This window comes from Mesoplodon bidens (assembly GCF_964165515.1).
Source record: "Mesoplodon bidens genome assembly, chromosome: 10".
NCBI classification, from domain to species: domain Eukaryota; kingdom Metazoa; phylum Chordata; class Mammalia; order Artiodactyla; family Ziphiidae; genus Mesoplodon; species Mesoplodon bidens.
Window position 1 is genome coordinate 64113969 of NC_138172.1, and position 144179 is coordinate 64258147.

Consider the following 144179-nt stretch of genomic DNA (forward strand, 5'->3'; position numbering starts at 1 on the left):
TGATCCTAATGTTAAGACTGAGGTTTTGATAGATGTTATAGTGAATATTTAGGGGAGCACATCTTGAAAATAAAACAAAAGCCAACTTTTCCTCAGCAGTAACTATCTTTAATACAGCGAGTTCTTTCAATGAGTCTATACACACTCATGCTTTAAACAAAGAACCTCTCAGCTTTAACATGTATAAAACACTTAAGGCCCTTTTCCCTATGTATTTCAGTACTAACCAAAAAAAGTCTACAAAATACTTTTTTTTTTTTTTTTTTTTCCGGTACGCAGGCCCCTCACTGCTGTGGCCTCTCCTGTTGCAGAGCACATGTTCCGGATGCGCAGGCTCAATGGCCATGGCTCACGGGTCCAGCCGCTCCGCGGCATGTGGGATCTTCCTGGACCGGGGCATGAACCCGTGTCCCCTGCATTGGCAGGTGGACTCTCAACCACTGCGCCACCAGGGAAGCCCGGCCTATACATTTTTAATGTTAAATCCCTACAATCTCTCCTGAACAAATCAATATCAGTAATGCTCCACCTTGACCCATCAGGACCAATATTCTCCACCAGTGGAATAAGTTGTACTGCTGTAAACTTGGCAGGCAGGGCACCTTGTTGAGCACTGGAAACTCAAACTCAAATATGTATCTCCATGGCCAACATCAATCTCTGTCCTCTTTGTCTAATACTTCATTTTTGAGCTTAAGCATGTAGATTCCCACTGGATTTGCATCCTTGCTGTAAATCTCTGCTCACTAGACTAATTCTGAATGTATTCATAATGAGGAAACTTTGTATTGATGACTTACTGACTTGGACACTTCTTGATGTGTGTGACCCCTGCTACCTTGTTCAACCCACTAAACTGGATTTCCTCAGCATTGTTGCTGGCCTGTCTGAAACCTGGAATTAGCCAAGCACTATAGCACCAAGGGGCTGGCTATCAAGCTAAGCCACTTGATTTCATCTGATGCATTTGTGCTCTCCTTCCTGCTGGCTACTGCTGCCAAGTTCTCAGCAAGTAGGAGAGTCTAATGCAGGCTCTTAAGCCACTTCTCAAAGAGGTACACAAAACCATTCTGAGTAACAACAGGGTTGAAAAATATACATTAACTCTCAGGAAGACTAGTTTCTACAAACCATACTTACTTGAATAAAAATTGTAAAGGTCAAAATAGTGCAAAGAACTTTACCTTCATTATCTCTCTTATTCTTCATCAGAACTCCATAAGGGAGCTAGTAAAATTATTCCCATTTTATAGATCAGGATTTGGCAAACTATGGCCCATGGGTCTGGCCTGCCATCTGTTTTTGTGTGGCCCATGAACTGAGGACGGCTTTTAAATTTTTAAGTGGTTGAAACATAATAAAAGTAAGAATAATATTTTGTGACATGTGAAAGTTACATGAAATTCAAATTGCATACCCATAAGTGAAATTTCATTGGAACAGAGCAACATCCATTTGTTTGCATTCTGTCTATGAGTAATTTTTCTCTACAAGGCAAAGTTGAGTAGTTGCAACAGAGACCCTATGGCCAGCAAAGCCAGAAATATTTACTATCTGACCCCTTATAATGAAACTTTACTGACCCATTTACAGGTAATGAAGCTAAAGACCAGAGCATTCAGTAACTTACCCAAACTTACTCTAAAAGAAAGTAGTGATGATAAGATAAAATCTGGGTCTGATTGATCCAAGAGATCATATCTTAACAACTCTACAATGTTGTTATAGTTTTCATTGTTATGGAATTTAGTGAATCTTACACACAGAAAGGAAATTACATTTTAATGACTCTATAGTCATACTTTCTATCTTGACCACTGCAGATAGGTTTGGCAGAAGATGACTGCTACCACTTCTGTAAAATGGTATGTGGCCACATTTATAAGGAGAGCATTTCACTTTGCTGACATCTGCATGGCACAGTGAAGTTCTGGTCCTATTACAAGTGGAATAATTGCCAATCCCCATATTATAAACACTTCTACTTCTAACCTAACTTGAAAAGCACAGCACATAAGCTAGGCTTTTGGAATTGGATGAAAGTTATGGGACCATGTCCAAGAAATAATTACAAATGATTATTCAAAATTATACATTCAGTTAATTGCCAGTAAAGAGAAAAAAATACTCCCTTCTTGGTTTCAGAAGCCAGAAATAGTGGCAAAAGATTCAATCCATTAAATAAATGAAAAAAAATTACATCATCATAATCATTATCTCAGAGCAACATTTTAATATCCAATATTCATTTTAAGGTCAACTTTGAAATATATTTATAATTTTATTTTATTTGTACCTTGACAACTACTAAATTTTAGATATATAATGCTAATTTTCAAGGCTGCTATTTTGTACATGTTAGAGTGCAAAAGGAAAGGCACAAAGGATTAAGGGATACTGATTTTAGGTCTTTGCAGAGATGCATAGACTGCATCTCTCTATATACTGGGGCACAGTGGCACACTGATAATTAGTATTGTGATGATACAGTGACATGAATTAACGCATTCATAATCAGTATTACATGCTATTATCATTGTCAATGGTATTAGGATCTTTGGACTGAAACACTTAATCTGCATTTGTGCCACAGCTGTCCATTCCGGAAGGCTTCCTCTTCCAATTATTATGTTGGATCTTAAGATATCTATTTTTGTGACTTGGCTGTAAAGATAAATGTCACATCTTGGAAGATCACTGCTTTTAATAGGCTAGTGTCTACCTTAAGTGGGGAAATAAAAAAGACAAGGCCTCTTTTTTTCTAGGTAAGAAGAAAAGGCATGTATTAAAAAATTATAATGGGTAAAGTAATATTCTAAAAATTAAAGCTGTGCATCCTACTTCAATTTCATTTGCAAGGAGCTTAGAAATTGCCACTCCATCCTAAAAACAGATAAAAATCTTCATCGACTGATGGGGGTGAGATGGGGAGGGATTAAATTGGGAGATTAAGACTGACATATACACACTACTATATATAAAATAGATAACCAACATGGACCTACTGTATAGCACAGGGAACTCTACTCAATACTCTGTAATGACCTATATGGGAAAATAATCTAAAAAAGAGTGGATATATGTATATGTATAACTGATTCATTTTGTTGTATAGCAGAAACTAACACAACATTGTAAATCAACTCTACTCCAATAAAAAAATTTTAAAAATAAATAACTTTTTAGAAAAGGATAAAGTCACAAACTCTCTTGAACAATAAGGGGAAGATGCTGGAAAAAACACTGCCCCTAAGGTTAGAGACACACACAGGTGCACAACATGTGAAGAAGCCATGTCTCAGGGGAGCAGAGATCACCATGGGAACTAGGGTCTGAGTAGGAAAACCTGAACTGGAAATGAAGACTTGCTGAAGCCTCAGTGTGGACACCTGTGAGAGTTAAAAATTCCAGGGGCACCCAGTCACAGGGGAGACCTGACAATATTGGAAGATTTTCCTAGAGGAACTCAGCCAGGTTCCCACAGGGAGAGTGGAAAATGAACCATTTAGAAATACTCCAGAGCACTCTGTTCTTCTTAAGAAGGTTGCCCTCAGGGCAAATGAGGTCAGGAGCCCAACCTCCTGGGGTATTATCAGAGCTTCAAAAACTTGTGTAAGGGATTTACCCAAATCCAGCCCATTCTAACCATCCTGTCTCACCTTCGGGGGAGAAAAAAAACTGAGAAACACTTATGAAGTTTACAGTCCCAAGGTACAGTCTAACTAAAACACTCAGACCTGATCACAGGACTATAGAATATTTCCCTACCCTACAACTTAACACCATGTTACTAAAGGTCTATTTACAGCACTTCCTTTTACCCAGTACATTATGTCCCTTATCAAGAAAAAAAAACCTGCAAGGCATACAAAAGACAAAAAACACAGTTTGAAGAAATTGAACAAGCACCATAAACAGACATGACAAGGATGCTGGAATTATTAGACTGAGCATTTAAAATAACCATGATTAATATGCTCAGGGCTATAATGGATAAAGTGCACAACATACAAGAACAGATGGTCAATGTAAACAGGGAGATGGGAATCCTAAAAAAGAATCAAAAAGAAATGCTAGAAATAAAAGAAAAAACACAAAAGAAGAGAAGAATGCCTCTGATGGGCTTATTAGCAGAGAGGACACAGCTGCGGAAGGTATCTCTGAGCTAGAAGATCTATCAATAGAATCCTAGAAAGCTGAAAGGCAAAGAAAATAAAGATTATAAAAAAGAAAGCAAAATATCCAAGGACTGTGGAACAACTACAAAAAGTATAACATATGCATAATGAGATTACCAGAAGGAGAATAATGAGAGGAAGAAAATGAAGAAATATTTGAAAAAATAATTACTGGGAATTTGCCAAAATTAATGTCAGAAACACAACCATAGATCCAGGAATCTCAGAAAAAAACACCAAGCAAGAGAAATGTCAATAAAACTACACCTCAGCATATCATTTTCAAACTAGAGAAAATCAAAGTTAAAGAAAAAATTCTGATAAAAAGCCAGAAAAAAAAAACCCTATCTACAGAGGAATAAAGATAAGAATTACATCCAATTTTACCTCAGAAACTATGCAAACAAGAAGAGAGTGGACTGAAATGATTAAAGTTTTGAGAGGGAAAACTTCAGGAGACTAGAATTCTGTTCCCTGTGAAATTATCCTTTAAAAGTGAAAGAATAAAGATTTCCTCAAACAAACAAAAAATCCTTGAGGGAATCTGTTGCCAGTAGGCCTGCCTTGCCTTGCAAACCTTAAAAGAAATTCTTCAGAGAGAAGAAAAAATAATGTCAGAAACTTCGGTCTACATAAAAAAGGAAGAGTATCAAAGAAGGAATAAGTAAAAGTACAATAAAAATATTTTTCTTATTCTTAATTCATCTAACAGATAGCAGTTTGTTCAAAATAATAGCAATAATGTATTAAATTACAGATGCACATATATGTCTATATATATGTGAAATGAATGATAGCAATGGTACAAAGGACAAGAGGAAGGAATTAGAATTATTTTGTTATTATAAGGTATTCACACTACATGTGATGTGATATAGTGTTGTTTGAAAGTGGATTTGAACTAGTTAGTTATAAAGGCATTTTGTAAACTCTAGGGCAACCATGGGAAAAAAAAGGAAAAAAAGAAGTATAATTGATATGCTAAGAAAAGAGAGGAAATGCAATAATATAAAATGCTACATTAAAACCACAAAAGGGAGGGGAATTCCCTGGAAGTACAGTGGTTAGGACTCAGTGCTTTTACTGCCAGGCCCAGGTTCAATCCCTGGTCAGGGAACTAAGGTCCTACAAGCCGTGTGGCACAGCCAAAAAAAAAAAAAAAAGTAAAAAGAGTGAAAGACAAAAATAGGAACAAAGAATAAGAGCAGCAAAGAGAAAATAGTGGTAAATATGGGAGATATTAGTCCACCTGTATCAATAACCACTTTGAATATAAATGCTCTAAGTGAATCAATTAAAAGACAGAAATTGTCAGAGTGAATAAAAAAAAAATGACCCAACTGTATGTTTTCTACTAGAAACTCCCTTTAAATACAAAGAAACATATAGATTAGAAATAAATGTATGGAGAGAAATACACCATGTTAACACTAATCAAAAGAAAGTAGAAGTAGCTATATTAATTTTAAGACAGAACAGACTTCAAAGTAAGGAACGTTATCAAGGATAAAGAAAGGCATTACATGATGATAAAGACGTCAGTTATCCAAGAAAACAGATTCTTAATGTGTATGCACCTAACAACGGAGAATCAAACTACACCAGGCAAACGCGGATAGGGGACTTCCCTGGTGGTACCGGGGTTGAGAATCCACCTTCCAATGCAGGGGACATGGGTTTGATCCCTGGTAGGAGAACTAAGATCCCACACGCCACAGGACTACTAAGTCCACATCCTGTAACTACTGAGAATGTGGGCCACAGCTAGAGAGCCCACGTGCCACAACTAGACAGAAACCTGCACACTTCAGTGGAGGATCCCACATATGGCAACAAAGATCCCAATGAAGATCCCACGTGCCAGAGCTGGGACCCTACACACCAAAAATAAAATAAATAAATAAGTGAATATTTTAAAAAACAGGTAGAATTGCAAGGATAAATAGATGAGTCCACAATCATAACTTGAGACATCAACACCGATCAGAAACAGGCAGATCCAGCAGGCAGAAAATCAGTAAGGACATAGGTAAACAACGACATCATAGATTAACTGATTATAATTGACATTTATAGATTACTTTATCCAACAACAGCAGAATACACATTTTTATCAAGCTCACATGAAACATTCACCAAGATAGACCACATTCTGGGCTGTAAACCATACCTTAACAAACTTAAAAGAGAAATTGTACAATGTCTGCTCTCAGGCCACAATGAACTAAACTAGAAATCAATAACAGAAAGATAATTGGAAACTCCCCAAACATTTCAAGATTAAACAGTACAGATCTAAATAACACATGCATCAGAGAAGAAATCCTAAGAGAATTTTTAAAATATTTAAACTAAACTAAAATGAAAACAGAACTTATCAAAATTTGTGGGATACAGCAAAAACAGTACTTAGAGGAAAATTTATAACATTAAATGCATATATTATTAAAGAAGAAAAAAGATCAAAAATCAATCATCTAGTTTCCATCATTGGAAACCAGAGAAAGAAGAACAAATTATATGCAAAGTAAACTGAAGACAAGAAATCATAAGAATGAGAGCAGAAATCAATGAAATTGAAAACAGGAAATCAATAGAGAAAAATCAACAAAACCAAAGCTGGTTGTTTGAAAAGATCAATTAAACTGATAAGCAAATTAAAACAAAATGTTGTACCACTACACTCCTATTAGAAAGGGCAAAATCCAGAACACTGGAAAAACCAAATGCTGATGAGTATGCAAAATGGTATAGTCACTTTGGAAGACAGTTCGGAATTTTCTTACAAAATTAAACTTACTTTTTCCATATAATCCAGGCTTTGCACCCCTTGGTGTTTACCCAGAGGAGTTGAAAACTTATGTCCGTACACAAATTTGCACATGAATGTTTGTAGAAGCTTTATTCATCATTGCCAAAACTTGGAGGCTACCAAGATATCCTTCAGTTTGTGAATAGTTAAGTTAAATAAACTACAGTACATCCAAGAAATTGAATTTTATTTAGCACTAAAATGCAATGAACTGTCAATGTCATGAAAAGACACAGAGGAAGCTTAAATGATTATTATCAAGTGCAAGAAGGCAAGTTAAAGATGCTACATACTGTATAATTCCAACTAAATGGCATTCTGGGAAAGTCAAAAGTATGGAGACAGTATAAAAGATTAGTGTTTGCAGTGATGGTGGTGAGACAGTAGAGATGAATAGGTAAAGGACAAAGGATACTTAGGACAGTAACATACTCTGATGATATTATAATGTTTGATATATATCATTATTCTTTTATCCAATCCCATAGAGTGTGCAACACCAAGTGTGAGCCCTAATGGGATGGAATTTGGGTGGATGTCAATGTAGGTTCATCCTTGGTAAAAAAAAAAAAAAAAAAAAAAAAAAAAACTGATGAGTGACGTTGATAATGGGGGAGGATATGCATGTGTGAGGGCAGGGAGTATGTGAGAAACCTCTGTAACTTTTGTATATACTACTATATTTAAAATAGATAACCAACTAGACATACCCACTGTATAGCGCAGGAACTCTGCTCAATACTCTGTAATAACCTAAATGGGAAAAGAATTTGAAAAAGAATAGATACATATATATGTATAACTGAATCACTTTGCTGTACACCTGAAACTAACACCACATTGTTAATCAACTATACTGCAATATAAAATAAAAATTAAAAAAGAAATCTCTGTAAGATTTAATGTTATAAACCTAAAACTACTCTAAAAAGCTAAAGTTCTCAAATAAGAACAAATAAAATAAATACATATGCCTAAACTGTGCTTACTTTTAGTATCTTTATCTCATTTTCTGGACAAAACTTTTCAAAATTAAGCTATCTATCTTTATATAATAAGTAAAGCATGTGAGTCTTTGCCTCATTATACTTCCCCTCTCTTCTGAGTCTTCTTAATACTTTTCTGCATGCCTGTTTTGTGCTTTTATTATCATTCTGTTTACTTGAGTCATTCTGCTGGTTCCATATATTGTAAACTTTTTGAAGTCAGGTACTGAATCTTAAAAAGGTATTTGCATTTACTACTATAGGGGATTAATGAAAAATCATTGACTTAAACTGAATAAAATATGTACTTGTGGAAAAGTACATTGTGAGGAAAGATGTGTGTTTTTGTTTGACAGCCACAGAGAGATTTTTATGTGCTACACCGTTTCTTGCATTAAGCTAATGAAAACAGGTCCACTTTTAATGTCTGATTTGCTTTCATCATTTGAAAAGACAAGTATTTGATAAATATGAAGTGGAGAGGAGAATTTATTTTTATGAGAGGTTAAATAAGAAGGGTGAACTCCAGAGAGAAGGAAGATTAGACCCGAAAAGGACTTGCAATTCCTATGCAAGGAAGATACAAGATAGGATATTAGGAGCGTTGGAGAGAGTGCCCAATCTGAGTAAAGTTTGTAGTATTATCTTCCTTCTAGGTCCAGTCACAGCACCCAAGCCTGTTCATCTCTTTCTTCCTTGTCTCTAATACTTACTAAACATTTAGTATAGGTAGAGCACTATTCTAGAAACCATAATATTTTGTATTCTAAGTACCCTGAATTAATTTTCCTGAAGCTAATAGATAAGCATGATTCTGTAATCTAATTTATGATACTATATCTGGACTGAACAGACTTTGTGGTTCAGACACTAATGGACATGCAATGAGTTTTGAACCATAATCAATTCATCTAGTGACGGATGAGTCAGTTCTAAAATATAGTATTTTTTTTCTTTCATAGGCTTTGAAAGCTAATTGTTTCAGTTCAAATTCTGATTCTACCGTTTACTAGCTTCTTGTCCTTTGAGATCATTAAGAAAGTACTGTAAGCTTCAGTTTCCACATTGGGTAAAGAGGGATGATAGAATTTAGCACAAAAATTTCTGTGAGGAACAGTTGAAATAATGCATTTAAAATCCCCACACATTATAAGCACTCAATAAATACTAGCTATTAATACTATTAGAATTAGTGTTGATCTATTGTGCAGCTGTCCCTATTATGGATCTTGACCTCTGGGGCAAACATTTTTGAAAGGATAATTAATGTTGATAAGATTTGAATTACCTGGACTTCAGTAAGCTAGTATTTGTCCATTCAGGATGCATTAAATAAAGAGACCTCTGCCAAGCTCATGAGTCTCCAGTACTCTCTCTCCATACTTAACAAAGCACAGAATAACCAATTTTATGGTTTTTCTACTTTTATTTTAATTTTTTATCTAGCTCTAAATAGCTAGGTGTATTCAAGTGTATTTTATATCAATAATTCATTCCTTATTTAAATTTAACCTGAATAGAATATATAAACCAATGGTATATTTTAAAAATCTAGTTCTTATCTAGTGCTAAGTCTTATAATGTCTTATGATGGTGTCAACACTCCATTATATATAATATTTATTTATTTATTTATATAGACAACCAGGCTATTTAATGATGTCTTTCTTTCTATAAGGTAGTCAGATCAAAATGATCACAGTCACAGAACTCCAGAACAATAGCAAATGAGCTCCCTTGTTATTGAATATAGTGAAACAGAAAAAGTTTTCTTTCTGAAATGGCAAAATAAATTAGATTTTGATGATCTATAAATGATATGGATTACATAATTCCAAATTTTTTATTAAAAATAATATACAAATAACATTTGTCCCAATAAGGCAAAGCAAAGTAGATCCAATTCCTCTCCCCTGCTAATATATACAGATAAAAATATCTCTTAACAGCTGAGTAAGCAAACCTACAAATTTGGCTTAGGTGGATACTAACTAACTTTCAACAGGTTGAAGAAAGAACCATTTTAGTGGAAAACTATTTAAGTTTAAAGTTGGAGCAAGCATGATTTCTCTCTAACATAATGTCAATCATCAAACATAGGTCCTAGGAAGCGTGTGAGCATGTGTGTGCACCGAGGTGAAGGAGGCAAATCAATCCTAAAGAAACAAGTTTTAATATTTTATTTTGGTAGAATATACTATAGTTAAATGTTGTGATTTCAACATTAAATTCTGGCAGTGTAAACGTCCCTGAAATTATTGAAGTTTAAGAATCTTCTTAGAAGCACAGAAATTTAGCTTCAGTGGCTCTCATATTTCTATCCCCAGACTAGCAGCACGAACATCATCTGGGGACTCAGAAATTCATATTTTAGGCCCCCCTCCAGACCTACTAATGTAGAAACTCTAGGGGTAAAATCCAGACATCTATGTTTTCATGAGCTCTCTAAGAGATTTAGATGCACACGAACATTTGAACATCTCTTGTGTAAATCAATTCCTCATAAATGGGAGCAATTTGACATATGTGCCAAGAAGTCTGGAGCAAACAAAAATCATTAGTTTAAGTAGAATGTTTGCTATTGATGCCTTTTCTAGATCCTTTCAAGTCCTGTCTAGTTATGTTACTCCTTTGACTCAATTAGAGAACATTTTGTACACCACCATACCTCCTCCGCATTCTCTCTTTAACAAGCTCAAGCTCAACTTCATTTTGGTCTTTAAGATGGATCTTGATTCTGGTCAGTGATATTCAGCTAACTCCAGACCCTCCCTTTGAGGGTCAGTGTCATGACACTCATTGTCAATCTGACTCACCCTATTGACTAGTTCTACTTTATCTGGTTATCAAATCATTTCTCTATTTCTGGAAAACAGTTTAACATTTATGCACCTCTTCTCATATTTCTACCTCTTATCCCAGAGGAAAGAATGCCCACCCTAGCATGTTCTTCTGACCCCCCTTCTTATTAGCTGCTCTTCAAGGCTGCATTGATTAGTAAGAAGATTAATCAGAGATGAAGCCAATAAACAGGCCACTTTTCACCAGCATGCAAAAAACTGTGTGCTTGTATGAGGATAAAGCATGGTGGGGCAAGAAAGGGGGGCAAAGAGAGGCAGGAGGACTGTGGGAAGCAAACAACATTCCCCTGGATGTAAGCCTTAGCCCTGCTTCTCAGCCAAGCCGTGAGTGTGGTACAGAACCAAGGCCAGCATGTCAGGTACTTCCTTATCAAAGAACCCTAGAATGGGGAGGGTGGGAGGGAGGGAGATGCATGAGGGAAGGGATGTGGGAACAGATGTATATGTATGACTGATTCACTTTGTTATAAAGCAGAAACTAATTAAAAAAAAAAAAAGAGAAATCTAGAAACAATAAATGCTGGAGAGGGTGTGGAGAAAAGGGAACACTCTTGCACTGCTGGTGGGAATGTGAATTGGTACAGCCACTATGGAGAACGGTATGGAGGTTCCTTAAAAAACTACAAATAGAACTACCATATGACCCAGCAATCCCACTACTGGGCATATACCCTGAGACAACCATAATTCAAAAAGAGACATGTACCAAAATGTTCATTGCAGCTCTATTCACAATAGCCCAGAGCTGGAAACAACCTAAGTGTCCATCATCGGATGAATGGATAAAGAAGATGTGGCACATATATACAATGGAATATTACTCAGCCATAAAAAGAAACGAAACTGAGCTATTTGTAATGAGGTGGATAGACCTAGAGTCTGTCATACAGAGTGAAGTTAGTCAGAAAGAGAAAGACAAATACCGTATGCTAACACATATATACGGAATTTAAAAAAAAAATGTCATGAAGAACCTAGGGGCAAAACGGGAATGAAGACGCAGACCTACTTGAGAATGGACTTGAGGATATGGGGAGGGGGAAGGGTGGGCTGTGACAAGGCGAAAGAGAGGCATGGACGTGTATACACTACCAAACGTAAGGTAGATAGATAGTGGGAAGCAGCCGCAGAGCACAGGGAGATCAGCTCGGTGCTTTGTGACCGCCTGGAGGGGTGGGATGGGGAGGGTGGGAGGGAGGGAGATGCATGAGGGAAGGGATGTGGGAACAGATGTATATGTATGACTGATTCACTTTGTTATAAAGCAGAAACTAATTAAAAAAATAAATAAATAAACTTAAAAAAAAATGGAAAAAAAAAAAAAAAGAACCCTAGAAGGCACGAGGAATAAAATACAGAATTCAAACACTAAAATTTCCCTCCCCTAAATCCTAATTTCTCAGACCCAGCCACTGTTTTCCTATTTTGTTCTCTGAATCCAGAGTTTTGCTTGGATACCCACCAAAGATCTCCAGTTTTAGAGGAACTTAGTTGTTTTAATAAGTCCCAGAGTTGCTGGAAATATCTATGGAGGAGCCCCCTTAGCTAGCCATAACTGTCTATGCCAACTACTCCCAGTTAAATCAGCAGTTTATATGCTTTATATGGTTCACATATCAATCTTTGGGGGCCTCATCATATTCCTTGTTAATACCACAAAATATTGGGTTCTGTGTTGGACTATCTGTTGTGGTCCCTTGTTACACCTCCAATATTCTAAGTTCTGCCTTCCTCTCCTCTTTCCAGCTGGAGTAGCTATACTCTCCCCATGCCTCATTAGAAGTGATGCTAGTTTATAGCTCTAGGCAGATCTTTCTTTGATAATTCTGCTATAGTTACTCAGTCCATGTCTGATTATATTTTGAAATATAATAACTTTACTTGGCAAATAATATCAGGACAGAAGAGATCCTTTGTGAAAATGCTTCACCACTGAGTTTGTGTTTCTATCATGAAAAACCATCTGGATAAAGAGAAATTCAAGAGATGACATACTTAGGAAGTCATCAAAGTCTTCCTTTGTTGTTACATTTAGCCTAAGGCAGTTTTCTGGTTGCTATCATCTTGAGAAATGTTGGTGTGTATTATACACATTTATATCCTCATCATAAATGTGGAGGAAGTATTTAAGATACACAGCCAGAATATTGCATTTAAATAAGGGGTTTCCAGGAAAGTGCTCAGGAAAACTCTCATCGACTATTTAAAACATGCAATAAACAGCAAAATAAACATATTTTCAGCAGGGGAGATTCATTGGTTTTGTGGTCACTGGTGAAAAACAATAAGACTAAAATCACTGCCATTTGCTCTTCTTTCCTCTCTCTCTTCTCTTGATTTCTTTTCTCCTCTCTTTTCTAGCTGTCCTTAGACAATCTTACTCAGTGTAATTATCCACTTCAATGCAGATTACTTCCACAACTATCTCACTCTCTCCCCTGAGCCCCATATATACACCATTAATGACTGCCTACAACCTAGTGTCTGAAATATAACAACTACAAATGACTCAGCATCCTTTCCTCCACACACCACCACACACCACGTCTGCTCCTTCTATATACCTTACCTCAGGTAAGGAAACTCTGCAGCCTTCCAAGCTAAAAAACTCATATGATCAAAACTCATCTCTTTCCTTTAAGAAATATCATATTTTTGGTTATCAACTATTCTATTCTAATTCCAAAACCTTTTCAATTTTGTTCCCTCTTCTTCATCCCCCAAGGTCACTGCATTTGTTCATTACCCATTAAAAATTTCTTAGATTTCTGCAGTAGCTTTAGTTGGACTCTGGATCTCCACGTTTCCTCCTCATCCATTTTTAGTAGCACTTCCTAAGATTAATTTTTACAAAAAAAATTTTAAAGGTCATTCCAAGCTCAAGAGCCTTCAAAAATTTCTCACTGCTTCCAAGATACAGTCTAGACTTTAGCTTGGCACATAGGATGCCTTATAATTTGGCTCTAAAGCTTCTTTTCTGACATTTACTGTTCCTTCTTTGCACCCCCATAAACACTAAGATCAAACCACACAAACCTCTCCATTGTTTTAGAAAAACACCACACCTTTTACACATTTCTATCTTTGTATATGCTTTTCCTCTGCCTAGAGTAGATCCTCCACTTTATCTTACTAGCATACAGAGACTCCACTGTGGCTTTTCACATGGGATATTAATTGTTTATTTGTGACTCGATCACTAAATTATGCTTCTGGAAGGAGGAGATTGTGCATACACCATAGATATCCAGCAAATAATAGACATATAATTTCAGTGAATGAATACTTAAATAAATCCAAGGCAGCAACCATAGTAATTACATCCATAAATAATGATCTTAGTGATGTTAGGATAAGGTCAACAAATCAGTGAGTAGTAAATTGTTCGGGAGATATACATTTTAGGGAGGATGAAAAATCTGGAAATATACCATTTTCTCTTCTCTTTTTACTTGCAGAATGATGGAAAATTTGACTCCACATTTAAAATCAGCCCAGTGAATTCTACTTTACATCCCTATCAAAAACTGATTCAGAAATGATGTCATAAATTTCTCACACCTAATACTGAGTCAATTCCCCATGTGTAGTGTTAGGGACATTGCTTCTTCTAAGGGAAACGCAGATGGTGATCATGAATGACACAAAGAAACACATTTCGGGTCTTTGATGATATTAAGGAATAATTGATAAAGGTATTATAGAAAATATCCTTAAATATTAACGATATTTAGAAAATATCCTTAACTTTTAGTGATACATAATGAAAACACAGAAGTGACATCTGATATTGCTTCAAAATAATATGAAATGGTGAAACAGTTAAGAGTGTGGATGATACATTTATCCATGAGTTGATGGGTGATGGGTATTTATTAAAATATTTGTCCAGGTGTGTATATGTTTGAAATTTTCTCAATAAGTTAAAAAAAAATACATTTTCCATCATGACCAATGCCTCCACAATTGTGAACAATTAAAGTGACATCAAATATTTGTTCTTGCTATTTGTGAGGCACTCTGATATTTTCTATTCTAGTCTCTCCTATTCTATTTTTAAAAATATAATTATGGACCACTAAATTTATTTGTTTTGATAGTGGGTAATGGCAAACACTCTGTTACACAGTGGAATAATTTTTCATATGTTAGTCTCCCACTGTCCAATGCTCCAAGAGTTTTCTATATTCCACATTAATTAGTAACCACCTCATAAATCGCCCAGCCTCTTAAACATCGTATCTTCTTGACGTTGCTCTAATTCTGACACATGGTTCTTGTCACGAAGTCTGCTGTAGAAAATTTTTCTAGAATTGGTCTAAACAGATGAAGATTAAGGCAGGCCATGGATAAAGCTAAGGCAACCTAAGAAAGACAATTCATGACATCATAAAATCGTTTTCCTGACTCAGAACAGGTATAACTCTTTTTTTTTTTTTTTTTTTTTGGTGATATATGGCCTTTATTATGTTGAGGTAAGTTCCTTCTACGCCTACTTTCTGGCGAGGTTTTTTTTTTTTTATCATAAATGGGTGTTGAATTTTGTCAAAACTTTTTCTGCATCTATTGAGATGATCATATGACTTTTATTCTTTAATTTGTTAATGTGGTGTATCACATTGATTGATTTGTGTATATTGAAGAATCCTTGCATCCCCAGGATAAATCCCACTTGATCATTGTGTATGATCCTTTTAATGTGCTGTTGGACTCTGTTTGCTAGTATTTTGTTGAGGATTTTTGCATCTATGTTCATCAGTGATATTGGCCTGTAGTTTTGTGGGGGTTTTTACGTATTTATTTATTTATTTATTTATGGCTGTGTTGGGTCTTCGTTTCTGTGCGAGGGCTTTCTCTAGTTGTGGCAAGTGGGGGCCACTCTTCATCACGGTGCACGGGCCTCTCACTACCACAGCCTCTCGTTGTGGAGCACAGGCTCCAGACGCACATGCTCAGTAATCGTGGCTCAGAGGCCCAGCTGCTCCGAGGCACGTGGGATCTTCCCAGACCAGGGCTCGAACCCATGTCCCCTGCACTGGCAGGGAGATTCCCAACCACTGCACCACCGGGGAAGCCCGGCCTGTAGTTTTCATTTTTTCTGACATCTTTGTCTGGTTTTGGTATCAGGGTGATGGTGGCCTCATAGAATGAGTTTGGGAGTGTTCCTTCCTCTGCTGTATTTTGGAAGAGTTTGAGAAGGTTAGGTGTTAGCTCTTCTCTGTTTGATAGAATTCTCCTGTGAAGCCATCTTGTCCTGGGCTTTTGTTTGTTGGAAGATTTTTAATCGGTTTCAATTTCAGTGCTTGTGATTGTAGACAGGCATAACTCATTTTATTGGACTTTGTCAAGTTTGGGGTTCACTGGAGAGAACTACTAAGAAATTAAAAGTTATTACTGACTTTATCCAAGTAAAAAGTATTCAAAGCAATGCTAGTGGAATGATAATCATATTATGCTAATATTTACCTGTGCTCTTCTTTCGAGGGGACCAAATTACAAAGTAGGTGTGTTTGATATTTACATACTCCTATAAAGTACAAAACATTACCATTTTCATTTAATATGAAAGAAATCAAGCACAGTGTTTCTTAAAACACTCAAGAAAACTTGCTGCACCTCCTGATGATCCAGACATTCTTTCTTCTTACATCAAAAGTCTACTGCAGGGTTTCCCTGGTGGTACAGTGGTTAAGCGTATGCCTGCAGATGCAGGGGATATGGGTTCATGCCCTGGTCCGGGAGGATCCCACATGCCGCGGAGCAGCTGGGCCCGTGAGCCATGGCTGCTGAACCTGTGTGTCTGGAGCCTGTGCTCCACAATGGGAAAGGCCACAACAGTGAGAGGCCCGCGTACTGAAAAAAAAAAAAAAAGTCTACTGTAACCTGCACCCCTTGAACAAAGTAGGTTCCCAGTATGAGTGATGAATAAATAAATGAGCTAGATTATTGAAACAGTTATGGGAGAAATATCCAATCAGACGTATTATACTTTTCTTTGTTAACTCAAGAGTATTCCTCTGTATATTTCTCTTTTCTGTTTTTAATGCTTTCAGCTCAGGTAATCCTACCTCTGGTAATTCTTTTCCTCAGGCAGGATACAAACTTACTTCTTTTAAGGCTGTTCTATTTTTTCTAGTTCAATTACCTCAGGATGGTCTATGGGTCCTCAAATCAACTGAGCCTATTCATAAGTTTCCTTTAGGATGGCCACAAAAATAAAACCTCATCTATGTCCCATACTAACCCGTTGAACCCGAATTTTCTTAAACATTGACATTTATGGTGAATGTAAAAAAAGTCAAAGTTTGTTTTTACTTAACTATTTAAAATTTTTGTTACTTACTTAAAAATCACATTTTCCTTTAAAAGGCCACTATTTAATTCAATGGCATCTTAATCTGTGATATAAGGGACATTTTTTTCCCCTAAGGAAAATGCATTTTGACTTATAAGTAACTTTCAGATTTCAGGTTGTATAATGTCACTAACTGATGTAATACAAATGCACCTTCAGAATATTTTACTCAAACTAAATGCTACAAAATTCTACAAAAATCAGCTATCGATATTTTAACAAAATAGTCTCTATTTTTTCAAAGTCACAAGTTATTTAAAATAACTACTATATTCCAGTAGAAATAGAAAGAGAATGAGTGTATGTGATATTGTTAAGGGAAGAATACTGTCACTGGATACCAAATGTGTATAAATTATTAAATGAAATGTAATTGTTAATCCAAAAAAGTTAAGCATTTAAGAGATTATTTCAAAATTTATGGAGAAATATTTTTAAATGTGTAAAAATCTAAATTCATTATATAACAACTAAGTGAAAAACATCAGTGTCAGTGGCGAAATCCAGGGTATGAAGATAAAAAATAAACAACTTGATGCATAGATTTTGTACAAAATTATTTAATATTCACTTATTAAATCTAATAACAAAAAATTTGGAAGAATATTTGCTAACATTGCACGTATATAAAAAGTTGATTCTCTGGTTTATAATTTCATCTTTTTCTTTTTAAATACTCTAGAACCAAATGAATCTTATGATAAACTTTTTTAAAAAAAAAACAGCATCACACATAGGTCACACATTATGTAAAACAATGATTCTAATTTATACCTGTTAGCCATAGGCACATTAAGAATCAACAGATATCCACAAAAGACAAATATCAGTGGGATAGTAGTTGAATAATTGGAAAATCTTGAGTAAAGTTATAGTTGAGTGCAGCCATAGTTCAACCTTATCTGGGTCACATTAGATGCCACCTAGATTAAATAAGATATTTGTTTCCACAAATGTAGATGGCCACCATATACCCAGACCTCAACACATTGCATCAGAATTGTGGCCAACCCCAATCCCTGAAACAGAGGGATAGCAGTGTGTTCAGGATACAGGCACTTAAACTATTCTGAAACTGTCAAGAGCTACTTTGAAATCGTACCTAATTTTCTGAGTTTCTGCTTACAAACTAATGTCCTATGTAGAGAGTAAAAAACGCCTCGCCAAACTTTAATATAAAATTGCATCTAAGTGACATTATCTTTCCACCAAAATTAACATGGGGAGAAAAAGAAAATATATTGCTTGAAATGATTACATCCACGAAGCTTGGGTGTGTCTGTTGAAAATTCAAAACCCTGAGTAAATTATCTGACGCATTGTATGCTTGCTCAGTCTTACCCCTGTGGAGTTTCTCAGCCTCAGAAAATTTGGAAAGTTACTGTGTATAGATGCTGACATATAGATATTTCTGGAGGAAAAAAAATAGAAGGAAAATAAGAAAAGAGGCAGAGGGGAATAAATCTGTCATGAAAAAGCCCAAGCTAACCGTCACAGGTGGATGGAATGAAACCCCGGGCTTCCAACTCTCCCAGGGAGAGGAGGAACTCAGGAACTACTTAAAAGCTATCTGTGTTTCCAGAAATGATGGCAGCTGCTGTACAAAAAGGCAACAGGCTTTTGCATATAATTAAACTGATTAAAACTCTATAGTCTTTATGTAATTTCAGCTTTATGCAGTTTCAGTTGCATTGCTGTAAACTTCAGGACTTCCAATTTCAGAGCTGCCTAACAACAGCCCATTAGCCCCTTCACTCTGAAAGGTACCCTATCTCACTATAACAAAGAATGGATAATATTAAAATCAATCTGGTTTGGTTAACTCCAGATTCTCATTTGATAAATCAGTAAACGACTATGGTCCAGAATCACAGAAATGAATTTTTCTAAGAATAAAATGAAAAATCTCTCTCACTCATTAAACCTCAATTCTAATGCTTTTTAATAATCTGATACTAATCTGTGAAGATCATACAATTGCCAGATGACTCTAAAATTTAAAACGCTAACAGTTAGAAACACTTTTCTTATTGTGACTGAACTCCGTATTTGACTCTAAGGAACTACACATTCCAAAGGCCATTTTCTTAAAAAAATTCAAATTTTTTTGTAAATATACTTGGCTACTTTTCCTGTGAAAAATGGCTGTTTACTCTTAATGTTTATTTTTATGCTGTTAAATTATTAGGACGTGTGCAAATTTTCCAACCTTTTACACTCAGCTTTCCAAAACAAGCAAACCCCACGTCGTAGTACTTGGAAATTCCCTATGTTATAACAGGAGCTTTAAAATCGACTTTTATGAATGATGTGAAATTGAGTACTATATTCTGGATTTGTGTATATAAAATGTTATTGCTGTACAGTTAGTTGTATATTTCTGCAACTCTTAAAGAGAGAGCAAAAAAGAAAGACAATGAAACCTTTCCTAGTTGATCATTGTTGAGTCAGGAAATATAAACGTTCTCTCATTTAATTCTCAACAGTTTGGGTGAGGCAGGTGTTGAACACATTGGGGAGGTAATAGGATGTGACAGAGTGTTATAGACACTTTAGTACCATGACTCACTGGTGATGTGGTTTGGGACATTACCTCTCTGAGTCTCAGTGTCGTAATTATCACCTGTAAATAATGAGGACAATGGTAGCTGCAAAATAGTGCCGTGGGAACTTTAGATTCTAGCTCAGGACCTGGTCTATGGATGTTATGTTTTCTTCTTCTGCTGTCGTGTATTTTCCTGACATGTTTCTTATCATGGTTTTAAAAGACTGTGGAAAATTATTTTAATGTCATAGATATTTCAGTATCATTATTTTAATTACTTAGTAATGACGTACATATTAATATTTGACTGAATCTTGAATTTTGAAAACAACATGTTGCCTCATATAGCAACTTAGAAGGTGTTAAATGATATATTTAAAGTGCCATAGGGGATTTCCTTGGTGGTCCAGTGGTTAAGACTCCGCTGCAGGTGTCATGGGTTCAATCCCTGGTCGGGGAACTAAAAAAAAAGTTTCATAGAAACACTTTCCACTTTTCAAATGATGCATTGTTTCTTGAATTCTGTTCTTTGTGGATAAAGTAAAGCCAAGTTAAAGTCTCTGTCATGGATATGGAGCTTTTATGTCATTACTCTAAGAAAGGCAAAGTGTATCTTATGAACTGCATATCATCATCAAATTAAGATATAGAAAGATTTAAAACTTTCAATGAGGCCCCAAGGTCATGGAAGAAGCAAGCCAGGTAACATTTCTCCTCATTTTCATCAGGGTTCTCTCAAGAAAACACTATGCAGTCAGAGTGCATTTGGCACAGTATAAAAAAGAGCAAAGACTTTGCAAGCAAAACACATAAGCACTGTCATACTAATCCAAGATAAAAATTTATGTAGAAGTTTACATTTCTAAAAGCTTCTTTGTATTAGAAAAAAAGAGAGGAATAATTCAGGTTTTCCAAATTCCTGCTGGCTTGCTATAAGTTTGAAGGAAAGAATGACAATAAAAGTCCAGCAACTGATGGGTGGAGTGCAGTATAGGCTCCCTTGGTCCAGAGTGGAAATAAGCACAACCTGAAAATAAATTTCTATGGTGTACTTGAACTACCTGAGGCTGATACTTTGCAAATACCTCAGATAAAATAAAATATGTGCTGTGCTATATGGTTTAAATTGTACTATTGCTGCCCAACCAGTTCCACAGAAAAATTAATAAAACATTAATAAAATACAAGTTATCTCGTAGAATTTAAAGGTAATTAAAAACCACAAAGGCTTTGTCCTATTTTCTCATAATTTGAAGATATGAAAACCCCACAAAGCTGTACTATAAAGGACCATTGACAGCATTATGATGCATTTTAATAAGGAAAGTATTTACAATGAATGGTTAAAAATCCATATACCATCTCTCCACCAAAGTTTCCATTTAAGACTTAAGAAGATCTTCAGTCTGAAGAAAACAATTTCATTACATTTGTCTTACCATTACCATTTAAAAATCATGTATTTATAGACATTCCATCTACAGTGTAATTAAGCACAACTAAATTTATCAAAAAGAACAATAACTTTACTATACATTAGTAAGTTGGTAAACATATACTTCACACCCAAAATTCCACCCCCATAGAAATCTATTAGGATATTACAAACAAAATCTACAATGTTCTTTGGACAAATATTTATAGCCACATTCATTTTGTATTTTAAAGTCTATTTGTAGTTACAGTATTTCATTTATTTTTGTGTATGAAGTTTCCAAACTTCTGTATAAATCCTCGAAACTTGTTTTCATTTGGCTGATATGAGTGGTAAACACCAGTGTTGTAATTAAGCATTGGGCTGGACCTGCCATAACTATTGCCCATAGCTGATGATTTCTTTTCCGGGTTTTGTGTACTGGTATTTGGCATGTTGCTTGTTGGCTGAATAGAGCTTTCAATACTACAAAATGGCTCAAAACGACTGTAAACACGCCGGTCAATTGAATGAGTTCTTATAAGCTCATCATTGGGCTTTGGTCTTGGAGGAGAAGCTGGTTTTCTTTCAGGAACAACAACTGCTTTAACCTCCTTCGAATCTTGGTACTGGATCTGCTCAGTGTTGAATCTCGGGGCAGAGGCATCTCCTGCCCTTTCCAAGGACTTGCTCTCAACTGCACCTGAAGAAGGTATAGTTTTTTTACTTTCATCAGATGAAGAATGTATCACCTGAGATGAACAAGCTGCTACATCTTCCTTACCATTGTGGTTGCTGCCTGGAGAGCTGGATGAAGAGGAATGTTTTCTTCTAGGAGATGAATCAATTTTGGGTTCTGATTTTTTTTGTTTTTGATTCTCTTCAGCCTCAGAAACTAAAGTGTCAGAACTACTACACATTCTATAAAAGACAGGTGCTTTATTTTTGGATAGATTTTCTTTCTTTTCTGGGGTAAGGCTAAGTAATGATCTTAACTTCAGAGATCCCTTTTTCAAAAAACTTGGGGAACCCTTCACTTCTTTCTTGGAAGTGAGTTCTTTGTTGGGTTCTTCTTTATTCACATCAAGCAAAGCAGCAATGGAAATTGACTTGATAGCAGTGCCACTCGGAAGGTCTCTCTTGGTAACCTCTTCCTCATCCTCTTCCATGGCATGGGTCACATTATGAATGCTTCTAGAACTTTTTAACAAATCTTCTTTAGGTTTTTCTGGTTGTCTAATTGGATTCCTGGTAAGTGTACTATACACATAATGCTTACTATTTCCATGACTTAAATTGGCTTTTGAGTGGTCAGTGAATGGGAAACTTCGCCTTTTAAGCAGATTCTCATTCTGTTGATTCTTTAGGTTTTCTGTCTGTTTATTTACAGGCAAGGTTGTATATAAATAGTTGTTTGAGTCCGTAGGGCCATTTGTAGTTGGGATTAAAACTGCCAGGTGGCTTTCGGGAACCTGTAGGGTGTGCGTTTTTGGTGCCTCCGACTGCAACGGGAGCTTGGGGGTTGATTCCTGTGAGGGTTTGTTTGTCAGATGCTGTGCGCCTGTTGGGGTGTCTGGGATCTTCTTAGGCGTGTCACTTCCCTGGGACCCAATGACTGTTGAATTTGAGGAATCAGTTGTACAACTGTTAACTTCCTGTTGCTCAGGTAAAGTGGGTTTAAACACAAAAGAAGAACGAAGCCGAGAGTGAGTATAAACGGTATTGGCTTTCAAATTCTCAGGACCGTCGTAGCCCTCAAACCGGTCACCTAGAACTGATCCATTGGAATCACGGGAAGCTTCTGAATGATCATTTAAGTAGGATTCAATTCTCCAGTTACGCAAGAATGACTTGGTGGTATGTTCAAGGGTTGGCATGTGTTGTTGCAAAAAGCGAATATGATTATCTGTCCCGTTAAAAGACCTCCGCACATTGGAATTCCTTTCTGGAAGGTTTGTTGTCTTCCTCTGGGCAAGTCGGTCAGCAAAACTCTGGGCAGGTGTGTTCTGGTGGCCTGCATAGCCTCCCTGTGACGAGGATGCCACACTGAGACTATCTGAAGGCTTTTTCCAATTACAGGGAGCATTAACATTTCGATTCAGAGCCCTGTTAAGCATCAGGTATGGTGTTGTTTCTGGCTGTTCCCCAGCATAACTATGCCTCTTCCAATTTTCACTTATCTGACTGTGTTGATGCTGACGGATTGGACAATTAAAGTTGGGAACAAAATGAGGTTTGTATGCATGATTTCTTATGTTATATCTGTCACGTTCATTGAGAGCATATATCCCTCTGTTTTTGAAGTAGCTAGAATCTAGTTTATGAATTTTGTCTTGTCTACCAAAAAGGTTTCTTTGGCTGGAAATGGAAGCTAAGGAAGACACTGAACGCTGGTAAGTGCCATTCTCCCAGAGTGCTTTGCTGTGCTTCACGCTTGCTGACTCTTCCCATGCAAATGAGCTGGGGACACAGGACCTGGCATAGAGAGTCCTGAATTCTTCATCAAAGGACTCAACAAGTTGTCCTGTGATTATCTGAACCATGCTGAGGTGTGCTTTTTCAAATGACCACATGTAGCTGGGAAAAAAAAAATCAAAATAGGCAAATTTTAATTGCGCTTACAATATTTAGCTCTATTAAGAAAAGTGTCATTTAATGTTGACAAAAGAGTATTTTTGTTTATTTTCCTTAACTACCATAATCTAGAACATCTTCAGTCATTACATGCTTGCAGTACATGTCTCCCCACTCCTATATTCATATGTTAAATAATAAAGCAACACAAGTTCTGGCTTTCAATCCATCCATAATTTCAAGAAGTACAAAGAAAAGCCTGGTGTGCATTTTTCATCTATGCCTATTAAGATTTTATGGAGTAAAATATGACACATATTCCATATACAGCATCCTGGCAGGGTGCAGGCAAGCTGGTATTGGAGGAAAAGTTGAGAGACCTGGCCTCTGCCAAGCTGTCTATTCCACAGGAACTTGGACCTCAGTGTCCTCCCGGCCAGAATGAGGATAAGGACAGCATAATCACTACAATTCCTTATGGTCCTAGCATGTAATGATGAAAGATCATCTGTGCCAATGCATGTACTTCATCTCTGTGGCTTAAGAGTAAGTGTAATTTAGGTGCCAGTGTTTGGAAACAGACAGGATTTGTGGCAGCAGCTTCAGCCACTAAGGGCATCCTTCACTTCACTCAGTATATACAGTAAATTCAGTCCTTACAAACCATGCCAATCAGAATGCCAATTAAGACCTTTCCATGTAGAATACAATTGCTAGGGGATTGAAGTTTGTAATTAATTTATAGTACTTTGTGCAACTTCAAATCTCTCTCCTGGAGTTTAGAGGCAACAGTTATCTTGAAGTTTCATATATAATTTTAAAACTTATTTTAGAAAATCTTGATAATGTAACATACAGAGTAACTGAGCTGAAAAGGCCATTGCTAATATGCTATGTCTCAAAAAATGTACATGATACAATGGGGGTTTATACAAAAGAAAAAGGAGATGGAGCCATTGTCCACAATAAAGGAGCTTACTGTTTATACAGGGAAGATAATAACAGAGGCAGATGGAAATATTAAAAGAATGTGCAGAACAATAATCTAAAATACATAAAATATCATAAACAGTGGTGTATAACTTAAAAATCTTCTTATTCTGATATGCTTAACTTTATCAGTATGCTTACTGAATGCATAGTATGAGAAGAATATTTTTATGTACAGATGTATGGACCACCAGGATGACTTACAAGAAATAGTAGAAAAGTGAATCATTCGAGGAATTTTCAATCCAACTGAAGGTATGAATATAAAATTTGTTAAAAACAGCAAGTAAAGGAATAAATATTCAGCTATCAAATAGAAGAAAATCCCCAGAGACAGTAAGAGTTTAGCAGTACTTTGACAGAGACTAGAAGCCTAGAAGGTCAAACTTGAAAAGTGTGGGAAAAAAATTTGTGTCAAAGAAGAAATGCATGGAAAAAGGAAGGAAGCAATAGTGGCTATGTTGAACACAGAAAACAAATTATATTTAGCTGAAATAAGAAGCTATATAAGAGACCGATGAACTAGTGGGGGAAATCTTGAAAGCAAAGCAGGGAGATCACAAGATTTAAAAAGAAAGTACAAAATTCTCTCTAAGTCAAATCTGTGGACAATATTAAGTATCTTCCAGGTTTTCCTATGACAATTTCAAATGAGGGTATCCAATTCAAAATCTGATTTACACACATTGATAAAAAAGTATATGTGTTTTATCTCCTCATTGTTAGTATCATGATGCAGCAAAACACCTGCTGTGTTTTCCTGATAAAACTGTCCTTGTGACTGTGAGCTGTCACACAGTGTGTGACATGGTGAGTACAGATGCCAGACCTCTCTAGAAATCCTGGGCATTTAGCATTTCAAGAAGTTTTATGGCTAAGAAATTTGAATTAAAGAAGAAGGCATTCTGAATTTGCCTACAAGGAAAACAACAGCAATACAAGAACAGCAGAGATGAAGGCTGCTTTTACCCAAAAGGGAGAGTACATTTTTAACCAGTTTCTACAAAGACTGGTTCATAACAGTTCCACCAGATCCTCTTATATTTGGTAACAATAAGAAAACTCCATAATTATTAGTCAGAAAAAACCAAAATGACAAGGGGTGAAAATCATTAATTTTTTAAAAAGAAGAATATTTAAAATTAACATGAAATAAAAAAGAGAGTAGGGCTGTTAGATAATTGTTTTTATGAATTTTAATAATCTGTGGTCCTATGTATTCCATATTCACTTACACAAACAACATCTTAAATTTTGCCTCTGGCTTATGATATAGATAAGAAGATAAAGAGTTTCTGTTGTTGTTTGCTTGTTTGTTTTTTCCAACACCAATTTTAAAGTAGCTCAGTTACAGTCATCTCAACAGATATCACCTGTTAATACCTAGTAAGACAAAATTGATGTGAATTTATTGTTGAAGATAATCTTCAAAGTCAAGTTAAATAATAAAAATAGAAAGTGCTCATTATGATGAGATTAATAAACACCATTCTATAAGTCAAGTGAACTCCATTTTAATTAAAATTTCAATTAAAACCCCTCTAAAAACAAGTGGGTCTGACTAAATAGAAACACAAATAATGAGTCTTTAAAAGAATTCATTAATTTCAAGCACTAGTTGTAATTTCTGCTCTTAACACATTTTAAAATTCTAAAGAGGATTTTCAATATAGGGTCCCTGAGCTCAAAGAGAAATTTAACAAATATTAACAGTTAAAACAGGCCTAAAATAGCAGTTGACATTAGGGGCTTTGGATGAATTAACTCATTTAATTCTCACGACACACGGTAGGTTCTATTATTATCCTCCTTTTAGGGAGGAGGAAACTAAAGGGCAATGAAGTTAAGTAACTTGTCCAGGGCCACCCCATACAATGTGTTGCCTCCTTCTTGTGGACTATTTAAGTCCTTAAGAGAAGAGGCAAAATTTGCCCTCACATTGTCCTGTTGACATCCACAGCTCTCCTGGCTTCATCCTGTAGTCTTTAGTATTCAGTGACCTAGGAGACCACGTGTTTGATTTTTTTTTTGTGGTCTGTTATCAAGATAAATTATATTGATTGATTTCTTTTTTACATCTTTACTGGAGTATAATAGCTTTACAATGGTGTGTTAGTTTCTGCTTTATAACAAAGTGAATCAGTTATATATATATATATACATACATACATATGTTCCCATATCTCTTCCCTCTTGTGTTTCCCTCCCTCCCACCCTCCCTATCCCACCCCTCTAGGTGGTCACAGAGCACCAAGTTGATCTCCCTGTGCTATGTGGCTGCTTCCCACTAGCTATCTATTTTACGTTTGGTAGTGTATATATGTCCATGCCATTCTCTCACTTTGTCACAGCTTACCCTTTCCCCTCCCCATATTCTCAAGTCCATTCTCTAGTAGGTCTGTGATTTTATTCCTGTCTTAACCCTAGGTTCTTCATCACATATTTTTTTTTCTTAGATTCCATATATATATGTGTGTTAGCATACGGTATTTGTCTTTCTCTTTCTGACTTACTTCACTCTGTATGACACACTCTAGATCCATGGACCTCACTACAAATAACTCAATTTCGTATCACTTTATGGCTGAGTAATAATTCCATTGTATATATGTACCACATCTTCTTTATCCATTCATCCAATGGGGTGTTTCCACCTCCTGGCTATTGTAAATAGAGCTGCAATGAATATTTTGGTACATGACTCTTTTTGAATTATGGTTTTCTCAGGGTATATGCCCCGTAGTGGGATTGCTGGGTCATATGGTAGTTCTATTTGTAGTTTTTAAAGGAACCTCCATACTGTTCTCCGTAGTGGCTGTACCAATTCACATTCCCACCAGCAGTGTAAGAGTGTTCCCTTTTCTCCACACCCTCTCCAGCATTTATTGTTTCTAGATTTTTTGATAATGGCCATTCTGACTGGTGTGAGATGATATCTCATTGTAGTTTTGATTTGCATTTCTCTAATGATTACTGATGTTGAGCATTCTTTCATGTGTTTGTTGGCAGTCTGTATATCTTCTTTGAAGAAATGTCTATTTAGGTCTTCTGCCCATTTTTGGATTGGGTTGTTTGTTTTTTTGTTATTGAGCTGTATGAGCTGCTTGTAAATTTAGGAGATTCATCCTTTGTCAGTTGTTTCATTTGCAAATATTTTCTCCCATTCTGAGGGTTGTCTTTTGGTCTTGTTTATGGTTTCCTTTGCTGTGCAAAAGCTTTGAAGTTTCATTAGGTCCCATTTGTTTACTTTTGTTTTTATTTCCATTTCTCTAGGAGGAGGTGGGTCAAAAAGGATATTGCTGTGATTTATGTCATAGAGTGTTTTGCCTATGTTTTCCTCTAAGAGTTTGATACTTTCTGGCCTTACATTTAGGTATTTAATCCATTTCGAGCTTATTTTTGTGTATGGTGTTAGGGAGTGTTCTAAGCTCATATTTTTATGTGTACCTGTCCAGTTTTCCCAGCACCACTTATTAAAGAGGCTGTATTTTGTCCACTGCACATTCCTGCCTCCTTTATCAAAGATAAGGTGACCATATGTGTGTGGGTTTATATCTAGGTTTTCTAAACTGTTCCATTGATCTATCTTTCTGTTTTTGTGTCATTACCATACTGTCTTGATTACTGTAGCTTTGTAGTGTAGTCTGAAGTCCAGTAGCCTGATTCCTCCAGCTCCGTTTTTCATTTTCAAGACTGCTTTGGCTATTCGGGGTCTTTTGTGTTTCCATACAAATTGTGAAATTTTTTGTTCTAGTTCTGTGAAAAATGTCAGTGGTAGTTTGTTAGGGATTGCATTGAATCTGTAGATTGCTTTGGGTAGTAGACTCATTTTCACAATATTGATTCTTCCAATTCTAGAACATAGTATATCTCTCCATCTATTTGTATCATCTTTAATTTCTTTCACCAGTGACTTATAATTCTCTGCATACAGTTCTTTTGTCTCCTTAGGTAGGTTTATTCCTAGATGTTTTATTCTTTTTGTTGCAATGGTAAATGGGAGTGTTTTCTTGGTTTCACTTTCAGATTTTTCAACATTAGTGCATAGGAATGTCAGAGATTTCTGTGTATTGATTTTGTATCCTGCTACTTTACCAAATTCATTAATTAGCTCTAGTAGTTTTCTGGTAGCACTTGTAGGATTCTCTATGTATAGTATCTTGTCATCTGCAAACAGTGACAGCTTTACTTCTTCTTTTCCCAATTGGATTCCATTTATTTCCTTTTCTTCTCTGATTGCTGTGGCTAAAACTTCCAAAATTATGTTTAATAAGAGTGGTGAGAGTGGGCAACCTTTTGTTGTTCCTGATCTTAGTGGAAATGCTTTCAATTTTTCACCACTGAGGACGATGTTGGCTGTGGGTTTGTCATATATGGCCTTTATTATGTTGAGGAAAGTTCCTTTCTGCAGGGTTTTTATCATAAATTGGTATTGAATTTTGTCAAAAGCTTTCTCTGCATCTACTGGGATGACCATGTGGTTTTTCTCCTTCAATTTTTTAATATGGTGTATCACAATGATGGATTTTCATATACTGAAGAATCCTTGCATTCCTGGAATAAACCCCACTTGATCATGGTGTACGATCCTCTTAATGTGCTGTTGGATTCTGTTTGCTAGTGTTTTGTTGAGGATATTTGCATCTATATTCATCTGTGATATTGGCCTGTAGTTTTCTTTCATTGTGACAACCTTGTCTGGTTTTAGTATCGGGGTGATGGTGGCCGCCTAGAATGAGTTTGGGAGTGTTCCTCCCTCTGCTATATTTTGGAAGAGTTTGAGAAGGATAGGCTCTTCCCTAAATGTTTGATAGAATTCACCTGTGAAGCCATCTGGTCCTGGGCTTTTGTTTGTTGGAAGACTTTTAATCACAGTTTCAGTTTCAGTGCTTGTGATTGGTGTGTTCATATTTTCTATTCCTTCCTGAATCAGTCTTGGCACGTTGTGCATTTCTAAGAATTTGTCCATTTCTTCCAGGTTGTCCATTTTATTGACAAAGAGTTGCTTGTAGTAACCTCTCATGATCTTTTGTATTTTTGCAGTGTCAGTTGTTACTTCATTTTCATTTCTAATTCTTTTGATTTGAGTTTTCTCCCTTTTTTTCTTGATGAGTCTAGCTAATGGGTTATCCATTATTTTTTATCTTCTCAAAGAACTAGTTTTTATTTTTATTGATCTTTGCTATTTTTTCCTTCATTTCTTTTTCATTTATTCCTGATCTGATCTTTATGATTTCTTTCCTTCTGCTAACTTTGGGGATTTTTTCTCTTCTTCTTTCTCTAATTGCTTTAGCTGCAAGGTTAGGTTGTTTATTCGAGATGTTTTCTGTTTCTTAAGGTAGGATTGTATTGCTATAAACTTCCCTCTTAGAAGTGCTTTTGCTGCATCCCATATGTTTGGGTCATTGTGTTTCCATTGTCATTTGTTTCTAGGTATTTTTTCATTTCCTATTTGATTTCTCAGTGATCACTTCGTTATTAAGTAGTGTATTGTTTAGCCTTCATGTGTTTGTATTTTTTACAGATCTTTTCGTGTAATTGATATGTAGTCTCATAGCATTGTGGTCAGAAAAGATACTTGATACAATTTCAGCTTTCTTAAATTCACCAAGGCTTGATTTGTGACCCAAGATATGATCTATCCTGGAGAATGTTCCATGAGCACTTGAGAAGAATGTGTATTCTGTTGTTTTTGGAAGGAATGTCCTATAAGTACCACTTAAGTCCATCTTGTTTAATGTATCATTTAAAGCTTGTGTTTTCTTATTTATTTTCATTTTGGATGATCTGTCCATTGGTGAAAGTGGGGTGTTAAAATCCCCTACTATTAATGTGTTACTGTTGATTTCCCCTTTTATGGCTGTTAGTATTTGCCTTATGTATTGAGGTGCTCCTATGTTGGGTGCACAAATATGTACATTTGTTATATCTTCTTCTTGGATCAATCCCTTGATCATTATGTAGTGCCTTCTTTGTCTCTTCTAATAGTCTTTATTTTAAAGTCTATTTTGTCTGATATGAGAATTGCTACTCCAGCTTTCTTTTGATTTCCATGTGCATGGAATATCTTTTTCCATTCCCTTACTTTCAGTTTTTATGTGTCTTTAGGTCTGAAGTGGGTCTCTTGTAGACAGCATATATATGGGTCTTGTTTTTGTATCCATTCAGCCAGTCTGTGTCTTTTGGAGGGAGCATTTAATCCATTTACATTTAAGGTAATTATTGATATATATGTTCCTATCCCATTTTCTTAATTGTTTTGGGTTTGTTATTGTAGGTCTTTTCCTTCTGTTGTGTTTCCTGCCTAGAGAAGATCCTTTAGCATTTGGTGTAAAGCTGGTTTTGTGGTGCTGAACTCTCTCAGCTGTTGCTTGTCTGTAATGATTTTAATTTCTCCACGAAATCTGAATGAGATCCTTGCTGGGTAGCATAATCTTGGTTGTAGATTTTTCTCCTTCATCACTGTATATATGTCCTGCCAGTCCCTTCTGGCTTGCAGAGTTTCTGCTGCATGGTCAGCTGTTAACCTTATGGGGATTCCTTTGTGTGTTTTTTGTTGTTTTTTCCTTGCGCTTTTAATATGTTTTCTTTGTATTTAATTTTTGATAGTTTGATTAATATGTGTCTTGACGTGTTTCTCCTTGGATTTATCATGTATGGGACTCTCTGTGTTTCCTGGACTTGATTAACTATTTCCTTTCCCATATTAAGGATGTTTTCAACTATAATCTCTTCAAATATTTTCACAGTCCATTTCTTTTCTTTCTTTTTTTTTTTTTGGCAGTACGCGGGCCTCTCACTGTATTGGCCCCTCCAATTGTGAAGCATGGGCTCCAGAATCACAGACCCAATGACCATGGCTCACAGGCCCATCTGCTCAGCAGCATGTGTGATCCTCCCAGACTGGGCCACAAACCCGCATCCCATGCATCGGCAGGCGGACTCTCAACCACTGCGCCACCAGGGAAGCCCAAAGAGATTTATTTATTTACTTTTTTGCGGTACATGGGCCTCTCACTGCCGTGGCCTCTCCCGTTGCAGAGTACAGGCTCTGGACATGGAGGCTCGGCGACCATGGCTCACGGACCCAGCCTCTCCATGGCATATGGGATCTTCCCGGACCGGGGCATGAACCCGTGTCCCCTGCATCAGCAGGCAGACTCTCAACCACTGTGCCACCAGGGAAGCCCTAGGGTATTTTTAACTTCATTTATTGTGTTGTTCATCATTGCTTGTTTCATCTTTAGTTCTTCTAGATCCTTTTTAAATGTTTTTTGCATTTTCTCTATTCTATTTCCAAGATTTTTGATCATCTTTACTATCATTATTCTGAATTCTTTTTCAGGTAGACTGTCTATTTCCTCTTCATTTGTTAGGTCTGGTAGGTTTTTATCTTGCTCCTTCATCTGCTGTGTGTTTTTCTGTCTTCTCATTTGGCTTATCTTACTGTGTTTGGGGTCTCCTTCTTGCAGGCTGCATGTTCGTAGATCCTGTTGTTTTTGTTGTCTGTCCCCAGTGGCTAAAGTTGGTTCAGTGGGTTGTGTAGGCTTCCTGGTGGAGGGTGCCTGTGTTCTGGTGGATGAGGCTGGATCTTGTCTTTCTGGTGGGCAGGTCCACGTCTGGTGGTGTGTTTTGGGGTGTCTGTGGACTTATTATGATTTTAGGCAGCCTCTCTGCTAATGGGTAGGGTTGTGTTCCTGTCTTGCTAGTTGTTTGGCATAGGGTGTCCAGCACTGTAGCTTGCTGGTTGTTGAGTGATGCTGGGTGTTGGTGTTGAGATGGAGATCTCTGGGACATTTTTACCATTTGGTATTACATGGATCTGGGAGGTCTCTTGTGTACCAGTGTCCTGAAGTTGGTTCTACCAGCTAAGAGGCACAGCACTGACTCCTGGCTGCAGCACCAAGAGCCGTTCATCCACACGGCTCAGAAAGAAAGGGAGAAAAAGTAGAAAGAAAGAAAGAAATAGGATAAAATAAAAATAAAATAAAGTAAGATGAAATAAAATAATAAAAATAAAAAGTAATTATTAAGAAAATTTTTTTAAGTTAAAAAAAAAAATGGATGGATAGAACCCTAGGACAAATGGTGAAAGCAAAGCTATACAGACAAAATCTCACACAGAAGCATACACATACACACTCACAAAAATAGGAAAAGGGGAAAAAATCATAAATCTTGCTCTCAAAGTCCACCTCCTCAATTTGGGATGATTCCTTGTCTATTCAGGTATTCCACTGATGCAGGGTATAGCAAGTTGATTGTGGAGATTTAATCCACTGCTCCTGAGGCAGCTGGGAGATATTTCATTTTCTCTCCTTTGTTCGCACAGCTCCCGGGGTTCAGCTTTGCATTTGGACCCGCCTCTGCATGTAGGTCACTGGAGGGTGTCTGTTCTCTCAGACAGGACGAGGTTAAAGGAGCCACTGATTCGGGGGCTAAAGCTTACTGAGGCTTGTGGGAGGGAGGGGTATGGTATGTGGGGCGAGTCTGTGGTGGCAGAGGCCGGCTTGACGTTGCATCAGCCTGACGGGTACTGTGTATTCTCCCGGGGAAGTTGTCCCTGGATCCCGAGACCCTGGCAGTGGCGGGTTGCAAGGCTCCCTGGGAGGGAGGTGTGGATAGTGACTTGTGCTCGCACAGAGGCTTTTTGGTGGTGGCAGCAGCAGCCTTAGTGTCTCGCGCCCATCTCTGCCTCTGGATCTCCTTTAAGCAGCACTCTTAATCCCCTCTCCTCACACACCAGGACACAAAGAGGGAAGAAAAAGTCCCTGTCCTCTTCGGCAGGTCCAGACATTTCCCTGGACTCCCTACCGGCTAGCCTTGGTGCACTAACCCCTGCAGGCTGTGTTCATGCCGCCAACCCCAGTCTTCTCCCTGTGATCTGACTGAAGCCTGAGCCTCAGCTCCCAGCCCCACCCAACACGGCGGGTGAACAGACAAGCCTCTTGGGCTGGTGAGTGCCAGTTGGCACCGATCCTCTGTGCGGGAATGTCTCCACTTTGCCCTCCGCACCCCTGTTGCTGTGCTCTCCTCCATGGCTCCGAAGCTTCCCCCTTCCGCCACCCACAGTCTCCGCCCATGAAGGGGCTTCCTAGTGTGTGGAAACCCTTCCTCCTTCACAGCTCCCTCCCACTGGTGCAGGTCCCATCCCTATTCTTTTGTCTCTGTTTATTATTTTTTCTTTTGCCCTACCCAGGTACGTGGGGAGTTTCTTGCCTTTTGGGAGGTCTGAGGTCTTCTGCCAGCGTTCAGTAGGTGTTCTATAGGAGTTGTTCCACGTGTAGATGTATTTCTGATGTATCTGTGGGGAGGAAGGTGATCTCCGTGTCTTATTCTTCCACCATCTTCCCCCTCTCTAGTTCACGTGTTTTTGGTGTTTTTATCTGCCTATTGATATAGCCTTACTGTGTATCCCATTCAGGACCAATGTCTGGAATTTATAAGGGAGTTTGAAGGCAGCACTTTTACTCTGGACCAGCTGGACCTAGACTGGGTTACCAGACCTGAACTGTCTTTTGGCCCTTAACTGTGATGTTTTGGTGTTTTGATGTTTCTAGAACTTCCATTTCATTATTTATAAATTGTAGATAAAAATAACTGCTTTGCAGAAAAGTTGTAAGTACTGGGAATGAAACATAAGAGCCAAGCTAGAACAGAAGTAGATATATTCCATCAGTGGTACCCTAGACAAATTCCAGAGAGTAGATCTGGGGCTGAAAAACCTTGCCTAGTGTCTACCTTTCATTTTAATGCCAGACTGTTCAATGATTTTTCAGTAGTCCTATGATGACAACATGATAATCATCAGAGTCTCAATAATACTAAAATAAGAGCAATCCATTAGGCAGGTTCTTCAAGGTGATACACAGCTTCTATTTTTATGAACAATTATTATGCTTCATACTGTTTTCATAAGGAACAAAAACACTTTTAGCATTATAGAGCTTTATGAAACCTGAGATATAAGTCAACTCTCTCATTTTGGGGAGGAAGAACTTGAAGCCCAAGGAAGTTACGTGACTTGCACAATGACCTCACAGCCAGAACTGAAATTCAAGTTTCCAAGCTTTTCATGCAAGGGTTCTTCTTTTATTTTTAATAAATAACCAAACAGATTACATTAAAACTTGAAACTCATAAATTCTATAAATGATTGATAATACTGGAGGTAAACACAATGATCTTACCTGTAGGAACCATACATAACTTTCTGGCAGTCAATTAACAAAAATTTCTGTTCCATTTTTCCATGAAATTTTGCTCCTGTTTTGGAAAGATAATCTTGGCCTTTTACTGTCCGCACTCGGATATTCTAGAATTGCATGTAAATATAAAGTAAAAATTATGGCTAGAAAGGGGATATTTTGAAAAGTAAAATATGTCATCGTAAAACCTTAGTAACCATAAAAGTACATATGAAATAATTTTTTAAAACATATAACAACAACAACAAAAATAGTGAAAAGCACATTTTAAAACACCATCCAAAAAAGAAGTACTCAAGGAAAATGGTCACTTAAAATAATGTATTTTATCATAATTTACATCAGTTACACAGGATGGTTCTATAAGTCACTTAGGGTCTTACTGCAAGAGCCCCTTTCAGGTTATAGTAGCATGATAACAAAATAACTAAGATTAAAATCCGCCTGTCTTTTAATAAGTCAAACATCACTGAAAACACTATGCTAAACGATTGTGACAAGCAATATCCACTGAATGAAAGATTATCACTCAAGCCAGTCGTTTCAAGGTTGTAAATTAATTATGACTGGCAGCAAAGTTAACACAGAAGCTTAAGTGCCCCACCATCAAGAAAAGCATCCTATAAAACCATCACGAAGATGGTGAAGTCACAGTCTGAAGAGTACAAGGGACCCTTTTTGTGGTCACCACCTTAAATATATGGTGTACATTTAGAGTAATATAATTTAACCTGCCTTACATTCAATGAATGAGATAAAGATAAAATAGTTGAAGAAAACAAAACAAAGCATGAAATATTTACTCTGAGACGTTGAACTTGACAGCCCTGTTTCTCAGTCATACTTAGGAAATGATTAAAGTTTGACTCATCAAGCAGAATGTACACAGATATCCCTCGAGTTGATGCCTCCACTATTTCTTTGAAAATGTCCACGTCTGTAAATATATCCATCACTAAAGCAATGACCTGTTAAAGATAAGAATATGAAACAATTTTAGATACCCAATAGAGAAAGAACTAGAAATTGCTTGCTTTCAGGAAAAATTGGACAAAATAGAAAATAGTTCAATGCATAATATATATATATATATATATATATATATATATATATATATATATATTTATTTATATATATATATATAAACGTATACACAAATATTTGTGCAGTTTTCTAAAATAGAAGATAGAAAAGTATATTGAAAATAAACAAACTATATACATATTTGTAACACTAAGTAATTTCATACTAGCTTTAAGTCAAAGGGAATCTTCATTTCAGTAGAATGTTGAGTGAAGGGCAGATCCAAATCACGGCAATCAAGGTTGCCTGTTGGGTGAATGGAGGGGACAGGTAGATAGAGGGTAGAAATTGGTGCTACAGTTTTCATGGGAAATATTTCCAGGGAAAAGCAAGATTTCTGTAACTAGTTAAGAATAAAAGTCTTGGAGAACTAGGACAGAGAAAAAAAATCTAGAAATAGAAATATAGCTAAGAAAGAACCAAAGATAAGAAACAGGATAAGAAGACTTGAAGACCAGAAAATTAAATGCATATGCTTAAAATTAGCTTAGCAGACAGAACAAGTAAAAGAAAACAAAATGGGCCTCCCTGGTGGCGCAGTGGTTGAGAGTCCGCCTGCCGATGCAGGGGATACGAGTTCGTGCCCCGGTCTGGGAGGATCCCATATGCCGCGGAGCGGCTGGGCCCGTGAGCCATGGCCTCTGGGCCTGCGCGTCCGGAGCCTGTGCTCCGCAACGGGAGAGGCCACAACAGTGAGAGGCCCGCATACCGCAAAAAGAAAAAAAAAAAAAAACAAAAAAAAAAAAAAAAAAAAAAAGAAAACAAAATGGATAAAAAGATATGATTAAAAAGGTAAATGCAGAGAGAAATATCCTAAGGAACAGGCCCCTAAAATGGAGACAGTCCAAGTTAACTGTTGGAAACAGAACCATTATTGCCTTTGAGAAGCAGCGGGAGTGAAATGATGCTGAAAGAAAGGGAAATCATTCGACTGACTGTATGCCAGATGAGAAGGACAGAAGCCCTGCCCTTTGTGAAGCTTACAAAGTGGGGGAAGAAACCACAAGCAATACAGAGAAGAGATAAATTATGTGATAAGCTATAAGATGATGTTTACTGGGAAAAAATTAGAGCAGGATAAGGGGGATTCACAGTTCTCTGGAAATTAAGAAGTAGGGGTTTGGGGCTTTCAGGGTAAGCCTCTCTGAGAAAATGTCCTTTGAGGCAGTCCTCAAGATGGATATCCCGAGGAAGCATGTCCCAGGCATGGGGACCCAGCAATGCAAAGTCCTATATCAGGTTCAAGTAACTGAAAGGGCAGAAATAAAACAAGAAAGGGAGAAACTAATCACAATGCCTTGAAGGCATTATAAATCCTTCAGTGGTTTTTCCTGAATAAGAGTGTAAGCTGTTGAGGGTTATTACTGAAGTAATAATATGGTCTCATTTATGTTAGAAAAAGATTGTTCAGGCTACTGTGATAAGAACAGACTTTAAGGCTGGAAGGCAGGGTGGAAACAGGGAGGCCAGTTAGAACTATTGAAGCAATTCCAGTGGGAGGTGATGGTGGCCAGGACCAGACGGTACTGGTATCAGCCACTATCAGTGATGAGGAGAAATCGTCAGCACTGGCTATTTTGAGCCAAAAGGACTTCTAGATGGACGGAATATGGGATGTGGGAGAAAGAGGGGGAAAAAGAGGATGACTCTAAGATTTTTCAGCTCACCAACCTGAAGGACAGAGTTGTCATCAGCTGAGATAGGGGAGGGTACAGCTACACTAAATTTTGGTAAAAGACTGAAAAGGCAAGTTAAGTTTGAGGGACTTCAATATTCAAGTGTTATAGGGAGGTCTAGGCCAGAGCTGTCAACTGGGTGTTGTAGTGTAGAGATGACAATTAAATCCAAGTCATCCAGGGAGATTGGATGAATAGTTAGGATATCTAGTACAAGAGGGGCTAGCAAAGGAAGACTAAAAGAAGGGGTATCCTGAGAGGCAAGTTAAGACAGAGTATCAAGAAGAAGGGTGTCCTCAAGAGTGTCATACCCTACTGCAAGGCCAAGTGACATGAGGATTAAGCATTCATCAGATTTAGTAATATACAGGTAATTGATGGCATCACAGTGTAGTTTTAGTGGAGTGGTGAGAGCAAAAGCTTTCTTGGGAGGTGTTTAATAGGGTTTGAGAGGACAAAGTATATTAAAAGAACCTAGGAGTGCTATATAGAATGCTAACTTTAAATGACAGTTATAAACACACTTATTTACCCTCTTTGTGTAAACATTCCCTGCAACATTTATGTGTATTGTTTTTATCAATCTTTGTGGTTTTCCAAACGGGTGTACAGTCAGTATAATTATTAGAAAGCAGACTTCTTTTTAATTAAACATATTTCATTACAATAATTAGTCTGTGTACTCATTAAGTAGAATTATCTATCATTTTCTTCTAAACACTGGATTTGTTTCACAGCCCTAAACTCTCTCAGGGATCCTCCCACACCAAGTACCTATTAACCTCAGATACTGAAAGTTATCTGCAGGTATAGGTAACTCTTTTTGAGTAATCTGGCTACGGTGAGAAGCAGAAAAATAGAGCAGTAGCTGTGGGTAAAGCTGGGTCAAGAGAAGTTGTATTTTTTGTTTTGTTTTAAGGTGAGAGAAATAACAGCAGGTCTGTGTGCTAATGAAATGCTCTAGTAAAGAGTGAAAATCAGTGATGCAAGAGATGGTGGGAGGTGGGATGGGGAAACAAGGGATTTCTGGAGGAAGGCTTTTGAGCAGGCAATAAAAGACAGGATCTAGTGCAAAAAATTAATTAGAGCACAGGGAATAAAGATCTGCAAAAGATCATTGTACTATCAAGCCAGAAGGCCAGGTACAAGGTGCAGGTGCTGGTGGAAGTACAGATGTGGTGGAGGGGCTATGGATGTTCTCCTCTGAATAACGCCACTTTCTCAGTGAAATGGGAGGCAAGGTCTTCAACTGAGAAGACCTTGGATTATGGAAGATACATTAGCAGTATGAGGAAAGGGGGTTAAGTAGTCAGCTAGGAGGGTAGAAGAGGGAACGGACTACAGAATAGAGTGTGACTGCAGGGTGGCATTAAGGACCCACCAAGTCATAAATTTAAAATCAGACCAGTCAATGTGGTTGAGAGCTATTCTCTCTCACCAAGGAACAAAAATTGTCAAGAAATGAGAAGGAAAGAAATGCCCTGGGAATAGACACATGGCAACGACAGCTAGGATAATATACTGGATACATTGCAAGTATGTTATAACATGAAGAAGGTCATGGATAATATATGATTTAATCCAATAAGATGTTAGAACAAAATACTGGGCCATGTTCAAATTATACAAGATGATGACATTGTTTAAACTACCAGTGAAATACACTTCAGTCAGATTTTCTTCAGGAAGAACAATTTCAATCACTCTAATGGCCTCATGTGATCCTTTCCTTATTTATAAATGGTATGAGGTGGCAGGAGCAGGGAGAAGCTAGTTAGAACAGCCTCACCTGTGTCTTGTGCACATTCTCTATAAAATAGAACATGTGAAAAACCTTCAATCACATCCACAATTATTAATGAATGCATTTATATACAATAATGAGTGATGTCATGGTGTATGGACATTGAGATAAAGAAATGAAAATGTCCATTTTATAAACTTATTTTACAAAATAACTAAAAAAAACACCATATGTCTGGAGCAGTCTAGCACTAATTTTTTTTTAACTAGAAAGGAATTTTTTAAAATAAAGAAACATTATTATACTACATGGTATTCTTTGTAAAAAATTAATCAGTACATCTAAAGAATTTATTTTTAATTTGTCTGATAGTCTCCTGTAACAAATTACTTGAGACTTTGGAAATGAACAAAAACTCATGACCAGATAAATAAAGGGTTTTGTTCCTAAAAAGTAATTGAAGTCACTCAGCCAATGGAAGATTCTAGCACATAAAAGGTAGAACAAATGACAGTCCCTCTTGCATGACAGATAACACAATGCATCAGGATCTGGGAGACCAGATTACACATCTTTGACAAGTTTATGTGATATCAATGGAGTCAGGTACCTTATCAGGATTTCTGGTTCCCAGCACCCAGTAGATATCTTGAAAACTTATATAAAGTCTACAGAAAATTTCAGCTGTGCCAAGAAAGGCAAAATAAAATGTAGCCTTTTTTTTTAAATTTAATGGTGGGTTACATTCATGGAAAGGAATGATAATTAGAAATGAGGTATGTCAAACCTGATCTGAAGGCGTTACACTCCCAGCTAGTTAACTAAATCACACTGTGCTATAGAAATAACCACAATGACTATATATAATGAAATAAAAATGATATACCTGATTAGTACAAGGCTTTTCAAAATGTACATTAATTGATTTCATAAGTCAATACAGAAATCAGTTACATTAAATGGTATTCATTAAACTACCATGTTATATAATTTTAAACTTCTTCTCTTGTTTCTTCATTAATTACTGTTTTATTCTTGTTTGATAAATTGAAAAAGTAAACAAACAAATGCATTCATCAGCAACATGAGACTTAGAAAACTTTCAGGAAGATATTCTGAGTGACTTTTAAGATTTGAGTGAAACTTTTCATCTTTTAGTAGTTTCAAAGAAACTGATTCAAGGATATGAGTTTCCACTTATTTTTCTCACAGTAGTAAATTTTCCTGAAGTGACCTGGTCACACTGAACTAAAATAATATTAAAATTGAATATTAAAATAATATAAACAGTGAAAATAAAGTTATGATAACTTCATATTCATGATACAATTTAAGCTCATTTAGGAAAGTAAATAATGAGTTGTTATGTAATTCAGAGAAAGGGGAGAAAAAGCTCTAAATGTACATGGTTGTTAGGGTGGCTTCCCAGTAGAATGAAATATACTACCAGGGCTTCATGAATAAGCCTTAAATAATGAATAAAGATTATTTTTAGCCATCCAAGCTGGAAGACTAGCATTATAGAAATAGAAGCAAAAATTAGAATGATGGTAACAGTAATATTTTAATAAACGTTTATTGAATTAACCTAAAGTTAAACACAAAGATTATCACACTTATGAATACGGAACAAATTTACTTAGGATTTATCTGCATAACTGCTATGAAGGATCTTGAAAATCTGACACATGTTTAGATTTGATCTTGCAAGCAATATAAATCCTGAAGAGGAAAATATGTGCACAAAATAGTATTGGTAAAATGTATCTGATAGCAAAATTCATATTGAAAATATCTAAATTCTAATGACTCATATTGACTAAAGAGGATCATGAAGCCCTCTTTTTATGGTAATGTTATAAGTGCAGTGAAATATTTTTTAAAATGTGAGGTAGAAACCAATGACAAGAAAAATGAAAAGTATGATAGATTTGATAGAAAATGTTCATCACAATATTGACACTGAATTACTTGCATTTCCTTAGAAATATGGCTCACCATCTTCAGAATTTTAATTTTGAAACCCATACTGTTTTTTCCACTATAATCCATTAAGATAGAACACTATTAGCAATATGCTTTTATATGACCTAGATACTGAAAGAAATGTAAGTACACCTTGGGTTAATGATCTATAGTCACAGAACTGTCAGTATTACCCTCAAAATTGAAAAAGTGAATATTATACCTTTTATGCTTCAAAATACTATGCACCATTTGAAAGAATTTGGACTTCCTTGGTAATTGCCTACATATATACAGGAAGATTTACCTTTTTCCAACAGAAGGAACGCTAATAAGGAGTTCAAATTAAAAAAAATCAACAAAGCTTTTTAATAACCACATCTATAATAAAATTCAACACAACTAGAAAACCTTAAGAACTGAGTAATAGAAATCAAGGGAAATGATCACTTAAGAAATATATATCTCTGAGTCTGTAATGCCTGTTAAAAACAATGTGCTAAATAGATTTCAGAAAAAAGAGAGCCCGATATTAAGAATAAGTGCTTTTGTTCCTTATCCTTCTGCAGCTTAAATAAAAGTGTCCATTTTCATATATAGTATACTGTATGCACTATAATATTGTTTAGTAAGTTTAAGCTTTACATAATGAATGCCATCACTTTTGTACATATATAAGCATCTATACTAGTAGCTAAATTGATATTAATTGGTTTGGTCTGCCATAAATTGTGTAACTTTTGGAAAGTCAGTGAAATGATTCTGAGTCTCACTGACCTCTATTATATATTAAATAAATCACAGACGATCGTGTGTACCAAATTCTAAAATTCTTTGTTTCAGTAACTATTCATTCACTCCCAATTACCCAACAATTGGAATAAAACATGCATTGTACTTAGCTTGTAAAAATCTCACCAACCACTACCTGGTGAAAGTGAAAAACAAACAAGCAAAAATCCAACAAATACAAAATTTAGTATTGTACTAAAATTCAATAGAGGATGTAAGGGGGAATGTTTGGGCTGTGTTATGGCTACACCATAAATCTGTAGAAGTAGTACATACGTTTGACAACTCAGAAGCGTTGCATAATTATTAATATTTCCCTCACTTTCTGCATTGTGCTACATGATTGAAAGTACTTATACACCAGTATTATGGACTGAATGTTTGCATCTTCCAAAAATGCATATTTTGAAATCCTGAACAGGCTTAAAAAAAAAAAACAGCAAGAAGAGCCATAGTCTTTTTAGTGATTTCACAGTTCAGCCCTCTTACAAGTTCTCATTTCCCCAGCACTTCCAAAAAGTGACTTCTCCTGAAACTTGGCCTTACAAGGGTTCTGAGCATGGGCCCCCAAGCCAAGGTGTCAGAATCTAGATCTTGGCAAACTGACCAAAGTAACTTGGTTTCCTGAGACTCTTAGGAGATCTCCCATAACATGTAGCATAACTATCCATTGGCTTGGAATAACTATTATCTTATCTAAATTTTTCCAATATAAAGGGATGTCTGTCAGGAAGAAAGGAGTGAAGGGCACTGCAGGTGGAAAGACAAAGAGGGAAGAAAGGAATAAGAATCTATTACTAGTTGTGTTGGGAAAATTGTAGAGTAGCACTTAAAGGGGAGGAAATGTTTGGGTAACAGGAGCTGAAGTATTAGGAATACTCACCAGGAATAGGATTAGAACCCATTTTGCTGGGGCATAGAAATATGCTGAGGAGGAGTTAGCCATAAGGCTAGAAAGATTAGAAAGGTCAATTTGGCCAAGATTGTAGAGGGCAGCCCTTGCACGCCAGGCTAGCTACAGATTCCATAAGGCACAATGGGGAAGCATGTAAAGCTTTTCGCCAAAGAATTATGTGATTGGAAAAATACTTAAGAAGATTAACATGTTAGTATATATGGGATGAGTGAGAAACTGGAACATCTACCAGTAAGTAGAGGAGTTAGGAGGTTTCAATCCTTATGCAGCATAAATGTGTAAGATCCCAATGTGAATGAAGGCAGCAGGAATAGAAAGAAGGGATGGAGGTAAAGCTGCAAAGGATGACTTGACAAGACTCAGTGGCTGAGTGCTTGAGAAAGACAACAGAGAGAGGCTAGTCAGGGCTCATCAGGTATTAGAGACCTAAATTACATGGAGAATTATTGTACCATTATAAGAAAATTTAAAATTTGAAAGGAGTATTTGTATATAAGGAAATTCAAAACAACGTGATAAACACCATGCTAAAATGTTGTAGTCTTTGTTTTTTCCTATCTACCTATTTATCTATTCATCCATCCTTTCATCTATGCTTTTTTTTTAATTAGCCATTGAAACTTAAGTGTTTTTAGGCATACAGTAAAAGTTGGGTGGACATCAAAGGAATAAAATAGGAAAGAGGTAATACAGTTGATGGCATACAATCTCGGTGGAGTCAGAATGGGATGGCATGAGCAGAGGAGGAAGAGTTTGCCTTAGAATTAGGTTCTACGGATGTGCTAAGACTACAGGGAAGAAGAGAATGAGTACTAACTGCAAGAAACGTTTTGATGGTGTATAGGGTATTGTGAGAGGAGGAAAGGGAAACAGATTAGGTGACTGTCACTGGGTGCCCTCAGCATACACTTCATGATTGGGGGTAAAGACTTCCTCTGGGGCTGTGGTCAGTGAAGGCTTAGACTGTGGGCTTGCATGGGAATGAATAAGGTCCAGAACAGTTGCTCTGAGGAATACAGTACAGAGTTAACAGGAAATTCAAAGTTATGCAGTATAACAGTGAGAGGCCAAATGAACTTTTTTTTTAATGTAAACTTGAAATTGACTTTTTAGCAAGTTTTTGAGAAATTTTCCATCAACATTCAACAAATGTCAAAAGACATTTAGGTAACAGAGAAATTTCAATACTGACTAGGTATTTAATAATAATGCGTGTTTAAGGTTTGATAATTTATTCTCTTTAAAAAGCCCTTATTTTTTAGAGAATTATATTGAAGTAATTACAGATGAAATGCAATAATCAGTTACATGTTATTTTCTTCAACTTAATTCAGCAACAGTGGGGGACACGGAGGAAACAAAATTGAACACAAGTTGATAATTAATGAAACAGGGTGGTGGGTACATGAGGAATCATTATATTCTCTCTTCTTTTATATACGTTTGAAAGTTTCCAAAGCTAGATGATAGGTAATCAAGAAACTATCTAAACGTTCACTCCATCCATCGTATGCCTTTTTCTCACTCTTTTCTATTTTTATCTTTTTAGCTAAGATATCATCCTTGCTAAATTTCCCCTTTATTTTTGTACTCCTTCTTCCTAAGTCACTCTTCAGTGTTTCCTTTACTTTCACAAATATCTGTCCCTACATATCTCTCTGATTCTGTCATTTTTCTAGCGAGGTGAACTAAGAGAAGAACATAAACTTTTTGAGCCTCAAATTTCTCATCTATAAAATCAAGTGAATAACTCCTATTCTGTAGGATTGTTGGGAAAATTGAGATGTTGTATATCAAGTCTGTAATAAGTGGCCCATGGTATAGGATGTTACATAGTATAAGAACATGACAAAGGATCACTGAATAGTTGTTACTATTAATAAAAATGTGGGTGATAACAGAGTTTGAATAATAGACATTTTGTTATATTTGAAGAAAATTTTATAGTCCCTAATTTAAAGAGATTAGTAAAGTATTTCACATGTTTCAAGCCATTATTTTCTTAATTTATAGCATTGGCCTTAACCAAATATTCCCCAATAATTAAAACAACAATTACAACAAAACAGAACAAAACTTTCTATTCATGTTTTAAGAGGCTGCATTATTTACTTGAGCAATAACTGTGTTACTTTAATGTCAACAATTAATTAACCTGACAAAAAAATCAAACGTACCACATGGCAAAAATACCACAGGTCCTACTTATTCAATAGTAATTTCCATCTGGATAAGAAACTTGAATATCAAGGTATCAAGGAGTTACACAAAAGTTATGAAATATTGCAGTAGCATTTTTGCATTTAGTATGTCTTTCCTATGTCTTTATAGTCAAGTTATATGCACCTAATCCTCTGTTTATTTAACTCTACTACTCTCTTTTCTCTCTTGGATATTTTTTTTTCACCACTAGCTTCTGAGAATTGTGTATTATTTTTCACTTTTGATGCCTGAAAGTTGAAAGGACACATACCTTTGGTGGTAGGGAAGAGTCATTCTAAAAGCTAAGAGACAGGGGAAATAATTTAATATTCAGGGGCTCATCAAGCTAAATTGAAAAACGTTAACCGCATTACCTAGAATATTCCCTGAATAATCCCTCTCCCAGGTTTCTTAAGTATTTTGAACACCTAATGATACTCATTCTCCTCAGATAAACAATATACAGGCACAAAACAGCAAATGTTTTTCAACTGGGCTACAGAAACAAGATGCAGGTTTCCTATTTTACTAGCAACTATGTTATTTTCAAGTCTTCATTAATATGATTAAAATCTCTTTGTGAGAATCTTCCCTTTCTCTGCTGAGAAAATTCTAAAGTATAATTTATTTATTTTCCTTACATAAGTTCAGAAGAAGGAACTTGTCAGAATTCTAGGTTGAAAGTCTGTTTCACTTTATTACATATTTTATATCTGAAATTTGAGGTTTTATCAAAAGGAAACTGTCTTTATCAAAAGCTGAAATAGTCACATTTATTCCAAACATTTTTATTAACTTAAACCAAATTGTTTTATCTGTAAAATTAAGGAAGGTACATGTCCTTACATATCACCCTTGATTAATATTCTACATAAATATGTTATTGAAAAATAAAATATGTTTCATATAACTATATCCTCAAGCAGCTGGTAAAGCTATAGATTTTGGCAAAATGGAAATTAATGATTAAAGAAGAGGAATAGAATGAGATGAGGACAAAAGAGGAGAAAAACTATACAAAAATTCTCTTGGAGTAATACATTAAATTTGGTTCTTATACCAAATTTGGAAAATGACATTTGAAAAGTCATTTAAACTCTAAGTATTTCCAAAGGCCAAATAATTTCATCTTTTACATATAAGGACACAAATAATATTAAAAATGTACTTCCATTCTAACAAAATTCAAGTTGGAGTTTCAATCTGGGCCAGTGAAATATTTTTGAAACAACTTAAATATGTCTGTAATTTGGGTTTCTTGAGACTTAATTTTTGAAAATAGATCAAATGGCAAAAGAAAAGTACACTGGATAAGCATTAAAACATTCAGATAAAGAAAAAATATATCCAAATCTTTAAAATATGAAGCAGTTCAGTAAGAAATCTAAACTTAAGCTTTTATTATTGAGCTGATCAAAGGCAACAGAAAGCCTGCGGATTGATAAGGAGACCAAAGGAATCTGTCCTCTGAGAAGAGTGTAGAAAAGGGGTATGCAGAACGCTCTCGTGAATTTAATGATCTGATAGGAGGGAACACTGTCAATGACCTATTTAGTTTCAAATTAAATTAAATTAAATTAAAGAAATTAAAGTTTCATGAACATCTAGAAAAGATTTCCAACCACACTTTCTCAGATAGGCTAATTATTCAGTTAAAAGATCATCTCACAGTTTTTTTAGACATAATGCTAGATTACTCTTTTATCCTTTGAAATCAAACTTCCTAAGTAAAATTTAGGAGCATTTCTTTCAATTCTAGTATCTGGATCAGAAAGTAAACTAACAAGTGGTTAGCAACATTCTTATGACATGAAAAAAATGTGTAAAATATTTCTCATAATTAGACACACACACATGGGGAGGGGAGAGGGAGACAGAGAGAGAGAGTGATTGATTATCTGTCTCGTTCTCTCTACCTCCAGGGGAAAAATTACAAAAAAAAACAGACTAAGAAAGGGAAAATTGCAACAATTTCACAATTATGCCAGGGACAATGGCATTTTCTTTTCTTCTTGGTATATACATAATTTTTACAAAACTGACATTATTTATGTAATGTGTATGCCATATATTTGTCATTCTAGAATATTCTCCTATTAACAAACAGTCATAACATCACATGTTCAGAAAAGACAGTTCTCCAAAGCAGTGTGAAGAATGTAGTCTGAACACAGAAGGACCGACTAGGAATCTGCTGCAAAGGTCCAGAACCTGATTGGCAAAGTAGGTTATATCATCCAGAGGTCTGCCAAGAAAATATATTTCCCTAAGAGTTTTCAGTGTTGAGAAATTAATGAAAATATTTACAGAAGTGTGGGTACGGTTAACGGAACTGACTATAGAGACAAACAGGGAGAGAGCAAGAGAAAAACAAACAGCAAATAAACTTCTCTCCTGCTGGTGTTCACTCTCCTGCTGGCACCTCCCACTGAGCATTCTTTCCTGATCAGGGAGGAGGTGGCAAGGACACCCAGGTGATGCAGTCTATGGCATCAGCATTTGAAAAGCAAAGAGGGGCAGAGAAAGGTGGAAAACAGATCTGAGGTGGGTGGGGATAGAGGATAATGTACTCAGGGATGTAGAATGGAGGCCAGGTTTCAGAGATATTTAAGAAGTAGGCGGCAAAAATACAATGTGACCGGCAGCTGGATGGTGGGGTCATGAGTAGAATATACTTCCGGATAACTTCCAGATTTCTGGATTGAATGACTGACTGGTTGGTGTCGTCAATGATAGACACAGGCAGTTGGGAGGTTGGAAAGGAGGAGGCTGGCTTTGGGTCTATTGAGTGTCAGTCATCTCTGACACATGGAAACCCTTACAGGCTGTGGGTTGTCAGGGTCTGGGATTCAGGAGAAAGCTTCTGGCTTCCAATGTTACAAATTTCCAGCCATCATTCAGACTATTTAAAAATATGTAATTTATAGAATCAAATGTAAATTCCTTACAATGGCATGCAAGGTCTATCACAATCTGAATGCCTTTTCTTCTTCGTTTCATGCTTCACTGCATCTTCCATGCATCCCACTCTGATGGCCACGTGCTTTCACGTCATGCTTGTGCAGTTCCTTTTGTCTAAACTCCCATGTTCTCCTTCTTTATGAAAATCCAATTCATCTCTCAAGGCCTAGCTCACCTGCAGACCTCTTTCACAAAGCCTCTGCTAATTCCCTGAGCCTAAATAAACGGCATCCCAACTTATGCTCCATCTATGGTGTTTAATACATTTAGCATAGCATTTATTTCATCAGCCTTGTGGCTCACTTATTACTTTCAAGGGAGTAATAAACTAGTGGAGGGTGGGGAAAATACACCTTAGTCATTTTGTATCCCCATCAACTTAACAATACAACTCAATAAAATTTATTAAATTATTCATGTTTTCTCTAAAGCATCAAATATAGCTATTTTCAAATAGTAAACAAGCAAATTTTTAAATGAATATTTACAGTTCTAATTTGAATTCCTAAAGATTCCTATCATTTTCTAAATAAAGCACTGTCTCAGAAATCTTTCATGGTACTTTTCATTTACAATTTACCAAGTCTGGGAAGGAGGTGGGTTGGAACACATGGACTGATGTTATTACTGTGTTTGCTGGTCTTCTGTTACTGGGCAATATTTTATGTATGTACACCTGTATGAAATAGCAAGACGACTCATGAGGATCATCTGTCTGGTATTCAAATGAACTATGTCCTGAAATCTATCCTAAATGGCACAGATAATAAAGGTAGAAATCACGGGTCCTAGTAAGTGCAGAATAATAACATTTGCACTGTGGAAGGTGTTAGTAAGAATCATCTTTCTCAAAATGGCTCATTTGAGTTGGGCTGGATAAATAGTATTTCACACGAGTGACATCAGCAACAAAAAGCTAAAGATCATGGAAACTAAAGTATTTATTTAAGATCACACAGTAAATGATGAAACAATGGCTAGAACTGATTTTCTTCTAGTTCAGTACTCTGCCATCAGGCCATATGCCCCCAGACCCTGCCTGAATCAGGGGAAAATGTGTATACCTGAGGAGGTTCAAGAACTTGGTTCCAGACCATCTCTTTTGGTAGAATCCAGTTTGGTCCCAGAGGTGTGGTTAATGCTTCATCAATAGTGAGAGGCAAAGAATAGTTTGATGCAGGGTTCCATTCTTGAAATACAACTTTACCCTATGTTCTGAATCTTGTCTAAAAGTTCTGACAATCTCCATAATATTATCATTGGGTTAAGCTAGTATTAAATTCTACTTTGTCTCTACAGTCTATCTCAAGCTATATCTGAGCCACTATGGGATAGAATCTTAATCTGAGAGGTTCTATTCCAAATGTATATAAAACCCACCTCACACCTGTCAGAATGACTATCATCAAAAAAACAAATTAATAAGTGTTAGTGAAGATGTGGAGAGAAGGGAACCCTCGTGCACCATTGGTGGGAATGTAAATTAGTGCAACCACTATAGAAAACAGTATGGAGACTCCTCAAAAATTTAAAAATAGAGCTACCATATGATCTAACAATTCCATGCCTGGTTATTTATCCAAAGAATACAGAAAGAATAACTCAGAAGGATATATGCATCCCTATGTTCCTTGCAGCACTATTTACAATAGCCAAGACATGGAAACAACCTAAATGTCCATCAAGAGAAAGTGTGATATACATGTACAATGGAATATTACTCAGCCATAAAAAAACGAATTAAATCTTGCCATTTATGATAACATAGTTGGACCTAGAGGGTATTAGTCTAAGTGAAATAAGTCAGACAGATAAAGACAAATACCATATGATATTATTTACATGTAGACTCCAAAAAACAAAATAAATGAACAAACATAACCAAACAGAAAGAGAGTCATAGATACAGAGAAAAAACACGTCATTGTCAGAGAGGAGCGGGTTGAGGGGAGGGACATAGATGAAGAGGATTAAGAGGTACAAACTTTAAGTTAAAACAATAAATGAGTCACAGATATGAAATGTACAGTGTGGAGAATATAGCCAATAACTATGTAACATCTTTGTATGGTGACAGATGGTAACTAGACTTATCATGGTGATCATTTTGAAATGTATAGCAATATCAAATCACTACGCTGTGTACCAGGAACTAACATAGTAGTGTAGGTCAATTATACTTCAAAAACAAACTCATAGAAAAAGAGATGAGATATGTGGTTACCAGAGGCAGCAGATGGGGTGTGAAGAGGGGAGGAGTAATTGGATGAAGGTAGTCAAAAGATACAAACTTCTAGTTCTAAGATAAAAAATATAAGGGATTCAATGTACAACCTGATAAATATAATTAAGACTCCTGTACGTTGTATATGAAAGTTATTGAGAGTAAATCCTCAGAGTTCTCATTACAAGGAAAAACTTTTTTTCTGTTTAATTTTGTATCTATATGAGATGATGGGTGTTCACTAAACCTATTGTGGTCATCATTGCATGATGTATGTTAACTCAAATCATTATGCTGTACACCTTAAACTTATACAGTGCTGTACATCAATTCTATCTCAGTAAAACTGAGAGGAAAATGTATATAAGCCACTATGGATGATTTCAATACACGCACAACTTATATGAGATATGAAAATTATGGCTAGATATTTTTTCTTAAAAAGTATAGCTGAAAAATGGTTATTTGAAAAATCCGTCTCATTAATTAATTTAAAAATTAAAAATCAAGTAATCAAAATAAAACATATAATAAAATATATAGAATATTTTAAATAAGACAGGTTTCAGAGCATTTAAAGGAGTTCTTGGTGGCAGAACTGTGCTCTAGGGATATTTCTCAAAATGGAAGAATCTCGCCAGATAAGGAACCATACTGCAAAAGTAAAAGAATGGCTCATGAAAGAAATTGCTTAGTTTCTACTAAAGAAATGGAAGAAAAAATAAAGTGGGATAAGACTATAAGGGGTTTGAAGGTCAATGAAATCACTGAATACAATTCTATTAGTAGACTAACTTTTACCAGAATCTTTGCCAGCATTTGCCAGGCTTTTTTTTTTTTTTTTTTCTCATGAAATGCCAAGAAGGCAGAGATTTCCATTTGGTCAATAAATGAAGTAGCAAGAGCTGCCTCATATTTCACAAGTGTCAAAGTCCATTAATTTTTTCTTCCTCCAAATTTTGGTAAAGGAGAGCCTTAAATAAGTAATGGATTTTCTTTCATGACAGGTTCTATGTCACATCTGTTCAATGCCCTTCCTTTGATAAAAATCATATGGTGACTCAAGCTAAATATGTCATCATAACATTTATGTCATTAGGCCTCTTTTCTGAGATTCCTTCAAATCTTAATACATTCTCTGAAGTTTGGTCCTGTGTTTAACCAAAAAAAAAATTCATTTGTTGAGCAAAGGCATGAATTAAATCAACTCTGACCTCTGAAGTGCTTTCAAACTCTGAGATACTAGGCTTCTTAAAAAAAAAAAAACTTCATAAAAGATTCCCTATGAAAATATCACTGAGAATTCTCCTCTACTTCTTCCATCTCAGGCCATCGGCTCCTCATGCTGCAAGCTTATGAGATGCTAGACACAGAAGTTGAAAATCAAGATCAAATGGGAGTAAAGAGAATAAGGAACTTAAGAGAACTTCACTGGGCTATGACATCACTCAGAAATGTCAGCCACACTGGCGTCTTCTACTTATATATTTCAGTCACATTGAACAATGCTTTGGAGTCATTTGGTTGTCTACCATGGTAATGTTTCCAAATGATTGAGATCAGTAAATAATATTACACTATCTAAGAAAAAAAAACACATTCTTAAATCACATTTGACTGAATAAAACAATGATGGGAATAATCTTCTTCAGTTTAATTAAAAATATAATAAGACTAATCTAGATAATGGCTTTACTACTCAGAAGAAACAACAAAAAAAGTCTGGAATATGTTTCTAACATTTGTGTTTTTCTACCATTAACCAGCATTCAAGAAAAGGCACTGCCTGAAAAGAGATGCATAGCACATATTAAAAAGTAAGCTTTCTCCACATATCTGTAATGAGCTTTATATTTGATGCTCCTGTTTACCCTAAACACATTACAATAATAGAATATAATGGAAATGGGCACTTCATAAAACAAGGTGAATTTTAATATAACCAGAAAGAATGTCTAATCAAAAAGGTTCATACATATACATTGGATGAAAGAGATTGCATAATACTTGCCATACCTGTGAATGGATATTACAGTATGTGGTTATTTAGTTATAATATTTTATCAGGTCTTAGAGATAGTTCTTAGCAACATTATATCAAATCACCATATATATAAAATCACCTATTAACTGTGGGAATAATCAATAACTTGTTTTGCTTTGACTCTATACTATATTGAATTCTAAGTCTAGAAAAAAGTTGATATTTTTCTTAATTTAAATTTAGATGATAAAATCAGATAAAATAGATAAGGAAGTATAAGCAGCTTCTGGCAGGAAAGAACTCTCCACAGGGGCCCCTTTTGTCTTGTCACTAACCTTACACCAGGCACCCCCATGCCCTACTCATCTCTGGCCCTAGCACACCTTTCAAACCTTAATCACACAATACCTGACTCAATCTGTTGGTTCCTTCCATAGATTAAAGAAGTAGAAATGAAGAATAAGTAATTAACAGATGACTAGATATCTTCCCTAACTTCCCCTTTAGTAATCTTGAGAACGAACAGTGTGAACAAGATAACATCTAAAGAAAAATCACAAGAAGGCAATAAAGCTGCATACATGCCTGTGCACAGTGGGGTATGAGGACCAATCTGACGCCCTATCCCAGTGATTAACTGAGATTACTTCCTGTTTCCCTTTAAAACTTTCAAGGTTGAGCAGAATCTTTGGAGTTGTTTTTTTGGGAACACAAGTCCACCTTCTCCCCAGACTGACGGCATTCTGATTAAAAGAAACTTTCCTTTCTACCAACATTTCTCTGTCTCTGTCTCTCTCTCCCCCACACCCCCACTGATTTTTGAGCAGTGAGAAGCTGAACCTTATTCGGTAACAAAATCACCAGCTTAATTCAGCCCATGTACATTACCTATATGGGATCATTGTCACAGGTTCTGGGACTTTTTTATGCTCTTAATAGAATAAATGACCTAGCTTATTTCTAAATTGAACCAGACATTCTGTACTTTGTGATCTTTTGAAAATTCTATTTAAATGGAATTTCAGTACTCCATAGAGATAAAACAGGAACGTCAGTTGAAACAAGTCTCAGATTTTCAGTTTAGTCCTTTCAGCACAAAGACACACCCACGGAGAGCTTTATCTTAGAACAAGGGAGGGAAGCTGTTTTCTGAGGCGAGAATCCCAGGCACTGGTCATCGTGGCACAAGCTGGAAGAGGCACAGCTGGAGCCCACAGTGATTTCAATCTGCTTCACAGCCTTCCATTTTGTCTGTGGCCAATAACCTGTCCTTTTCTCCACCTCTCTCACTTTGGTGGAAGCGCAGAATTTTATTCCGAAGCAGGTGACCTTTGGAGCATGGCTGGCAGCCACTCCCCAGCTCTGCCACTCCTGCTTCCCATTTGTCTGTTGCCTCTGGGGGTCTTTTCCAGGCTTCCCCAGGATTTCCTTCATTCTCCTTACAGGTCACTAATGTCCCCTCCTCCACACTCCCCTTCCTCTTTTCTCTTCCTCCCTCTCATTTTCTTTTTTTCAATTGAAGTATAGTTGATTTACAGTGTTGTGTTAGTTTCAGGTGTCAGCAAAGTGATTCAGATTATATATATATATATATATATATATATATATATATATATATATATATATATATATATATATATATATATATAGATTCTTTTCCATTTTAGGTTATTATAAGATATTGAATATAGTTCCCTGTGCTATACAGTAGGTTCTTGTTGTTTATCTATTTTATATTATAGCAGTGTGCATATGTTAATCCCAAACTCCTAATTTATTACTACTTCCCTTTCCCTTTTGGTAGCCATAAGTTTGTTTTCTATGTCTGTGGGTCTATTTCTGTTTTGTATATAAATTCATTTGTATCCTGCAATCCCTCTCCTGGTCATGTATTCGGAGAAAACCATAATTCGAAAAGAGACATGCACCCCAATGTTCATTGCAGCACTGTTTACAAAAGCCAAGCAACCTAAGTGTCCATCAACAGATGAATGGATAAAGAAGATGTGGTACATGTATACAATGGAATATTGCTCAGCCATAAAAAGGAATAAAATAATGACATTTGCAGCAACATGGATGGACCTAGAGATTACCATACTAGGTGAATAAAGTCAGAAAGAGAAAGACATATATCATATGACATTGCTTATATGTGGAACCTCTCATTTTCTCTTGGTCTCTTTTTCCCTCTTTCTCTATTTCCCTGGATATACATTTTCTTTGCTTCTTTTTACTGCCTGCCTTTCCCAAAAGTCAGTTTTTGCCTCCCACGGCCACTCTGCCAACGTTGGCTTGCATGAGGTTCCTGGAGCCGGAGCTATACTCTGGTTCTCACTGTTTCCTGGCACCACGGCTCTAGTGCTAAAGGTGTCTACTGACTCCATCTCTGAACCTCAGTCTAATGTCTTAACAGCCAGAATCTCTTTGGCCCACCCATGGAACAAACACTGAAGTCTGAAATGAGTAGAGGTGGGATCTCATCCATCTGCTTATTTTTAATTTAAAAAAAGTGCATTGAGCTCTCATTCTTTGCCAGATCCCAAGAGGCATTAAATCCAGGCTGGAGGACGGGGTCAGGGTCCAGTGGAGAAGTGTTTATCTCACCTTAGAAAGAAGTGGGGAGGCAATAATCAAGGTTAGAACAAGATGTAATCTTTGGACAACAGTACTTCTAGGTAGAAATGGTAATATCTGTGAACTCACTCAACAGGGTCCCTTAGGACTTTTGGAAGATAATGCTACTCACTGCTTTTGGACAAGTTTTGTTTGCTCAGCTGGACTTGTTGATAACTCTCTGCGTATCAGCATATGTACTGACCATCACTCCCTAACACTATTAATTATCTGAGAAGACCAGCTAAATATAGACATTTTAGAAGAGAGAGAAATAGTCTTTTACTTATGATTTTTTAAGAGCACTGACTTATTACTTAACAATTGGACATTGAACAATATGTAAACAAAGACTTTAAACTTTGTGATTAGTCATAGGAGCCTTAAAATAAGAAGCAAATATCTTTGCCAAATGGAGTGAGACAGTAACCATCTAGGGTGCCCAGGACAGTTTCAGCCTAACAAAAAACTCTTCCCCTGTCACACAGGATAAGGGTTGACACTAATTCCTCAGTGAGGAGGAGCTGGGAAGTGACATTAGAACCTATGCTATACATGCATGATCCATAAGCATATAGAGGAATGATTCTAATATTCACCTGGAAAATAAAACGTGAGTACATAGAAAAATTCAAAGAAAAGGGTAATTGAAAGTGTACTCTTATGCTAGAATAAATAGTATGCTACTGGCATATAAAAGCTAGACCAGTAGAAAGAGACGGAGGAAAAGTAAAGAAGAATGAGTTAAAAAATATACTGTAATCAAGATTCTGTTAAAGATGATTTTCAAACAGTTGAGAAAGAACAATGTTATTACATTAATAGGGATAGAAAATAAGAAAATAAAGACTAGTACCCCAATAGAAAAATGACTGAAGCCAAGACATGGGGCCAATAAACATAAGAAATGTAGCACAAAATCTCAGTAACAGACAGTATTACAAATTAAACTGTCATGTTTTACCTATCAGCCTGTCAAAAAACTGAAGTGATTGACAGCACTCCATGTCGGCAGGTGGTGAGAGAAAATCTCAGCAGTTGTGTAAATTGAGACAATTTTCCTAGGGGACAATCTGGTAACATTCTTAACAGTGAATAGGTACCAAACCACATCCTTTTTCCCACCAGGGCAATTCCCTGGACTCATCCTAAGAGAGGTGGTACTCAAAGGTAGAGATGTACACCTTCATGTTCAACCCTGCACTCATTATGACTACATATATCTGTAAGCAGCCTACATGCCCAATAGATAATATGACATTATAGTACATCCATATAATGGAAAACAGTGGTGACAATAAGCCAGGTTCAAAGCAGTTTGTAGGATATAAACCCATTGACTGAAATATATACATAGAAAAAAATCTTCAATCGTAATCACCAAATTTATTTCAGGTTATTTTTATTGTTTTCTATCTTCCTCTTATTCTTTTTTTTTTTTTTTTTTTTTTTTGCGGTACGCGGGCGTCTCACTGCCGTGGCCTCTCCCATTGCGGAGCACAGGCTCCTGACATGCAGGCTCAGCGGCCATGGCTCACAGGCCCAGCTGCTCTGCGGCATGTGGGATCCTCCCAGACCGGGGCACGAACCCGTGTCCCCTGCATCGGCAGGCGGACTCTCAACCACTGCACCACCAGGGAAGCCCTTTCCTCTTATTCTTGTACTGTATTATTATAAGTGAGACTAGTTCTATTTTTTTTTGATTATCAAAATGTATTTGTTTTAAATATTTATGAAATCAAACTATATAATTTTCACCTTACATAGTGAGAGTTCAGTCACTCTGATCAAATCGTCTTGTTATATCCTAAAGGCTGAAGTTAAAGAGCCCCTCAAGACACTTGTGTACAGAGACAACAAATATAGTAACCAGCACTCCTTGAAAAATTCTGTCCTAATGAGACTTATTTCTGCCTGAGTGCATGAGCTACAGGTTATACATAGATAAGATTTTGGACATCACTAGTAGACAACTAGAAATAAAATGAAAGGACAATTTAACTCTTGGACAAAGTAAAGGAGGTTTGCTCAGAATTCTACAGTTCTTTTATCTTAGAACCCATACAAAAGTTTTGGAAATTGTCAAAAACAAGATAACTGTAATGATTAAGAAGGGCACGTAGCCTCCCCAATAATAATGACAAACTGACAGAGTTCTCAGAGAGACTAAGATCATAGTAGAGCTGAAGACTAAATCATGGCAGTCAATTCCTACTAATGAATCCCCAGATAAGAAGAAATTCCATATGATAGATATTGGACTTAGGAAATGTCTACCTCTGGAAGTTGGCAGAATCAAAACAATGGAAATATGATCCAGGATTCCTAAAAGTGAATTCATGAGTTGTAGATTCAGAGCTCTGAAATAGAAGGGGGGGGACTTGGGGACATTGTCTTCCATTTTGGGGAACAGGATTATTTTATCTCACATCATGCAGTTGGATGTCAATGTCAGGGACAAGACACAAACAGAAGACACAATGTTTGATCCAATAAGGCAACCCCTTTGCTAGGAGGTGGATGAAAGAAGAAACACAAAAACAAACGTATGGTTACCAAAGGGGAAACGTAGGGAGAGGGATAAATTGGGAGACTGGCATTAACAGGTACATACTACTATATATAAAATAGATAATCAACAAGGACCTACTGTATAGCACAGGGAACTCTATTTAATACTCTGTAATAACCCACATGGGAAAAGAATCTGAAAAAGAAGGGATATAGGTATATGTATAACTGAATCACTTTGCTGTACATCTGAAACTAACACAACATTGTAAATCAACCATACTCCAATATTTAAAAAAAGAAAAAAGATATAAGAAAAAATAATGGTAATAAACTACAAAGATAATTTTTTGCACCAAATAAAAAGAAACATTTTACACTCCCCAAAAAAAACCAAAAAACAAAAACATAAAAACTGTGCTGAAAGTGATTCAAGCAAATGGTGGCAAATTCACAAATCATGAATGAAAATGAAGTCAGTCTTAATCTCCTTAAATAAGAAAGACCCAGGGCTGGGAAGACATCTGGTTTCTAAGTCTTGAAAAGGAGGCCGAGGAGGGATGACTCCTGGACTGTATAGTCTGTCAAATCAGGTGGCTTGCCTCACCAATGACACACCTGTCACTAAACAGCATCAGCCTGTCAGAGTTAAAGTGCTTAATTACCTTAAATAATTTCTTTATAAATCTGGCTAATAAAAATGAGCTGAATGTAAAATGCTGACTTCTCTTCAAAGTCATTCCAAGGTAGAACTTAGTGCCTCAACAGCCTAACTTCAGCAGCAACTGTTATTTCTTTCCTTTATGTTCAATATTAAAGGCCAGAATAAAGAAAGCAATGCTATATTTATGAGAACCTACATAAGTCATTTTATTAACTTTCTATATCATGGTAATGCTGTGTCACCACATTTTTAAAAACTTCTTCAGCTGAGTATATGATATGTTATATAGTCTTTCCTATGACAGGAAATTATTTAACATAATGGTTACAGGGGATAAGACGATTGATCATCTACTTGCTTTATTGTAACAGGCTTTCACCATATTTGTTTCAAGAGGATAACAATACACATTTTTTTATAATGGTGAGCAACCTTGTAAACCTGATACAGTATTACTGACTGAGATTCTATATTGAGCTACATAGTTACCCAATTCCCCAGTCCTGGTGGTATTTCCAGTCTAGGAAAACGTGGTAAATATATTAAGAGGAGAGCAACAGAACCCGAGGAGGATAGCCTAAAAAGCAGGATAAATATAACTTGAGTTCTGAGACGTGTCATCTTTAAGCTTCAGCCTTTTTCTTTGTAGACTATTCAAGAATACTGATTTGGTGAGATATATAGGCAGATTCTCAATTCTTTTCACACATGTCAACGATAGCTTTTGTTGCCAACAACTCAGTAAATCAGTAAAGTTGACAGGTGGCAAAGAAGTGTCATGATCTATTGAAAAATTTAAATTTTGACCTATGATTGTCCTTTAATATCCTAATACACAATTAGAGATGCTTTGAGTGTTGAGTATGCCAGTGCAGTTACACGTGTGGTCTTGCACGCACATTTCCCAGCCATTCTTACAAGGTCAATGGGATGGCCCATCATGCTCATCAGTTTTGGAATCTCTCAGTTTCCTGCTTTTTAAAAGAACTTATTTGAGGCATGCTGACATTTAGCTGCAAGCACAGAGTCAATTCAGCCTCCATAATCAAGCATTTTATTTGCTATGTATATTTGTTATACACATGTATAAATATATACATATATATACACATGTTGTCAGTGACATGCGCTTTTTCTCCCCTGAGTCATCAACATTTACTTGATTAATAGCAAAGGCAGAATCTGTGGCACCAAAACTATTATTTTTATGAATGCTTCACTTGAGTATGTAAAAATACAAAAACTGTTTTATTTTTGGTGCTTTTGAAGTATGAAACAGAAATCATACCAACTGCTGACTTCGTTCTTCAATAGCACTCTCACTTTTTCTGCCTCAATATTCTTCAAGAATACCACACTCCCAACAAGTGAAAATTTTCTTTACACATGGAGATTCCTCCCTCCCCAGGCTGTGAATGATCACTTTGAAAAGGCCCCCCACAGATTCTGCTCTGCTTCCACAGGGGTGGGATGAGGCTGGGGATGCCTCACTCTCTTCCCATCTCTCCATCCACCGAAAGGCAACGATCTAAAGAGAGGTAAGTTCTTTGCTCCTGCTTTCAAGTCGTGCCCTGTATTTACATGAAGATGCTAAAAGCTGTAAGCCCCACCATTAAGGTGAAGTATGTTACAATATTAATTACATGAATAACTTTGTGTACATAATTGCATTGTACACATCAAATGTGCATTTTCGCAAAATCTTAGTTGATTTTAAATGTGATACTGCATTTTGTAAACATTTATAAACTATCATGGGATAAACTCTTTTAACCTATTTTATATATCAGGTTTGAGTTTTGTTTGTTTTAATCCAAATCGTTTCATTTCATTATGATTAAAAAGTGTGCTCTGGGTCATTTGGGCCCTGGAGCTCAATTTGTCTTCAGTCACCAAAATCTGAGCATGAAAATTTGAACAGCATTCAGTTTGGCAATTTCCCTGAGTTTTTGAACAGAACACTGGCAGACACAAGAAAAGAGAGCACTGTAAGTATTGGGTATGACAAAGGACAAAATGTGTATTTTGACTCAGGCTTCCAGTTGCTGCATTTACTACTACATCCTAAAATCTCAGTGCAAGTTATCCTTGCATGCAATTTCTAAAATGCTGAAAAAAGGAAATGTTTGGAAAAACCTTGAACCTATTCTCCCATTCACACAAATGCTGTATGTAATATCTATTTAAAATATAACAATAAGGCTTTCCTAATTCCTACTTTATCAATTTATACCGCTGATTTCGGATTTCATGGCAAATCTGAACTCACTTTTCTATTTCTCATTTTTGTTTAAGAAATATGCTGCACATTCACTATGTGCTAGGTATTTTGAAGTATACAAGGTAAAGTTCCTTTCTCAAGGACTTTAAAGTTTAGTTGGAGAAACAGAGGCATAAACAAAGATTTGAATCACAGCAGGATTAAGGGCTAAAAAGATGTGCATGGGAGCATGGAAAGTAATACTAAGAGAACCTGGGAAGTTCAGGAAATACTTAGCAGAGGTGTGTTAACTAAAACATGAAGGTAAAGAAGAAATCAACAGGAGAGATGACTTTAAAAGAACAGAAGAGAGGTTCCCAAATCAGTCCAGATAAGAGACCGTGCAAACCTGAAGTTGAGCAGATGACACTGGGCACTTGCACATCTTCGTGGAAGAACCAACATGTCTTGATAAAAATTTGGATGGGGGTAGGGAAAGATACATGAGAGAAGGAGTTAAAATGATTTCAAGGTTACTCTTTTGAGTACTTTGGTTCTTTTTAAATTTTTATTTTATATTGGAGTATAGCTGAGTTACTGTTTTGAATGCATGTTAAGATGGTGATACAGTCAGAAAATATAAATGCAACATCTGATTTGGAAGTGGGGTAGAGATAGGAGTTCAGCTGGGGAAGTACTAAGTTTGGGGTGCATGGGACACTCAGGTGGCAATGTCCAGAGACGCTGGTGTGAACTGGTGATGGGCTGCATGTCATTCTTTCTGGCCTTTTTCCCAATTCTCCACAAGTAACAAATGACCTACAAAGACCAGCCATCTCTGTGTCTCAGTCTCTGCCAAATGTAGAGCATCTCCAAGCCTGCTTCACACCTGAACAGAGTTAGCGATGAGCCTCCCAGGGACTCCTGTTCTTCCTGCACGGCTGCGGGGCTGGCAGAGAATTTTTCTCTGAGCTAGAGATAGCCTGGGCGGAAAGAACATCAGACAGAAACAATAGGCAGGCTTAACTTTGTCAGAAGCTTCTGGTTCATTTCAGGTTTAATTACCAGGGGATATACAGAGAATGTCATATTAGATCCTTGGAAACCCTTTTTAAGACAAAAACATTTCGCTAAATATCCGAAGGGGGAGGAAGAAAATAACATTAGCCTTTCTAAGAAAGGCCACCCTGAGTAGAGGAAGGAAGGATGTTTTCCTTATTCTGGTCTTCTCTCGGGCCCAAATAATTGATTATTTTCCTTGAGTATGCTGTAATTACAACACCCAAATTCCTTAAATTTAAAGGTTTCTGTGCTAATTAGGAAAATAGTGCAGGTACTATTTCTATTTTATGCAGGTCTAATCCCTACCTGCTAGCCAAAATCATTGATGGCTGTGAACTGGTAGGCATGTGACCTGCTTAATTCTTCTTCTGGCAGATGCCTTAGTGTTACTTGCATGTCTTTTTTTTTTTTCTTTTTTTCCCTGTCACATTATCCTACTAGTTCAGACAAAAAGAGAGTGACTAGAAGTTCCAGAATATTCACCAAGTGAAAGCTTAAGCACTTCGACCTGAATTTGACAGCTAATTTAACAGTTAGGTTTTCATGTTCTTTTGTCTTTCTCCAGACATCTGCAGAATTTTTTAACGTGAAAATTCGTATTAGAACTTCTGTCAAAAGCTGTAAGAAAATTTCTGAGTCTTCTGTCCCTATATTCTATTTGTAGAGAACACAATAATACATAAGTACATGTCATAAATTTTAATCTCATCTAAGGGCTTTCCTATTTATAACATTTAAACTACACAGAATACACAACTATGCAATCAAGGCTTTCATTATCAGCAAGAAGATTACAAATATTATTGCAGATTAATCGTGGTATCCAAAGCTGTTTCCCATCTGTGGTTTCCCTACTTTCCAGATGTTGTTATTGTTTTCTATTATCAGGTCATGTGATGGGTTACTCCACACCAGTGCAGCAGCAGTATTGGCTGGTAAAGCTGTCCCAGGTCTGCTGAAGGTACTAAGTAGCCTAAAGGGTCTCAAAGAGAGGACCTGGGAAGGAATGTAGCAGTGGTGACTAGGAAAATAATAATAAAAACAAGAACAGCAAAGACTCAAGTGAAGGAAACAGAGAGACAACATATAACTAAATACTAACAGGATGATGTCAAATGTAATTTTATACTATTTTGCATTTGTACTGTTTCCACACGACCTCTTAGAATCTAGACTTGACTATAATATTAAATTATGTTTAATTCTTAACAAATGCAGTTCATTTTTATTAAAGAAGAACTTTCCAAGGATTGGGGGTAACATGTATAAATTCAAACCAGGTAAATTTTCCTGATAGTTGTTGAAATACCAAAATATTTAGTTGTTTTTATCCTATCAATTTTAAATTGACAGCATTCTTAAATACAGAATAATCTTCCCTGATATACACACTACTATATATAAAATAGATAAACAATAAGGACCTACTGTATAGCACAGATAACTATATTCAATATCTTATAATAATCTATAATGGAGAAGAATGTATATATATATATAATTGAAAGAATCTGAAAAAGTATATATATATATATATATATATATATATATATATATATATATATATATATATATATAACTGAATCACTTTGCTGTACACCTGAAACTAACACAACATTGTAAATTAACTCTACTTCAATTTTAAAAATGGTTAAAAGAATAAATCCTCCCTGACTTCTCAAGCATAGTATACTGAATATAATTTAAATCTGATATTATTTAAATGTACTCTAAGACAATGACAATTTTAAAGGTTGTTGGCAGGACACTTGTTATATTCTAAGGCCTTATGAGGCTATGCTTATGGTATTCGTTTGTATGCTTCTTACTGTTTCTCTCTTGCTATCAGGATGTCAAGCTAACACTTTCTTTTCTTGTCAGTGTGGCTCCTTGTAATCTAACTTGATATTTTTAATTTGATCTGGGTTTGGAAAGAAGATCTAAGAGCTAATTTGAATTTTGTATACTATAAGGGACTAGGAGGCCTGTTCAACCAAAAAGCTATCGTTTTTGCCATGTCTATTTTGGCTGTTCTAGGGCTGATTTGTTTATTTCTTGGTTCTCTGCATCATTCTAGATGGTGATATAAACAGGTGGTCACATCTGGAAAGGTAACATGTTGGTGTATACTTTAGGTTTAAGCAATTGATAAAGTATAAAATATTTTAACCAGTGATTTTTTTTTTTTGGTCTTTGCAATTGGTTATTGGTTTCAGAACCCATTTTTCCCTAATTTTGATGAAGCCTCTCTCAACAGAAACAACCATTATACACTACATTTACAACACACACAAGTAAAAACTATGAACGTGAACTTCACATGTTTATTTTCAGAATATATGATGCCTTGATATGTGAGTGTGTGTTAAAATTCTCTGATGCAACACTCATGTTTGAACACAAACTGCCTGAGAAGGTAAAAGCCAAAACCACAAACTGGTACATCTACCTGAGAATAGGAAAAAAACACCCGTGTATTATAAAAATATATGTAAAATCTCAAGGAAGTACAACAAAGTATAATAGTATTTTATGCAAGGCTAAAATGATAAAAACTGAAGGGACCTTGATGTGGTATTGCATCTCTCCATTCCCAGGTCTGTTCCCAAGAAAACACACCTGCCCCAGACAAACCAAAGCTTGTCCTGTCCAGGCTCCATCATGATCATCTCTTCAATATCCCTTTGTAATGCGCATTCTCACTCACCCACATTTTGGATGTTACTGTTGCTGTTTTCCCACACCCCTTCTGAGTTACAGAGTCCATGGCAATAAAGTATTTGCAAATGCCTTGACAATAATTAGGTTCCAGGCTTGGAACTACGATGCTAGCTATGGTCAAATTACTTCACTTCTTGAAATCTCAGTTTCTTTACCTGAAAAGTGTGAAAATAAAGCATACCCCACAGTCTTTTCAAGGATGAAATAAAATAGTCTTTTAGGCATGTAGCATCATACCTAACACATAGGAAAGGCTGCGTGGTCGAGCTGAGGTTCAAAGCCAGGCAGTCGGGATCCAGGGTTTACATCCATCTTCATCATCCCTGCCCTAAGCTGCCAGATACATTTGCATATTCTGAAGTTTCTTTCTGAAAGGTATCACATCAGATTTGTCCCTGCTTATTTCTAATAGTTTTCTGTCCAAACAAAGCCCTTCTTCATGAGAAGCCTAAATTCCAAGGGTCTACTACCATTTCTAATATGTCTACTGAAAACTGAAGAAACAGGTTTTGTATTCTATTCCAGTAAGAAAAAAAATGTTAATTGAAACACCAGATGGCTGAGGCACACCACTGTAGAGTTCTGTTTCTTAGCTTCCCTAAGATGACACATATTCTTAATTAAAATCTCTTCAAGTATGTTCCCTCAAATATAAGACATGACACTTGCATAAACCATATTGTATTTGTACCATTTTTGATATATGTGTGTTTTTTTATTGGCAGACATCACACACATATGTTAAGTCACAGAAAGTAGATTATATTTCCCTAATTTACCTATAACTATCATCCTAAACAAAATCAAGAGACTCATCAGTATCCAAATAGACTACATACACCATCTATCAGAAAAAAAAAAAAAGTGCTTCTAGGACTTGGGGTTTGTAAATTCTGGGCAGATCCATTGCTTCCTGAATTTAGATATGGAACACTGGGAGAGCCGTTTAAATCACTGGACACCACAGTCACCGAAGGCCATTGGCTACATACGTCACAACACTTAACAAGATTAAAGTGCAAAAGACACGCAGTTAAATATGCGCCTGGAAAGAACTCTTCTCTCTCACCATTAAATTAACCCCCTAAATTAACAGAAAAATATAAATGTCCAAATGGAAAAGAACAGTTTTCTTCATGGAATAATTAAAGACTGCTGTTCTCCGACCACCATAAAACACACTGATTTAGATTTGAGTAAGGTGACAAGAAACCAATTATCTTTTAGCACTTGACACACTTAAAGTAATTAGAATGTCAAATCACTTCCAAAATGGAGAGGAGTAGAATGGCTACAGGAATAAACATTGAGGCCTCACATATATTCACATGTGCACAAGAAAGGGCTCCTTGGAGGTTCCTTTTATAGTTCTCTTCATATAAATATTATCAAAGGAGAATCTTAGGTGCTAAACTTTAGAAGGTTTTTATAAAAAGTCACATTCCATCTACATCACTTTGTTCAGATATTTGACCTTTGATTTAATTTAGAAATTGGTTCTTTATGTAACTTGATTTAGTAGAAGCAGAATATTTTAATTGGTCCATAGATATTGGGCATATATCAAAGCTGGAAATGTGAAACTTGTGATGCTGAGAAAGTCTTTTAAGAACCACCAGTTGATGGCAAACACCATCTCTAGAACCAAGATATGAAGTGTTAAGTGGCTGAACTGATATCAGAAATTTGGTTCATATTATAAGTGCTGATGTATTTTACATAGTTTATTAAAGAGTTTAGACTTGTAAAATTTTCCCTAATACACCAACTATAAAATATTATTAAAAAATAACCATGATACAAAGAGTGTGTGTCAAGGAACAAATCAGTGGTATAAATCAAAAGGATTCTCAGGATTAATCTCATCTTGTTGGTTCAAATCAGGCTTCCTATAATAGTTATCTATTGCTGCTTAGCAAATTATCCCTAAAATGTAGTGGCTTCATACAACAAACGTTTATTATCTCACAGTTTACATGGGTGAAGATTTTGAGAGCAGCTTAACTGGGTGGTTCTGACTCAGAGCTAAGGTTGTCGTCATCTGAGCCTGGCTGAAAAGGAGTATCTGCTCCCAAGGGGGTTCTTGGTTCCTGACCCCATGAGCCTCTGTATAAACCACTGGGAGACCTCATGACAGAGCTTACCCCAGAGCAAGAAATCAAAGGAGAGTGAGAGGCAACAAGATGTCTTTTAAAACCTGGTCTTACTTCTGCCATGTTCTATTCATTAGAGGGAGTCACTAAATCTAGTCCACACTCAAGGAGAAGGGAATTCAGCTCCACTTTTGGAGGGAGGACTGTTGAAGAGTTGTGGACATATTTTAAAATTAGCACATGTAACAGTAAGATATGATGCCCAAAATGTACACAATATTAGTAGGTAGAGATGGAGAAGAGTATTCTGGAAGAGAGAAGGACAAAATATTTAAAGGCAGAAAATGGCAGATGTCAAATCTAGAAGGCAGATTCTGGATGTGGTCAGTGTTTCTGTGGCACTTGAAGAAAGCGAAGACACAAAGGTTTGTAATCAGAAAAGGATGATATTGATCCTTCTGGCAAGAAACTGTAGCGGTACTGGAGAAAGTCGAATTGTTAGGTAGCAAGATGAGTTAAAGGGACTGTTGCAATTAACCATGAAAAATTGGGAGCAGAACTTGGGCGGTAGCAATGGAGAGAATTAGAAGGAGGGAGACATGGCCGAGGTCCAAACCTCAGTGCCCGATGACAAAACTGGAAGTGTAACATGAGACGGGGATGAATCATATGTGATTCCAAGGTACTGTGGCCTTGGTATGTATCTAAGAAAGAGATGATGCCTTTCACAGAGAGATAAGACAGGAGAAAACATTTAGTGAGCTTCATAAACTCCCAGCTACTCTTTTGAACATAATTGCACTTGAAAGACCAGTGAGCCGTGTAGGTAAAGATGTCGGACAGTCAGCTAGAATTAAAGGGCACCGTTCAGAAGACAGTTCACACCAGAGTTGTAAAGAGCAGGAGGTATGGAAGTGGAAAGGGACACCAAGGAATAAAATGCAGAGAACAGACACAAGGGTTAAAACCTTTAAAACGTTCACTTTCAGGAGATGGAAAGAGAGCTATCAAAGGACATAAAGAAACACTAGAAGTACAGGAAAAGGATGAAGAGAGAGAAATATCATAGAAACCAATGATAAGAGATGAAAGGTGGCCAGTGCCTACAGAGAAGTGGAGGAGGCTGAGGACTGTTAAAAAGTGGATGGCGTGTCTTGACCATGTGGACAACAGTGGCATCTGAGGCACCGGGTTAGAGAGGAATGGAAGACAGACCCAGACTGCAGAGATTAGAGGAAAGAGCAATAAAGAAACAGAGACGCTTGATGGAAAATACTCCCTAAGAAAGTATAATGATTAAAAAGTAAGAGAGAGAATGGTAAATGACACATGGTAACAGGATGGAGGCAAGCAACTCACTGAGTGTGTTGTACTGGAAAGCAGAGGGAAATAACTATAAACGCAAAATAAAGATATAGAAATCAGGTAATAGAACTGCAGGGGGCAGTTTAGATCACTTTTTTTTTTTTTTTTTTGTCTGAAGAAAACAGGAGATTAGGAGAGAAGACAGCCGCTACTAAGCTTTTGAGGGGGAAAAGCTGGAGGTTGAAAGGGATTCACTTAGAAAGTCTTCACATCAGGGATTTATCCAGGGAAGCAGCTCTTGGCCTCTGAGTAGTAAAGATGTTCAATACAGTTTTAAATGCTAAGCCCCATAATAAACATGTGTAATTTTAAAAATTCTCTTGCCACTGTTTCTTCTTAATATGAGATTACATGAGTTGAATATACTGTGACATAGGTTACAGCAATCTGAAGCAGTTTCTTCAGCAGTAACCAGGAAACAAAAAAAAAAAAGAGAAAAGAAAAAAAAGGACTTTTTCTACTTCCAGGCTGAAGGGAGAATTTCACATGTGTAGTCAATGAGTGCACTCTTTGGGTCACATTTCCTGAAGTGGTATTTTTAAATAATTGGGCTCTCAATTCCTTTGATCTTACCCTTAAAAATAAAACTGTGTGGACACACATGTTAAACGTGAAAATAAGCTCTGGGAAATCTGTGACTCTGAGCTCCAGGGATTTTACTACTGTGAAACTGCAAATAAATCCTAAAAGCCCTGATGACTGAATCAGAATGGGTCTACTTCTACAAACACATAAAAAGGCAGCTGACATGACAACCTTTTATTTTAGAAGTGAGCTTCATGGTTTTCCAAATTGGATTGTTAACGGAAATAAATTATTTGGAATGCAACTTAGAAAGAGAAAAAGACTGGTGTATTTGTCTCAATGAATACATTTATATTTTGAATGTGGCAGATGTTTTTTGAAAAAAGGTGAAATGAACATACATCTGAAAAAATTAACACTACATTTCCCCAAACCTTATGCTTTCTAGAATATAACTTTGACAAATATAATGCTATTAAATTCTTGTATTTGGTTTCACTCAGGGCCATTCATTTCCCTCTTGATGTTTTGAATAGAATCTGGCATTATATACTTCTGTTTAAAAAATTAGGTTTAGGGAGTTCCCTGGTGGTGGTTAGGACTCGGCGCTTTCACTGCTGTGGCGCCAGGTTCAATCCCTGGACAGGGAACTGAGATCCCACAAGCCACGCGGCACAGCCATAAAAAAGAGGGAAAGAGAGAATATTATTAAAAAACTAAGTTTAACAGAAATTGTTAAAATATAAAAGTATATGTATAAAATTTATATGTAAACTTGCTACTTAATATATCTAAATAATATATTGCTATACATGATATTTACAATAATTATAAAGCCATTTTAGAAACATACACAGTTATTTTTTTTAAGGCTTTAAACCTAGGAGCACTTAAACCCAATTAAATTTCCCATGGAGTTAAACATTTATAAGTGTGCTTTAAGAAGTCTCTAAGATTTTAAACATGATGAAAAGCATGTACATATAAAATATATGTAAATATGAACATCTATCCTTACACAGATAGAATATCTATACATAAATGTATTCTCACATGTATACTATTTTTTAAGTAGTATTTTAAACACAAGACTATCACTTGCAGCTCAGATAGGCAAAACTCCATGAAGATAATGGTTGTAATAATGAGTTTGATGATGTGTACTGCATGGAAAAATGTTGGAAAAGTAAGGCATGAGGAGGAAAATAAAATATAGGATGGTCTCCATTCATAAACATGTTAGAAATTCTTAAAATAAGAGTAAAATAAAAATAGTCTTTAACTGATTCGTTGAATGAGTAATATCTATATTTCAGTACTAGACATAAATTTTAAACAATTTTTTCTAATCTTTAAAATAGTGATAGCTTATCCTTTATTTTTATTTTTAATTCCAATAATATATATCTGATATGTGTATTTTTTTTCTCACACGCAGATTTTGTGATATTTAATCATACTAATTCATTCTAAATTAAATGATAGGGAGTCCTCTAATACAAGACTATGATAGCTTATATTACATCAACATTCTTTCTGAAAACAATAAAGGCTAAAAAACAAAAATAAAGGCAGCCAGAATTTGTGGAGCCAAGATCATAGATAAAGGAGAAACAATGAGGAAAGCCAAGTGTTTCCTGCCACTTTTTCACATAATATTTGTTCACATTTGCCAATTCACACAGCAAGGCACTGAGGCCAAAGCAGTAAGCTGTGGTGAAGAGTTTTTAGCAATTTCAGATGGATGAAGAAAACAGAAACTGGATTCCAGTACCATCAATGTAAAAAGGACTTACAGACACTTGATCACAGAGAAAGGGGAATCATGATAAACTGAACTCAGGATTCCATGCAGTTATTGCCCTAAAGACATTTGGCAAATCTTAAATTGCTCACTGAGTAAAAGGATGAGAAACAAAAGAGAAAAAATTTGATAAGAGGGTAAAGAGCTTAAGAAAGCTCTTTTAAGCTTAAGAAAAGCTTTGAAAATCACATTAGGAAGATAAAAATTGGAGTTGAGATTCTTCCAAGAAAAAGAGCCTCCTCTAAATACCTCCAGTGAAATCCCAGAAGAGTTACCCTAGAAGTAGATGAAAACTGGAGATAGCCCACTATTCTGTAAGACTAAATGTCATCCTCATACCTCAATCCCTGTATGGAATAAGTTGATTTACCCTTACTTTAAATGTCAACTTAAAGAAAACTAAATCCTCTTTAGTGGAGATTACTTCTGCAACTTTTCATACTAGATATTCAGCATTCAATCAAAAATTCCAAGCATGTAAGAGGACAGGGCCAAATGACCAAACACCAAGAGGAAAAAACAAAACACAGATAATAGAAATAGATTTATAGGTGATCCAGATACTGGTGTCATCAGAAATAGACTTTAAATAAAATAACTATTATTAAGGCATTCAAGAATTATATGGCTGTTATACTGAGAAAATCATAATTCAAAAAGAGTCATGTACCACAATGTTCATTGCAGCTTTATTTACAGTAGCCAGGACATGGAAGCAACCTAAGTGTCCATCAACAGATGAATGGATAAAAAAGATGTGGCACATATATACAATGGAATATTACTCAACCATTAAAAGAAATGAAATTGAGTTACTTGTACTGATGTGGATGGACATAGAGACTGTCATATAGAGTGAAGTAAGCCAGAAAGAGAAAAACAAATACCGTATGCTAATACATATATATGGAATCTGAATATTTAGTAGAAAAAGAAAAATAATAATAATAGTTCTGAAGAACCTAGAGGCAGGACAGGAATAAAGACGCAGACATAGAGAATGGACTTGAGGACACGGGCAGGGGGGAGGGTAAGCTGGGACAAAGTGAGAGAGTGTCATGGACATATATACACTATCCAATGTAAAATAGATAGCTAGTAGGAAGCAGCTTCATAGCACAGGGAGATCAGATCGGTTCTTTGTGTCCACCTAGAGGGGTGGGATAGGGAGGAAATATGGGGAGATATATATATATATATATATATATATATATGGCTGATTCACTTTGTTATACAGCAGAAACTAACACACCATTGTAAAGCATTTATACTCCAATAAAGGTGTTAAAAATAAATAAATAAATTTTAAAAATCCCAAACCTAAAAAAAAAAATTAAAAAAAATTAAATGGCTGAAAAAGACCAACATCAGAATTAAGAATTCAACAGTTGAGTTTAATAATAAATAATACTCAAGGAAAGGATTGGTTAAGACTTAAAGATACCTATTATAGAAAATATCCAGAATGAAATATACAGGGAGAAAATTATGGAAGATACAAAAATGAATATGAATTATATGGGATGTGCTTAAGTAAAAATAAACAAAGATGTATACACCAGCAATTAGAATTCTTAGGACAGGAGCAGAAATAGAACAGGAGGATCAACATTTGAAGAGATGCTAGCTGAGATATTTCTAAAGCAACAGAAAGACAAGACAGATTCAAGAAGTTCTACTATGTCAAGGAAAAATAAATTAAAAAATAAGTCCTCATCCAGTTACATCATATTAAAGCTCCTGCAAATGAGACATGAAAAGGAAGTCTTAAAAACAGATGTAGAAAAAAGATACATTATCTCTAAATAAGCAACAATAAAAGTCTTTACAACTGCAATGGTAGTTTGTTTAAAAAAATTTCACAGAAAGTACTGTTTGTATTTCATGCTATATTCAACATTGTAATGGAAGACCTAGCAATGTAGTAAGGTAAATCAAAAATACAAAAAGTTACACGGATTGAAAAAGTGAAAATAAAACTAGTATTAGTTACAGATATGATGATATATCTAGAAAATTCCAAATAATCTATACATAAACTATTGGAATTAATAAATGAATTTATGAAGTCATTGAATCCAAGGTCAAAATATGAAAAATATATTGTATTTCTACACACTAGCAAAGAAGAAAAAATTAGAACAAAAATATTCAAATATTATTTCTAATGTCAGAAAAAACAAATAACCATTAATAAATCAAACAAGTGATGTGTAAGACCTATACACAGAAAACTACAAAATCTCACTGAAAGAAAGTATTTATAACTATAAATGTAGGAACATATGTCACTCATGGATTGGAAGATTCAATATTGTAATGTTTAATTCTGTTCAAGTAGTCTACAGATGCAATATAATACCAATCAAAAGTTCAGATTATTTTTTAATTGACAAGATGATTCTAAAATTCTTACAGAAAAGCCAAGGATTTAGAATAGCCAAGGCAATACTGAAGAAGAACAAAACTAGAATACTCATGCTACCAAATAGAGAGGCTTACTATAAAGCTATAAAAACTAAAGCACTGTGGTCTTGGAACAAGTTTAAGAAATAGATCAAAGGAACAGAATACAGTGAGAAATATACTAATATAAAAGTGGTCACTTAAGTTATGACAATAGTGTCACTGCAGTACAGCATAGAAGCGATGATCTTTTCAATAAATGGCACTAGGTCAACTAGATAGTATTTCTACAAAAATTAAAATGGACCCTGACGTCATATGACACACACAAATCAATACCAGAAGGATTTGTAAACCCAAATATGAAAGACAAAATAAAACTTCTAAAAGCTAACAAAGGAGAACATCTTCTTGATCGTAGGTAGAAAAATATTTCTTCCATGAAACTCCAAAATAGCTAATCCTAAAATAAAAAATTGAGCTACATTAAAATTAAGAACCTCTATATATCAAACAAACATATGATATCAGGGTGAAAAAGTAAGCCACAGAAGAGATTTGCAAGACATGTATCTGACAAATAATTAATATATGGCATAAAAATTTCTTAGAAATCAATCTTAAACAAATAACCTAGTTTAAAAAATAAGAAAAGAAAGGGTAGAGAACCCTGAGCCCTATGACAGAATGCAAAATATATCTCCTCTAAAATCCAAAGGACAAGTATAAAGGTGACAATATCATAAGAGCAACTAATCAACATCTGGCAAGAAAATTGATCAGGGCTCAATGTAGCAAGTAAAATTGAACATGGATTTTAAAAGATGAATGGGAGGCAAAGAATATGGAAAAGGATATTCCAAGGAGGGGAATAATCATGTAGAAAATTAGGAAGCAATAAGCTGTCATGGAAGGCCCACAGAATGGCAGTAGGTAACACTGCAGGGTCAAGTGACAGGAGGGAGGTGGAAGGAGATAAAGCACAAAGGTGAGGATGCAGCGGGAACCACCTTTAACAGGAGGAGCCTCATATATGCCAAGCTTGTTGACCTGGACTCTATCTAGTACATCATCAAGACCCGAATGTAATAGGGCCTGTACAAAAGTGTCCTGAGAATTCAGTGGTTTGCTGGTACCAGCATGGAAGGTCTATCAGGTGCTCTGTTTGGGCTCAAGTACCAGCATTGCCTACTTCACATCCTAGTATAAATTATTTAACCTCTTTGTTCTTCACCCATGAAAGGAGGCGACAGAGGTACCTACCTGAGAGAGCTGTTGTGAATATAAATATTAATACATATAAAGAGCTTAGCACACTGCCTGGCAGATACCAGCCAATAAATGCTAGATAGTATTAATGTCATGAACAAATTTAGTTCTCCTTCCCAGTAGAGAAGCAAAGTGATATGAGTCTGGGAATGGAAACCCCTGAATATGATCTGTACTGAGAGTTACTAATCAGTTGGGTGACTTTGCACTTTTGGACTTTCTCAATTTCCAACTGCTCACTAGTAAAAAGACCACATGATCACTAACCCGAGATTTTTTTCTTTTTTTAAGTAACTGCTCCCAAATTTCATCAGACTTGAGTATGACTATGTACTGTGACTCAGATACTGATTTTTTCCCATGATTATGGATTTTCCATTAGCACATATTGGATTGATATTTAGCCAAATGGCAATGTTTTTGCATTTTCACATTTAATTACTTGATTAAAATATTTGTTTGACTTCTTAGGGGGAAAATTGATAGGTGATGATTAATAAGACATTAATACAGCCCAAAGGAAAGAAAATGTACACTTACTGATTTTTCTGCTTTTAAAGCTTCGAGATTAATTATTAAGTAGTTAATAATTATGCAAAAATAGTTATGAGGCTTTCTTCATTTCCAAATTCTAAAGACTTTCTAAAGGAATATTACTGGGAGATGCTCATCATATCAGTACTGGTGTGCTGAGGGGTGGGAGGAGGGTAGGTACAGGTCCAGGTAGCAGGGATCCATCCTGCCTGCAGCAGAGGCTGCCCTGGAGAGAAAGAGCACATTATCCCTGATATTATTTACAACCGCCAGCTCATGGTGTCATAAAAAAGCACACTGCCTTTTAGTCAGACTTATTGTTGTTTTCTAATTCCCAAGAGACAATGAACTTCCTTATTACCTGCACCCAAGCAGCCTCCACTGCCCCTGTTCTATATGCCTTTGCTTTTCAGCTCAGGAAATCAAGTATTTTATTATGGGAAAAGTCCTAAGTGGAAAAAGCAGGAGGCAAATTGTTACACATAATTTCAAATATGATCTCAACTATATTATATGTGAACATTCTATTTCAGCGATCTAATATTTGGTGTTCACAGATCACACACACACACACTCACACACAAAGTTGTGTGCACATGTACTTCTCTATCCATCTATTTATATCTTAGAGGGAAGAAATTTTCTAAAGTTTATTTTCTTAACCCCTTCCTGTATTTTCCCCCATATTTTCTATAAGGAATAGGTATACTCTGATAATAAGAAAAAATAAACCTTTACTCTATACAATCATTGAACTAGTAATCTGTCTCTGCCAGCAAATATTCTGAAGGCATTTCAACTACATCAAAACTTTTCTACTTTGAAACTTCAAGAAATATCTCTATAACACTCTGATACATAGAGTAAAAAGGTGGGGAAAAAATCAAGAACCTTTGTAATACATAGGTCACTCACATAATGTCCATACACCCTCAACCTCTTATCTATACATCTCCCAGAAATCTTTTAGCACATCTCCCAAATATTAGATTCTAAACCACTTGAAGTGTTTCTTTTTCTACTTGTATGACCTAACAGAGTGTCATGAACATAGCAGGGATTCAGTAAAGACATATAAACTATATACAGTATAGTATGTAGTTGAAACTTTTTATACAGAAATAAATTTTATTGACTTAAAATATTAAGACATTTTAAAATAGCTTTAAGCACCGCCCCCCCAAATCAACTTCTTTAGGACACATAATTAAGTAGTTATATTTTTCTATTCCTGCAGGAAATTGAAGGTATATTCTCATTTCAAGAAGACATCGTCAGCTCCAGGCCATTATCAGCCTGTTGGTGAGCATTATCCCAATATATGCTACAAACTGTTTTATATTTCCCTCTACATTTCAACTAACCAACAAAATGTTAATATGTCCAAGATCGGATGTAATGGTATTACATCATGAAACATTTCATGACCTCCCACTGTCCATACCCACAAACCTGGACTGAAGGACCTTCACAATTTGATCTCAACACACACCCCCCACCGCCTTCCTTCTTCCAGCCCCACTCTATTCCCTCCACATTCCCTGTTGTCTAAAATGTCATGCTCTCCACGGTACATCTCCTACTCCTCAACATGTATGACCCAAGGTGACCTCTGAAGAAAGTGAGGTCCCAAAGGCAACCTCCCAGTTCTTGTTTTTCCCCTCACCTGACCAGCACATGGGGTTGCTTAACACTTGCACTTGGGAGGCTCTGCTTCTCAGCAGTTTATATAACCTCCTGCCTTATCAGGTCCCTGGTCATCATCCAGCCAGTCTTCTTATCTCACACTTTTTTTTTTTTAACCTACTTCATTATATCTGAGTCTTATCCAGGTACTTCCTAGGCCATCTCTCACCGATGAGCTCAGGACCAGAACTATTTCCAAGTCCAGCCACTCTGGATGTAGATTCTAATCTGAACCCTAATCTCTATTTAGACACATATGTTGCTCTTGGTGGCTCCCATCACCAGTCAACTATCTCAGGGCTTTGGTGAAAATGATAACTTAAAAGCCTCTGTGCCTTGGTCTCTGCCTGCTTCCTGATTCCAACTCTTTCATGACCCTGAGGCCAACCTCAAAGGACAATGCCATAATCCTAGTTGCTCAGGCCAAAAATTTTGGGGTCACCTTATATTCTTCAACTTATTTCATACCCCACATTTTACTGCCTTCAAAATATATCCGAAATCTGAGCAGCACTGCTACCATCCTGGTGATCTAAGACAATATCATATCACATTTGAATTATTGTAAAAGCCTCTGCTATGCTTATTCTTGAGTCCCTATAGTCAATTTTCAATACTGCAGCCAGATGTGCCCTTTTAAAATAAAGCATATTTCAAATTGATCATGTCTCTCTTTTGCCCAAAATTCTCCAGTGGCTCCCCATTTTACATGGAACATAAGCCAATGTCTTTGTAATGGTCCATGAGGACCTCCATGATACCTCTCTGAACTCACCTAACTCATCTCTCCATTGCTTTCTTGGGTCCAGGAACTGGCATCCATACTGTTCCTCTAATAAACAAGAAGGCATGTCCCTGCTCTAAAGTTTACCCTATGTCTAGTCTGCTCTGCCCTCAAAGAGATGCAGGGCTCATTCCTTCTTTCCTCAAATCTTGACTCCAATGTCACCTTCTTGATGAGGCCTCTTCTGAACACCCAATTTAAAATCACAAACTATCCCCTGCCACCGCTCTCAATCAGCGTTCCTTATCCAGCCATATTTGTGTTTTGTTTTTCTCCATAGCACTCCTCATTTATTACAGAAATGGTCTTAAAAACATTTCCTTTAATCAGATAAATCATGCGCACTCTGAAATAATTCAAATTTTAAATTTTTTCTTTCCAACTATTAACAGAGGTATAGGTTAATATCACCAAGGCAGAGTTTCTGGTAAGTTTATTGGCCCCTCTAAATATTCTAAGTTTTCTTTTAAAAAGTAAACTCTTCCCCAAATTGCCACTTTCAAGCGAAAATAGGTTAAAAATGAAAATCATGGGTGATTTAAGACTTTACCTGATAAGACCTAGCCTGGTAAAACATCTGAAACTCATAAATCACACATAACTTTAGTATAAAAACCAAGCTGGAGGTCTTATACAATAATTTTTTTATTTTTTCATACACCAGATTTTTTTGCTTCCACAGAGAAGAAAAACAGACCCTCTATCAGGAAAGCAAAGTTTTTTTAATCTAAGACTAATTATGGTAGACCTTAAATAATATACCTAATATTACTTTTTTTTTTTTTTTCTTTTTGCGGTATGCGGGCCTCTCACTGTTGTGGCCTCTCCCGTTGCGGAGCACAGGCTCCGGACGCGCAGGCCCAGCGGCCATGGCTCACGGGCCCAGCCGCTCCGCGGCATATGGGATCCTCCCAGACCGGGGCACGAACCCGTATCCCCTGCATCGGCAGGCGGACTCTCAACCACCGCGCCACCAGGGAGGCCCTACTTTTTTTAATATCATAAATATTTTTACAAAAGTCATCATAAAGACATTTAAGTGAATATAATTAGTATAATGTTTCATATCTATTAAATGATTTATTCAATTACCCCTTGTGATATAAAGTATGTAACAAAAAAAAAGGCACACATTACTTTTTGAATTACATCAGAATATTTAGTAAGTAATAATAGTTCATAAACTCAAAGTTACTTAAACCAACTTGTGACACTAAACGGCAAGTCTATAATAAATACGAACTTTAAAAACTTACAAAAACTTGCTCTGCTTTTTTATAAATATGGAACCCTTGTATAATGTCTTTATTTAAAAACCTAATAAAATTATCACTTTTAAAATTCAAGATGAAAATGGAATGACTACCTTTTTTCCTCTTGGTCTACAGAATGTTCCCCTACCTCCACCTTAGCTTTTCACCAGAACTCTGTATCTTTTCAGATCTTTGGATCTTTATGTAAGAAAGCAGGTTTAGAATTTTTTCTTCAACTCTGAATAGCTGTCCATAAAAGAGAGGCCTTTTCTGCACATCCTGAGTATAAAATTCATACATCTAAGCTGTCTTCACAGTGGGTCTTATTTTCAAATATACATACATATGTTGAATCAAAATTTTCCCATTTTGAACTTTCTAAGCAGTAATACTGGGAAAATGCTATGTAGATCGCTAATGCAGTGTCCATAATCACCACGATAATTCAGAAATGGGTTTGAGTCATTTCAACAAGAGCTAATAACCCTGGCTGGCATTCCTGGTAAGATGCTGTCTTGTTAAATACTGGACTTGGTCATTCGTTGCTCTCACTTTTAAAGAAGAAATGACAAATCACAGTGATGCAAAAATACAGGCTGATAAAACAAATACCGTATATTAATGCATGTATGTGGAATCTAGAAAAAATGGTATAGATGATCTTATTTGTAAAGCAGAAATAGAGACACACATAGAGAAAAAATGTATGGATACCAAGGGGGAAGGGGGTGTGTGGGAGGAGTTGGGAGATTGGGATTGACACATATATGCTATTGATACTATGTATAAAATAGACAACTAATGAGAACATACTGCATAGCACAGGGAACTCTACTCAATACACTGTAGTGACATAAATCGGATGGAAATCCAAAAAAGAGTGGATATATGTATATGTATAGCTGATACATTTTGCTGTACAGTAGAAACTAACAACATTGTAAAGCAACTACACTCCAATAAAATTTAATTTTAGAAACAAAGGCTGATGGATTCTTTGACAAAATAAAGGTCTGGAGTAACGTAGTAAGAGGAAAAGTAGAAGGAGGAGAAGAAGGGGTCGCCATCATCTCAACACCACACGCAGGGTATTAAACATATGGAGGTGTCATGGTAGATATGTCAGCCAATTCATTCCACTCTCACAAGGATCCTATGGAGTATTAGCATCTCCATTTTACAGATGAGAAAACTAAAGCTCAGAGAGTTTGTAGTATAATGTCTAGTGCGAAGAGCTGTTTGAGTTGGAATTCAACCCAGCCCTAACTGACTCTGAGATTCAGAGCCTTCATGTCATTCCATGAAGTCTCTTTGAAAAAAAGCATTATTTGAAATTGGCAATTAAAAGAGGCTGCAGCTTTCTGCCTGTGAAAGTTATCAAGTCAGTCAAGGAAACTCAAAACTCTATTTTGCTATAAGGATAAAGAGCATCTTATTTCCTCTTTCCTCTCCCTTAAGTAACTGTGTTAAAATTATCAGGGTTATTGTTAGTAGTGCAGGATAGGAATAAAGAACCAGGAGTTTGGCATACAGAGAGTATTCCCATGCAGACACAGTGAGAGTTAACATGGTAAAGTCAGTACAATTTAAAAAAGATTTTTAACAAGATCTCTCGCTCTCTTTCTCTCTCTCTCACACACACACACTCACACACACGTATATACACACACATATAATGCATTTTATTAAAAGAAAAGCTGTTCAAATTAATGTCACAGGATACTAATGTCATTGAATCTTACTAAGCAAAAGCTATTTTTTGGAAGACACTAATTTTGACTCAAATTTAAACAAAGAAATATTCTTTGTGTTGGAAGAGGGAGGGTGCAGAGAGGAAATTCTTAATAAAAATTAGGAATATCGGGAGAGAGATAACCCTAGTCTAATAAGGGCACTGACAAACACACAAATATCGCTTAGCTGGGCAGGATATGGCTGCAAAGTAATAGTGATGAAAGTGACACACTATGACACAATATATATTATTCATATAATGAACTAATTCAGTATAACATATTGAAATAATCTTGAGATGGTAAGCGCTATTAGAGATTTGGATAGAGCATTCGTTTTAAAAAACCCTAAAATGGTTTGCTTCATGTCTTTCATTAAACAAGGGAAGTTACCTGTGGTGTACAATGACTTGTTCAATCCATAACTAGTTAGCTATCAACCCTCTAGGCCAGTGTTACTTGTATAATACCCATCAAATCCCAGAAGCCCCCATCATTAGTCCACCTTCCCGTTGTGGCAATGGGCCACCCGGTAGTAAATGTTTCTCTGTATTACTAAGAATTCTGGAGGTTGAAGGGAAGATGACGGAAGAGTAAGACACAGAGATCACCTTCCTCCCCACAGATACACCAGAAATACATCTACAGGTAGAACAACTCCTACAGAACACCTACTGAACACTGGCAGAAGACCTCAGACCTCCCAAAAGGCAAGAAACTCCCCATGTACCTGGGTAGGGCAAAAGAAAAAAGAATAAACAGAGACAAAAGGATTGGAACGGGACCTGCACCAGTGGGAGGGAGCTGTGAAGGAGGAAAGGTTTCTACACACTAGGAAGCCCCTTCGCGGGCGGAGACTGCGGGGGCGGAGGGGGGAAGCTTCGGAGCCACGGAGGAGAGCACACCAACAGGGGTGCGGAGGGCAAAGTGGAGAGATTCCCGCACAGAGGATCGGTGTCAACCAGCACTCACCAGCCCGAGAGGCTTGTCTGCTCACCGGCCGGGCTTCGGTCGGAGTGCAGGGAGAGGACTGGGGTTGGCGGCATGAACACAGCCTGAAGGGGTTAGTGCACCACGGCTAGCCGGGAGGGAGTCCGGGAAAAAGTCTGGACCTGCCGAAGAGGCAAGAGACTTTTCCCTCCCTTTTTGTTTCCTGGTGCATGAGGAGAGGGGATTAAGAGAGCTGCTTAAAGGAGCTCCAGAGATGGGCACGAGCCACGGCTAAAAGCGCTGACCCCAGAGACGGACATAAGATGCTAAGGCTGCTGCTGCCGCCACCAAAAAGCCTGTGTGAGAGCACAGGTCACTATCCACACCCCCCTTCGGGGAACCTGTGCAGCCCGCCACTGCCAGGGTCCCAGGAGCCAGGGACAACTTCACCGGGAGAACGCACGGTGCGCCTCAGGCTGGTGCAACATCACACTGGCCTCTGCCCCCACAGGCTCTCCCTGCACTCCGTACCCACCCCCACCACGGTCTGAGTGAGCAAGAGCCCCAGACTCAGCGGCTCCTTTAACCCCGTCCTGTCTGAGTGAAGAACAGACACCCTCTGGCAACCTACATGCAGAGGTGGGGCCAAATCCAAAGCTGAGCCCCGGGAGCTGTGAGAACAAAGAAAAGAAAGGTAAATTTCTCCCAGCAGCCTCAGAAGCAGCGGTTTAAAGCTCCACAATCAACTTAATGTACCCTGCATCTGTAGAATATATGAATAGACAATGAATCATCCCAAATTGAGGAGGGGGACTTTGAGAGCAAGATTTATGATTTTTTCCCCTTTTCCTCTTTTTTAAGTGTGTATGTGTATGCTTCTGGGTGAGATTTTGTCTGTATAGCTTTGCTTCCACCATTTCTCCTAGGGTTCTTTCTGGCCGTTTTTTGTGTTTTTTGTTTGTTTGTTTGTTTGTTTGTTTGTTTGTTTTTCTTTTTCTGTTTTTAAAACTTTTTTTCTTAATAACTATTTGTTATTTTAATAACTTTTATTTTATCTTACTTTATTTTATTTTACTTTATTTTCTTTCTTACTTTTTTTCCTTCCCTCCTTCCTTCCTTCTTCCCTCCCTCTTTTCTTTTTCTTTCTTTCTTTCTTTCTTTCTTTCTTTCTTTCTTTCTTTCTTTCTACTACTACTACTAACTCTTTCTTTCTACTTTTTCTCCCTTTATTCTGAGCCATGTGGATGAAAGGCTGTTGGTGCTGCAGCCAGGAGTCAGTGCTGTGCCTCTGAGGTGAGAGAGCTAACTTCAGGACACTGGTCCACAAGAGACGTCCCAGCTCCATGTAATATCAAACAGTGAAAATCTCCCAGAGATCTCCATCTCAACACCAACACCCAGGTTCAAGCAACAGCCAGCAGGCTACAGTGCCGGACACCCTATGCCAAACAACTAGCAAGACAGGAACACAAACACATCCATTAGCAGAGAGGCTGCCTAAATTCATAATAAGTCCACAGACACCCCAAAACACACCACCAGACGTGCACCTGCATACCAGAAAGACAAGATTCAGCCTCATTCACAAGAAACAGGCACAAGTCCTCTCCACCAGGAAGCCTACACAACACACTAAACCAACCTTAGCCACTGGGGACAGGCACCAAAAACAATGGGAACTACAAACCTGGAGCCTGCAAAAAGGAGACCCCAAACACAGTAAGATAAGCAAAATGAGAAGACACAAAAACACATAGCATATGAAGGAGCAAGATAAAAACCCAACAGACCTAACAAATGAAGAGGAAATAGGCTGTCTACCTGAAAAAGAATTCAGAATAAAGAAAGTAAGGATGATACAAAATCTTGGAAATAGAATAGACAACATGCAAGAAACAATGAACAAGGACCTAGAAGAACAAGAGGTGAAACAAGCAATGATGAACAACACAATAAATGAAATTAAAAATACTCTAGAAGGGATCCATAGCAGAATAACTGAGGCAGAAGAACAGATAAGTGACCTGGAAGATAGAATAATGGAAATAACTACTGCAGAGCAGAATAAAGAATACAGAATGAAAAGAACTGAGGACAGTCTCAGAGACTTCTGTGACAACAATAAATGCACCAACATTCAAAATACAGGGGTTCCAGAAGAAGAAGAGAAAAAGAAAGGGACTGAGAAAATATTTGAAGAGATTATAGTTGAAAACTTCCGTAATATGGGAAAGGAAATAGTTAATCAAGTCCAGGAAGAACAGAGAGTCCCATACAGGATAAATCCAAGGAGAAACATGGCAAGACACATATAAATCAAACTGTCAAAAATTAAATACAAAGAAAACATATTAAAAGCAGCAAGGGAAAAACAACAAATAACACACAAGGGAATCCCAATAAGGTTAACAGCTGACCTTTCAGCAGAAACTCTGCAAGCCAGAAGGGACTGGCAGGACATACTTAAAGTGATGAAGGAGAAAAACCTACAACCAAGATTACTCTACCCAGCAAGGATCTCATTCAGATTTAATGGAGAAATTAAAACCTTTACAGATAAGCAACAGCTGAGAGAGATCAGCACCACCCAACCACCTTTACAACAAATGTGAAAGGATCTTCTCTAGGCAAGAAACTCGAGAAGGAAAAGACCTAAAATAATGAACCCAAAACAATTAAGAAAATGGGATAGGAACATACATATCGATAATTACCTTAAATGTAAATGGACTAAATGCTCCCACCAAAAGACACAGATTGGCTGAATGGATACAAAAACAAGACCCATATATTTGCTGTCCACAAGAGTCCCACTTCAGAGCTAGAGACACATACAGACTGAAAGTAAGGGGATGGAAAAAGTCCATGCAAATGGAAACTAAAAGAAAGCTGGAGTAGCAACTCTCATATCAGACAAAAGAGACTTTAAAATAAAGACTATTAGAAGAGACAAAGAAGGACACTACATAATAATCAAGGGATCAATCCAAGAAGATATAACAATTGTAAATATTTGTGAACCCAACATAGGAGCACCTCAATACATAAGGCAAATGCTAACAGTCATAAAAGGGGAAATCGACAGTAACACAATCATAGTAGGGGAGTTTAACACCCTACTTTCACCAATGGACACATCATCCAAAATGAAAATAAATAAGGAAACACAAGCTTTTAATGATCCATTAAACAAGATGGACTTAATTGATATTTATAGGACATTCCATCCAAAAATAACAGAATACACATTTTTCTCTATTGCTCATGGAACATTCTCCAGGATGGATCATATCTTGGGTCACAAATCAAGCCTTGGTAAATTTAAGAAAATTGAAATTGTATCAAGTATCTTTCCTGACCACAACGCTATGAGACCACATATCAATTACAGGAAAAGATCTGTAAAAAATACAAACACATGGAGGCTAAACAATACACTACATAATAATGAAATGATCACTGAAGAAATTAAAGAGGAAATCAAAAAAATACCTAGAAACAAATGAGAATGGAGACACGATGACCCAAAACTTATGGGATGCAGCAAAAGCACTTCGAAGAGGGAAGTTTATAGCAATACAATCCCACCTTAAGAAACAGGTAACATCTCGAATAAACAATCTAACCTTGCACCTAAAGCAATTAGAGAAAGAAGAAGAAAAAACCCCAAAGATAGCAGAAAGAAAGAAATCATAAGAATCAGATCAGAAATAAAAGGAAAAGAAAGGAAGGAAACGATAGCAAAGATCAATAAAACTAACACTGGTTCTTTGAGAAGATAAACAAAATTGATAAACCATTAGCCAGACTCATCAAGAAAAAAAGGGAGAAGGCTCAAATCAATAGAATTAGAAATGAAAAAGGAGAAGTAACAACTGACACTGCAGAAATACAAAAGATCATGAGAGATTACTACAAGCAACGCTACGCCAATAAAATGGACAACCTGGAGGAAATACACAAATTCTTAGAAATGCACAAACTGCCAAGACTGAATCAGGAAGAAATAGAAAATACGAACAGACAAATCACAAGCACTGAAATTGAAACTGTGATTAAAAATCTTCCAACAAACAAAAGCCCACGGCTAGATGGCTTCACAGGCAAATTCTATCAAACATTTAGAGAAGAGCTAACACCTATTCTTCTCAAACTCTTCCAAAATATAGCAGACGGAGGAACACTACCAAACGAATTCTATGAGGCCACCATTACCTTGATACCAAAACCAGAAAAGGATGCCACAAAGAAAGAAAACAGCAGGCCAATATCTCTGACAAGATGCAAAAATCTTCAACAAAACACTAGCAAACAGATTCCAACAACACATTAAAAGGATCATACACAATGATCAAGTGGGGTTTATTCTAGGAAAGCAAGGTTTCTTCAATACATGCAAATCAATCAATGTGATACACCATATTAACAAATTGAAGGAGGAAAACCATATGATCATCTCAATAGATGCAGAGAAAGCTTTTGACAAAATTCAACACCCATTTATGATTTAAAAAACCTCCAGAAAGTAGGCATATAGGGAACTTTCCTCAACATAATAAAGGCCATATATGACAAACCCACAGCCAACCTCGTCCTCAATGGTGAAAAACTGAAAGCATTTTCACGAAGGACAGGAACAAGACAAGGTTGCCCACTCTCACCACTCTTATTCAACATAGTTTTGGAAGTTTTAGCCACAGCAATCAGAGAAGAAAAGGAAATGAAAGGAATCCAAATTGGAAAAGAAGAAGTAAAGCTGTCACTGTTTGCAGATGACATGATACTATACATAGAGAATCCTAAAGATGCTACCAGAAAACTACTAGAGCTAATCAATGAATTTGGTAAAGTAGCAGGATACAAAATTAATGCACAGAAATCTCTGGCATTCCTATATACTAATGATGAAAAATCTGAAAGTGAAATCAAGAAAACACTCCCATTTACCATTGCATCAGAAAGAATAAAATATCTAGGAATAAACCTACCTAAGGAGACAAAAGACCTGTATGCAGAAAACCATAAGACACTGATGAAAGAAATTAAAGATGATACAAATAGTTGGAGAGATATACCATGTTCTTGGATTGGAAGAATCAACATTGTGAAAATGACTCTACTACCCAAAGCAATCTACAGATTCAATTCAATCCCTATCAAACTACCACTGGCATTTTTCACAGAACTAGAACAAACAATTTCACAGTGTGTATGGAAACACAAAAGACCCCGAATAGCCAAAGCAATCTTGAGAACGAAAAACGGAGCTGGATGAATCGGGCTCCCTGACTTCAGACTATACTACTAAGCTACAGTAATCAAGACAGTATGGTACTGGCACAAAACAGAAATATAGATCAACGGAACAGGATAGAAAGCCCAGAGATAATCCCATTCACATATGGTCACCTTATCTTTGATAAAGGAGGCAGGAATGTACAGTGGAGAAAGGACAGCCTCTTCAATAAGTGGTGCTGGGAAAACTGGACAGGGACATGTAAAAGTATGAAATTAGATCACTCCCTAACACCATACACAAAAATAAGCTCAAAATGGATTAAAGACCTAAATGTAAGGCCAGAAACTATCAAACTCTTAGAGGAAAACATAGGCAGAACAGTCTATGACATAAATCACAGCAAGATCCTTTTGGACCCACCTCCTAGAGAAATGGAAATAAAAACAAAGATAAACAAATGGGACCTAATGAAACTTCAAAGCTTTTGCACAGCAAAGGAAACCATAAACAAGACCAAAAGACAACCCTCAGAATGGGAGAAAATATTTGCAAATGAAGCAACTGACAAAGGATGAATCTCCAAAATTTATAAGCAGCTCATACCGCTCAATAACAAAAAAACAAACAACCCAATCCAAAAATGGGCAGAAGACCTAAATAGACATTTCTCCAAAGAAGATATACAGACTGCCAACAAACACATGAAAGAATGCTCAACATCATTAATCATTAGAGAAATGCAAATCAAAACTACAATGAGATATCATCTCACACCAGTCAGAATGGCCATCATCAAAAAATCTAGAAACAATGAATTCTGGAGAGGGTGTGTAGAAAAGGGAACCCTCTTGCACTGCTGGTGGGAATGTGAATTAGTACAGCCACTATGGAGAACAGTATGGAGGTTCCTTAAAAAACTAAAAATAGCACTACCATATGACCCAGCAATCACAGTACTGGGCATATATCCTGAGAAAGCCATAATTCAAAAAGAGTCATGTACCAAAATGTTCATTGCAGCTCTATTTACAATAGCCCAGAGATGGAAACAACCTAAGTGTCCATCGTCAGATGAATGGATAAAGAAGATGTGGCACATATATACAATGGAATATTACTCAGCCATAAAAAGAAACGAAATTGAGCTATTTGTAATGAGGTGGATAGACCTAGAGTCTGTCATACAGAGTGAAGTAAGTCAGAAAGAGAAAGACAAATACCATATGCTAACACATATATATGGAATTTAAGAAAAGAAAATGTCATGAAGAACCTAGGGTTAAGACAGGAAGAAAGACACAGACTTACTAAAGAATGGAGCTGTGGATATGGGGAGGGGGGAGGGTAAGCTGTGACAAAGCGAGAGAGAGGCATGGACATATATACACTACCAAACATAAGGTAGATAGCTAGTGGGAAGCAGCTGCATAGCACAGGGAGATCAGCTCTGTGCTTTGTGACTGCCTGGAAGGGTGGGATGGGGAGGGTGGGAGTGAGGGAGATGCAAGAGGGAAGAGATATGGGAACATATGTATTTGTATAACTGATTCACTTTGTTATAAAGCATAAACTAACACACCATTGTAAAGCAATTATACTCCAAAAATGGATGTAGGGAAAAAAAAAAAAAAAAAAGAGAGTTCTGAGGCCGTAACAGACATGCCTAGGAGCATTGACTCAGGGAGCAACCAAGATCTGAACTCAGGAGATGCAGGACAGAGCACCTCAGGAATCACTTCTGCTCTAATTCTCACTAGACTTTTGCTTATGTATCTTCTCAACTCCATATTTCTCAAGAGTAAGAGTCACATCTCATGGAAGGTGCTAGCTTAGAATTAGGAAACAGAGAGGACAGCAGCATTCTGGTTAAACATTTACATGTTCAAGAGTATCAGAAATGATTACTTTAGTGATATTTATCACTGAGTGGACAGAAGAAAAATGACTTTAATGAAAGATGACTTTTTAAATTAATTAGAGGGGACATTTTCATAAGAGGTAGTCACAGTAATTAGGAATAAATGCATATATCATCTTGGGAACACCTCTTGACAGACAGATAATTACCTGGGAAAAGTCTTGCTAGGTACTATCAGACTTTATAAAGTTGAACCCAATTTAATTATGTCAACCACACAGTGAAAAATAGAAGAAAGTTAGGAAAGAGCCGGTAAATAAAAATAAGACCCTTTTAGGGCACAAGGTATTACCTGTAATTAGATTTTCCCAAAGGAAAATTCTCAAATAGCCAAATAAGCAAATATCCAATAGAAAAAAAAAAAAAAAGAGAGAGAGAATCAAAAAGGAAACAAAAGAAGAAACAAAAATCTCTCAGAATAACCTGTGACAACTGGCATAAATGAAATGAACAAATACAAACAAATCTATGGATTTTTGAAATACTATAAAGATTATATTCTGCTTATAAAAACAGAATGATTCAGAGATAATAAAACAAATGCATATAAATTAATGAAATTCAAAACCAAAATATTTTCAGTCGTTATGATCAGACTTCAAATGTTTGGACCTCTAAGAAACCTGCTTTTGGCTTCTTTTTATTATTTTAAGATTTTTTTCCCATTGTGTGACATTTATTTTCATAAGCACCTTATCTTAATTGCAAACAGAGCAGTGAAAACGAATTTAAATTCTTCTCTGAGATTGTTTCCTGGATTCTGCTTTGCTAGTTCCTAGCTCTCCTTGTTATGGCCTCATAGCTCCATAGAGTTTCATAATGTTGATTAACAAAAGAATTTCACAGAGGTAAAAATCTTTATTCTATTCACTAAAATAAACATTATTCAAGTATTTTATGAAAAAAATAGATCATCCTCTTCATACATTTCATCCTGTCATGACAATTCATTGAGAGTTACCAATAAAGAGAATTTGTCTTCTGAAAATAGTTCAGAAACAAGAAGTTTATCATAATAACTAACAGGCTTGATTCTGAAGGTTTACAAGAGCATAACTTACCTGCTGAATAAATGATAGTCATGAAAAGCAGGCAGAATATTTAAAAGGCAACGTATTCCAACAAGCTTGTATTTCATAATAATATTTGCTCTTCTTATTTTAACATTTTTCACATGACCTTGTTCAGTTATGGGCTAAATAGTCTAAAATTTTATAAAAATGTGATCAACAACTTTTTCTTCTCTGGAGTATTGGATCCTTCAAAAATCTTTAAATTAACATAGTGACATATGAAGAAATTTCCAAAATATTCACAAAATATACATCCCATGAATTTATAGCCCATTTAACCTCAATATTTATTGCATCTGGTTAGAAACAAACACATTGTCCAATGCTTTTGGGAAAAAAAAGGAAAGAAAACCACTAAGTAATCTATTATGATTTATATTCAATTTCAATATACTCAACTTATAAAGTTCAAATAATTCTCTTTCTTTGAATTCAGCTTGGATATGTATATACAAGGTAATATACATACCTTGGGTATGTATAAAGGTAGAATTCTTTCTTATATTATGCCACTTAGATTTGGTGAAAGAGAAGCAAAGCATTACATTATTGTTTTACAGTTTGGACTTTGAGTTCCTCAGCTTGTTAATTCAAGTAGGAATTCTAAACAGACAATGACCAGGCAGAGGATATTACTTTTAGAGGCTCACTAAATAAATAGCTGCCACTTTAGAAAGAAAAATACATCAGACAGTCATGACTAATGTTCAGTTTCCAGTAAGTGCTAGCCCAAGAACTCATGCTAGCTCCTGAATTTCATTTTGTGCCACAGAAATGCAATGCCCCATAGGAGATTAACTGTGGTGCAGGCTAATGAACTCATAACTACTAAGTTTACCATAATAAAAAATATTAAGCTTCACTGATGTATTTTTCAATTTTCAGTTAACACTGTAGTTCAAAAACATATTGTCTCCCCAAACAGAAATTCACAAATGTTCATACTTGATATTTGTTGTTTTACCTTTACAAGGACTCATATATTTTCTTGACTTCTGTTGTTTTACAAAATACAATTGTATACTTTGTTCTCAGAGCACAGGATAGTCCAGTTTTAAAAATCCTCATGGTTCAATTCAGAAAATTGAACTGACAGTGCAATTCATTCAATGAAAGTTTGGACACCTACCGTGTACCTGATTCTATAGCTAATGTTTAATAACTGGAATAGTGCTTCCTTGATGTAACCCTGCTAAAGGAGTTAATATGATTACAAGGTCAGGTTATTTGAGTTTAACAGGTCCAGGGGGAAAAAAATCAGCTTACTTTTGTAAAGCCTGAGTTTGACAGTAGCCTCGGAACACTGTGTCTTCCTAATGTGAACGGGAGGATCTTAGTTGCCTGTCTTCTAAACTACCATGTCGCTGTGGGTTTCAAGGGTCTAATATGTCTGTACTTCATAAAAGCATGCTTTCCCAAGCATTTTTGTGTCTTGTTGACATGAAAGAAAGCAATGCCGTGTACGTGTGCATCCCAAGGCCCCTTTTAGATCTAAATTTCTATGCTGTATAGTATCCGTAACTAAGAAATAGACACTTCATAGTTAAGAATCATAACTTTTTGTTCATATATTTTAAAACTCAATAAACAGCCTGGGAAATTTTGTTGTAGTTTCCAAAGCATCCATCATGGTGGTGAGTAGATAGAAAACTCCCAAGAAGCTTTATTAGATTGATTAAAAGAACATTTCTACAGTTTTATCTGAGCTCTAAAATAGAATTTCTGAGATTTATAAACCAATATAAATATTTAGGAGAGAGTACAGAGGCCCTAAAATGCTAAGCACCTCAGGACTTTACTTCAGAATTTTACATTATCAAACCTGATTTTTTACTGTTTTCATACAACTTAGGAAATAAATAAGAAAATCTATGCTTTATTTAATAGGATAAACTATATCCAGAGCAAGAATTAGGGCTCAGTCCTGTTAAGAAAAAAGAAAAATTCACCAGATTTGCCAACCACATATTTCCTTTCAGAGATTAAGGAAAATGTAAGTGATTTAGGCTATGAATACATCAAATCATCTCTTTTCTGGTCCATACACCTCAGCCTTCATGGGTGAAGATCTCTCACGTACATGATGAAGAGAAGGAAATCTCCACCTGTAGCAGGAAGCCAACACCACTCTCTCAGATATTTACAAGATATGGGAAGTACAACCTTTCTACGTATCCATATATATATTTCCTGAAATAGGCATGGTCTATAAATATATCGACTCTTTTATTAACATATATGTCTTTTATACTACTCTGGTGATTTTCCACATTTCGAATTTTTCATTTTTAAACAGAAATATTACCTTTCTTGCTTCTTTTATCATCTTCCGAACGGTTTCCTTAATTGTAAGTAGTTGTGCTCTTGGTGGATGAAAGAGGAGGTCAATGTGGGTCCCTCTTAAGAGTCCAGGCATCACATATGGCCAGCCCAAGTCAAGATTTGGAGCTTCCACATCAGACTCAACGGGCCAGTAAGTCCCTGAAGATGAGGTATCATCGCAGGAATTATCAGTACAATATGCTGTGCTTTGTGCCACTTTTTGAACATTTTTCAAAATATAATTAATTTCTTCCTCGGCTAGAAAGTCTGACACTCGTTCCTTGGCAAGAAATTCTTGGTATGCATCTAACCCCTGTTCAATCAGCGTGTCCACAGCTACTCGATACCATTCCTTGTAGTGAGGTTCAATGTAATTGTCTAATTTACACTCGTCAGTCAAGGAGGAAAGCATTGATGAGTTCTCCATGCTTGCAGACCTTTGACAATGGCACTTTCAAATGCCCATTCATGCAGGGATGAGAGGTATCTGGGTATTTAAAAAGAAGGAAATCATGATCAGTTAGAATTCTGTAATCAAATGTTTCATAATCCATGTCAACTGTTATTTTTACATTTACTCATAAAAATGAGTACCAGTAGCTCAATATGACATACGTTTCATATCCAAAGTGGCAATAATAATACCATAATTCACATATCTATCACAAATAAGCTAAACAGAATCCCATTCACAGACTGCTAGCTGATATTCCTTTTCCAAGTTACCTCTAACTTTAGTTTCTCATCTACGGAAATACACCTTCCTTCTCTGATATCCAGAAAGTCCATCCTTCTTAACTTTAATCTGGGATTACACATGGTGTGATCAGTTTCTTTTTGGTTTTAAAATAGAATTAGAAGAAAACCAATGCCTGGCCAGCCATTTATATAAATCTTACTGAGTACTTGTTATACATATATACTGATGAAATATAAAAAGCACAGAACACTTGTCTTCCAGGAACTTATTAATTAGATGAAGAGGCAAAATGTACACACAAAACTGTTTGTTACCACTTTGAACAAAGACATATATTGCTAAGGGCCAAAATGAGTGCTATCCGTAGTCAATGCTTTCAAAATAAAAGCAAGTAGAGACCAATATGGACTAAAAGAGTTATGGATAGCCTTGCACAGGAGGTGGGCTTCAGGTGAACCTGGGGCAATGAGTAAAAATATCATCAGGTGGAAAGAAGGAACATTTTCATCCTACATAAAAGTGTAAAACATAAGAAAAGCACAGAACAGGTATGCGCTTGGTACATTCAGGAGTCAATTAAAAAAAAACCAAACAACAACAACAAAAAAAAAACCCTTGGTCTGCTGGAAATGAGGATCCTTGTATTAGGGGTAGGAGATAAAGTTGAATAGACAAAATGGAGCCAGGTGTGGAGGGCCACCGGAGACTATTGTGATTCAGCAAAACTTGTGTTTAAAACAATTAGTCTGGCAGTATCAGGGGAGTGGAGGAGAGACAAGTAGCTAGGAGAGTCTTTCAGAGTTCATACTCTCAGTGAGGACGTGACAAGAATATTCAGGTGATGGTTCAAAGCATGAACTCCTGAAATTTGATGGCTTGACAACATACAGGTGATAAAAAAATTCAGGACATCAAAGACAATTCAGATTTCTCTTAGGAATTAAAATCTGCCTATCTGAGCTCATGTCCCATCCCTCATGCCCATAAAATGTTATCTGTTCCATAATTCCCTGCATGAGATACTGGACTGGACTTTATCTCAATCAAATAAGGGACTTTCCAGGCTTTTGAAGCCAGGATCTTCATTGTGTGGATTCAAACAAAGTACAACCTTATGATGTGCTACAAGCACAAAAGGGCTTATTTGACCAAAAACATCTTTGTCAGTGGCCCTGCCCTAGTTTACAGTTTTCCACTTCACTCAGACTTTTTGGTCTCAGGTTTACCAAAAATCAAATCTGATTTGGGAGGGTGACCCAGGAAGCCATTACCATTTATTAACTCCTTACCTGAAAATATGTTACAAGAGTCAGTACTCATAGACAGAAGTCATGAAATGGACAATAAATAGGGTCATAAGTTCTGCTGGGGGATAAAAGATCAGAAAAAGCTCCAGCATATAGGAAGGCAGAGATGAGGAGTGAAGAAGATACAGGGTACCTTACGTTACTATTTTACTTCAGATAAGCCTATGTCCATCCCTAGGCTCAGAGTTTTTACAGAGAAAATCTAGCAGTAACGAAAGCCTAAAGAGTAAATCTGATACAAAAATAAAAACAGAACATGTCTCTTTCGGTCTCCTGGAGGGTCCTCAGCTTGAGCCATAACTTGATCCAGGCCAAGGAGACTGGACCTGTCCCTGGGTCCCAAGACCATCAGGCTGTGCAATGTGGCATCTGAGTTCTGGGCAATACCGTCTTCCTGTCCCACATGGTATTACGGTGGAGCTTTGGGTAACACACTCCCACTCCTCCATGGGCAGAAGGAGGAATAAATACCAAGCTGTCTGCTCATGTGAGAGATATGGTATGAAGCAGTAAAATTTGTTTCTTTTATTACCTAATTACATTTAACTTAATCTATTGACATGCACCAGGAAGCCAATGAGGAAATTTTCATAAATGTCTCAATCTTGTATAAGGCGCCATCTTCTTTCAAATGACATTTTATTTGAGTCCAGTGGTTCTCAACAGGGGAGATTTGACCCCAACCCCATCCCAAACAAGAACAATGTCTGGAGGTGTTTTTAATTATAAGGATTTGTGGGGAGTGTGCTACTGGCATTCAGTGTGTAGGGGCCAGGGATGCACAGGACAGCCACCCACAGAAAGGAATTCTCTGGTCCAAAATGTCAATAGTGCCAAGGCTGAGAACCCTTCATCAAGTTGCTCACTTCCTATGCATGATATCATACTACTAATTGATGACATTTTGGTGTTCATTACAGTTCTCTTTGGCACATAACACTCTATTTTAACAAAGAAATAAGGTTTTTATTTGCTTGAGAAGATCAATCCATTTGATGAAAATATAGTTCCCTAAGGTTTAGTGAGGTGTGGTTCTCATTTGATAATTCCAGTCCATGAAGGGACAAATATCCAGTGATCACATGAAAATCACACAGATTATTTGTAATTGTTAAAAACAGTAGGTAACTTCTGATTGTTCATAACAATCCTAAGTTTTTTGAGCACTCATTTTTAAACTTTTAAAATTTAACTTTTGAATTCTTATAACTTGTGATGTTAACTGCCTATGACGTATCTGGAAATTAAAATGCATAAAGTGCTTTAAAAACTATATTCATTTCTGAACTTTACCTATTCAAATACATACTTTGCAACTATAAAAAAAAATATTGTTGAACTGTGTAAGTTGAGATATCATAAAGATCGGAGGGATTAGGAAAGTAAAATAAAACTAGGAGGATAAAGTGAAAAGTTAATTATGAAGGAAAAAACAATTGAAAATGAGAAAAAAGCAAGACACTACAGGACTAATCAAATAGCAAAGCCAGGGCTTTCCTGGTGGAGCAGTGGTTGAGAGTCCGCCTGCCGATGCTGGGGACACGGGTTCGTGCCCGGGTCCGGGAAGTTCCCACATGCCGTGGAGCGGCTGGGCCCGTGAGCCATGGCCGCTGAGCCTGCGCGTCCAGAGCCTGTGCTCCGCAACGGGAGAGGCCACAACAGTGAGAGGCCCGCGTACCGAAAAAAAAAAAAAAATAGCAAAGCCAGAAATGATGCAGAAAAACACACCAAAGGAAAAATGCAACAGCCATAAGCACTGAAGTTGAGATATGATTTATAAGGGTTAAGAAATAGATACACTTGATTTGTCCTGCTGGAGAGAGACGATCTTTCAATGTCTAGAGATATCCGTTTATTCCAAGAGGTGTTTACAAGGGATACTTGTAAAGGAGCCATCTACAAACAAATTTTAATGGAGGAGAGCAAGGTAATGGCACCTACATAAACAGTTACTGCAATAAAATAGCACCAGTATTTAGTTATAGACTTAATATAATACTTTCAAGAGTTCAATTATCAAATATTGGAAGGGCTATAATTGAGGATAAAATGAATTGGGTGTACCTTTAAACATATAAAAACATTATTTAATTCATAACCATTAAAAACTCCTAGAAAGTATATTTTTTCAACATACAGGATAGAGTTAATAAGTAGAGAAAAATAAAATCTTGCCATGATATAAAAGCTGAGCAGAGTGCTAGGCTTGGCTGCTATTTAAGTGACTCACTCCAGAAAAAGAGCCTTGGAAAATACATGATTCAAATCCAGGCCCCAAACCACTACACACTGCATTTGATATCAAACCTTTAGTGTAACTTGAGGGAAGTATAAATTCCAAATGTTAAATCTGTAAATACAAAAGCTATAAACAAGGTATAAAAGAATAGATTTCAGTGCATGGGCCACTCTGAAAAAGTTTGGCAGGTTCATTTATAAAACTGCATATAAATATGCAACTAACACATGAGGCAAAAATTGCACTCCTGGGGTTGATCCCAGAGAAATGAAAACTTATCTTCATACAAAAACTTGTACATGAATGTTCATAGCAGCTTTATTCATAATAGCTCTAAACTGGAAACAGCTCAAATGTCCTTTGCAGGTGAATATTATACAAACTGTGGTACCCTCATACGACAGAACATTAGTCAGCTATACAAAGAACTAACTTCTGATGCCTACAGCAACCTGGATGAACCTCACGAGAATTATGCTGGGTGAAAAAAGTCAACTCCCAAAGATTCCACACTGCATGATTTCATTTATAAAACAGTCTTGAAATGACAAAGTTATAAAAATGATCAGATTAGTGAATGCCAGGGGATAAAGAAGGGATGGATGTGGCTATAAAAGGGCAACAAGGGGCATTTTTGTGGTGATGGAAACTTTCTGGATCTTGACAATACCCACATCAATATACTGGGTGTGATACAGAATGACAGTTTTTGCAAGATGTAACCACTGAGGGAAACTGGGTAAAATATAACAACGAATTCCTCTGTATTATTTCTCTCAACTTCATGTGAATCTACAACTACCTGAAAACAAATTACACTGATGAGCAATTTCATCTGCCTTGAATAGAAAACAAAAACAAAAACAACACAAAGCTGTGAGGTTGAGAGCTTGTGTGCAGGCTCACACCACCAGGTTCAAAGCCTGCTTCCCAAATTACAGCAAGTCCCCTACATAATGAACCTTCAAGTTGTGTCGAAGATGCAAACGTGGGTTCCATCAATGTCAGGCACGAGTGAAATTGAAGCTTGCCCTCTGATTGTGTTAGCTGGGTACATAGGTTAACTTTGTTGGACTTACGAACAAATTGGACTGAGGAATACACTCTCAGAACAGAACTCGTTCATATGTAGAGGACTTACTGTATTGTGAAGCTCTTGGACAAGTGACCTATGTCCACAAGCCTCAGTCTGTGTTTGTTACAGAATGCAAGTTCATGTTCTTGACCCTCAGTGAGGCCAATCAAACTGAAACATCAGAGTTTGGAGCAGAGAAAGGCTTATTGCAGGGCCCAGCAAGGAGAACTGGTGGCTTGGGTGGCTCACACTCAAAAACCCGGAGCTCCCCACAGGGTTCCAGCAAAGCATTTGTAAAGGCCAGGTGAGGGAGGAACATCTCAGGGAATGTGATCATCTGATGCACAGTTCTCTGATTGGTTGATGGTGAGGTACCAGGGTGGTGTCACAAGGGTTAACAATATCAATCCTTAGGCTCCAATAGGTCTAGGGACTATGTGGTCATGGTCATCAAGTAGTTAATTTCTTCTGTTTGGTGGTGGTTTTTAACATCTGAAAAACTCAGGAAATATGAGATGCTATTATTGGGGGTTACTTCAGAGAGGAACTAAAGCAGAAGATAACTGGGGAGTGGTCTGTCCCAGGAAGGCCCCATAGGGTCCTGCTCAGTTACATGTTAGTGGCATTAGGTCATTCTAAGGAATAAATGAGGTAATATCCTTAAAATATTTAGCTTTTACCATAATTATTATTATACTACTATTCCTATTTTACATTTTAACAATCTGTTAGAGTATAAACACTATAAAGATACAAAAATTGTTTGTTCACAAGAGTCTTTTAGGATTCAAAAAAAGGTAATGTTTTCTGTCATCCCATTAACGATGCTATACACTGTTTTGTCAACTGCAGTATTAAGCAAACAGCCAAACCTAGTCTCCATTTGTTTATGGTTTCTGATCTAAGAAAATTCATTGAAAAGACTTCTGAAATAGGAGGTCAGTGGAAAAATGCTCCAAGGAGAAATTACAAGCTTCTTAAATGACAGATAGTCTGAGGTTATGATTATTTCGCGTGCAAGCAGCTGACCCCAAATCAGAACTTTGACCGAAAAATACCAAACAGATCAGAGTTGTCAGTGTCTTTGAGGTCCTTTCCCAACTTCCATCTTAGGCTGTTTCTATTCAACTATTGAATGCTGTTATGAATTCAGTTGTGTCCTCCAACAAAATATGTTTTAAGTCCTAACCCTCAGTACCAGTGAATGTGATCTCATTTGGAAATAGGGTCTTCTTTGTAAGAGACAGGACATAGACAAATATACAGGGAGAACTCCAAATGAGGACAGGGTTAGAGATTGGAATGCTAAGGATTTCTGGCAACACCAGAGCTAAGAGAAAGCCACGGACAGACTAACCCCTAGAGCATTCTAAGAAAATGAGGTTCTGAGGAAATCTTGATTTCAGACTATTAGCCTCCAGAACTGTGAGAGAATAAACTCTATTGTTTCAGGACATAGAATAAACTCTATTGTTTCAGGACTACCACAAGATTTGTGGTAGTTTGTTATAGCAACACAAGGAAGCTAATATAAACACACATAGGATTGTCTTTATTTGTAAACCTTAAAGAATGTAAAATAAAGGAGCTTAATAAAGAAATAATTTACCCTCCACAAGCAATTTCAAGTGTTGTTCTAGTTTATGTTTTTCTAGTTTATTTTATTTTATTTTTCTCAGAAGGGATTATTTAATCCTCCCTACACAGAGTCTACAAATTAGACACAGTGTGTGGGGATGTCCCCCCTCCCAAGGAAGCAAGGAATGAATTCTCCCGGGATTAAGCAGGAAAACCATGGGAAGTTAGAGTGTTCCATATAACTGAGCAAACGCTTCTCCCCAGCACCACCATCTCTCTCTCTCCCCCAATCTCTCTCTTTCTCTCTCCCCCCCCAACTCACGTGCTTTCTCTCTCCCTCTCTCTCTCTCTTGCTACCTACATATTCCTTTTGTTCAAGGTATAAAGAGAAACTGCAGCCCCTACCTTTGAGTATTATAAAACCAGTTCTCTGACATAACTTCAACGTTAGGCAAATTTCACTAAGGGACATTTTATAGTCTTTCAAATACTGAGGAAATAAATGTCTCGTATCACTCTTTTTTGGGGGGTGGGGGGTGGGAACTGACTCTATGATGTGTATCAAAATGTCTACTTACAGAAGATGAGAAAATGTTTTATAAAGGATTGTTTCAGAACATCCCTGTCTTATAAAATCATAATCTATGGTGGACCACTGTTCAAAATCATATATCTCTTCTTTGTTCAAATTTGTATCTGCCAAGATAAGTTTGACTTTGATTATCAGAAATTTAAGATGACAATTAATACATTAAAGAAGTTACTGTTAAATTAAAAATTCACTATAATACTGAAGCTGCCAAGGACAATCTGATATCTAATTTTGGCATCCAAATGTATTAGGAGATTCTAAGCTGGCTTCATAATAACACTTACAACAAAATGGTCCAGTATCCAAGAGCACAGGTCACAGGCTTCCACAGAGCAGGTCAAGGAATACATGCCTGCATGGCACACGCAATCAGAGTGTGGGTGTAGATGTCCCCATACGTGGGTCACAAACAGAATCACCCATCTTATCAAACTCATGAAAAGCACAAAACTAAGCAGCTCCAACTCATTTTATAAATCCCAAATGAAAATTCCATTTGCTCTAAATCTAATCATTTATTAGTTTCCTTAATCTCTTTTAATTGTGGATAGAATGATGATCACTTTCACATCAAAATAATTGCAAGGGTTTGTTTATATTGGCTGCTCTTCAATATATTTGCACCCCCAGTCTAAACTATAGTTCAAATGTAAGAAAATAAAGGCCACTAATTTATGTTAATGACATTAAAACATAATCATTCACTACCATTTGGAAGGATTTATTGAGTAATTCCTGTAAAGAAATTTGTAGGAAAAAGAATAAACACTTTACTGAGAGAACATATACTTAATAGTCAAACTGCAGAGGATTACTCTATGCATGGCTTAAAATGCAAGAGAAATTAGAGCAAAATTACTCTTTGATCAATATCTACCCTGTTCCTGAACTGTGTTTTATTATGATATTAGTACACCAGAAGCTCCAGTGGATGGAACAAGGTCATCCTGATGGGTTGTAACTTGTGCCAAAATGCTCCATCTCCTCCTGGTCCTGATCAATGTGTGTTACTACCATTTGGACCAATAAATAGAAAAACATTGATACAGTTTATGGAATTGAACAATAGCATATATATTAGATGCCAGAATCAATATTCAAAATGAATTCAAAATGATCTTAAGTAGTAAAATATAAATTTATTTAAATGTAATAAATCAACTGGATAGGACTAAACTCAATGAAATAAATTTTAAAGTTTGAATTTACATTTAAAACTAGCTATACAAGTATAGCTGTAGGAGGGTTTGGGAGCAGATTATGTCATAAAGAATAGTTGAATAATTGGAATGTTTAGTCCAAAGAGAACACAAAGATAAGGCATATTAGGGTAGTCTTTAATTACAAGAAATGGTGAAGCAGAATTATTTTAAAGTCAAATGACGGGGCTTCCCTGGTGGCGCAGTGGTTGAGAGTCCGCCTGCCGATGCAGGGGACAGGGGTTCGTGCCCCGGTCCGGGAGGATCCCGCATGCAGCAGAGTGGCTGGGCACGTGAGCCATGGCCGCTGAGCCTGCGCGTGCGGAGCCTGTGCTCCACAACGGGAGAGGCCACAACAAGGAGAGGCCCGTGTACCGCAAAAAAATAAATAAATAAATAAAGGCAAATGACAAATCACAAGTTGGCTCAGTGACCCAGAGTGGGAAAGATGGCCCAGGATTTGACTTCTGCTCTGCCACATACTGGTTGTTAAGACTTAGGTCTTCATTATTTCAGGGCTCCAAACTTCGTGTTCCTCACCAGGAAAACGGGTAAAATAACAGTACTGATAGCAAAGGGTTTCTATAAAGACTAAATGAGATAAAAGCTTTACTCTATATCAGCCATAAAAACTGCTAAAAATGGTGAGGTAGTCATATAGGAAGGAGTCTATTTAGTAATAAGGCTCTATTTTTCTCTTTCTTACTGAGAACCCTCTTTCTGTATGTAATCACACAGAGGACATATTTTTGGATAGAGTCCTTTAATATGTCACAAATTGGCTTCCAGGGGGACTCTTTGCTTTAAAATTTTAAGACGATATTTATTTTGCATTCTGAAGAGACCTGGGATACCCACAAACTCACGAACTTTGTTTGGAAGCAAGGAAGTGGTTAGGAAAGTGTTTCTTAGTCAGGTGTAACAAAGACCTGCCTACTATGCCCTGTCCTGGCTTCTCCAGAGTAAGCCTTCACAGTTTAGCTTCATTTTTTTTGAAGTTAAATAAACAACATTATACACAAATGCAAAACAAATGAACAAAAAACCCAAGAAAATCAGAAGGTGTCTCTAGTAGTTTTAATAGCAGGCAAAAATTCTTCTGTTATGATGTTATATGGACAACAAGCAGGCTACCAAACTACATTAGAGCAAAATTATAACTAAAGAAAATTCATCCAAAACCGAAAGGAAACACACACATAAAAATGAGGGTGCTTGTCTTAGAGTGGTGGTTCTATGGGTGATGTTTTAAAACTTCTTTACACGTTTCTGTATTTGCCAGATGTGTATCAATGAATATGTATTGTTGGCACTGGGGAAAAAGAAAGTTCATAAAAGAAGTATCCCAACAGTTATTTTTGACTTTAGAATGTCCTCCTCTTTTTTTCAGTCATGTGCTAAGTTGACTGTAATAGGTAATTTAAAACTCTGCATATAATAATTATTAGACTCTGCAGTCTAATAATTATTACAAAGCAACACATGAAAAAGTACAAAATGTCCAGAAAATAAAGTTATGGTCACAGACACCACAAAGAAAAAAATAAAATTAAAATAACTACATGTGGTTAGTGAGATCTTAGTAAGTAGCTCAGAGATTCACAGTGTCATCCCCAACTCTCAGGGGTCAGGACCAGAACCAGGGCAAGGAGTGTCACAGCACTCATGGCACCTGTGATCACATCTGATGCATCAATTAAAGGCCTTATTCACTATACCTCCTTCACTAGACTAGGAGCTCTGGGATAGAGGAGACTCTCTCTTTAGCACACTCATTAATGCTCAGGATGGACATAATTGTTAAATAATAAGCTAATCACATACTGCCTAAATAACTCAAAGTAAGAGAATGAGAGTTGATTAAAGTATGATAGGCCAAAAAATGCCAAAATATATATATTTTTATAAAGCGATAATACCCATGCATAACTTTTAAAGATTGAAGCAACTACTTGTTTATATTAACTAGAGGTTAATTTTTTGATAATACAAAATATTACCCGTTTGTAAAGCACTTTTAAGAAAATAATTAGAAACCCAGTGACTGTGGTAAGTCATTAGATAAATCCAGAGATCTCTATCAAAAAACACAAACACTTATTTCAAATGAGCACTTTGTCAAAAGAATGGAGATGTTATCAAGTGTCATTTGGGGATTCTAACAAAAAATTGTATTTGGAAATGTTTAATTACGTTGAAGTAATTCTGAAAATGGCTTCTGTGCATTTAACCTTTTTTTAAACATCTTTACTAGAGTATGATTGCTTTACAGTGGTGTGTTAGTTTCTGCTGTATAACAAAGTGAATCATCTATCTATCTATCTATCTATCTATATATATATATATATATATATATATATATATATATATATATACATATATCCCCATATCCCCTCCCTCTTGTGTTTCACTCCCACCCTCCCTATGCCACCCTCTAGGTGGTCACAAAGCACCGAGCTGATCTCCCTGTGCTATGCAGCTGCTTCCCACTATCTATCTATTTTACACTTGGTAGTGTGTATATGTCAATGTGACTCTCTCACTTCGTCCCAGCTTACCCTTTCCCCTACCCGTGTCCTCAAGTCCATTCTCTACATCTGTGTCTTTATTCCTGTCCTGCCCCTAAGTTGATCAGAACCATTTCTTTTTTTTTTTTTTTAAGATTCTATATATATATGTGTGTTAGCATACGGTATTTGTTTTTCTCTTTCTGACTTACTTCCCTCTATATGACAGACTCTAGGCCCATCGACCTCACTACAAATAACTCAATTTTGTTTCTTTTTATGGCTGAGTAATATTCCATTGTATATATGTGCCACATCTTCTTGATCCATTCATCAGTTGATGGACACTTAGGTAGCTTCCATGTCCTGGCTATTGTAAATAGTGCTGCAGTGAACATTGTGGTACATGTCTATTTTGGAACTATGGTTTTCTCAGGGTATATGCCCAGTAGTGGGATTACAGGGTCATATGGTAGTTCTAGCTTTAGTTTTTTAAGGAAACTCCATACTGTTCTCAATAGTGGCTGTATCAATTTACATTCCCATCAACAGTGCAAGAGGGTTCCCTTTTCTCCACACCCTCTCCAGCATTTATTCTTTGTAGATTTTTTGATGGTGGCCATTCTGACCGGTGTGAGGTGATAGATCATTGTAGTTTTGATTTGCATTTCTCTAATGATTAGTGATGTTGAGCATCCTTTCATGTGTTTATTGGCAATCTGTATAACTTCTTTGGAGAAATATCTATTTAGGTCTTCTGCCCATTTTTTAACTGGATTGTTTGTTTGTTTTTTTTTGATATTGAGCTTCATGAGCTACTTGTATATTTTGGAGATTAATCCTTTGTCAGTTGCTTTGTTTGCAGATATATTCTCCCATTCTGAGGGTTGTCTTTTCATCTTGTTTATGGTTTCCTTTGCTGTGCAAAAGCTTTGGAGTTTCATTAGGTCCCATTTGTTTATTTTCGTTTTCATTTCCATTTGTCTAGGAGGTGCATCAAAAAGGATCTTGCTGTGATTTATGTCAAAGACCTATGTTTTCCTTTAAGAGTTTTAGAGTGTCTGGCCTTACATTTAGAGCTTTAATCAATTTTGAGTTTATTTTTGTGTATGGTATTAGGGAGTGTTCTAATTTCATTCTTTTACATGTAGCTGTCCTGATTTCCCAGCACTATATATTGAAGAGGCTATCTTTTCTCCTTTATATTCTTGCCTCCTTTATCAAAGATAAGGTGACCATATGTGTTTGGGTTTATCTCTGGGATTTCTATCCTGTTCCATTGATCTATATTTCTGTTTTTGTGACAGTACCATACTGTCTTGATTACTGTAGCTTTGTAGTATGGTCTGAAGTCAGGGAGCCTGATTCCTCCAGCTCCATTTTTCTTTCTCAAGACTGCTTTGGCTATTCAGGATCTTTTGTGTTTCCATAGAAATTGTGAATTTTTTTTCTAGTTCTGTGAAAAAATGCCATTGGTAGTTTGATAGGGATTGCATTAAATCTGTAGATTGCTTTATGCAGTGTAGTCATTTTCACATGTTGATTCTTCCAATCCAAGAACATGGTATATCTCTCCATCTGTTTATATCATCTTTAATTTTAAACTTTAAACTATTGTGTTTTTCAACAGAAATAGCGATACAAATTAGCTGTAAAGCATGACTCATTTCACCTCTATTATTAATGTCAGTTCTATTATTAAATGGATTTTTTTCAGCAGAAGAAAGGATTCATTCTGTGTTTAAATGAATTATGATTACAGACATTTGGTATATCATTAAGGTGAAAGTGGCATCGACTATATATTCCAGAGCAGCCCGGAGAAGTTTAAAAGTCCACATTTTTTTTTATCAGCATAATAAAACACAGCAGTGTGAGCCTTCTGATTATCCAATAAATTATCCTGTTACAAAGCCAGATTATGGTTTAAAGAAGTATGTAAATCTCTCCATTGTAAAGGTACATAAAACTTGTGGGTGAGTCAATTGGTGGCCGTCTGGGTTATCAGACCGACTTTGGTGTCACAGGGCTTGTACTCAAGTGACCCTTATTTTACTTAATAATGACCGCAAAGCAAGAGGAGTGAAGTTGGCAATTCGGAAACGCCAGAGAGAGGATGTAAAATGCTTCCTTTGAGTGAAAAGGTGAAAGCTCTGTACTTTTCATCAGGAAAGAAAAAAAGGTGTGTGCTGAGGTTGCTGAGATCCACGGGCTTAGTCAGTACAAGACTAGCACTTTCTTCTAGATACCTTGAAATATTTACGAGAATGTGTCCACTTTAGGAAGAAACTAGAGCCATGTGGCTGACAGGGTCTTGGTGCTCCAGCTGGGTGTCAGGCCTGAGCCTCTGAGGTGGGAGAGCCGAGTTCAGGACACTGGTCCAGCAGAGACCTCCCAGCCCCACGTAATATCAAACGGCAAAAGCTCTCTCAGAGATCTCCATCTCAACACTAAGACCCAGCTCCACTCAAAGACCAGCAAGCTACAGTGCTGGACACCCTATACCAAACAACTAGCAAGACAGGAACACAGACCCATCCAACAGCAGAGAGGCTGCCTAAAATCATAATAAGCTCACAGACACTCCAAAACACACCACCAGATGTGCTTAGCTAGCTATATCACAGTTGAAATAAAGTGATCCTCTTTTATTTTCTCCCAGAAATTCCTCCTAAAAACATGTGATTGGAAAACTAGCCCATGCTAGTTCAGCCCTTTTATTGAGTTCTCACTAAGTTTCTTCATTGGCTCCTCTCACTTGTTTATAAAACAATTGCACACGTAGAAATTAGTAATCAGGTCTAAATAAAGAAACACACTTTTTAAATGTGTAAAATGCTGCTGGATTTGTTTAATGGATTCTAGGTCTTGTGGATTTCAGGGAAACAGTAACCTGAGTTCCCTGTGATCTCTCTTCGTAACTGGGCGTTAATCTCTCTGACCGTGGTTCTAAACTGGGAAACTGTAATGACAAGTAATCCCTACAACAATGTACATTTTCAAGTGGAAAGACCCTGGCACTGTTCTGAAGGTGTGTTATCACTGGTTACATTATCAAAAGCTATCTTCTCTGTGCTTCACTTGTAACCATCCTCTGTACAAATCAAGAAAGTCATTCACATGGAAAGTATACAAAATAAACACCTATTGAAGGTCTCCCCCAGATAATGGTATTACTATGCTGTGATATTAAAATCAAAAGTAACAATTTGTTTCTTTAACTCAAATCATTAATGATTTTATCAAGTCACTTACTCCACATGTGATTTGTTCACACACCTACCAAGGATGATCTAGGGCTCCTGTCTCAAATTTCTGGGAATCATATTTGGGATCCAATGGCCTTGAATAGATTTTATGCTCTTTTCCCTTTAGGTTTCTTGTCCTAACTCTTCTACATACAAGATGCAACCTGCTAACTGGGAGCAACTCTACTCTATAAACAAAACACGGGATTTAATATAGTTTGAAGACACTGTCTTAATAACAGGGCTCTGAATTAAGGCCTTGAGGATGTACCAGATGTGACTGATTTCTCAGGGAATACCTTTAGATGTGAGTGTACAAGAACTGGCCAATTGCACAAACAAATGCTTTTGTAATAAAGCAATTTTCATGTTACTTTCAATGTTTAGAGGCTGATGTTTTTTGCCTCACATTAACAGACATGGAAATTGTAGACATAGGCTATCATTTAAATTCTCTTTAGTATCATTTTTCTATTGAGATTTTTAAAAAGAAAGATTCAATTATATGTATAAGTGGTCCCTTACTTAGTCCTTTTGACCTGTGACTTTTTCTGCATTAGACACTGACACTCAAAGTAACTCTTCTGTGATAAATCCAGTCTTTAATCCATCAACTGAGAAACATTTCAATTTACTGCCCAGTAAGGCTGTCAGCATGTCAATATGCAGTTTCAAAACATTGTTACCCTCTTTTTACTGTCTTATTTGCACTCTTATTTGAATATTTTATTCCAAATTGAACTTATAAGTTTTTGAAAAATAGATAAATGAAAGTCTCCATGGTAGTGATAAAATGCTTATCTAATAAATGGAATATAATCAAGGCAAAGACAGAAATGATTGGATATGCCAAATGAGGCAAATCTTTAGTTTTAAACAGATGATCATTATACACCTGTTCCATTAAGAAGGAAAAGAACAAATTTTCAAATGCACAAAATGCTAGAAATGTATTGTTAAATATTGTATTTAACATTAAAGTGTAACTGGCAATTTTATTTATATTTTGGCTGCCAGAGAATAAAATTTCCCTTGTAATGTGTTTTTTTAATATAATTTGATTTTACAGATTTTTAGAAACATATAATGTACCAAAGTAGAGACCTGTACTGATGGAGATGACAGATGGAAATGAAGAAAGATAAATAAATAAATAAATAGGGGAACAAATGGAGAACCAGACAAACAGAAGTAGGGAATGGGAGGGCTGCACAGAGAAAAGATGAAAGGTGAGGTAGCAAAAGAAGACGAGAGAAAGGATGAGATGGTGGAGCAAAGAAAGAAAGAGAAGACTGAGGAAAAGAAAGAAAAGGAAGAGAAGGGACAAAGAGAGGCCAAAATGGTTAAATGGACAGTAAGACTGGAAAGCAAAGGAACGGTTGGGACTGCAAAAAAACCCTGAAATCACTGGGAAACACCGTCAACAGTTCCTTACTCTAAAAACACCTTACCTTTTTTTTTCACTTTTCTCAAACCAATAATTCAAGAGTTACATTTATTTGAGAAAAATACATTTTTTAAAAAACATCAGGAAACAGCTATTGAATGAGTCAGATGATACTGAGTATTTGGAGCAACGCGCTGTTTAGAAGTGAAGCCATCATTGCTTCTGCATGTATATAAAAGACAGCCCAGACAGACATCCCATGGTGAGCGACTCTATTACAGCCATTGAGGTGGAAGATGCCACTTTTTAGTGCTCTGAAAACTGCCTTTTCTTCCCCAAGTGAGTAATGCTTATACAATCTGAGAAGCAACGTGATAATAAATAGAGAACTAAAACCCTTTGAAATGAAAGTTGGACAATAGAAGTGGAAATAATGAGATTCCAGTGATACCTTGGGGAGACCTTAGTTAACACTATTTTATGGTACCATCAATTAAAAGCAATCACAGAGAATTTCAGAGCACAATGGGATACACCAGTGATCATGTATCCAAGCCCTTTCACACCAGTGAAAAACTTGAGAGGTTGAGAGAATTTAAATACTCCGTCCAAAATCACCACTAACTCAGGTCTGCTAATGTTCAATTTCACAAGTGATTAATGAACATATACAATCTACTGAGATCTTCACAGTATGAAGGAAATACTAAGAAAAGGGACCTGATCCATTAATATCTGTTTGTACTTATTAGGTTCCTGTAAGCTTCCTGAGATACAAGAATAGGATCTTTTTACCCTTACATTCCTGGAGTAGAACACATTGCTTGGTGCATAATTGTCAATATATATATATATATATATATGTTGAATGAATAGATAGGGCACAAGAGCACAAAGTTATAACCTTTACACATCATGACTGCAGAGCTTTCGTACAAACTCTTTAAAATAGGCCACTGCCTACTGGCTGCCATTTATATACATGCACATGGAGGTTACACCAGACCCTATACCAGTACTCAAGAGGCTGACCACTACCACCACCTTACCTTCCCCAAGGATGGGCAGAGTCTACTAATTATTTGACACATAGCTCAAAGGATAAATGGCACGTGCCTCTAGGGGACATCTGGGCTCACTCCAAAGGACAGTGTGAAAATAAAACAATATACAAACTGGGTAGTAATTAGATGTCTCCCGAGGAAAAGTTCCACATAGAAGCCATGATATGTGACTCAAGCACTTTGCAAGGTAGATGTGTCCAACGGGTGAATATCCCTTATATTGGTATCATCTCTCCAACCCAGCCTTATCTTCCTCACAGCACCACAGCTGATCAAAACATCTTTTACCTCCCTGATCCCCTGCCCCCACCTCCTACGCATGCTAGCATCTTGACTTCTTAAAAACCCTCCTTCCCAAATGGAAGCCAACTTGCTCCCATTCAAGTTCACTTCCACACATACCTTTTCTACTGGAGCCCACCATCCCCCCCGCCGCCGTCCTGTGTCAGCTGCCCACAGTACTCATCTCCCATGATTGGCAATGCCAATCCCCGTGGGTTCCCGACTCTACCTTGTGGGCTGGGATAGGTACCGCAAACAGTGCCAAAGCCCACTGGCCCACCTCAGGAGGAAGGAAGAGTCATCTGAAGGCTCCAGAAAATTTTCTCAGAGAAATTGGTGGTTGGTGGATTTAATTCTTGATGGAGCTTAGGTGCTATTTGTATAAAATTTAACCCATGGAACCCCTAAAATCCATCATTTAGAATTATGTTTCCAGGATGCTGGGGGTTGCGGAGTGTATTCTGATTTTCAAATGATAAATTCACCAACAAAGTTCTAAAATACACTTCACTTCCAGATTAAATATAATTAAGTGATCAAAAGGACATTTTTAACACTGTGTTTAACAGACGCTGTGAAATTGTGAAACATCTCTGGGACACACATACTCAGCAAGTTACAGAGGGAGACACATGAACTTACCTAACTAGCTAAAAAGGCAAAGTTAAAAGGGCAACTTTTAACTTTACAAATAATTAGTTAAATTAAGCTAAGAGTGGGGCCTTTTCAAAAGGTCTCCTCCAACCTGATTTACATTACAGAAGAGGCCTGATTTACTGGAATCACATTTTCACTGCAAGATTCACAGGACCCTGTTACATCTTGGAAACTCACAGGTGTATAATGTAATGGAACCGGAAGCAAGGAGGTGAGTTGTTTCTGGTCAGTAAGTCATGGCCAAGAAAAGCTCCACCATAAACTGTAAGGGGTCTGCTAGCAGGAGGGGATGTACTAGAAAGAATAACCATCCCCCCAAAGTTTAGTCAGTTACAGTTAAAGTAACAATCTCCAGAGAATAACCACAAAAAACATCACTGAGCAAGAGGTGTGGTTTGTCTCCATGTACGCAACCCCTTTCAGCAGTTGTTCAATGGGTGATGTTTCCCACAGTACATTCTGAGCATTTAGGGTCTAAAACGTGCCAGCTTGAAAGTCAGGATCCACCCAGCCCCTCAGGCAGGCTCTGCAGGGTGCCGCCAGCATCCTTCACAGGTATGTACACCACATGTGCTGTAAACTCAAAAGCAAGGGGTGAAATTTGGACTGGATGGCGTGGGGGCCTCTATCATGCTAGGAACTGCAGGAAGACAGGGAGAAATCAAACAAAACCAAGACCCGCTTCACCCCCACCCCATCCAGATCCATGCCACTCTTGTTCTTTTGTTATTTTGGAAAACTGAAAAGACCAAATTCCTCTTCTGAGCCCCTTTCATCCCTGCTCCCTTTCGTATTTCTTGGCAGGACTGATTCAGCCTCAGTCATGGATTTCCCTGGGGCTCCTGCCTGTGTTGGGGATGAGAAAGGGAAAGGAGAGGTGCCTGCTGGTAACCTAGCATTATGTCTATCAAGTGGGAATCTGGAAAGGAGCTGCTGGAAATCAGTGTGTGGCCTTCACTGCTGGCTACCAGCACCCACTCTTTCCTAGTGTCCTGGTCTCCTTAGCTCTTATCTCCACTGCTGGGGCTGAGACACTATAATTTATAAGCACATCCCTAGGGGCACAGTCTCCATGTGTTCCTGTGTTCCCAAATCTCCAGTCTCTTCTCTATAAAGCACCACTGTCTCTTCACATACCCGTGATTCCAACTACTAACATACATACATTATCTTCCTCTTCACCCCCCACCCCCACCCCCCCATATAGGTAATAATTCTCCCAACACGACACAAAGAACAGACCTCAAGTCTCCATGTGACTTTCCAGGAGCAATCCCCTCTCCTTTTAAGGCCACCACCACCCCGGAGCAGTGGTTCTCAAAATCTGATAGGGACCAGAATGACCGGGCGAGCTAATCAAAGTCACAGATCCAGGCTCAGGGGAACTAAAGTTTGAAAAGCACAAGTCTAGATTAATCTGAGAGCAGAAGCGGGATCGGACACAAATAGGAGAGTGTGTCAAGGTAAACTTTTATTTTCCCTTTTGAGTTCTGTTCCCCACGCGGGGTCTAAAGGACACCCACGCCCTGTGCAGCCGCGGTCCCCACCTTTTCCCAAGCTCCCCTCCTCCATCCAGCCGCCCTCCTCCCAAGGAGGCCTCCAGGACTCTCCCCACCGCCGACCCCAGAGCCAAGAGGAAAATGATCCAAAGTACACCGCGAGAGGGGCCTGTCCCTCGGGCACCCGAACCCAGCTCGCCTGATACTGAACTTTTCAAACTTCCCAACTCTCTCTTACCCACACGCTAACGAAAGAAAAGCAGATAAAAGCAAGAGACTGAACTCTGCACGCCGGCGGCTGTCCGATCCCGCGCGCGCTCCCCGGGGAGGTTCGCGCCCTCCTCCTGGCCGGCCCCGGGGTGGCCGTGGTCCCCGCCCCTGTAGCCCCTCGCCCGCCGGGGAGGGGAGGGGAGGGAAGCCAGGACCCCACTTACCGCCAGGAGCGTCCCGAGCAGCGCGCAGCCGCGCCCGCGCCAAAGGTTTGCGTCCCAGGAAGCGGAGGTGTGGAGTCACCTGCGCGTCAGGCGCGGAGGGCAGCTCGGTCCCGCCCGGGCCGCGCCTCCGGGCCCAGGTGCCGAGCCAGCGAGGGCGGGGTGGGGACGGGCTGCAACAGGTCCCAAGCTGGGTCGTACCGAAGCCCGCGCAGCCAGCCAGCGCCCCGGAACCTGTCTAACTCAGACCTCCAACCCTCGGCCAGCAAAATAGAAAGCCTTTCTTTCCTGTCTGCCCTCGGGGCTACCAGCAACTACAAGTCGCGACATCCCGGCCGGGCGAGCAGAGCCCGGAGGGCGGCAGCGCTCACCTGGGCAGGGGCTGGGCTCACGGAGCGGCATTCAGCTCCCATCTCCGGTGCGTCCCGGGCTCAGGAATGCGCGGGGGTGGGGGGGCGGCTGGGTGAGAGCCGTGGTGGTACCACCCCCAGGGAGCGAATGGACTCAGCTCCAGGGAGATAATTCCCATCTGCAGCCCGCAATGCAGACCCTACCCCACCGCCCGAGTGTGTCCGGACTTGGAGGAGAGCAGGAAGTGGAAAGGTGGAAGACAAACTGCGTATGAATTTATCTTTTTGTAAGAAAGAATTTTACGTATCATCAAAGATGTGGGACTGACTTTGCATTGTCTTGATTACTGATTTGGATGTAAGGAATACCTGCACGAAAAGTAGGTCACTAGGTGGGGTGCTATGGAACAATGTTATGGACATAGAGACACTATCATTTGGTTTTAATATAAAATAATTGCAGCAATTAATGAAATTAATTTTATATGTTTTCTTCTACATCTCCGTAAATCTGTTTCGAGTGTTTTTAATAATTGTATAATCACGTCGTCTTCAAGATCTAGCCATTTGCAGCAAATGTTAAAAATGCAACCTAGTAGGGAAAGAATGAAACTTAGGAAAAATAGGCATATTTTAAACTTCTAGCATGATATGTCAATTATCATAAGCTGGAATTGACTTTTTAAATGACTTTTATGGCTATTTTGCCCTGAATAAAACACTTGAGGAAAATGCTAAACTGTTGAGATTTGAATTAGTCTTGACTGGTGAGTAGACACAGGAGAATGAAATGTACATATTCTAGATGTTGAAACAGAGCAAAGGACAAAGGTGGAAAGTAAAGGTAAGTTCCAGCACATCACAAAGCTAAATTTCCAGATTGTGGTATCTGCGATCTGTAGTTTCTTCAACAGCATGTGCAGAATATTCTTGTTTTACATATTTAATTTCTTTCTTTTGTTTCTGCTAATTTCCATGTCTCACCTTTTAATATTTTTGCAATTCTGGTCTTCATTTTTGGCATGAAATCTTCTGACTCACTCAATCCATGTTCTCTGTGTGGATCTTCATTTGCTGGTGTTCAAAAATAATGCTGCATTAAGAGAACAATATTTATGAGCATTTTGAAACTATGTTCATAAATATATGCTTATCCTATTTAAAAAACAGCAAGAACACTTAGACTAAAATTAAAGGGGGCCCGTAGGAAGTTGGATTTTATTAACATATGCATTCGTACATAAATCAAGTGAAATCTATATCTACTGAAATGTTAATTATTCAAAGCAAAAGAGAGGAAAATATTAGTAGAGAGGAATAATCCATTAAGGGAGCTATGCTAAGGGCTTTCCATCCTTAGTGGGATGAGAGAATGTATAAAATTGACCTGACACCTGAAGTATCCTGCAAGCTAGGTGAGGAGAGAGGACGCATGTACAGGAAAGGGAGCTACTAGACAAGGAAGTAGAACTTTAATTGGAAAGGCTCTGTGTGCTTTACAGGTAAGAGGAAGAAATGATTAACTGCTTAGATTACTGGGGAATGCTGACAGAATAGAAGTGTTGGAGTTTGAATTGGGTCCTGACTGATGAGAAGACTTGGCAGAAGATGGAAGTTGACGTATAACTAGATGTTGAAATCGCAAATGAAAGGTTAGAGGTGAGAAAGTAAAAGTGAGTTCTGGGACCCTACACAGCAATAGCCACATGTGGCCATGGGTATGGCAGGGCTGCTCTGGAAGGTAAGTTTCGGAGTAAAGTTCAGAGATATTTCCTCAGCCGCAGAATGATGTCAGTGTTATTTACTGCCTAGGATTTGTGTGAGAATTATGAATTAGCAATAGTACATGTAAAACCCTTACCATAGCACTGATATGTGATATTAAGTGGCCACTATTATTATACTTGGGCTCAGATTGTGAAGAGCCCTGATTGCAAAGCTGCAAAGCACAGACTTGGTATTGACTGATGGTGAAATAATGACTCATCTAACAGTTGATGCCCTTTAGGATAAATTCTAGGGTGTGAGGAAGATCAGTTAGGCCAGCTGTAGTGTAAAAAGGGTGACAAGGGTAGCAACAGTGACAACAGAGAGACCAATTAGACAGCCAATGAGACTGAAAATCAATATCATTGGGGGTCAGAGTGGATGTGGAAGTTCAAGGGTTTGAAATAAGAAATAACTGGAGCTGCTAAAAGTTATCAGTGGAGGGAAGGAAAGAAATAAACTAGCCATGTATGTGAAAAGTAGGAAGAGGCAGGAACAGGGTCACGTGGAATTTATTTCTGAGATGTTGGGGACCTCTCTAAGTCTATAGGCACTCAGGGAAAGATTGTGGAAAGGAAATAGCAAAGGATAGAAAGAATGGTGGTAAGGAACAAGAGCCAGATAGCGTGGGAAAGCACACATAACCCTCAGTCTTTCCATATGAAAACTGTGCCTAATACATTCTCACCTCTATGATTTTTTTTTAAACAGGTTAGATTGAAAACAGGAACTAAAAGTAGAATTTTACAAATAATACTTTAAAAGTAACTAAAAAGATGAGTGAGAAGATGGCATGCTTGACTAAGAGGCTCCCAAGACAATATTTATTGATCAGACAGTAAGTCCATCTTCATTGCTTCTTTACCCCATTTGACAAAATTTAGGCTGAAGTCCAAGAACAAAATAGTGCCAATGTTAAATTACACTCAACAGATCTTGATCTATCTCCCACAGTGAGTTCACATGCACAAGGAGATTCAAAAGCAGTATCAGTTTTGTTTTTTTCTGATCCTTAACATATTTATAATTTAATTGAGAAGACAAACTATACATATATGAAATAGAATAACACAGAGTAATATACAGATGCACAAAAACATTCATAAAAATAAAAGATACAGAAATCATAGAAGAGAAAAAGCAAATAAAGTTTATTGGAAAAGAGAATTATATTCTTGGTGACATTTTTTTTTTCTGACTGCTTATTTTGCTTTTAACAAACACGTGTAACTTCAAAACTTCTTAGAAAAATGATAAGAAGCTATTTCAGTGGGTTACCAGATTTCAGTCATTATTTGTAGACCAAAGGAGCACTAAGCTTCTGGTCCTTTTAAGAGCTTTAAAATAAACATTTTAGTGCACTTCAACGCACTGGCTTCCAGACAGATAAAGCCATTGATACAGAAAAAATGTCACATTTAACAATAAAAAAACAAGTTGTGCTTATCAATAACACTTTCCCTAAGTACCTTAGGGAAAGTTAAGGAGCAAAATTCCTTATCAGTGTTGACAAAACTTACAGCTGGATGAATCATCACATCAGTTTAACTGTCTTATGACATTTCATGTATGACTACTGTGGAAATCATTGAAATGAACTTCATTTTATTTATGTGCCACATTTAAATTGTTATATAAAGTATTATGTAATCGTCATTAATTCAACACATTTATCAAGAGTTTTCTGTAGGAAAGACATCATGTCAGGCACTAATTAGGGCAGAGGGTGGAAAGTTAATAATAACTTTAATAATAATAATAATTTAATTAATAATTAATAATTAATTTATTATTATAATTCATAATTTAATAATAACTAAAAATAATAGTAGATATGCCTAGGAATTATCTATGTTTATCTGAACCTTTGACATTTGTGTATATGTTTGTGTGTGTGTGTTCATGTGTGTGTAAAGATGGAAAAACTTAAATACAATTTAAAGTCCAAAAAGATGGTATGATTCTTTGTGAAAAGAGGTACGGAAACAAATATAGTTAAATATTATTAAGTACATATGTAGATTAATAATAGTTTTTTCTGTTTTTTTTTCCACTGCTAAATTCTTTCAAAAGGATGTGAAACACATTATTATACTTTGTGCTTCCTCCATTCTTCAAAATTAATGTTTATTACTGTGTAATTATTTTTTTTAATCTAGAATTATCTATAAAAGGTTAGGTTTTTTTTGTTTTGTTTTGTTTTGTTTTGTTTTGTTTTGGCTGCATTGTGTCTCCATTGCTGCATGTGGGCTTTTTCTAGTTGAGGCGAGCGGGGGCTACTCTTCTTTGTGGTGTGGTGCACGGGCTTCTCATTTTGGTGGATTCTCTTGTTGCGGAGCACGGGTTCTAGGCGCTCGGGCTTCAGCAGTTGCCGCACACGGGCCCTAGAGCGCCAGCTCAGTATTTGTGGCTCACGGGCTTAGTTGCTCCATGGCATGTGGGAATCTTCCCGGACCAGGGATTGAACCCATGTCCCCTGCATTGGCAGGCAGATTCTTAACCACTGTACCACCAGGGAAGTCCAAAGTTAGATAACTGTAACAACTAATTTTAGGAAATGAGGTAAAGAGAAATTAAATGGTAATTAAAACACAGAAAACCATCGTCTTTTTTTTTTTTTTTTTTTTTTTTTTTTCAGTATGTGGGCCTCTGACTGTCGCGGCCTCTCCCGCCACGGAGCACAGGCTCCAGACGCACAGGCCCAGCGGCCATGGCTCACGGGCCCAGCCGCTCCGCGGCATGTGGGATCCTCCCAGACCGGGGCACGAACCCGTGTGCCCTGCATCAGCAGGCAGACTCTCAACCACTGCGCCACCAGGGAAGCCCTCATCTTTTATTTTTAAATCACTCAACTCATTAGATCCTACCCTCATGAATGCATTTTCTCTTCCTCTTGGGCAGATCAAATATGGGAAAATATTAGGTTGCTTACGTTTTTCATGACACACAAATAACTTTAAAAATCTTGCCAGTATTTACTAGTAAATCACATATTCATCAATGAAGTAGAAGGACAGAACATGTAGTGATGCTGATAGAAGATATTTGATATAATCTACTGATTTTTAGTTACTAATTTTTAATAAATGTCCATTAGTGTTTTGTTACCAGTGTTTGCTAAGGTATATGAAAATTGTCCAGTTTAAATATCTTTTAAAAGGCTTCACCTAACTTCTGAAAAGTCATTAGCTATTTATCATTGTTATGGATGAATATGAATAGCTGTCTTCAAAGACATTTTAGAGTGGCAGTATGCAACAGCCATGATCACCAATGTTATTAACATAATCACAGACATCCATCGTTATCCTACGTTGTATGAATTATTTAGAGATACTGCAGTAGCGGTCATTTTAGTTGTCCTCAGGGTCACTCACTACCTGGACTGGATTTCACAGAGGTCAGCTGAGATCTGGGATATAACTTGTGCTTTTGTGATTAAAACAATGAGAGGAGAGAGACAGACAGAGACAGAGGAGAGAGGAGCAGCAGCTAATTGCCAACTCCAACTGCCTTTTCTGGAAGATCTAATTTGGGGATGTCTGCAATCCTATATCACTGTCTCCCAGATCACGTTTATTCGCACTTCATGCCTTTGCCCACGTCTGCTTAATGGATCCCCAGCCTGTGATGCCCTCCTTGTTCCTTTCTGCCTCTCTGTAGGATAACCATTGTTCAAGACCCATCTCTATTCCTACTTTGTCTAATTCTAGCTTTGACTAGTGTAGGCTCTTTAAAATGCAAAAGACTTAATCCCTTTACTACTTCTCTGCCAAAAATATGCGACCTTATAACATACCTATCATTGTTTTCCAGGGCTGTTACTGAAGTCTTCTGGTATAATTTAACCTTCCCAGCATCCTGTCTTCCAATAAGATCAGTGGTTCTCAGAAGAAGGAATACCAATCCATAGAGGACGTTTGGAAACATTACAATGATTGAGGGCTCTCCTGGCATTTGGTGGGCAAGAACCTGGAAAGGAATATGTCCTGCAATGGGTCCAGCACAATGGAACCCCCCCAAATTGTGCAAGTAACTGCAGTCCTGCCACATAATGAGGGTGAAAAATCCATTAATTATTACCTAAGACTAGAATTTCTTCCTTTTACATACAAGAATTGTTTGCAACTAAGTTAATTTTTGCAAGTAAGTAATTCTTTTTTACTTGTAAACTTTTACAAGTAAAAACAGTTTTAACATACATTGAATTCCAGGAATCTAGTTACAACATATTTTGCTTAATTTAGAAATGTGCTAAGAATTATTCTTTATTCTGTAAATCACAGCACTAGCAGAACTGCATCAGTTAACAATAAAACATATCTGTCTTCTTGGGCAACTGTAGGTCAAGCATCTGATGGCCTCTTCATGTTTTCTGGTAGAATTCTGTGTGAATATTTATATATTAAAAAAACAGTATTTTTTTTTTTTTACAAATTGCTTGTATTTATATTACAAATGAGGGCATGACATTCCTTTTTAAAAATATGTGTGTAGGTTGTTATTTTATCAATAATTTTCAGTTTGTTTCAGTATAATGAGGGGACATTAACCTTATTTGTTCAGAAACATAGAGGGACATTGAGTCTGAGAGTTGAGACCTACAGAACCAGATTATACTGTTTTCTGGGAAAAGCAGGATGGAAAGGAGGAGTAAGTAAAGTAGAAAACTAGGATTTACTGAGTAATTCCTTTGTATCGGGTCTAGTGTCTTATATTCTAATATACACACAACACTGCAGGACCAACCCAGTGATGGGGGCAACCACTAAGTGATGAAAGAGCAAATAGTTCAAAGGCATAAAACATATACTGAATTATAACAACAAAGTCCTTACCATGGCCTGTTGCATGCACTGGCCTGCCTACTTTGCTACTCACCTGGCATCTCCACCTCCCTTCATGCTGTACCCCCTGCTCTCACCTTCTGAGTTCCAGACCCATCAACTTCCTCCCAGTTCATCTGTTTTCCTGGACGTTCTTCCTCAGGGCATTAGCAAATGCTGTTCCTTCTGCATTTGCAAATTGCAATGCATTTGCAAATTGCAAATCCTGGAAAGCTCACTGTCTTCCACAGGCTTTCCCTCTTTTTCCCTTGAGGAAACCACTCTCTAGAATTATTCCCATGTTTTTTTAATGCATGTTTGTTAGTTTGTTTTCCTGGCTCAATATTACTTCATGGAAATCCATCTGTGTCAAAAGGCAAAGCTCTAACTGATTCTTTTAACTGGGACATGCTACCTTTTGAAAGGATGTTTTATGTTATATATGCGACATTTCTCTATTGATTACAATTTTATATCCAGATTACTATATTTTTCTACTATTCACAGCATTGCAATACACATCCTGGTGAATTTAAGAAAAGAGTCTAATGTGAACTCCTCTTTCAGAGTTAAACGTTACCCTTCCTTCCACTGGAAAGCCTTCCTGGCTTCTCAGACTGGGTCATTTCCAGGTTTATACATTTTCATGTGGTTTTTCTTCCTTAAAACTATAGTAATTATAATTTTAAGTTTATGCAAATACTCAACTCCTCTAGTTCACAGGGAACAAACATCCATCTGTTTCTGTCCACCTCTGAACCCCTAGTGCATAGGAGGGTCTCAAAAATATATGAAGAATGAATGAGGGAGTGAATGAAGTTTTATACCCAAGAGCACCTTCCCTTTAACTCTTCCAAGTGGTGCCTGCATACTCATGTTTTTGTCTCTTAGCAACTTCTGTAGCCGACATTTCCTCTTCTTCTGAAAATTGAGTTGATATGGTGTTGAAAAGAACAAATGTAAGGGATTGTGAGCTTCAAAGACCTGACTTCTATATTGCTCAATATCAGACTTCAAATATCAAAATGTATCTCTTAATCTCTGCTCTAATTATGAGACTGGAATTATTCATATTTAAACACAGACACAATTTTGAACAATGCCATGTTCTGCCTTCACCACCAACAGTATTCCAACCAAAAGTATATTATTTCCCCAGTGGGGATTATTTTAAATACACTAGACTTCATTTAAGCAGATGTTCCCTAAGGTTCCAATTCTGCTTACAAACATAAGCAAAATAAACTCCACCATCATTATGATTATTAGTTGGACAAAAGGAGTTAACAGAGAATGTTTAACAAAGAAAATAATTTATAAAAACCTATAGGATATTACTGCTGTAGAGAGATTACATTGCTATTTGTTATTATATAAAGAACATAGCTTTTTTTAATTTAAAAAATCTATTATGAAATTCAGTTGGGACATTAGGGCATCTGGAATGAGAAATGGTGAGAAGAAAATAGAAATCCAGATGGAACAGAAATTGAAATCCAATAATATTACCAAAGTTTATAAGCCCAAGTTGTAGAACCAGCTGATTTTCATTCAAATCCTGGATTTGTCATGACCTTTAGCATGGCATCTTAAATGTCTGTGTCTCCAAATCCATACCCCTAAATCTGGTATAATTATAATAATACTGACCAACCTCAAAGAGAGGTAGATAACTTAGAAAACCTACAATTACCATACAAAAGTCCAATATAACTATGGTTATTATTACTGAAGATATTCCACACCTATTTCAAACATCAAAGCCGAGACAAGCTCTAAGATGAATTAGGACAGAAACAGAGCCTCATTCTCTGCATGGCAAAATTCCATTCTGATGATTCACCTTGTATAATCATGTTCTAAAAAGACAAACTGATATTTCAAAATAACCACCCCCCTCATTAGGTTTTCAGCTAGCACAACCTACAGACTAGGGGAAGCCAATCAGAGTTTCTCTTGGAATTCAGAGACAACTTCAGCATCTGTCTGGAGCTATAAAATCAGTCCGTGAGTAGCCATATTTAGTCATGGAGACTGAAAAGCAAAGAGAACTGGTCTGCAAAGAGAATGAGGACACAGAAGCCCACAGCAGAGTAGAGAGGAAAGATGAAACTGAGTCTTAATTGCTTTACACTTTCTAGGCTCAGATTCTGTTGTGAGCTTGAGTGCAATCCTGTCCTTGGGCTTGGGAGAGATGCATTCATCCTCTTAATGTATCTTTCACTCCTACATTTGTAAATACAAGCTGGTTTCTGTTGTTCACGGTCTAAAGAATTCTAACTAATCACCTATTTTAGTATCAGGTGGAGAATGTGGAACTGGCTTTCAGGAGAGGGTCAGGTTGATTTCTCAACCCAGAGAGAGAAATTGATAATCTGTATCATGCCACAGTGAAGTATTTGATTAAGTAATATGCGTTGGCTCTTGAGATTTAGGCTGAGTGCTTATCAAAAATGAAACATTAGTGGAAATAGTAGCAAATAACGATATATGTGGAAGTGTTCTGTTTGCACTCTGAGATGTTTAGTTTTAGCCCAGGATATGCTTCAGTCCTGCATTTGTCTGTAAGCAGATAAAGAAAATCTGGGTCGATGATTAAAAATATTTGAGATCTAGAAAAAACAATTTACCATAAATCACATGAACTTCAGTTGGTGCATACACCAGGCACTATGGATAAGATTGATGCAATGGTTTCAAAGTACAGAATCGAAATTTGAAGTATATGTATGTTAAACCTGACCACCTGCCTCCCTCTCCATGTCTTTAAAGCAGTCTTCTAACATTTTTTCCCAGAAGTAATAATCTTTGCATTTCATTGTAAGGCTCATTTCATCACTACATTGTCAGGAGGAAGGTACAGGACCCGGTCACGGTTAAGAAAGGCTCCTTCTTCATTCTACTGTTACCCATCCATGGTCTGTGGCCGAGGTCAATCAGAAGAGGACGGTGAGCACTGGTCACAACTCATAATCACAGGAAGGGAACTGTCATGGTAAAATAGGGTTTGGAGAGTGTCCTGATAGGCAGTGTCTTGTGGAAATGTTTTTTAGCAATTTCAGTTCCCCCAAATAAAGTCAAAAGACAGCCTAGGAAGTTTCAGGGCAGAGGCAGTGTAAAACTCTGAGGAACAGTCATCCATGATAACAAGTAGTGTAGGAAGTATTATCCCCTTGGGTCACCCTCAGATCCAAGGTCAAACGGCACTAGGCAGTAAGGGGTGCCCGAATACCTATGTGTATGTGCCTACCCACACCCACAAAGAGGAGCCTTCCTCATGCTCCTCCCAGGGGAGACCTTGAGGAGCACTGCACAAGGAAAAGGTCAAGATTGATTTAATCAAAGATTCATTCCGTTTTTTCCCCCACCGTTTTTTTTTTTAAATTTATTGGAGTAGAGTTGATCTACAATGTTGTGTTAGTTTCAGGTGTACAGCAAAGTGAATCAGTTATACATATACATATACCCATTCTTTTTCAGACTCTTTTCCCATACAGGTTATTATAGAATATTGAGTAGAGTTCCCTTTTTAGTTATCTATTTTAAGTGTGTTGGCCATGGTTAAGGTTATAATTTCAGGTAGCAGTATATAAGAACAAACTGAAAATGAACTCGAGAAAGAATGAGTTTCACTTAGAGAAAACTAATCCATTAAAATGCCCCTCAGATGTTTTTGTCCAACAACATCCACCTTTTGGGAAAACCATATTTTCCCTGTTCCTTTTGGATCTAATGGGTCTGAGAACCTCAGTACCTCTTCACTCTCCCCACAGCCACAGTGGTAAGTGAATGGCCTAGACTTCCATGTTTACTATTAAAGAAAAAAAGAGAGAGAGAGAGGGCCAGGCTGCTCAAATCATCTACATAGGGCCAACCAGGGGTTGTCTCTAGAATCAAAATCCCAACATTTAAATTTTTTAATCATAAAATAACTTGACCATACTAAAATGTATAAGGAATAATATAACAAGGATCCATGTAACCAATACAGCCCCTACATACCCCACCACAGGTCATTCTATGATCTTGGAAAGTTAATCATTCTCCCCAGTTTTCATTCCCATGTCTGTCCTGATACTTGATTCTTTACTTATGTACGTGCCCCTAAATGATATATAGGCTTATTTTGTAAAGTTTAAAATGATATAAATATATCATAATGCAATAAGAGAAGTTAGAAGCTGTCTTTCTGCTGAGATTGTTAAGCTGAGGTGGGGAAGGATGGCCTCTTCCTTTCCTAACTGTATGGATGAATGTGAAGAAAAAGGAAATTAAGCCAACTTATGAAGGAAAAAAAAACTTTAAACAGTTGGGAAGTGGAGGGAGAGGACATTTTAGTAAGATGATCGAGTCCTGGATATAGCTAAATACAAAACCATCTATCCAGCTCCTGTTTTAAACAGAATTTGAGTTGGATTTTGTCCCTTGCAACCCAAGGAGTCTTCAAATATAAATTGGTATCTTAAAAATGAATACTGCAGGTAACAAAATGTATGATGCAAGTAGATTGAACTGCATTTTTCTTTTTTTTTTTTTTTTTTTTTTTTTTTTTTTTTGCTGTACGCGGGCCTCTCACTGCTGTGGCCTCTCCCGTTGCGGAGCACAGGCTCCGGACACACAGGCTCCGCGGCCATGGCTCGCGGGCCCAGCCGCTGCGCGGCATGTGGGATCTTCCGGGATAGGGGCACGAACCCGTGTCCCCTGCATCGGCAGGCGGACTCTCAACCACTGCGCCACCAGGGAAGCCCTGCATTTTTCTTTAATAAACCAATTGGCCATGGGTGCACCCATGACCAAAACAAGATCAATCATGAGTCTTCCACTGGATTATATATTTGAATACTGGAGAAAAAACTGGGGTGCACACTGTGAATCTAATAGTGACCCATCTTCCCCAGACACATGGAGAAAATCCCTTGGTAGTTGAGAATGTTAAGGTTACATACAGAGGGAAGCAGTGGAGGTAGAGTTACACATATTGGAAAAATTTTTGAACTCTGAAAACTAGTTGAATCTAATCTAGAGTCAAGAACTTCCAAATTAATGATCTAATAAATTTCCCTTTTAGTTTTAAGTTAGTTTGAGTTGTTCCTGTCTTAAAAGTCCGATCTATTCCCTATGGTATAGCTCTGTGTAAAGTAAAGACTATTACTTCAGGATTACTCCAATTATGGAGTTGTTAAGTGTTTGTTGTTAGGCACTGGTTGGTTGAATCATGGATAGGATATCTTTGGATATATGGAAAGAAAGACATAGATGAGCTGAGAAGTCAAGAGTAGGACATGGCATGTCTTTTCTGCAGTGCAGACAATTGCACTGCTGACAATAATCGTCCTTCCTCTGGGAACTTCCCAAGCATCAGGAGGGTGAGAGGGCAGCCATCTTTAAATTGCATCAACTTCTGGATCCTAACAAGGTCAGGAAGAGCTTATTGAACAAACCTGGACCAATGCCACTTTATCTCTATTTAGAAATGGTCATGAGAATGAGCTAGTTACTCGTGGCATGTGACTGGAACCACAACATGTAAACTCGATGGCCGTGGCAATGCCATTTCGTCTTAAAGATGAGAAGCAGAGAAAGCCATTATGCAGAAATGGAAAAACCGATGCAGATGTGCAGAGATAAACAAGAGAAATGGAAGGAGACTTTTCATGGCTCTCCTGGGCCTAATCCCATTGTCTTCTGAGGCTCAACGCCATTCCAGCCCCCTTATGTTGCTTCTCCATCTCTGCAAATTCAATTAAGCTTCATTATGTGCTTGCCCAACCATTAGCTGGGTTCTGTTCATTTGCAACTGTATGTTTCAAAACAAAACAGCTGTGCCATTATAACAATAACTTTGATGGCAATGGTAATAGTAATGTTAACTAAAATTAATCAAGCATTTTTCATAGCTTTGTATGACATATTATTTAATCTTCTCTATAACCTTATGAGATAGATGTTATTATTTTCCCCAATTTAGAAATGATAAAATGAATGTTAGCATATATTGTTACATCTTTAATTGAAAAATATTCAGGCAAGTTATTAGTATAAATTAAAGAATTAATAAATATTGGGTTCCTCTAAATAAACTGTGATATTATATTAAACCTCCAACAGAAAAGGTGAGAAATTATCCCAGGAAGAGAGTAGTCCTTTTTCTTTCAGTTCTTTTTTTGATAGTGGTTATTCACTAGCATGGTATGATAGTTATTAAGAAGTAAATACTGACCATCAGGTGGCATTATGAGTCATTTTGACAGATACTATAATTTAATCCAAAAGTCCCCCAAAACAAACAAACAAAAATGATACCCCACTGATACTGACCCTCTTTAAAGTTCTCATAGAAAACCTTGTGATTATGTTCAGAGAGAAAACACATAGTGCATTGTGTCTTCAGGATCTGGCTTTGCTTTCCCTGATATTTTTCTTAGTTGAAGCTCTGGTTTTAAATTTTAAACAAATGCTTACATGACTCAGAAAATTTGATGTAACATGAAAGAGCAACTTTGACCCTACCTAAACAGAACCTCCGTGGCTGACTAAATAAAATGTCTGAAAAAAAAAATTAACCATGGGAAAACTTGCCTATGGCATGACTTATCATAATATAATTTAATATAAAGACAGAGTTTCAATCTAATATATCATCGTATCTTCTACCATACTGTGTAGACTCTTATGTAGTACTCACTACATATTTTTGATAAAATCAATGTGAGGTGGATCCAATTTTGAACTGTATCCAGGGATGACTTGTATATGACCCAGAATGATCTCATTTCAAAACCCTGCCACTATCATAATTTCCTGTTGTTAATATTCCACAGATTACTGGAATGCATTTTCACTGCATTACCATTTGTTTTCATGCCTGGTTCCCCTGTTAGATGGATTTTCTTAATATCAGAGACTGTACCGTCCTTATTCACCTTCTTTCTTCAGTGCCTAGTACATTGTGAGCACTCAGTGAAAATGGGTAAAATATATCCAACATATGATTATCCCAGGGTCCAGGGCACTCAACAGAAGGAGTACACAAGTAGTCTGGCCATCTGGTATGTCTCCTTGTTGGTGTCATCTACAGACTTCTTAGACACCCAAGATTCCTTGAAGACTCTAACATCTGGTTAGCTCTCTGATTCCTGGTGAGTGTAGAATCCACATAGGTCATCTTTCCAACATACCCTGGTTACTAGATTTTTTGTTGTTCCTGTTGTTAATCTCTCCTCCAATAATCTTAGCCTGCAACCCACCTCAGGAGCCATGCCCATGGTCATACCCTGGACTTGGCCATTACCAATAATGACACCCTCTCTGTGATGTTCATTTCAAATATCCCTCTCTGATCACCACCTTCATTCTTCTCATTGTTCCCACTAGACCTCTAATATCTAAAACCTTAACTCCATGGACCTTCAATTCCTCAACTCTGACATCTCTTTACTCCTCTTTGCCTCCCTCATTCCTCATTCCTCTTCTACCTGACTTAGATTCAAGGTTCATCATTAGGATCATTCCCTTATCTATACCCTCAATTCCCATAACTCTCTTTCCCTCCATTGTATTCTCCTAGCCAGGTTCCCAGTTCTGGGTGAATATAACTCTCTATCTCCTCTGCACATACACCCAAGGAGAGACTAGAGCTGGAGGAAAACTCACCACCATGCTGCCTGGTCCCTGTTCACATGTATGATCACTAACTTCCAGCAGCTCACCCCACAGCACCTCCCTTCCTCATTTCATTCTCCCACTGTTCATCATGACTATTTCCCAGCTTCTCCTCTGTCACCAGAACTCTAATGTCTCCTCCACCCTCCCACTCACAGCTGATGATTTTGTCCCTTATTTTACTGAGAAAACTGAAGAAATCAGAAGAAAATGTCCTGACATTCCAGCCACCAAATATAAAAACCTAAAAATGAAATTTTGCTTTCATCTTTGGGTGAACTATCCTAACTCCTGGGAAAGGCCAATCCCCTCCACACGTGCACTAGATTCTGTTCCCTGTCACCCACTGGAAGACAGGATGTGTCTTCCTCTCTCCTGCTTCATACACTAATTGTCTCTATTGAATCTTTTCCATGAACATACAAACATGTTATAGTATTTCTCATCTAAAAGAAAATGAAAAAATTATAAAATCTAGTTCCTCAATTCTCTGCTCCTCTTTACAACAAAGTTTCTAAAAAAGAATTGTTTGTTTCAGGAATCTCTAATACTTGTGTTCTCATTCTTCTTTGAGTCCATTCCAATGAGGTCTTCCCACCCATCCCCTACCCACTTGATATGAACAGCTCTTTTCAAAAATATGTGATTCATTCATATTGCCAAATCCAATGGTCGGTTCTTGATTTGAACTTAACAGGATCTATTGACAGCGTATGTCACAGTTCAGCACTCTGGTCTTCTTGAAACACAACTCCCTACTCCATGTCCTTTGGCCTCCAAGACACTTCACTGACTGCTCCTTCTGAGTTTTCTTTACTTATTCACCATCATCTCTTGGATTATAAACACTGGTGTCCCTTAGGTTGTCCTTTGATCTCTTCTTTATCCATATGTATTCATTAAGTGATCCCTGATGAGTCTCCAACCCAGTCCTCTCTCTTGATCTGCAGAATCATTCATCAGATGTTCCCACCATATTTTAACTTGGAAATATAATAACATCTAAAACTAACATATCCAAAACTAAGTCTTGGTTAGACTTGCCCTTCAAAAATGAAACAAAACAAAACAATTCTGCCCCACTTGCAATCTTCCCCAAATCAGTAAATAGTAATTCCATTCCTTTTAATTTCAGCAAAAAATATGGGTGGTGCTTGATTTCTCTTTTTATAATGTAATTTGCATTCAACCTACCAACAAATTCTATTAGATTGTCCTTCAAAATACATTCCAAATCTCACCATTTATTATTATTCCACCCCTGCTTAATCCTGGTCACTTTTTCCTTGGACTATTGCAGAAACCTCCAAACGTGTTAACCTGCTTTCACCTTTGCTCCCACATTTGCTAAGCTTACATTCTGCTTTATTTAATAGGAGTACACAAGCAGTAGCATGAACAAGATAGAAATTTCCAGGAGGTTCCACTGTCATCAGGGACCTGGCATCCTTCTATCTAACTGTTCCACTGCACTAATCTAAGAGGTCTGCTCCAGCTCGGGCCTCTGTCTGCATTCTGAGAAGCGAGGGGAGAGAAAAACACAAGGAAGAGATCACTTTCATCCTTTAAGGAGTCTCAGTGGGAGTCTACACATAAAATTTCTACTTATTATTAGCCAGAGCTTTGTCACTTGGCCATGCCTAATCACGAGAAGTGGGGAAATATGGAGATGTTCTCATCAATGTGTTGAGTTAATCATCAGTGTTCTGTTACCAGAGAATAAGAAGAAAGTAAATACTGGGAAGGATCCAACAGTTTCTGCCACACTTTCCCATTGTGTATTCTTCAGGACCTGCAGTTATTTTCAACAAGAAGAACCAACAAGGCACCTAGTTGCTGTGTGACTAGAGACTCTTACCTTAGCTCTTAGAAGAGCATCTTAGCTGTTCTCTTTACATTTGCCCCATAATGTCTATTCTTACAGAGCAGCCAGAGTGAAATTTTAAAAATATATCTAACATTATCATTCTTCATTATAAAACTGTCCAATGGCATATGATCCCACTCATAGTAGTGGCATATCATCCCACTCATTCAACATCCTTACAATAGCCTGCAAAGTCCTGCACAAATTTTCCTCTGGCTACATCTCTGATTTCATTGACTTTGAATTGCCCTCATGCTCACTGTTCTGCACACGTGGTCCTTGCTGCTGTTACTTACGTATTTCACACATACTCCAGCTGCAGGGTCTTTTCACTCACTGCTCCTTCTGGCTCCAGGATATCCTTTCCTCAGCTTTCTTATGGTTTATCAGACATGACCTTCTCCAACTGCTCTACACAAGAGGAACTCCCCCAGTCATTGTCTAGCCCCTTTCACTCTTTTAATTTTTATTCATCTACTGAAACCACCTGCCTTGGCCAGGCACAATGCTAACAACTTGGATGAGTTGTCTCACAACAGGAGGTCCTGATAAGGAACATGGTGCTGGCATGGAAAACTAACCAGGAGAATTCAGCAGGGGCTGAAAGAAGGGAGGAGATGCCAGCCATAATATGTCCTACTAGCCTCCCAGAATCCTTTCACTGGAATCCATCTTGGCTGAGAGAAACATGCACCACCAGGAAGGACCCTGCTTCAGACCAAAACTGAGCCAAGTAAGATGATTGGCCAGAGAAAACCCAGAAACTACCTCCATTATCATAAAACTTGAGACTGTGAGCCACGTGGCAGAGCAGTTCTCCTGGGTTCCCTTACGCTGCCGTTCTACACCTGGGCGCCTCTTTGCAATAAAGTCTTTTGCTTTGTCAGCAGGTGTGACTTCTCAGACAAGTCATTTCCAAGTTTTAGACAAGAGCCCAGTCTTGGACCTTGGAAGGTGTCCCCCTTCCTGCAGCACTTACTCTATACATTTTTGTTTGTTTGTTTTTATGATTTTTGTGGTCTCTTCCTATCACCATGTAGTCTTTTCAAGGGTGGGGATTTCATCATATTTGTTCACAACTCTATCTAAAAGCATCAGGAATAGCATTTGGCACACAGAAAGCATTCAATATATAATAGGGAGTAAATTATATTTATTAATGCAAGTTGGGAAAAAGTTAATATCTAGAGTAGAAAATAACTTTTTGAGTTCATTAACTTTAGCTTTCTCTATCCCTTTATATGAATATTCATTTAATAAGGGTTTTATAAGGGAGCAGTTTGCCACACCAAAATATGTCTCTTTGGCATGAGAATTAATTTAGTCTGTTTCTTTTCGTTTGTTTTTTTTGTTTGTTTTTTGCGGTACACAGGCCTCTCACTGTCGTGGCCTCTCCTGTTGAGGAGCACAGGTTCCGGACACGCAGGCTCAGCAGCCATGGCTCACGGGCCCAGTCGCTCCACGGCATGTGGGATCTTCCCAGACCAGGGCACGAATCCGTGTCCCCTGCATCGGCAGGCGGACTCTCAACCACTGCACCACCAGGGAAGCCCCTAGGCTGTTTTTAAAAACAAGATTCAGGAAGTTCTTCTCATTACCTCACCCTTAACTGCCTAAAAGGATTTAGACAAAGGGCCCGTTCCTAGAATAGAGCTATTACCAGAGATATCTGGAAAGAATATGGGCTGGGTGTGGTGGGGGAACATGGTAAAGTCTAGAAATCAGAGTTCACTTTGCACCCTGTGAGCCCTGCCTAGCCCAGCAAACGTTTGCCTTTCCATCTCCATGTGAATTGCCTTCTTCCCCTTTGAAATCCCAACAATTTGCCACAACATCTGGTTTGTCTTTAGATGAAGGTGGTATTTTAAGGTAAAGGTTTTAGTTCATTTTGGAGAGTAACTCAGTTTTCCTGAGTCTCTCATATATACATACACACACACATGTTATTAAACTTTTATTTGATTTTCTGTAGCTAATCTGTCTCATGTCAATTTAATTCTTAGACCAGCCAGGAGAACTTAGAAGGGGAGAGGAAAATGTCTTTCTCCCTGACAGCTTCATAGGGAACATTAGAAGTGCTGCTACATAAATGCTCTTGATCATTCTGATCCCCTGGTGTGAAACATGACAATTAAATGCGTCCCATATAAAATGTTCATGAAATTTAAATAGATTTTCCTTACCAAGGAGTTTTGCTCAAGGAAGAATCAAAGTTAATGAAGCATCTTAGAATTACACTTAAATAGTTACAAGACTCACTGAAGCCAAATTTTTCACAGTGAGTGAAGAGTTCTAGAGATTTTCATGTGTATGAATAAAGTGATTAGCTATTTCAACCTCTGATGATGTTGAAAGAGATCCTCTAATAATTTTCTATTGCTAGTATCCAAAATGTTCCAAGATTTCTCCTTAGAAATAGGTGTTTGGTTAAAAATGTTCCCTATATTTTTTTGAGTATCCATTCTGTAAGTTACTACTGTACTGAACTAACCTGATAATCTAATTCAATAACTTGGTTTATACTTTAATGCCTTAGCCTGGTTGGTTTTAAAGAAATTAGTTTTTTTAAGCTGAATTCAAAGTTAAGAACAATTTTTCCTTTTATCTTAGTTGCATGTGGATTGTGTTGCTCTACTTCCTAGAGATTTTGGATAGTTAATGAAAATATGTGAAATTTATTCACTGAGTACTTACTATTGAATCTTTATACCAGCTTAATGAAGTAGACATCATTAGCCTATTTTGAAGATGGATAACCTAAGATTCATACTATCTTTTCATATGCTTAAGATCTATTTGCATTTTCTTATTCTGATAATTTTTAATTATACATTTGTCCACTTTTCATTGGTTGATGATTATTTTCTTAACTATTTGAAGGAGCTTTTTTCTAAGCTAGGGAAATTAAATCGTTTTCTGAAAGTTACAATTATGTTCTAGTTTGTCTTTATACTGATTTTTCTTAAGGGGATTTGAGCCATGCAGAGACTTTAAAATTTTTCACTTCTGAGTAGTCAAATTTGTCAATATATTATTTCATGGCTTCTCTTTCTGTTTTGTCTTGTTTTTGAATCATATTTGGGAAAAGCCGTCCTCATTCTGAGATTAAAAAAGAATTGTCTCCACATCAACTAAAATGACTATTAAAAAAAAAAAAGAAAATAACAAGTGTTAGGATGTGAGGAAACTGAAACTACAGTGCATAGCTGATGAGAATACAAAATGATGCAGCTGCTATAGAAAACAGTATGGCAGTTCCTCAAAAAATTAAACAGAGAATTACAATAAGACACAGCAGTCTCATTTCTAGTTGTATACACAAAGGAACTGAAAGCAGGGATTTGAACAAAATCCAAGTAGTATTAGTCACAAGAGTCAAAAAGTGGAGAAAACTCAAATGTCTTTCAACAGATGAATGGGTAAACAAAATGTGGTATATACATACAATGGAATATTATTCAGCATAAAAATTGAGTGAAATTCTGATACATGTTACAACATGGATGAAACTTGAAAACTTTGTGCTAAGTTAAATAAGCCAAGCACAAAAGGACAAATATTATATGATTCTACTTGTTTGTGGTACCTAGATTAGCCAAATTCATAGAGACAGAAAGTAGAATAGTGGTTACTAGGATCTGGGGATGGGAGGAATAGGGAGTTATTGTTTAGTGTGTACAGATTTTCAGTTTGGGATGATAAAAAAAATTCTGGACATAGATAGTGATGTTGGCTTCACAATAATGTGAATGCACTTAATTCCACTAAATTGTACACTTAAAAATGGTTAAAATGGTAAACTTTTTGTTATGTATATTGTACCATAATTTAAAAAAATATATCCCATTATGTCATTTAATACTTTTGTAGTTTCACTTTGTGTTGGACCCCGGTTGCAAGAACCAGGTCAATTTTCAATAAGATAAGTTTATAGGAAGCCATTTATTTATCCAGTTTTATACTAGTTTGTTTATTATTAAAATGGAATTTATTTTTTAAATACTCATAAAAACCACATTATGGAGACTTTCCTGAAATGTATACTTAAGTAGAAGATAAAGTAAAACCTGCTTTTATTTGTTGTACTTCAAGAAGGGAAAAGGAGGAGATACTTTGCAGGCTCATTTTTTTGCTAGGTATTATCAAAAATTAAAATTGGATAATCATACTAAAAGACAAGTCAGGGTCAGATTTTTATCTTTATAAGTTCTCCCCCTTTAGAAAATGTCAATTTAGTAACATCTCTGGTGTTATGGTTTTATTAGCGGTACATTAACATCTAGTTAAAATGAATTTTTTTAAAACTCATATGAGAATTTAAGGATGACCTTTAATGCTTATTTTTTTCAAATAAATAAACTGTATTTCTTCAAAGACTTCAAAGACTACAACTTCCACTATAATGATGATTGTTTTCAATCATCAATTGTTTTCAAGAAATTTCAACCAATATTTTTATATAAAATCCAAGGGTTCCACCTTATTTTAACTTAACACTCAAGGAGTGATACTAAAATTTTAGAAATTACTCTAAATACACACCTACTAAGAGTACTATGTCCCATGTGGCTGTTGCAAAGTTATCATGTGTGAGAGTGGAAAGTGATAAAGTCAGAGAGATTTCTGGGGCCAGGTTATGTAAGGCCCTGCACATTCTGGTGAAGCCTGTGGATTTTTATCCAATGTGATACAGGGAGACACTAGAGGGATTTTAGCAGGGATAAAGCGAAAGTTGGACTGCAGTGTTTGGAAGATTCTGTAGAAAGGTAAGGGTGGAAGCAGCTGGATCAGTTAGGCAGTTATGTCAATAGTCCAAACGAGGCATGAGGGTTACATGGTCTAGGGTGGTGGCCCAAAAGTTGTTGAGAAATGGTTGGATTTGAGGTATGATTTGAAGTTGGAGTCAGGGGGATTTGTTCATAGATCGGCTATAACTTGTTAGAGAAAGAGAGGAGTCAAGGATGAGTCTGAGATTTTGGAATTAGGAAATTTATATTGGGAAGAAGTGGAAGATTAGATAGACACAATGAAGCAGAATAAAAGAGCATTTCAGTGCCAGATGGAGTCGTCTGGGCTTGCTCCTGTAAACATTACAAAGTTGCTTTAAGATCTTGGGAAGGAGAGCAGCATGATGTAAGAGGTGCTGTTGGAGCACCGGCAGCATTGTCTAGCTAGGCTGAGAGAAGGCTGACGAAGGCAGGACTAAGGAAACAGGACTGTGCTAGTTTCTGTCTGAGGCTGGTAAGACTGGTTCCTTCTCTTCCCCCTTTGGGAATGGAGGCCTTCACACCCAATGGTTCCTGGTCTATCTGTCTAACAAATATGCCCTCCAGTTCCCAGTGGAATCTGTCAGAATGAGAACATGTTAGAATTAGTATGGTGGGTCACACAACCCCCAGGCACAAAGGGAGTTCACATGCCTCCCATAAAATATTCCTGGCAGTGCACTGAGCAAATTTGTGGAAACTCAGCTCAGACTATCTGATTTTGCATTCTGGCTTTACTGCTTCAATTTACCCAACTTTGGGCAAATTATTTAACTTCCCCACACCTCAGTTTTCTCACTTGGGAAATAAGGTTAAAATAGTACTCAACTCAAAGGGTCAAGGTGGGAGCCAAATGAGGCTTACATTTTAAAGCATTTGGACAGTAAATGTGAGCTGATTTTTTTTTTTTTTTTTTTTTTAGACCTCTCACTGTTGTGGCCTCTCCCGTTGCAGAGCACAGGCTCCGGATGCGCAGGCTCAGCAGCCATGGCTCATGGGCCCAGCCACTCCATGGCATGTGGGATCCTCCCAGACCAGGACACGAACCCATGTCCCCTGCATCGGCAAGCGAACTCTCAAACACTGCACCACCAGGGAAGCCCGTGAGCTGATTTTTTTCTTTACCTTTCAAAAAACTCAATGTGGACTAATCTTTAGGATATGTTCTTATAGTAATCTTGGTATGGATTGATTAGGATTTCCAGTAGACAAGAGTGAGAATATTATTTCAAGAGAAGAATAGCAGAATTTGATATCTCGATAAAGAAATAAAAGTGTAAATGATGACGCTGAGTGACTGGGGAAGAGTGGTGTCCTAAACAAGTAATGAGGAAAGAACCCATATTTCAAAAGGGGAAGTTGACAAATTCTTTTGGAAATGTATTTATTTAAATCAATATTTTTGGATAACCATATGATGCAAATTATACTTACAACAAAAAATGATTCTCTAATTTCCTGTCACAAAATTTCTCTCTAGCTGTAATACAGAGATTTATTGATTAGGGGAAAAAAGAAGAACAAAATTTTCAAGGAGAATAAACTATGTGTGATCACTTCCAAATATAAATTTATGAGAAAGGAACTATTCACCTTTATTATAAGGCTGTGTTTCTATTTTAAAATGGTCAAATGCATTTCTCCTGGATTGAGTGTTTATTCTATTACCATGCAGGTTTACAAATTGTGTGTGTTTATGTTGACTGGGTGATGTTGTTACTGATCATATATGATTACACGATTTAATTTGTTGTGTGTTTTCAAATAACTATCAGCCAGGAATATTTTCATCTTCTTTAATGATACGAAAAATATTTAAGATGCAAAAGCTTTGATTTTCAAAAAAAAAAAGTTGTCTAAGTAATTAAGGTGACATTTAGGCATACTGAAAAGAGGTCTGAATTTCTGAGATTAATATGATTATTTATGAAAACTATTCCTATACCTACTACTCATTTGAGGGCCTTTAATTCTTAGCATCTGTGGTAGGCAGAATAAGAATGACCTTCCAAAGATGTCCATGTTCTAATTGCCCAAACCTGAAAATATGCTACATCACATGACAAAGAAGTATTAAGGTAGCAGATGGGATCGAGGTTGATAATCTCCCCTTGAGATGGGGAGATTATCCTAGATTAGTGTGTGTGGGGGTGATGATGTAATCACAGGGGTTATGATAGATGTAAGGGGGAGAGAAAAGAGGGAGAAGCAGAGAGATGGCAATGTGAGAAAGACTAGACCGGCCATTGCTGTACTTGAAGATGGGAGTAGACCATGGACCAAGGAAAGTGGGTAGCTTCTAGAAGCTGGAAAAGTCAAGAAAACAGGATTCTCCTCCTAGAAACTCCAGAGTAAACACAGGCCTGCTGACACCTTGATTTTAGGTCAAAGAGCCCCATTTTGGACTCCTGAGCTCCAAAACTGCAAGACAGTAAAGTTGTGTTGTTTTAAACCACTGAGCTTGGGGTAATTTGTTACAATAGCAATAGAAAACTAATGTAACACCTAAAAGGGATATTGCAAAATGTGTACAGAATAAAGTTTGAGAAAAAGTTTTGGACTTTCAGGAAGTTCAGGAGATGAGAATAATGGAGACAAGTGTTTTAATTCAGGATGTATAAAACTCCTAATATCTTTCACCAAAGGAAGTGAAGATAGATTTTATACTCAAGTCTCAGTTTAGCACCTATAGCATTTTCACTTTAACTTTATTCTCTGATCACTGTCTCATTCTATCTATAGAATTTTCACAGATTTTGGCACATCTATAGCAGTGAACGTCAAATACAAAAACTTTAGAATAAAAAAAGTTTTACAATACTCTTCTTTAACACATGAGTGGCATTCTTTTTAAAATTTACCAAACCTGTCATTAAATTCTACATAAAACATATAGTTGGGGAACTTCCCTGGCTTGAATTTGATTCTATTCAGATTTATACTCGTTAGTTTTATAATCATTAGTCTATATTTCTAGCACTGTCCCCAATTTACAATATTATTTTCAGCACATCACTTGCCCTCATCATATCTTAGATTCCACATTCACAGAGAAATAATTAGAGACACTTAACCCAAGAAGTGAAGTGATAGTTAATTAAATTATGTCTGTAAAATATACATCTAATAACATCTTTCATCTGAGGATCCCAAAGCACAGTCTAGAGACATTAATGAGTATTATTATCTCAAATTTACAAGGGGAAAAAAGGCAGAAGGGATTAACTAGACTAGAGAAAGCCATAAATTACCCACTGGTGGGAGACTCTCAGCACTGTACTTGCTGTACTTCTATCTGCTTACCAGCATTTTAACCTCTATTTAATATCACTAGGCAATAGATACATAATCAATAAATTATAATATTATTTATGAATGTAATATATAATGTATTACTAATAGAATCAATACTATCCCAAGTCCTAAAACATATAGAAAATGCTCAAGAGAGCCTAGCCTGTGTTTAACAGTCAGTGGAAAGGCTACTCATCTGTGTAACATTTCCAGGATTATTGCTGTCAGACCTAAGTGTATCATAAAGAGAAAGGAGCTTTTAATATTTGTGTCATCAGTCACATTAGCTTTGCTAAAATTGTGAGGGCTCTCACAACAGACAATGCATGTATTATATATAACAATTGAAACTCCTTTTAAGTACTGTAATTAATTTAAGAGAATTTTGGCTATTGCATAAATGCTGCTCCTATTATCTTTTGCTTTTTTGTCTACAGTTAATAATACTGCATTGGACACTTAAAAATTTAAGAAGGTAGATCTCATGTTAAGTGCTTTAAATAATAATAATTATAATGAAAGTGGTGTTCACAAGTTTTTGGATTGCCCACATCAAGTTTAATACAGCTTCAACTACCTCTATCAACATTTTTCCAGGAGCTCCTTCTCCATCCTTAAGTTTATACAAACACCTGTGCAAGCTCATATGCTTGCATAGGTCCAGAAAAAAATTCCACAGCTTCAACAGCAACCTCAGCTCCTAATGGAAGTAGAATATCTTGGTGAGCTCTGGTCTGTTGTCTCTGTCTGATGCTGAAGTATCATCCAATGTGGGGTCTTTCCCAGTTTCCTTTCCAAAACAGAGGAACCTGTTCAGCTGGACAGCTCCACTTGTGACTCTTTTCCCTCAGGTCCAAGTTCTATCATGTGGGCCCCTTGCTTGGGCTCTCAGGCTGTGCTGCTTACTTAGTGTCACTCTCCTCCCCTCTCTACCACATCCATGGTGCTCACAGCTACCCAGGAAGCTGTGCTTTTTTTTTTTTTTTTTTCAGATCTTGATTCTTAAGAAAGAGACTTCAAATAAGATTTCTCAGGCCCCTATACCTCTCACAAAACTTTCAGTCCTGAAACTCTCCCTTGTCCCTGTGTGGATATCCCCTCTTCTTATGATCTTTCCCACATACACACCTCATCTCTAAATGCAAAGCTGCCATAACTTTCTCCTTCTGGGCTGCCTACCTGCTCCAAAGGTCATAAAGATTTGCCATCAGTGTTTCAATCCCTATTTGCAATTTCATCACAGCCATGAAACACAAAGTTCTCTTTTTCCCTGACATCTTCATGTGAAGAAGGAGAATCTATATTTTACAAATAAGATCTGTCTGCCCTCTTGAGAAGGTAAAGGAGAATAACTGTCATTCCTTCGTGAAGGGCACATAGCAATGAAAAGTAAAACCAAGCTAATTTTTCAATAGTTCATTACATGAACTTGCTATGTTAAATCTACAATGAATCACCATGCTCTAATGGTCTTATACAGTGTCTGTGGAATCCTGGTCTTGCATAGTGACACACCTGTTTTCAGGTGTCACTTCTGTTACCCAACTCAGGTTCAGAGGCTCATTGCTCAAGAATCCAATGCTGAGAGAGAAGTGTTGGGTAAAAAGAAAGATAGGTTTACTCAGAAAACTAGCAATCCTGGTTTGAAGGTGGACTCATGTCCCAAAGAACAAACTCCCCATTGCCAATCAAGGGGCAAGAACTTTTAAAGGGAAGTTTTAGGGGTGTATAAGTGGAGGGAGGGGTCTACTTTCAGAAACAGTACAGTCAGTTCTGACAATCATCTTGAAATTAGTCATGCAGTGGTCTGACCACTGTCATCTTGATTGTTTTAAGTACAGTTAATCTTCAGTTCCATGGTTGGTTTGTTACAATTTATTTGAGGCCAGTTCTTGGAATTGTGGCAGCTTATGTCAAGGCTACAGTCTGGTCATCATGTAGTTAACTTCCTTCACCTGGCGGGGGCTTCAGTATCTACAAAACAGCTCAAAGGACATGGCTCAAAATATTAGCTCTAGCCCTTGAGGAGGAACTAAAGGTCCTTGACTTTTCTTAATGACTAAACTATTATTATTTGGTCTTGTTTGACGATTTTCCTCTGTTTCTTCATTTTCTCACTTCTCTGATTAAACTTATTATTTGGGTAAAGTTTTTCTACATACAAGAGGCAGGTGGAGGACATGGGGCATGGGGGTCTCTCATGGGAAGATTGCTCCATTACACCTCTACCAGGAAGTGAATCACCCAGCCAAAGGGAGATTAGGGTTTCTTTTGTGCTGTATCCTCCTTATCCTACATTGTGGAATACAACTCAAGAGCCCTCTTCTCAGAGATACGGAGAGCTGCAATAACACACAGCATGTGTAAGATTTTGGAAAGGTGGAAAGACTTCTGAAGAAACATGCTAATAAGCACTAATACTTTGACTAAGTCTATTTTATAATTTAGACATAAAGGTCTGAAAAGGAAGAGGGGACATACCTTGAAAGGCCCAAGTGGCATAGAACAAGAATTACATGAGACATCTGGAAAAGGGAATTGTGTTGGATGTGGCTATTATTTTAGGTGAGACTTTTCTTAAGCTTTACTATAAGGAAGCACTAGAGATTGAAAACATAACCATTCTTTATTCAGTAGAATTTACTATATGTGTATAAGCTTCTCCTTACCAACTAGTGGAAATGAACAAGGGTCCATTAATACTACTTTCAAAATAGTGTAGCCTCCAGCTATGTGAGAGCAGGGTATAAATTCCACCTTTTAAGTCTCTCCAAGTTATTCCTGGGAGTTCCTGGAGTGGTCCCAGAGGGTAGCTCACGTTCTTATCACTCATTTTCATTGAATCTTTTTGTGATGTGTGTAAAGTCCTAAGTTAACAAATTGGCTATCTAAAATGAATGTATCCTATCTGTCCACAAGAGTCAAGATGCAGGTCATTAGAGTGTGCAAACCAGTAAACAGCATCTCTCATGGGAATCTGTCCTAATGAATATTATTTTTTTGTTTGTTTCATATATTTTGTGTGTGACCTGTTAACATCTGTTTTGTGAATATTTGTAAATATTTTCCTATAAAAGATGTCCTATATTTTTTATTCAATTGTACTTCACCAACTCATTTGATAAATATTTCTTGAACACCTTCTATGCGCAAAACTTGGGCTAAGTAGATGCATTTATGAACAAGATATAATCTCTGCTCTGCACTCTAATGGGAAATGAGAACAGACAATGATAATTAAAATAAAAAGATATAGGAGAAAGTTGATATGAGTGATATAAATAAATTATTTGTACTTCAGAGGAGGAAAGTACTAGTGTTTGTTGCTGTCTCGAAGAAGTCTTCAAAGAGAAAGTGGCCTTAACTTGAGCCTAAATACATGAACATCATCTTTTATTTTTATTTTTATTTTTTATTTGTTTGCTTTATAACAAATTTAATCAGTTATACATATACATATGTTCCCATATCCCCTCCCTTTTGCGTCTCCCTCCCACCCTCCCTATCCCACCCCTCCAGGCGGTCACAAAGCACCAAGCTGATCTCCCTGTGCTATGCGGCTGCTTCCCACTAGCTATCTACCTTACGTTTGGTAGTGTATAATGTCCATGCCACTCTTTCGCTTTGTCACAGCTTACCCTTCCCCCTCCCCATATCCTCAAGTCCATTCTCTATTAGGTCTATGTCTTTATTCCTGTCTTACCCCTATGTTCTTCATGACATTTTTTTTTCTTAAATTCCATATATAAGTGTCAGCATACAGTATTTGTCTTTCTCTTTCTGACTTACTTCACTCTGTATGACAGGCTCTAGGTCCATCCAACTCATTACAAATAGCTCAATTTCGTTTCTTTTTATGGCTGAGTAATATTCTATTGTATATATGTGCCACATCTTCTTTACCCATTCGTCCGATGATGGACACTTAGGTTATTTCCATCTCCAGGCTATTGTAAATAGGGCTGGTATGAACATTTTGGTACATATCTCTTTTTGAATTATGGTTTTCTCAGGGTATATGCCCAGTAGTGGGATTGCTGGGTCATACGGTAGTTCTATTTGTAGTTTTTTAAGGAACCTCCATACTGTTCTCCATAGTGGCTGTACCAATTCACATTCCCACCAGCAGTGCAAGAGTGTTCCTTTTTTTTCCACACCCTCTCCAGGATTTATTGTTTCTAGATTTTTTGATGATGGCCATTCTGACTGGTGTGAGATGATATCTCATTGTAGTTTTGATTTGCATTTCTCTAATGAGTAAAGATGTTGACCATCCTTTCATGTGTTTGTTGGCAGTCTGTATATCTTCTGTGGAGAAATGTCTATTTAGGACTTCTGCCCATTTTTGGATTGGGTTGTTTGTTTTTTTGTTATTGAGCTGCATGAGGTGCTTATAAATTTTGGAGATTGATCCTTTGTCAGTTGCTTCATTTGCAAATAATTTCTCCCATTCTGAGGGTCGTTTTTTGGTCTTCTTTATGGTTTCCTTTGCTGTGCAAAAGCTTTGAAGTTTCATTAGGTCCCATGTGTTTATTTTTGTCTTTATTTCCATTTCTCTAGGAGGTGGGTCAAAAAGGATCTTGCTGTGATTTATGTCATAGAGTGTTCTGCCTATGTTTTCCTCTAAGAGTTTGATAGTGTCTGGCCTTACATTTAGGTATTTAATCCATTTTGAGCTTATTTTTGTGTATGGTGTTAGGGAGTGATCTAATCTCATACTTTTACATGTCCCTATCCAGTTTTCAGAGAACCACTTATTGAAGAGACTGTCCTTTCTCCACTGTACATTCCTGCCTCCTTTATCAAAGATAAGGTGACCATATGTGCATGGGTTTATCTCTGGGCTTTCTATCCTGTTCCATTGATCTATCTTTCTGTTTTTGTGCCAGTACCATACTGTCTTGATTACTGTAGCTTTGTAGTATAGTCTGAAGTCAGGGAGCCTGATTCCTCCAGCTCCGTTTTTCGTTCTCAAGATTGCTTTGGCTATTCGGGGTCTTTTGTGTTTCCATACAAATTGTGAAATTTTTTGTTCTAGTTCTGTGAAAAATGCCAGTGGTTGTTTGATAGGGATTGCATTGAATCTGTAGATTGCTTTGGGTAGTAGAGTCATTTTCACAATGTTGATTCTTCCAATCCAAGAACATGGTACATCTCTCCATCTATTTGTATCATCTTTAATTTCTTTCATCACTGTCTTATAATTTTCTGCATACACGTCTTTTGTCTCCTTAGGTAGGTTTATTCCTAGATATTTTATTCTTTTTGATGCAATGGTAAATGGGAGTGTTTCCTTGATTTCATTTTCAGATTTTTCATCATTAGTATATAGAAATGCCAGAGATTTCTGTGCATTAATTTTGTATCCTGCTACTTTACCAAATTCATTGATTAGCTCTAGTAGTTTTCTGGTAGCATCTTTGGGATTCTCTATGTATAGTATCATGTCATCTGCAAACAGTGACAGCTTTACTTCTTCTTTTCCGATTTGGATTCCTTTTATTTCCTTTTCTTCTCTGATTGCTGTGGCTAAAACTTCCAAAACTACGTTGAATAAGAGTGGTGAGAGTGGGCAACCTTGTCTTGTTCCTGATCTTAGTGGAAATGGTTTCAGTTTTTCACCATTGAGGACGATGCTGGCTGTGGGTTTGTCATATATGGCCTTTATTATGTTGAGGAAAGTTCCCTCTATGCCTACTTTCTGCAGGGTTTTTATCATAAATGGGTGTTGAATTTTGTCAAAAGCTTTCTCTGCATCTATTGAGATGATCATATGTTTTTTCTCCTTCAATTTGTTAATATGGTGTATCACGTTGATTGATATGCATATATTGAAGAATCCTAGCATTCCTGGAATAAACCCCAATTGATCATGGTGTATGATCCTTTTAATGTGCTGTTGGATTCTGTTTGCTAGTATTTTGTTGAGGATTTTTGCATCTATGTTCATCAGTGATATAGGCCTGTAGTATTCTTTCTTTGTGTCATCCTTGTCTGGTTTTGGTATCAAGGTGATGGTGGCCTCGTAGAATGAGTTTGGGATTGTTCCTCCCTCTGCTATATTTTGGAAGAGTTTGAGAAGGATAGGTGTTAGCTCTTCTCTAAATGCTTGATAGAACTCGCCTGTGAAGCCATCTGGTCCTGGGCTTTTGTGTGTTGGAAGATTTTTTTATCACAGTTTCAATTTCAGTGCTTGTGATTGGTCTGTTCATATTTTCTATTCCTTCCTGATTCAGTCTTGGCAGGTTGTGCATGTCTAAGAATTTGTCCATTTCTTCCAGGTTGTCCAATTTGCTGGCATAGAGTTGCTTGTAGTAATCTCTCAAGATCTTTTGTATTTCTGCAGTGTCAGTTGTTACTTCTCCTTTTTCATGTCTAATTCTATTGATTTGAGTCTTCTCTCTTTTTTTCTTGATGAGTCTGGCTAATGGTTTATCAATTTTGTTTATCTTCTCAAAGAACCAGCTTTTAGTTTTATTGATCTTTGCTATCATTTCCTTCATTTCTTTTTCATTTTTTTCTGATCTGATTTTTATGATTTCTTTCCTTCTGCTAACTTTGTGATGTTTTTGTTCTTCTTTCTCTAATTGCTTTAGGTGCAAGGTAAGGTTGTTTATTCGAGATGTTTCCTGTTCCTTAAAGTGGGATTGTATTGCTATAAGCTTCCCACTTAGAACTGCTTTTGCTGCATCCCATAGGTTTTGGGTCATCGTGTCTCCATTGTCATTTGTTTCTAGGTATTTTTTAATTTCCTCTTTGATTTCTTCAGTGATCACTTCGTTATTAAGTAGTGTATTGTTTAGCCTCCATGTGTTTGTATTTTTTACAGCTCTGTTCCTGTAATTGATATCTAGTCTCATAGCATTGTTGTCGGAAAAGATACTTGATACAATTTCAATTTTCTTAAATTTACCAAGGCTTGATTTGTGACCCAAGACATGATCTATCCTGGAGAATGTTCCCTGAGTACTTGAGAAAAATGTGTATTCTGTTTTTTTTGGATGGAATGTCCTATAAATATCAATTAAGTCCATCTTGTTTAATGTATCATTTAAAGCTTATTTATTTTCATTTTGGATGATCTGTCCATTGGTGAAAGTGGGGTGTTAAAGTCCCCTACTATGATTGTGTTACTGTCGATTTCTCCTTTTATGGCTGTTAGTATTTGCCTTATGTATTGAGGCGCTCCTATGCTTGGTGCATAAATATTTACAATTGTTATATCTTCTTCTTGGATCGATCCCTTGATCATTATGTAGTGTCCTTCTTTATCTCTTCTAGTAGTCTTTATTTTAAAGTCTATTTTGTCTGATATAAGAATTGCTACTCCAGCTTTCTTTTGATTTCCATTTGCATGGAATATCATTTTCCATCCCCTTACTTTCAGTCTGTATGTGTCTCTAGGTCTGAAGTGGGTCTCTTGTAGACAGCATATATATGGGTCTTGTTTTTGTATCCATTCAGCCAGTCTATGTCTTTTGGTGGGAGCATTTAGTCCATTTACATTTAAGGTAATTATCGATATGTATGTTTCTATTCCCATTTTCTTAATTGTTTTGGGATCGTTATTGTAGGTCTTTTCCTTCTGTTGTGTTTCTTGCCTAGAGAAGTTCCTTTAGCATTTGTTGTAAAGCTGGTTTGGTGGTGCTGCACTGTGTCAGCTTTTGCTTGTCTGTAAACGTTTTAATTTCTCCGTCAAATCTGAATGAGATCCTTGCTGTGTAGAGTAATCTTGGTTGCAGGTTTTTCTCCTTCATCACTTTAATTATGTCCTGCCACTCCCTTCTGGCTTGTAGAGTTTCTGCTGAGAGATCAGCTGTTATCCTGATGGGGATTCCCTTGTGTGTTATTTGTTGTTTTTGCCTTGCTGCTTTTAATATGATTTCTTTGTGTTTAATTTTTGACAGTTTGATTAATATGTGTCTTGGTGTATTTCTCCTTGGATTTATCATGTATGGGACTCTCTGTGCTTCCTGGACTTGATTAACTATTTCCTTTCCCATATTAGGGAAGTTTTCAACTATAATCTCTTCAAATATTTTCTCAGTCCCTTTCTTTTTCTCTTCTTCTGGAACCCCTATAATTCGAATGTTGGTGCATTTAATGTTGTCCCAGAGGTCTCTGAGACTGTCCTCTGTTCTTTTCATTCTTTTTTCTTTATTTTGCTCTGCAGCAGTTATTTCCACTATTTTATCTTCCACCTCACTTATCCATTCTTCTGCCTCAGTTATTCTGCTATTGATCCCATCTAGAGTATTTTTCATTTCATTTACTGTGTTTTTTTTTTTTTTTCTTTTTTTTTTTTTTTTTTTTTTCTTTTTGCGGTATGTGGGCCTCTCACTGTTGTGGCCTCTCCCGTTGCGGAGCACAGGCTCCGGATGCGCAGGCCCAGCGGCCATGGCTCACGGGCTCAGCCGCTCCGCGGCATATGGGATCCTCCCAGACCGGGGCACGAACCCGTATCCCCTGCATCGGCAGGCGGACTCTCAACCACTGCGCCACCAGGGAGGCCCATCATTTACTGTGTTTTTAATCGATGCTTGATTCATCTTTAGTTCTTCTAGGTCCTTGTTAACTGTTTCTTGCATTTTGTCTATTCTATTTCCTTGATTTTGGATCTTGGAAATAGAATCTTGGATCATCTTTACCATCATTATTCTGAATTCTTTTTCAGGTAGACTGCCTATTTCCTCTTCATTTGTTA

The 144179-nt window shown here is 37.1% G+C and overlaps 1 protein-coding gene across 1 annotated transcript; it reads right to left on the minus strand.

The window, feature by feature from the left end:
• Positions 1–21426: 21426 nt before the first annotated feature.
• On the minus strand, positions 21427–91608 carry FAM83B (family with sequence similarity 83 member B; the record flags this gene model as incomplete). The annotated part of the gene is made up of 4 exons (XM_081247032.1): positions 91162–91608; positions 35727–35891; positions 34906–35030; positions 21427–23728 (listed from the first exon to the last, which is right to left on the minus strand). Exons 1-4 carry the CDS (start codon positions 91603–91605, stop codon positions 21427–21429), a joined length of 3036 nt encoding a protein of 1011 aa, XP_081103158.1. The 5' UTR covers positions 91606–91608.
• Between the last annotated feature and the right edge of the window lie 52571 nt (positions 91609–144179).